Source organism: Macaca thibetana, chromosome 3 (assembly GCF_024542745.1).
Source record: "Macaca thibetana thibetana isolate TM-01 chromosome 3, ASM2454274v1, whole genome shotgun sequence".
Lineage (NCBI taxonomy): Eukaryota > Metazoa > Chordata > Mammalia > Primates > Cercopithecidae > Macaca > Macaca thibetana.
In genome coordinates, this window is record NC_065580.1 from 24,303,013 (window position 1) to 24,426,340 (window position 123,328).

The 123,328-nt window shown below is 40.9% G+C and overlaps 1 protein-coding gene and 1 long non-coding RNA gene across 4 annotated transcripts; both read right to left on the reverse strand.

Moving 5' to 3' along the window:
- Positions 1-1,420: 1,420 nt before the first annotated feature.
- On the reverse strand, positions 1,421-14,552 carry LOC126949700 (uncharacterized). 2 transcript variants are annotated; one of them, XR_007723886.1, is made up of 3 exons: positions 14,247-14,552; positions 5,924-6,090; positions 1,421-1,708 (listed from the first exon to the last, which is right to left on the reverse strand). It is a non-coding gene; the product is annotated as an uncharacterized LOC126949700 (long non-coding RNA). The 2 variants fall into 2 exon arrangements; XR_007723887.1 differs by lacking the exon at positions 14,247-14,552 and adding an exon at positions 8,904-9,014.
- A 5,357-nt stretch (positions 14,553-19,909) lies between these two features.
- On the reverse strand, positions 19,910-52,285 carry BPGM (bisphosphoglycerate mutase). 2 transcript variants are annotated; one of them, XM_050782423.1, is made up of 4 exons: positions 52,130-52,264; positions 51,590-51,698; positions 36,965-37,626; positions 19,910-20,880 (listed from the first exon to the last, which is right to left on the reverse strand). In XM_050782423.1, exons 3-4 carry the CDS (start codon positions 37,563-37,565, stop codon positions 20,702-20,704), a joined length of 780 nt encoding a protein of 259 aa, XP_050638380.1. In that variant the 5' UTR covers positions 37,566-37,626; positions 51,590-51,698; positions 52,130-52,264; the 3' UTR covers positions 19,910-20,701. The 2 variants fall into 2 exon arrangements, with proteins under 2 accessions (XP_050638380.1, XP_050638379.1); XM_050782422.1 differs by lacking the exon at positions 51,590-51,698 and having other exon boundaries at positions 52,130-52,285.
- Between the last annotated feature and the right edge of the window lie 71,043 nt (positions 52,286-123,328).

Here is a 123,328-nt window from a genome sequence, read left to right on the forward strand (position 1 = left end):
TTTCAATAATATATGTATTATGGTTATGTATGAGGTCATCACTGGGGAAATCTGGGCACATACACACCCTCTAGACTCATGTTGTAACTCCTCCTAAGCTAAAATGATTCAAAGTAGAAAGTTTACAAACCACTGTAGGGATACACTACTTGGCAATTTTCCTTGTATTGGGCACATACATGGTGCTCAATCAATGCTTCTTGATGTGATTTGTTTGATTTCTAGACACTAGAATGTGACCAGTACTGACCATATTGCTTTGTGTGACATGAAAAAACAGGTCACTACAAAGTCTCTCGATTTAAGTAGCAAAAACAAAGAATCTGAGTTGATGGAAGCATTTTATTCTTTAAAATAGTATCTCTCGGCTGGGTGCGGTGGCTCAGGCCTGTAATCCCAGCACTTTGGGAGGCTGAGGTGGGCAGATCTCGAGGTCAGGAGATTGAGACCATCCTGGCTAACACGGTGAAACTCTGTCTCTACTAAAAATACAAAAAAAAAATTTAGCTGGGCGCGGTGGCGGGTGCCTGTAGTCCCAGCTACTTGGGAGGCTGAGGCAGGAGAATGGTGCGAACCTGGGAGGTGGAGCTTGCAGTGAGCCAAGATAGTGCCACTGCACTCCAGCCTGGGCGACAGAGTGAGACTCCGTCTCAAACAAACAAACAAACAAAAAACCAAAAAGAATAGTATGTCTCATGGTATTAAAAATTTATGTATTTAAAATAAAAAAAATAATAATACAAATAAACTAGGAGGTTGGAGGCAGAGATCTCTAAGGCCCCTTCCTGGGGTAAAATGCTTGTTCAGGATAGAACAAGCCACTCCTTGCAGGTCCCCTCCCCCAGCCCCCTTGAGCAGAGGCAGGATTTTGTGTACGTCTTGCCCAGTGCCTGAGGCTGTCAGTCACACCTCCCTGTCTCCTTTCAGTTTAGACACTGACCTCCCTGGTAAACACGAGTGTGTCCAACTTCTACCCTTGAAATTACTATAGCTGCCTTCGGGAGCAGCTGGAAATCCTTTCTGCCAGGCATGTTTTGTCTGATCACATCTGGCCAAAGTGGAGGTAAATACAGAACTAAACAGCTCTCTTTCTGTGTCTTGGGGAGCAGTGAAAACCTGGGATCAGGCAGGTGGGCTCCAATCACTTTTCCCAAAAACAGCCACAAAGGGGTTCTTAAGAAATAAGTAAATAAAAATAAAAGCCCTGTTCTCTTTTTGATTGAACACCCCGTTAACTACCCGGGGTTTTGTTCTGGACAGAGAGCTCTGTGTCTCTTAATTTGTTACACAAAAATTAAGCAGAACTGGACACATGAGTCAATCTCTGTGTGCCTCAGTTTCCCCATCTGTTGTCAGTAAGCTTCTGTTCTGTGAGAAGCACTTTATTTATATGCTGGAAAGGGAGGGAGTGGGAGGGAAATAGAATAGAAATGCAGGGCTTCTTTTTTCTTATTTTAATCCATGGCCACACTGTAAAGCAGCCCATTTTAAAAACTCAGCTGTCAGAAGAAAGTCAGTAAGACCATACCAGTGGGGCTAGGACCAGGCTGAACAGAAACAATTGACGTGGTTCTAGCTTGGTTCCTTCACAAATAGCTCTCACTGGGAGCTGCTCCTCAAGGCCAGGCCTTCTGGGTCGTCCTGGGCGTCAGATGGAAATGATTTGGGCACATCCGGTATGGCTTGAATTTGATCCTTAGGGTAAGATCTGAGAAAGAAAAGAAAGGCAAACTGATTCCCCTAAAAACTATGCATTCTGAAAACCTGATATTTAATGCTCACCCCTTAGAGCTGTATACCTAATTATTGGTTTGTAAGACACAACATGATTTTCCCCCTAATTCTTTCCAAAAATGCATTCCACAAATTGTTAGCATCCCTGCCAATAGCCTCAGTCAACTCACATACCAGCTTTAAAGTCAACCCCTTTTAAACCAGTGCATCAGTCCCTTGAGTTTGGGGATTATTTCCAGATTCCTATAGCTGCTGGCCTTTTTTTTTTTTTTTTTTTTTTTTTTTTTTTTTTTTTAAGTTGAAAATGATCATGTGTCTTTGTAGCTGTTAATTTTTAGAGAGAAATAGACAGTGGCAGCAGTGCATGTACACAATAGCTGTGATATCCTCTAAGGCCCCTTAGCACAGTCTAAGACACTCCACCACCCACTTCCTTGTTGCATCAGCTCTTTCATAAGGGCTCAAAACTCTCCATGTTCAGAATGTCCAAGAAATTCCCATATATGTTATTGAGGCTTTGCCATTATGATTTGTCATATTACGGAGAGGTGGTGAAACATGATGGCTTAACACATGGCCTCCCGAACAAACTGCCCAGCTTTGAAGCCCAGCTATTTGCTACTTGTCCCTGTGTGACCTTGAGCAACTTATTTAACTGCAGGGTGCCTTAGTTTTCTCATCTGCAAAATGGGAATCATATTAGTACCTACTTTATACGCAAATATGTATAAAGTTGTGTTAAAGCAGGGCTTGTACAGAATTAGTTCCACACAAATGCGAGTTACTATCACACAGTGTTTTTAGGTAGGGCTTTGCACCATCAGGGACTGCTCTGATGACTTTTAACTATCCACATGGAAGATGGCCAGAAGAATCTGGGGACAAATGAAAATGCATGCAGAGAATGAAGGGAAGGATGCCGAGTGGCTTTGTGACTCTTCTGAGGACATTTAATTTTCTTTAAAAAAGGCTGATGAAGGAGGGAGTTATAGACTGTAAGGACCAGGGAGTGCTCAAAGACCATGAGGCTCTCCTCCTCATTGCAGAGCCTGTTGTTAGGAAGTTGAGTGCGGAACTTGTGCCAGCCCCTGGGATCTCTCAGTCCCCAGCCCCTAGGCCCAGTTCTTCCCTTGCTCAGTGCTGCCTCTCTTGGGGGAGAGGCACTGGGTCCTCAGCTCTCCTAGTGTGGATTCTACAGCACTCAGGTGGTTGGCCTTGTTTTGAGTTTTGTCTTTTCTGATTCCCTATATATCTTTTGGCAGGACCGTTTTGCTCAAATGCAATTTTCTCACCCGACTCCCACACTTACGAGTCTCTAGGGCTTCCCCCTCTGTGTGTGGTGTGGCTTTGGACCTGACTCTAATTTTTATGGAGGCTTAAAGAAGCAGTTTCATTACTTCTCATGTTTTCTGTCACTTCTTATTCCATCTAGTGCTTAATAATTTGCTTTCCCAACGAGTAGGTGCTCAGTAAAGGCTTTTTGACAACAGAAGGGACATAGGGGTACTGAAAAGTTGCTCGACATAAGTATCTCCAAGGCTACTCAGCAATTTAATGGCAGGTATAGGAGAAGATCACAGTTTCCTCTTTGTTCTCTGTTGCATCTGATGGGAATAGGATGTGGAAGCGTGATACCTCCACTTAGATAATACAGAAGACATGTTTATTCTGACCATTGAAGTCATCTGTGACACGGAGTGTCAAACAATATTTATTTTCAGGCTCCAATGGGATGGCAGAGATAGAAAAGAACAAGAGGCAGCCTAGGCTAGCAAGGAGGGCCTGGACTGGAAGTCAGGAAGTTATGTGATTGTTCGTAGAGGATGTAATGATTAGAAGCTATTCTTAATCAAATAATTCTTAATACAAATTCTTAGAACTTCCATGTCTTCAGCAGCTTATGCAGCTAAGAAAGAAATTATCCACGCCCTGGGGGACCCTAAAACCCACCAACATCAGCTCCCTGGCTGCCACGCTCAACCCAAGAGCGGAATAAGTTTCATGGGACCTGTGCCACATACTGAAACAGGACTGCCAGCTTCCCAGAGTGGTCAGTGATGCTCCTCCAACTGCAGCTACTCTTTGACGACCTGGAGGGGTGTTTAGTCATCATCTGAGCCAGTGCAGTTCAGATCAGCCCAGGGTTCTGATGAGGCACCACACAGGCATGGGGAGGATGTGGGGAGCTGAATGGGCAGAGTCCTGGGGCCCCTCCTTCATTTCCACTGGGCAGCCCTGCTTTCAAAGAAAGTGTTGTGATTTAGAAAGAAGAAAACCTTGACTTAGAGCCACTGCTTTGGGGAATTAAGTCTCAGAGATGAAGTAATGGGCTGCAGGTCATTCAGTCAGTTGGTAGCAGAGCCTGGGGTGGAATCCAAACCTTGAGCGCCTTGTGCCCAGTCCCCTTCCACTTCATTCGCTCGTGCTGCCTAATGTCTCATTATACATATACATCTCAAATAACGATGCTAGAGGATGCTCCAGTAACACTTTTTTTAAAAAGCATTACAAAAGAAAGCACCAAAATGTCCACGAAAGCATGTACAAGGTTATCGATCTCCAACAGCCCAACGCAACAAGATACTTTCACACCCAGCTTGCAGGTGGACTGTTCTCTCTCCTCCACCCCAGCTGAAGATAAACAACGCCAGCCCTTGGCATCATCAGCTAGTCAATAACTTAGTTTTCCAGGTCCTTCTTAAAAAAGACAGTCCCTCCTCCTCTTTAGCCCTTTTTTCACTGTCAAATCAAGAAGGAATCTGCCACCAATAATTCTACCGGAACCTCCATTGACTGACTACATTTCCGCTGTGAATAAATGTCTTCAGAATTCTCTGTTCCTTTGTGGTATGTGCTGTTAACATTTTATCTCTAATGATTTCAGTAAAGACTTTTTATGAAAGGCATTTCGAATGTCCGTGACAGAAACAAGGGTTCTGTTTTCTCGGTGGCTGGGGAAGACCTGGTGATCATATCAGGTGTTAATTCAAGCTACCCTCAGGTGGCTTAAGAGCAAGTCCTGTTTTGATCTTTTAAAGGCAGAAATCCCTCCCTAGTCATCAGGACCTATGAGTAGAACTTGAAGCATCCTTTGTTGGTTTTTCAACCACAGGCTGCCTGAAAAGCCCCTCCACGCCTCTTGCCAGGACTCTGCCTGGTAGGGAAAGACACAAGGGCCGTGGTGGCACCCTCTTCCCTGGCCCCTTTCCTATTCTACCAAAAATCTTAACTTTCCCCTGCCTCTGCCAACTCCCCTGTGGTCTCAAGTGTTCCAGGAAATGAGGAGTAATTCTTTAAATCTTGCTTTAAAAGGGGAACACCATGTGACTCCTCCCTGTGGTGGGTGAGGGGTGGGGTGGGGAGGCTGAGGGGGCTCAGTGGTGCCTGGAGAAGTCCAGGTTCGGGTCTCCTGGGGGAGGAGCCAGCTCTGTCCCTTCCACTCAGCATCAGCCAGCCTGGAGACCACATCAAATTGGCATAGCTCCCTGAAACAGTCTCCCATTCCCTTCGTCCTCCACCACTGCCCCACCACCCCGCCCCCGCCTTCACTTAGCTCTTCCCTCCCTCTGCCCCCAGGCTCCTACTTGCATTCTTTATATCTTCTGGCATTTTTCATGTTGTTTTACTTTGTATTTAATAATAGCTCCACATTCTCTTCTTTATCTGAAATCAAGGCTCATACCTGCATCATGCGTTCACTTTGGGAGTAAAATTTATGGCCGAGCTTGCCATGGGGTTAATTGCTTTTCATTAACTTCATACTTCTTAATTATTACAAATTATTTGCCTGTACTAGAAACAGTTCCATCCTGTGCTCCAAATTTACTGGCCTTCAATTGCAACCAGAAACGGGAAGTCTTGGATTGCCCGTGCTTGGGGAGTGAGGTTCCTGGCTTTGCGCATCAGAGTCTGACCAGACTGAGGGTAGGAAGAGGGTGGTAATTCTAGATCTTTAGACTTCAAAGCCCAGATTAGGGCCTGTAGGCCAAATAAAAATTGAATTTAGCTTTTCTGAGCCATAGACTGTTCTGTGTCTCAATTCTCAAATCTATGAAGTGGAGTTAGAAAGACAGAAAGGCACGATGTGTATATTTAATAACAAGTTTACTTTAAAATCAGTTTGAAAAACCTATACTTCATATAATGAGTGGGGTTTCAAAAGCAAGAAAGAGAGAAAAAGTATACCCACCAAAGGGGAGGGGAGAATAAATCCCAGTGGAAAATTCGTGCCTTTCTGCGGTTGGAGTCATTTGGTCAAGAAATGATGAAATTACAAATTTCTGAAAAGGGCGTGTGTGTTGGAGTTCCTGAGGTCCAGGTCTCAGCATGGTACTTGGGCAAGGCCAGTGTTGAACTCTAAGGAAGAATAAAGACAAGGAAGTGATCACGACCAGCATTCTTTGCCAAAACAGCAGTGCCTCCATGGCCTCTTATTGCCCATGAGTCTCTTCATCTCATGGATTTGGAAGCAAGCTCTCTCAGCAAGCCTGTACACCCATTGTCCCTTGCAATGTGATTCGTCCTTTAATTCTTTAGATAGGAATGGTTGGTAAAAAGGGAATCGCAGCTGGAGGTTTGTGGGAACTGGCATATTCAGACTACACAAAGGCCCTGTGTGTGCAGCCGCAGCCGCAGCTGTGGGAGCCAAGGGCCTGGCACTGGGGAGCAGTAGGTATTTCTCAGTGCAGGAAAGCATTCCTGTCCGTGCTCACAATCCATCTGGGATTGACTTTGAACTCACACGCAGAAAAAAAGAAAGAAGTCGGCCCAGCAGCTGAGCCCAGAATCAGCTGGGAGGACATTCAAAGTTCTCTGTAAGGGAGCGTGGATGGACAGAGGAGGACAAGGATGTGTAGCCACTTCTGCAATCTCTCAGACCATTGCCAAGTGGGCTAGCAGCAGCAGATGTTCCAGCAGGAGGGCAGCGTCTGTGCCCAGCGGCAGGGCCATTGAGTCCTTGCTGGAACCATCCCACGATGTGGGCTGAGTCTTGTTCTCAGCTGACTGGCTTTCCAAGCTTAACAATCTGGCTTTACCAAAGAGTCTGTGAGCCACCCAATATCCTTTAACAAATTCCTTTTCTGTTTAAACTAGCTAGATTGGTCTTTACAGCTTCTAATGGAAGGCCCTGGCTCTGATAGCTTTCAAAGGCTGGAGCTCTGTGGCTTTTAATACTCCATGCTAAAGAAAGCACAACGTTTTGCTTTATTTTCTGCAAATAAAATGTTTTGTTCTCCTCTTCCTATGTGTGTATTTATATCATTCAGTTAGGCTTTAATATACAAGCTCTGAACTCTCCAACTATCAAAGCAGACGGTTTAAGAAAAGAAGGAGCCGGGCGCGGTGGCTCACGCCTGTAATCCCAGCACTTTGGGAGGCCGAGACGGGCGGATCACGAGGTCAGGAGATCGAGACCATCCTGGCTAACACGGTGAAACCCCGTCTCTACTAAAAAATACAAAAAACTAGCCGGGCGAGGTGGCGGGCGCCTATAGTCCCAGCTACTCGGGAGGCTGAGGCAGGAGAATGGCGTGAACCCGGGAGGCGGAGCTTGCAGTGAGCTGAGATCCGGCCACCGCACTCCAGCCTGGGTGACAGAGCGAGACTCCGTCTCAAAAAAAAAAAAAAAAAAAAAAAAAAAAAAAAAAAAAAAAAAGAAAAGAAGGAAAGCAGACGCCTCTTTCTCCCACTTTCAAAAGCACACACTTAAATTTTGTCTGGAAAAAAAATCTAAGCTCTCTAGCTCCACTCGGTGTCCTGTTGAACTGGCGTGGGACCATGTTCCTTTTTAAGAGAATGAAAATGGAACTTGCTCACTGTAGCTTCGTTGAACCACTTTATTCTTTGACCAATTTTGGATGGGTATTTTAATTAAAATGTTTTCTTCGGCCAGGCACATGGTGGGCTCACGCCTGTAATCCCAGCACTTTGGGAGGCTGAGGTGGATGGATCACGAGGTCAGGAGATCGAGACCATCCTGGCTAACACGGTGAAACCCCATCTCTACTAAAATTAAAAAAAAATTAGCGCATGCCTATAATCCTAGCTACTTGGGAGGCTGAGGCAGGAGAATAGCTTGAACCCAGAAGGCGAAGGTTGCAGTGAGTTGAGATCGCGCCACTGCACTCCAGCCTGGGTAACGGAGCGAGACTCCATCTCAAAAAAAAAAAAAAAAAAGTTTTTTTTTAAAACTAAAAACAGTATGGGATAGTGGCCAAGAGCATGGGCTTTGGAGTTAGGTCAACTTGGATTTGAATCTTGCTGCAGCTATATACTAGCTTTGCGACTGTGTCTTGCTACTCAGGTTTTGTGAGGATCCTCTGTAAGATGAATATAATAAAAATGTTCACCTCACAATATTATTGTGAGGATTAAACAAGATCCAAGCTCTGGCTTAATTTGCCGTTAGAGAATGACCCAGGGGAGTTAATTCATTGTAGCTAAATGATACAATTTAAAATCAAGATTTAAGTGCTTTCAGAAGTGGTGCATTTAGAAACATTGAGGTCTCCTTGTTACTCTCTTTTTAAATATGATAGGAATTACAGTTCTTATAGAGATTATGTTACACAGTAATCTATTTTTACACAAGAGTGTAAATGTTGTCTTGGAGAAATTACATGCTCAGATGGCAGAAGCTCTTCAGTGGCAATGAGGGCTTGGACTACTGGGCTACTCTTCTGCTTGGAAGACCTTTCCCATCTTCTGTTCACCCCACCATGGCTCAATTTGGTTTCTGCCTACCTCCCTAATCCTACACCACTTCAGCCTTCATTACTGACCTTAGCTGTTATCTGTTGCCTAAACACCTTCTTCAAGTTCTTTGAGTTACACTGAGCTCACCTGTTATCTGTTGCCTAAACCCTCTCTTCTTTCTCAGGACTATTGCATTTGTTATTTCTTCAGCCTGGAGCACACGCACAGGTACACACACACACTTACGCAAATACACACAAAATCATTCAAAGTTCGATATATATGAAACCTTTTCCGAGAGAACTGTCTTTGATGATGTGTGGTGGCTTTTAGTCATATAAAATGGCTTTATATATTTTAAAATACTTTTGGTTATGAAAGTATATTTCTCAAGGCATAAAAATATACAAAACATATTTAATATAGCAGTTTATTAGCTTGGTTGAGTTTTTAAATATTTAGACATTACTTACAGCAAAACGTTGAAAGCACCTAATTTTTTTTTTCCTGTGGGACATTTAAGTTCTATCCAAATGATGCAACAGTGTCCAGCCATAGAATAAAATTGTTTGAAGTCTATACAACATGGAGAAATCCTTATGATAAAGATAAGAATAAAATATGAATATAAATCAAGAATATGTGTGAGTGAAACATGCATATGGAAAGAAAGAAAGAAAATAGTTCTTAGGATAGGAACATTAGGGAATCTTTTCCACTTATTTTCAAGATATTTATATGATTATATTTAACTCTATAATTACAGGTTAAAAACAGGTTGCAACTCCATAAGTAACCTGTTTCCATACCATTACAGCAGCTGCCTGTGGAGAAGGGCTCGGAGCTGACAGGCTACTTGGCCTCATCTGCCTTCCTGTCCAGCAGTGGCAGGATTTCCACACCTGCTTCCATGCATTGGCATGGTGGGAAGATGGCCGCAGAGAATAGACAGGTCAGATCAAATGCCAGCAAGAGAAATATTTTAGGCCGGGCACAGTGGTTTATGCCTGTAATCCCAGCACTTTGGGAGGCCTAGGCAGGCGGATCACCTGAGGTCAGGAGTTTGAGATCAGCCTGGCCAACATGGTGAAACTCCGTCTCTACTAAAAACACAAAAAATTAGCCGGGCGTGATGGTGCGTGCCTGTAACCCTGGTTACTTGGGAGGCTGAGGCAGGAGAATCGCTTGAACCCGAGAGGTGGAGGTTGTCGTTACCCGAGATTGTGCCATCGTACAATTGCACTCCAGTCTGGGCAACAAGTGTGAGACTCTGTCTCCAAAGGAAAAAAAAAAAAAAAAAAAGGGAAGAAAAAAAGAAAAAAAAATGCCAGTTGTGAGAAATATTTTAAAGAACAAATCTAAAAAAGTGGGCAATTTAGCCCTCCAGGTGGATAATTCTAGGGAATTCTGGAGTTTAAGTCTGCATGCCTTTGGCTGGCACCCAGACTTAAATCCATTCAGTTATCCTGCCAGTGAAGCAAACAGACAAGTGAACAAGCCAGATCCAGCAAGAGTCAGTCACAGGGCTCCACAGGAGACCGTTAAGAGCCCTGAAAGATGAGCAGATATTAGGCAGGCAATGAAAAGAGGGCAAGGTGGGGTGGGTGATGGAGGGTAGTTCAAAGGCAAGGGGACAGCGGGTGCAAAGGCAGAGCCTAGGAGGGGTGCTGGACCTCTGAAGGTCTGCACGAGGCTCTGTGGGGCACAGCCTTGGAGAATTACCCTGATGACTGTCTGGACGGGACTGGAGGAGAGTAAAAGCGGAGGCAAGGGGAGCAGCTAGAAGGCTGCTGAGATGTTGAAAGAGAGAAAAGATGAGGGCTTGACTCAAGGCAGAACAGTGGGGATGGAGAGGCAATGAATTTGCAAGGTAAGAGGTGACGGAATCAGCAGGACTTCGTAACCATCAGAAAAAGGAAAGTCAAGGGTGATCATCAAGATGCTGGCTAGACATCTGGGTGCACTGGTGGGGCCAACATTGCCAAACAAGTGTCTAGAGACAAACGAGTACTTGGTATTCATTCGTATTTTAGATAGAAAACTGCCTGCCCCTTTCCCATATTCTAATCCACGGACATCGATTGTGTTTTTATTTACATTTTATGGTTACATAGGGTAAGCTCTATAGTTAATAATCAGAGAAAGAAGTCACACCAGGGAAGGAATTCCAAGCCTCTTTAGAAACAATCTTTTGTCATAAATATCCAGAGGCATTTATGAATAAATACTGACCCCCAGTGTCTATGTACAGAAACAAAAATTTAAAAAACTATGTAAAATACCAAGACTCCTGGGAGAGTACCTGAAATTCCAGCTGCAAGTAACATTCCCTGCAATCCAATCCCAGGATCCTAGCGGGCATCCTCAGAGATAAAAATACTGACTGGCTAACCTATGACCAGCAGCTGTCTGGAGAACTCTAACGAGTATTCTACAGAATGAGTGTCGGGATGGATTACATGGCCTCAATCGTGGTGCAGAGCTATGTGTTGGCCTTTGCCCCCTCTGCTTCAGAGGTTACGTATGTAAAAGTCTAGGTTCAATTACTCCAAAGAGTCTTCCCACTAGGGGTAGATTTTATGCAATTAATCTGACTAATACAAACTCCAGCTCTGTCTGATTCCCCAACCAGTTCAACACGACATCCAGATAATTTTCCTCTAAGGCGGATAAAAGGCAGTGTGGTTGGGCAGACTTTCCCTTTTCAATACTGTGTGGTTAGGGTTAAGTTCACGAGATTTTAAATTTTTTTTTATTTTTTGAATTGGAGTTTTCCCCTGTCGCCCAGGCTGGAGTGCAGTGGCGCGATCTCAGCTCACTGCAACCTCCGTCTCCTGGGTTTAAGCGATTCTCCTGCCTCAGCCTCCTGAGTAGCTGGGATTACAGGCACGTGCCACCACATCTGGCTAATTTTTGTATTTTTAGTAGAGACAGGGTTTCACCATGTTGGTCAGGCTGGTCTTGAACTCCTGACCTCATGATCTGCCCGCCTCAGCCTCCCAAAGTGCTGGGATTGCAGGTGTGAGCCACCGCACCCAGCCAAGTTCACAAGAAATTTTTGAGTAAATGCTCTGCAGCAAAATAACTCCTTCAGCCAGAGTGGCTGCATCCTGAGAGAGAAAGTGGCCCTCTAGCATCTTGGCCAAGAGTTGCTTATAGTTTGCTATCAGATGGCATCTATTTTTTGTAAACTAGAAAATAGGCATAGACTCTTTGAAAATATGCTTATGTCACTGTCCCATTCTGGACTACATGGAGGTTTTTTAAAACTTGGCTTTATAAAGAATTAAATTTATAGGTCAGGTAATGAGGCTGTCTTGATAAGGTAGAGCCTCCTTCATGAAAATAAGACATTTTTCCTGAATCTTGTTTTTTAAAAAACCAAATAGACTTCAGTTTAAATAGCCAACTATGACATGATCAAAGGCAAATTTTTAATGCCAACAGAATCCATTCAACTCTGTTGAGAGCAGCAAGATGCATGCCTGACAGGCCATTGACCTTCAGCAGTCTTGATCCAAGGGTGTGTGGAAGAGTAGAAATGATAACTACTTTAGTGTCACATGGAATCAAGCTGAACCATGACAGCGAGCTAAGTGACACAAGGGACACTTGGGAGGTGGCTGCTATAAGGAGCTAAAATCCAAGGAAATGGAGGCCCAGAGATTAAGTTCAAGAGCCAAATGTTGGCACCAAGAAGGGATATCACCCAAAGGTACTAAGGAGAATAAATAGAAGGTTCTGCATCAAGAGAAAGTAATTCCATTACTATTTGTTAACTGCAAGGTGATGGCAATCATAGTCGCCTTTCAGATTTGTTGTTTCAGCACACAAGCTCATTGCTGGCCTGATGCAAGCTGTAGCCTCAAAGGTAATAGAAACAAAATAAGCATACAATTTGTTTCTTGACAAGATAATACAGACTTAAGAAGTCTTTCTCTTGGGCCAGGTGTGGTGGCTCACGCCTGTAATCCCAGCGCTTTGGGAGGCCGAGGCGGGTGAATCACTTGAGGTCAGGAGTTTGAGACCAGCCTGGTCAACATGGTGAAACTCCATCTTTAATAAAAATACAAAAATTAGCCAAGCATGGTGGTGGGCACCTGTAATCCCAGCTACTCGGGAGGCTGAGGCACAAGAATCACTTGAACCTGGGGAAGCGAAGGTTGCAGTGAGCCAAGATCATGCCATTGCACTCCAACCTGGGTGACAGAGTGAGACCCCGTTTCAAAAGAAGAGGAAAAAAAAAAAAAAAAAAAAGAAGGCTTTCTCTTATCTTTCTCTTAACGAAGACTGAGGTTTCAAAAATAAAAAGTCAAAAACCAGGCACCTCACTCAGAATAACGAGACATATTTTAATGACTATACTGAACACAACATTGTTAAACTTATCAATTTTTTCTTGTCACTTTATTTTTTCTAGTTCTTTAAAAAAATTTCAAACCTACAGAAATGCTGAGATGATAGTAGAATGATACATTACAAATCATTTCCTCAATTCACCAACTATGACATTTACTATACAGTAATGTGCCACGGTCATGTGCTGTTTCGGTCAACAGCGGACTGCATATAAGATATAAGATTATAAGGGGGCTGAAAAATTCCTGTTGTGCAGTGACTTATAGCTGTTCTAAGGTCATAGCATGAGTCATTACTCATGTGTTTGTAGTGATGTTGGTGTAAACAAACCTAGTGCACTGCCAGTCATACAAAAGCTTAGCACATACAATGATGTACAGTATGTAATACCCGAAAATGATAATAAATGGCTGATAGTGCTTTTTGTATTTACTATACTATACTTTTTCTTATCGTTTTAGAATATACTCCTTCTACTTATTAAAAAAATTAGTTAACTTTAAGACAGCTTCAGGCAAATCCTTCAGGTAATATTCCAGAAGAAGGCATTGTTAACATGGGAGATGACAGCTCCCTGCATGTTGGTGCCCCTGAAGATCCTCCAGTGGAATTAGATGTGGAGGTGGAAGACAGAGATACTGATGATCCTGACCCTGTCTAGGCCTGGGCTAATGTGGTATTTGTGTCTTAGCTTTTAACAAGAAAGTTTAAAAGGTAAAAAAATAAAAATAAAAAATTTAAAATGCAGAAAGAAGCTTATAGCCGGGCACAGTAGCTCACATCTGTAATCTCAACACTTTGGGAGGCCGAGGTGGGCGGGTCACTTGAGTCCATGAGTTTGAGACCAGCCTGGGCAACATGGTGAAACCCGTCTCTACTAAAAATACAAAATATTGGTCAGACATGGTGTGGCATGCCTGTAATCCCAGTTACTCGGGAGCTAAGGCAGGAGGGTAACTTGAACCCAGGAAGCAGAGGCTGCAGTGAGCCAAGATCACACCACTGCACTCCAGCCTGGGAGAAAGAGCGAAACTCTATCTCAAAAAAAAAAAAAAAAAAAAAAAAAAAAAGCTTTTAATGATATAAAGAAAATATTTTCATGCAGTTAAATAAGGTTTCTGTTTTAATGTGTTATTACAAAAGTCAGAAGATCTTGAAATATTAAAAACTTTTTAAAAGTTACAGTAAGCTCAGGTTAATTTATTATTGAAGAAAGACAATGTTTAAATAAATTTAGTGTAGACAAAGTGTATGGTGTTTATGAAGTCTACTGTAGTGTCCTAAGCCTTCATGTTCACTCACCACTCACTCACTGACTCACCCAGAGCAACTTCCATTCTCACAAGTTCTATTCATGGTAAGTGCTCTATGCAAATGTGCCACTTTTTAATCTTTTATAACGTATTTTCACTGTGCCTTTTCTATGTTTAGATATGTTTGGACACACAAATACTTACCATTGTATTACAATTGCCTGCCGTATTCAGTACAGTAACACGCTGCACAAGTCTTCAGTGTAGAAGCAATAGGCTAAACCATATTTTTTTGTGTTTGTGTAGTATACTTCATGATGTTCACACGATGACAAAACCATCTAAGAATCCATTTCTCAGAACAAGTCCCGTTGCTAAGTGACCAATGACTGGTGTTTGCTTTCTGTCTCTCTCTAAAAATATAGAAACATTGTGTTGGCTGAGCCATTTACAAATGAGTTACTGACATCAGGATGCCTTATCCTTAAATTTTTCAGCAGCTTCTCTTAAGAACAATTGCTATACCCAATAAATGTAATATTTATTATCACCTAATACAGAGACAGATTTTTTTTTTTTTGGTGGAGGAGTGATGGAGTCTCCCTCTATCACCCAGGCTGGAGTGCAGTGGCATGATCTCAGTTCACTGCAACGTCCACCTCCCGGGTTCAAGCGATTCTCCTGCCTCAGCCTCCCAAGTAGTTGGGATTACAGGCACCCACCACCATGCCTCGTTAATTTTCATATATTTAGTAGAGATGGGGTTTCACCATGTTGACCATGCTGGTCTTGAACTTCTAACCTTAAGTGATCTGCCTGCCTTGGCCTCCCAAAGTGTTGGGATTACAGGCATGAGCCACACTGCGTCCAGCCTACATAGACACGTATTTAAATTTTCCCAAGTGCCCCAGAATGTTCTTTGTAAGTGTTTACAAGCTAAAGACCCAATTAAAGTTCATGAATTACATTTCACTATTATGTCCCTATAGTGTCATTTAATCTGGAACTGTCCCTTCATATTTCTGTGTTTATTTCTTGGCCTTGATATTTTTTAAAAGTCCAAACCAGTTATCTTTTAGGGTATCCTGTATTTTGAATATGTCATATTGCTTTCTCATTATCAGATTTAAAGTTTTTGGGAAGACGACTAAGTGATCGGTACTTCCCACTGATTTATACAAGGACATGCATAAAAATCACGTGCAATCTATTTGACCCATCCACTGGAGATTTTAAGGTTAATCCCTTGGTTGCAGTAGTGTCTAAGGGATCTCTCCATTGTGAAGATACATTTTTTCTTTGTAATTAATACGTTTATTATGACTTGAGACTACGCAAATGTTCAGTTCTCTAAAAGCCCAGTGGTTTTAGCATCCAATAATAGTCCTTGCTTGGATCCGTTATTAACGGTGGAAGCTGGTAATCTTCTGTAAAAAACAGTATATATTTTTGTCTCTTTTTCTCTCCCCACCTTTAAAAAAATACCTTTATGGTCTTAGGCACTATTTTTTGAATTAAATGTTCTATAATTCATTACCATCATTCTTTTTCTAAGTTTAAATTGCCCTAGATTTGGTCCTTCAAGCAAATGTCTGTGTCCCATCAGTCTTGTAACATCTTGATGAGTCAGAAAAGACAAAAGTGCTCAAAGTTCACCTTATGCTTCATCTGCCTCAAACCTAGAAGCAGGCATTTCCCCAAACATCCCTGCTTCTGTGGAATAGTGTTTAGGAACCAAGACTGAAGGAATTCAGTGTGTTTGTTGTTTCTGGGTTATTCTTTCCAGGCCCTTTCAGAGGACAGAGCCAGAGTTAGTAGGGAGGGGCTTGGGGGAAAGAGAGTGGAAAATACACACACACACACACACAGACACAAACACACTCTCTCTTACACAAACACCTCTCACCGAGGACCAGTATACCACACGGTCCTTCTTTACCTTCCTCCATTCTGTATCTTTCTTCTCCCATAGTGAGTAACCTCACTTACGATAACATCAATACATTTATACTCATTTTAATGCTACAGAATTATTTCAGAATTATGTAGTAAAAATAGTCTCAGCAACATTTTCATCTTTATGCACTTGAGTTTAACATCAGAGGTACCAAATTACCCCACGTCATCTTGCACAAGTCGCACATAGCAAGCTAACAGGCTTCTAAACAGTAACCAGAGATAATACAGATTATACACAAGTTGAAATTTGAATTGAACGGCTTTGCAATGGCTGCAAAGCTGTTTAGTTTCTCTAGAATCCCCAAAAAGTCCAAGTTCAGAACAGATTACTGATAACTTTCATTTTAATGAATCGGAGACTATTTATGCTGTTCTCCTTTTCAAAATCTATCCTGTTTGACATTTGTCATTGATTTCAAAATAATCCAGTGGGGTGGGTGTGGGGAGAAAGTGAGAAGGTACCTAACGGTGGTCACAAGAATTTGGTAGTTGGGTGAGGGGCATAGGAGTGTTCTTTGTGCTATTTATACTCTCTACTTTTGTAAATGTTTACAATATTTACAGTATCTTAAAAATGTATCCGTGTCAAATCAGGGTAAGTGTAATAAGCTTAAATGACCAGCCTGGACTCAGACGTGGCTCTCTTATGTGTACCTAGGAGGTGGTGATGACACACTAGCCTACCTTTAAAAACTTGCCAAAGCAACTTACAATAAATCTGGGGGACAACTTCAGGTCCCAGGATCTTAAAGGCCAGACTATATAACTAGATTACCCTCCAGTAAGGAAAACATCAACAGCGGGGGGAAAAGAGTGATTTCAGTTCTGTCTTTAATTTTGCCAAATAATGTTGTCATTGGAGAGATATTGGATGGCTATTTTATGTTTTGGGTGTTCCCTATTCCCTTGGGATCAGCAGTTTAAATTCCCTTCATAGTCCAACATGAAACCCTTGGGTTCCAGCATAGCACAGCATCTGCCGCCGCCAGATCTGCTGTGAGGCGAGGCAGGATTTAACACAGTAAAGGGCATCATGTAAGTGAGCCCCAAACTTGCAGATCCCAGTGATACAAAAGACAAAACCAGGAAACATGATCAGGATTTCCCAGGCTAAGGCAATCTGGGTGCCTTTCTGAGGGAATGAGAATGTGTGAAAAGCTTTCCAGGTGACAGGGAAGGTGAACTTTGAAGAGATTCCTACATGCTACTTGTGAAAGCATCAAAATAAATTTGAAATAACACTGGGGGCGTGATGAATCTTCTGGCTAGTAAAGCTGTTTCCCCCAACTCCATTTTGTCAAAAACAGTAAGGTGCTGGGAAAGTAACTCCGACTACACAGTAGAGAGCGGGGAAAGAGTACTTGACCTCTGACCTCTTTCTTTCCTGGGGGACTGGATGGGTGGTAACATGACCAGAGGGAGAATTTTTGCTTTCTGCCACCAAGGTGGCCAATTACAATCCAACAGAAATTGGCTCTAACAGACTCACACTCTCACCAAAAAGAAAAAAACAAGCATACTCCCCAAAGCTATAGGCCAAGGCGAGGCTTGTCCCAGGCCAGGAGACAAATAACCACTGTTACTAATGTGCACATTGGGAACCGCATTTTAATACAAGTGGTCACAACCTGGGATGAGAAATAACTTGCAAATGTTGAGCAGAAGAGTCTGGTTGAGCTTGGAAATAGATTGTCACATTCATCTTCCTTGCACACCTTACCAAGGAAAAATACATTAGACATAATGTATTCTAACCAAGGATATTTTGTTAATTTGGTGCCCATATTGGTACCAAACAATGCAAAATCCTCTCTTCTGAGTCAGAACTGCTCTTTCAGAAAAACCATCCTCGGTGTACTGGGATACGGTACTGGTCTGAGAGGCTTTTGAAAAGTTAAAACTCTGGGAGCAGCTGATGCCGCTGTTGCCTTTATCTTGCCACTCTGATACACATGGGACAATCATCTCAGCCTGGGCAGAGGAGGCATGCAGAGTTGGCTCCAGGGAAAGCCTAAACTGGAAGCAGGACAGGCTGCCCCTTCTAAGGACCTAATTCCTAGATAGGCTTTTTTTTTTTTTTTTTTTTTTTTTTTTTTTTTTTTAAGTAGACACAAGGTCTTGCTATGTTGTCTAGGCTGGTCTCGAATTTCTCAGCTCGAGCAATCCTACTGCCTCTGTCTCCCAAAGTGCTGGGATTACAGGCATGCACCACCACAGCTGGGCTGGTCATTGTCATCCCTCTTTTTTTTTTAGGAGAAAATAAATCCCTAATTTCTGTCCCTGCCTCAGAACAGAAGGATGCCAAGATTAGGATAGAGAATAAGCAGCCTTCAAGATTCCTGCATCAGAAATTCTGGACACACTGTTAACAATGCAAAGGAAAGAGGTTCACTAGGCGATCCTAAGGCTGGAGTACTGGAGTTGTTAACTAATTTTAAGTGACATTTAAAAAAATGTCTTGGCCGGGTGCGGTGGCTCATGCCTGTAATCCCAGCCCTTTGAGAGGCCGAGGCGGGCGGATCACAAGGTCAGGAGATAAGAGACCATCCTGGCTAACATGGTGAAACCCCGTCTCTACTAAAAATACAAAAAATGAGCCGCGTGTGGTGGTGGGCGCCTGTAAATACCAGCTACTCGGGAGGCTAAGGCAGGAGAATGGAGTAAACCTGGGAGGCGGAGCTTGCAGTGAGCCGAGATCGCGTCACTGCACTCCCGCCTGGGCAAAAGTGCGAGACTGTCTCAAAAGAAAACAAACAAACAAACAAAAAACAAAATAAAGTCTCCTCTATTCACATTTATTTTTTCAGCCAAGATCTCAAAAACAGTAAGACCAAGTTGTATCATAGAGTATCAGCAAAAATCATCCTTTTCTTGAGAAGCCTGCGAGATTCCAAAGTGACTGGATATGAGAGTTGCTTTGTGTGCGGAAGCACATCATGCTGCCAGAAGGTTCCCTGGAAGAAGATACCTAGATGCAGGACAATGGAAGAATCCAACTCTAGGATCTTGAGGTACATTAAGACATGGTCACCACTTGGGCTGGAAAACTCAGAGGCCAGTTCCAGAGATGATGCTATTAAAAAATGGTATGAGTTGCAGCCTAGCCATAGGTTTGGAATTCTAGGAACATCTGGTAGTTGCATTCTTGACCCTGATATTTGAATTCTAGAGTATTACACCACTAAAATGAAGGGGCTACACTAGAGAAACCAATAGTAGGTAATAAATGTAAAGCATCCACATTGTGTCCTTATACATCACAGATGTGGCCAGCTGTAGGCAAAGCAGGTTCATCTTTTCAGCCATCTTCTTTGGCTAATCTTTAAAAGTCTTGCATTAATAATCAAATGGAGACAAAGCAGTAGCAAAAATACTTTCAAGTTAGTATTCTTCAAATGCCAATTGTACTAAAGTAGATACAAATAAACTAATCCACCAATGAAAAACCATGAAAAAAATGGTAAATATCTATAACAGGTATTATAGCTACAAATGTTTTACATGACTTTATCATTGAAATATACGTGACCTGCTTTGAAACAGAGTCAACGGCTTAAATAAATGATGACTTACATACCCACAGCATCTAAAAACATAGTGTGGAAGAGTATCATTAAGACAGATAAGCAATCAATTGTGTCATGGCCTACCCTGACTGCTCTGCGCTACATACCATAATCTTTTGCCCTCAATGAACAACAAATTTATGTCACAAGCCCTAATATACCATTCCCTCTGCTCATGTGAATAAAGTTCCATGCACTGTGTTCTACCTTCCCTGCTTCATGCTTCAGCATATAGAAAATCGCGAGTGTCTGTTGTGTTGAAATAAGTGCAACTGTTACAGGAAGGCATGAGTCAGACCCATTTAGAAGCCTACCTAAAATTCACCAAACACATGGAGACACTTTGGGGATGCCATTTTCAGTCACTTTATTGTCAGGAACTTTATTTTTAAACTAATTACAGGTACCCAAACATTGAAGTTCGAAAAATTAAAACAAACCAAAATGAGAACCTCAACAGCCATAGTTGTCTATCTGCTGCTTATTCTTGTGGCCAAAGAGGAATTCTACTAAATGTCAAATGAAGGATGTCGCTAAACTAGAAGACAAGTTAAAGGGCCTTGTTGTCATTTCTGTCATTGTGGTGGCGGTTGTTGGCTTTCTTGGAGAAATATATCTGTGACTTTCTCATTTAATGGGCCTCTGGCCTTAATTATCAAAGCATCCCTTTTCCTAGAGGAAAAGACTAGTAATAAATACGTATGGTATATTATCTAATATCTCTTATTGTCACCCCAGAAAATCTTACTAAATATAAAAGTGAACTACTGATTAGAATAGTGCCTGTCAATGGTGACTCAGAAATGATTTCCTGGATGATAAATACCTTTAACTTCATCTCTACTTGTTGCTCTCCCATCTCAGAAACTGATGACCTTCATTAAACCCCACTAGTTACTAGTTTAGTGACTGACTAGGGGGCTAGCAGGAAAGCTAACTCGTAAGGCTGTGACATAAGCACTGAGGCATCCTAAAGCCTTATCTGGGTCACAATAAGTTACCTAGTTACCTATACAAACTCTACTCCACAGCCTAGCTCTGGAAAATCGGGGAAAAAGAGAGAGAGTTCAGCACCCATAACACACTCCTATGCCACTTCTTTTGCATTTCTTCTTAGCCAACAGTTGGGAGAGACTATTTTTTAGCTTGTTTCACTTTTCCTTGATCTTCTACTTTCTTAATGGCTGCTTGGATCGCCTCTTGGTCACCCAGGAACTGATGAGGCCCAACAGCACGCAGGTTTTCATCCAGTTCCAGAAGAATGGGGACTCCAGTAGGAAGAGTAATGTTGATGATGTCTTCATCTGAGATACCTGTTGATCAGGACAGGAAGAGACTAGGTGTTAAAAGACAACTCAGGAGGAAGTTCTGTTTAATTACATAACTGCACTTTAATCCCATTTAACTGTGTGCCTGAAATATGCAGGTACTGAGGGATTCCAGCTATAATTCCTGGAAGCCAGGAACTTTCCAGAAATTACAAGAAAAAAAGGCTTAGAGATTCACAGCAAGTGCTACATCAGGACAGTAGATACCTTTTGGGAAAATCTGTTCCTGTTTCCTACCTAAATCTGAAAGGAAGGAAAATTATTTTCTCTATGCCCACATTTGTGTTACTAGTTTTCCAAAGAATCAGGTAATCTCAAAAAATCAGAAAGTGAACCAGGAGCGTTTTCTGTGTTTCTCCTTTTATGTGTTGTACCCAGGCTGGTACTAAAATTAGGATTTTTCGCTAATCTCTAAATCTAGTTCATTTGATTAGAATGTGTTTGGTTTTCCCACACTAAGTGAGCTTGGAATACCCAGAGCTAGATCCAGTCCAGCAGGAATGCTTTCCTAGGTGCTTAGAAAGCACAGTCAAGGGGAATCAGGAAGGGATTTTACAGCATGCCTGTGAACACGGCTTGCTCTCCTGTGGTCCCTAAACATTCCAGCTGCTAAAAAAGGAAGGTATATATAATACGCAAGCCACCTTTAGTCCTTTTTAAAGTACAACCGAATTACAGATAATTCAACTTGGACCAGAAGAGCGGTAGTTGTAGTAGAAGTGGTAGTAATAATATTTTTTATTATTACAAGCACTTTTAACAAGAAACAGCAAACATATCCTGAGTACATATTTCATGCCAGGTACTCTTTCAAGCATTTTGTATGTATTAACTCATTTAATCATCATTGCAATCCTGTGACGATATATTATTTCTCCATGTAACAAGTTCTGGCACAGAGAGGTTAAGTAAACAATGATCACACAGATAGTAAATGGCACAGCCTGGATTCAAACCTAGGGGTCTGTACCTACTGTGTAATGTAACTCCTCTCAAGTTTCTCTGATTTCAAAGTGAGCAAAGGGAAGGCCTGACAAAGAGATGAAGTTCAACAAACTAAAAGACAACTGAAAGTATTCAAATTATCTACTTTAAAAATACTCCTTTATTAATTACATAGACTTCTAAATGCTAACCATATGCATCCTGTTCTATCTTAACAGAAAGGACCTAGCTGGAACAAGTTCAGGGGAGTCCAAGGGTTTGTCTTTACTTGAGGGTGGCAGAATAAGTTGTTATCAGTTAGCAATCAATGCACCTTTTCATTTTAATTAGCCATTGGTCCTAACTGTGAGCACCAGCCAAGGAGTCACAGAATCGTAGCACTGGATCCTTACTGCTGGGCTGGCTCTTTATTAGAATTTCATGTCAAGGCCTAGAAGAGCTACCTAATAACTCGTATACACAAACTATCCACACTCAAACAACTATGAAAATGGAAAGGATCTGAACTTGGAAGACACGGTCTCTTCCAAGTAAGTGTACTGTCCCATCACCTCCCCCCCAATCCCCCTGCAATGTCCTTTGCAATTTTAGGCAAGTAACTTCTCTGGACCTCCAATTCTCCTGTCAATTAAAAGAAAGACCAAACGAAAAACACACACTCTTCCTTTGCCAGCATTTTAAAGGGTTGTGGGATAAAAGGGGTGGCTTAAAAGAGAACATACATGAAAAAAAGGTAGCACAATAAGTCTCTCTTCTTTCTCTATTAGGAATTCCCTTCTAGGTAGAAGATTTATACTAAGATACTCCTTTGCCCTGCCAAGCCCCCACCCTCACACTGCAACCTTACAGAAGATTACCATCACAAACTACAGCTGCTGAGAACAAATCTATTCAGACCAGACCGCTAGCTGTTTAGCAGGGAGATGACTGCTCTCGATTCTTAGCACCTTCCGGCTCCATCAGGTCAGAAATGTCAGCTAGCTGCACGACAGCCACCACATACATCCCTCGGAAAGAGCAGGAGGGGAAGTCAACAACCTGTCGTTTGGAGTCAGGTGACCACTGAGCCTTTCAAATCCAACAGTACTCACTCCCAAATCCAGGGGAAGCTCTGGAGGTCTCCAAACCTAACTCATTCACTAACTAGTAACTGAGGGCTCTTTATGTTCCTAGTACTCTGTGGCAGAACATGTGCGAGTGACCTTGGCCAAGATTTTACCTCCAATGAACTATTTCTTCATTTATAAAATGAGAGAGGATAGTCTCTCTAGCACCAGCACTCCTTTATTTTATTCTTAATGGTTAAGAAAAGCAGAGGCACCTTAGAGACACAAAAGCATGAGGACACTGAGTACTGTTTATATTCATCTACTGTGCAAGGACCATGCTTTATCTGTTTCCAGAGTCTGTAAGCATATTGCTCACTAAATTGGAGAGAAAAATGGATTTTATAGATTTCTCCAAATAATCTAAATTCTAAAAATTAATTTGTTAAAAGATAACAAAAGTGACAAAAGTGACCATGTTTGACTAAAGTTTACCAGGAGAAGCAGAAACTATGGGTGTACGTATCTATCAGCATCTCGGATTCACCACTCATAGATGTGTGCCTTTGCAGTGTCACCAACCATTAATCTTAAGCTCTTGAATCCAGGACTTTATTGTAGAATGACTGAACATTCTACTTCTATTCAACATTGTAAGATTCTAGCCAAGGCAACTAGGCAAGACAATGAAATTAAAGGCACCCAGATTGGAAAGGACAAAGTAAAACTATCTCTATTTGCCGAAGGTATGATCCCACCAATAACCTGTTAGAACTAATAAATTCAGCAAGGCTGCAGGATACAAGAACAATACAGAAAAGGAAATTGGGTTTTTAATACAGTAGCAATAAGCAACATGAAAGATTAAGTAAACAATTCTATTTATAATAACATCAAAAAGAATAAAATGCTAAAAATAAATTTAACCCAAAAAGTACAAAACTATACTCTGACTACTACAACACAGTGTTCAAATTAAAGAAAACCTAAATATGTATTTATGGATTAGAAGACGTAACACGTATCAAGAGGGCAACATTCCCTAAATTAACATACAGATTCAATACAATTCTATCAAGAATCTCAGTGGACTTTTTTGTATAAATTGACAAACTGATCTTAAAGTTCATATGGAAATCTAAGGTACTCAGAATAGCCAAAACAATATTGAAAAAGAAGAAAAAACCAAGGGACTCATAGTTCCTGATTTCAAAACTTACTACAAAGCTATAGCAATCAAGATAGACACAGATAAATGAAATAGAATTGGGAACCCAACATAAACCCTCATATTTTTTATCAATAGATTTCCAACAAGTGTGCCAAGGCGATGAAATGCATAAAGAATAATCTTTTCAACAAATAGTACTGGGATAACTGTATATCCACATGTAAAACAATGAAGTTGGATCCCTAATTCACACTTTATGAAAAAATTAACTCAAAATGAATCAAAGACTTAGAGTCAAAAGCTAAAATTGTAAAAATTTTTTAGAAAAGAAGCCATAGGAGTAAAGTCTTCATGACCTTGAGTTAATTAATAGTTTCTTAGATATGACACCAAAAGCATACACAAGAAAAAAAAATAAACTGGCTACATAAAAATTTAAAAATGTTTGTGCTTCAAAGGACACTATTAAGAACATAAAAAGGCAACCCAGAGAATGGGAGAAAAATTTGCATAGCATATATATTCTAGATATATATGTTCTAGAATTATCAGATATAAGAACTGCCTCCAATAATAAAAAGACAAATGATCAAATTTTAAAATGGGCAAAAGGTTTGAACAACCATTTCTCCAAAGATATACAAATGGTCAATAAGCACATAAAAATAGGCTTAATATTACTAGCTATCAAGGAAATGCAAATCAAAACCACAATGAGATACTACTTTGTACCCACTAGGATGGCAACAATAAAAAGTCAGATTATAAACAAGTGTGAGTAAGCATGTGGAGAAACTGGAGTCATAATACACTGTAAAATCAGGTATGCAAAAGGCTATAGCCTCTTTGGAAAACAGTCTGGCAATTCCTTTTGTTACACACACATCTACCATATGACCCAGCAATTCCACTACTAAGCATATACCCAAGAGAAATGAAACATGAGTCTATATAAAACTTGTACACAAACCTTCATAGCAGCATTAATCATAATAGCCAAAAAGTGAACACAACACAAATGTCCATTAGCTAATGAACAGATAAATTAAATGTGGTATATACATACAATAGAATATTATTTGGCAATGAAAAGGAATGAAGTACTGATGCAAACCACAATAAGGTTCTTGGAAGAACCTTGAAAGCATGATGCTACTAAATAAAAGAAGTCAGTCACAAAGGACCACTTATTGCATGAGTTCATTTATATGTAATGTCCACGACAGGCGAATCTATAGTGACAGAAAGTAGATTAGTGGTTGCCCAGGGCTGGGTGGAATAGGGGAGGGACTGAGGGGACAGTAACAGCTAAGGGGTGCTGGGTTTCTTTTTAGGGTAGTGAAAGTGTTCCAATATTGATTGTGGTAATGGAGTTACAATTTTGTGAATACACTAAAAGTCATTTAACTGCATACTTTAAATGGCAAATTGCATGGTATGTGAATTATAATGCAATAAAGATGTTAAAAAATAGTAAACAGGGCCCAGTGCGATGGTTCACGCCTCTAATTCCAGCACTTTGGGAGGCCAAGGTGGGTGGATCACCTGAGGTCAGGAGTTCAAGACCAGCCTGGCCAACATGGCGAAACCCCGTTTCTACTAAAAATACAAAAATTAGCCAGGCATAGTGGTGCGCGCCTGTAATCCCAGCTACTCGGGAGGCTGAGGCAGGAGAATTGCTTGATCCTGGGAGGAGGAGGTTGCAGTGAACTGAGATTGCACTCCAGTCTGGGTGACAGAGCAAGACTCTGTCTTTAAAAAAAAAAAAAAAAAAAAAAAGTAAACAGATCCAGAGAGGTTAAATAAACCTGCTCTAGTCACAGGACTATTGAGGCAGTAAAAATGGACCTTTTTAAACTACCAAATCCCCAGGATTTAAACCCTGGTCAGGTGACTTATCCATGGTTATTTCCACGACTACCGAGGAGGAGAGAGAAGAATGTTTCTATGAACGCTCTACCCTTGTGAAAGGCTGGGTCCTAACTGGACATCTGCTGATGCATCCAGTGTTCCCACGACTGGTAAAGAGAATGAATAAGTTTGTCTGATCCCCAGCTAACATATGGGCCAGCTAACACACTGTGATCATGATGGGCTACGTTTAGGAGTTGTTGTCTGTGACTTTAGAAACAAGTTCCAGGTCTTCAGCAAGGGGCTGGGGCATACATGGGATTCACTTGTTTGACCATGGCCTCAGATCTAACCAGATCCACCAGGTCCCCTCTTTAACAGCGGCACTCTCAAGTTTGGTCCCTTTTATGTGGGACCAAATTAAAGAGCCAAATAAACAAAGGCCACCGAAACTATAATATTTCAACTACAAAGGAAGAAGAGTTCTACAAAAATAGTAATGTTTCCAATAAATAAATAAAATCAACATTCCACTTTAATGACTACTCAAGCCATTCACACAGCAGACTAATTACTTACAAATATTTAAAATACTCAGACTGGTTAATAATCAGTCAATGAGACTTAAGTGACTAAAATTTTAAAACAGCAGATTAGGAAAAACCACAGTGAAGCCATTACTCATTACTCAATTTTGGCATAAGTTACATTCAACATCCTAAGAAAGTTAAGCAGGCAGAGCTCCTAAGGCCAGAATAATGCATCTGAACTATATTAAACCAAACTGAATTAGTGCTATCTTATATAATATCCTATTATAAACTCATTCACTGGAACATTATAGGAAAGTTAAAAATGAGTGGCACATCCCTCGATAACTGGCTCAGATTTTTCTACAATTCTATGGTCGTCTCTCCTTATAAGTGGGGGATTTGTTCCAGGACTGCACGTGTACCAAAATCCACTCACACTCAAGGCTGGAAGTCAGCCCTACGTCTACACAGGTTTCACATCTAGCAAGTGTGGTATTTTTGATCCAAGTTTTGTTGGAAGAAAACCCATGTATAAGTGAACCTATGCAGTTCAAATCCATATTGTTCCAGGGTCGGCTATAAAGGGAACCACCACTGAGTTCTCACCCTGTACCGACCCCTCTCCGCAGTGGTGTGGAGTTAAATACAGTTGTCATTACTTAGTGGACCATATTACTAAATAATTTCTGGACTCTAGCAGCCAAACCATAACAGTGTTACTTACAGTTGAACAAACATTTACTAAATTCTTGCAGTGGGCAAGGCACTGTGTTCTACAGTAATGTGTGGAGGAGCAGGTGCAGGGCGAGAACTCAGTGGTGTTTCCCTTTACAGCTACCCCTGTCTTTAAGGGTCCGCCATTGCCTTTAAGTCTTGAATCTTCATGTAGAAGCACCTCGGAGCTAACTGCAGTCAATTTAAATAATGGGATATTTTAAGGAAGAAATAATGAAAGTTTGGGATAATAAGTCCAGGAAGTAACTCAAGGTCAAAATTGGGGAGAAAGTCAAACAACTTTATTTTCTGCATAGAGGACTAACTTCAGGAAGTCAAATTTGCACCTACCAACCCTCTCCCCTAAGTCACCATAGCAGGAACAGGAACCAAAGACAAACTGTTATGTACACTGTACATCTACCAAAGCACCTCCTGGTAGAGGTGCTTGTGCAAATGCTCACTTTCCCCACCAGGATTATAAATTCCTTGAGAACAGGAACAATGTTTGATCCATTTCTGTATCACCCATGTTGTTAGAACACAGAGCCTTACCCACTGCAAGATTTAGTAAATGTTTGTTCAACTAACACTTTTATGGTTTGGCTGCTAGGGTCCAGAAATTATTTAGTAATATGATCCACTAAGTAATTACAACTGTATTTGTTATGTGAATCTACTTTTTACATGTAACTAAAGGCTATAAGGAATAAAATGTTAGGCTGGGTGTGGTGGCTCACGCTTGTAATCCCAGCACTTTGGGAGGCAGAGGCAGGCGATCACGAGGTCATGAGATCGAGACCATCCTGGCTAACACAGTGAAACCCCGTATCTACCAAAAATACAAAAACAAAATTAGCTGGGCGTGGTGGTGGGCGCCTGTAGTCCCAGCTACTTGGGAGGCTGAGGTGGGAAAATGGCGTGAACCCGGGAGGCGGAGCTCGCAGTGAGCCGAGATCCCGCCACTGCACTCCAGCCTGGGGGACAGAGACAGACTCCATCTCAAAAAAAAAAAAAAGAACAAAATGTTAATTAAAAATCCTAAAACATAAAGCCTATATATGGAAACACCCTAAGGACTTTGTCAGAGGTGCAGTATAGACAAATTTCAGAAAGAGGTTAAAAGCTCCACAAAAGGACCCTGTGTCTCATTCACATATAGGTGCAGTATCCCTGGTACCAAGAACAAGACCTGATGTAGTGAACCCTAGGTGCATACCTGAACTGAATAAATTCTAACTCTCTGGGTTTTCAAATTAAATCTAGTCTTTTACTGTTGAAGCCTTGATTAAACACTGTGCTCCCCATGACCTTACCAAGAAAAAAAAGGAGAATTAAAAGAATCTTAGCCTCGAAGAAAAAGCTGTTGACATCTAGTGCCAATAAAATAAACAATTCAAATTAAATGGCTTTATATGTTCTTTGCTTTTCTCCAAAGTGTTCAAAATCTTTGAATTTTAGAAAACAGAAGAGATGGACAGAGAGACAGAAAGATTTGCTACAGGACGAAAAGGAAAGAAGAAACCCCAATTCTGTAGTGCATACGCTTTGGAATCAGGAAAAAAAAGGGAAACAACTCCAGTCAACTCATTCATTAAATAAGGTGCGACCCACTCATTCCTCACTTCCCTCTCCTGGTCAGGTAATCACAATTCAAACCCTACCGACAAACAATCTGTGATAAGAGTTCTGTATTCCTTTATGGCCAATACGAGCTGAAACAAGAGATTCTGAATCTCATAGATGATCTACCTATTTTTAATTTTAATTATTTAAGATCTGAATACTATATATGTAAAGATGGGCTAGGGTGATTTGAATATTATAACACGATAAAATAACAGACTAATTTAGAATAAGGCACAGAGAAGAATCCATTCTACGTTTAATTTTATAGTTAAAATAGCCTATAATGTTTAAAAAATAAAGGGTTCTACAAATCAATTATTATAAAAGACAGCTTAGCCACAGCAACAGGCAACTACTTGCCTCACAGAAGAGAGGCCTGAATTGGCTGCTTCTGAAAATATCACACTAAAATGCCAAAGGTGACCAACTCATCAGTCCCTGTCCCCACAGCTAGTCCCAGCTGACCATTCCTCTCTGAGTGTCTAATTTTATCTCACCACTTCTGTGCCTTGCTATATATGCAGCTGCACACAGGTCTTCAGGGATCAAGTCTGTCTTGCATGAGTGTCTTGTGTGTCACTCTTACTCCAAACTTGAAACTGCCTCGTCCTGTGCTTGAACCCAGACTAAACAATCCATTTCCTCTGGCGAGATGCAGACTACATCCAGTGTTTCATTTTGGTACCTGGCTTTTCCTTTGATGCTCGCCAGCAGGAAACAAACAGGAAGTGACTATGCCAACCACAGAGAATGAAACACATGCCTGTCTGGAACACTACAGTACAGGATGCTTTCAGATACTTAGGTTGACATTAGATGTTTTCATGGTGGCGCTTTGTGAGAAGTGTCTCTGAACCAGTCAGAAGTGGGCCCTGCTTTTTAACCTGGACTTATTAGCACAATCATAGGTAATTATATTTCTAAAAGCCAGTAAAGCAGTGCCTTAAGTAGGCATTTTTTTACTATATAATATTCTGTATGTCTTGTTTTGACTTCTTTCTTCTGAAAGCATTAACTACCATCAGATTAAAAGTAAAGCAATCTCAAAAGCATATACGATTTATGAGCAGAGATATTATATAAATAAGTCATTTGACAGGGGAAGGGTCATCCCCATCAGCCAAGAAGCCTGTCTTAGGTACTGACTTGTGGTTTCCGTGTTTGCAATTCTCATACAAGAGTGTTATCTAGCTCCGAATCAGTATCACTTGCCTCTCAGTGTACCATTCATCTGTGTTGACTCCAGGAGGTCCTTGTTGACCTGCTCCTAGACTAGGTTGTTACAAGAAGAAAAAGGAGGGGATGGAAGGCCCAATTAAGGCTAACGAAATTGATGATAATAAGCAGAGATAGCTCTGGGATAAAAAAATTAAAAAACTTTATTAGAGGAGTTTTCAACCTGTAACAATAGCAAGATTCTCAAACAAAACTTCATGGTCCAGCAACTTAAACATAACTTCTCATGAAGAAGGACTTTAAAAGGCAGTTCCCTATAATGACCATGATTTAGGTGCTAAATAAAGTCAGAACCAGATGGCTCCTGAAGCCTCGAGAAAGCATAACAAATGCCCTCCAGGTTAGTTTTCAAAGGCAAAGATAGGTGCATATAGCAACCTTCACTTAATTCTCCTAATTGGCAATGGTGAGTTCACTGGATAAAGCAAGGCTTTTTGAGGTAAAATTTACATACAGCAAAAGTCACCCTTTTTAGCATATAAGTTCTATGCGTTTTGACAACTGCATACAATAATGTAATAACCAGTCAAGATATAAAACAGCTCTATCAAACCCTTAAAATTTCCTTGTGCCCCTTGGCAGCCTACCCTTTCCCCACCCATCTGTTTTATTTCCCGATAAAACATTTTCCAAAATGGCACATAAATGGAATCATACAATACACAGCTGTTTTAGCCCAATTTCTTTCACTTAGCACAATGCAGCTGAGGTTCATCCATGATAATGGGTGTATCAATAGTTTGCTTCTTTTTATTAAAGCAGTTTCTTTAAGCAAAACAGCTTACTGATCAATGACTGATCAAACGAAATAAAAAATATGACCTGGATATACTAAACAGCAAAGTAAAACGCAGTATTGAACCATAGCTTTCCAGTGAATTCAGAGCCATGTTCTAGTTCCTACATAAAACAACATGTGTATGTAAAATGTCTAAAACTATGCTTGGCACGCAGTATGCACTCAAGAAAGGTCATCTTGTATAGCTATGCTAGAGTGCGCCATTCAGACCACAATATTAAAACAGCAGTAATAATTTAAGACTTGATTAGTTGCATTAAATTACCTTTTTATAGTTTACCTGCCATGGATGTTCTTGACTCAGCTTCTTAAAACACAGTATTCCAAACGAAGAACAGGTCAAGGGAAGGGCTACCTTTTAGAAAAAAATTTTAAAGCCCAGGTGATAACCGTGTGTGGAGCCTCAGTGAACTGAGTTTTGAGTAGAGTTCTTGACGCCAACTAATTACCATGATCGTGGCCAAGGAATCTGGAGTCTCTTTAGACTTCAGTTTCCTCCAACAGCACCTGTCTTCTTTTCCACAAATGGAGAAAGCATCAGTCAGGATATGACTGCCTATAGTGTCATAATATCAAATATTTGAGAAACAGCTAACATCTTCAGAACCAATACTCTTTACTGTTGAGGTACACGGATGATACCTCTAAGAGTAGACCTAAGAGGAGATGAGTAATATTAGCATACTCTTAGTAGAAAATCTTAAAGCAATTTGAGATTTCAGCATAGACCAATATTCTAATTAGTTATTTAACTGGGGTCATAATTCTTCCCACCCCATAGTTACAGTTTTCAAACAATAAGAAAGTATTTTTCTGATAGGACAGTATGCTGTCATTGATGCTATCAGTTACCACACTCCTTCCCAGTAGGTAAAACATTTTAACTTGTCAAGCAGTTTAAAGACAAAATAGGGAAAATTTACTCCAGTCTCTTGAAAGAGCCTATATTGTATGGGTGAAGTTTATATAAACATCTCTAGAAAGCATGGCTTGGAATCAGATGAATCTGCAGCCACAAGTGTTTTTACTTTCATAATAAATGAAAAGAAATTTAGCAACTTTTGTGCTTACAGAAATATAAACCCTGGTTATGCCCATTTCTAGATTCAATTCTTAACAGTAGTGAAAGCTAACATCTTCATTTTCATGTTTTTATTTTCTAAAAGTGGGTCTCACTATGTTGTCCAGGCTGATCTTAAACCTAGGTGCAAGCAATCCTCCTGCTCCACTTCCCTAGTAGCTGAGACTACAGCTGCGTGACACCACATCCAGCTCAACATCTTTATAGTGAGGTAACCACATAATTTATCATCCAGGCTGGGGCACTTTTGAAAGTAAAAGGAGATGCTATTAATAATTACATTCGGACAACAGATATTAATCACAAAATGGGCATGTATGATCATGTAACTTGATAGTAAGCATAAACTTGCAATTAAGATAGTAACTTTTGTTTTTTACCACCATTAACACATACACATGAACTGGCAAAGTAGTCCTTCCTATAAAAGAAAATCTTTATTTCCCCCTAAACAGTTGGGGAGATTCACTTAATTTCTGGAGTCTCGAAAAGTTAGCATCTAAATCCTATGAAATGTTTTATTTTAGGTTGGTAAGTAACCAAGCACACAAACCCCTGTAATTTGAGCTCTGGAAAGTTAGACATGCAATACAAGAGGACTAATATTAGACTAACACACCTATTCTGGCGAGTTAATACATCTATAATCAATTTTGAAAGGGCTAAAATCTCACTAAATTAACAGAAATGATGTGAAAAAAATACGATGACATACTATTTCTTCTGATCTTGAGAAAGTCACTTATGCTTAATTCTTACAGTTGTGAAATAGAATACTTGGGACCTTATTTTTCAGTAGACATTGTAAGAGAAACTTTATTAATGCAGATTGGCATTTAGAGACAATAAATAACTTATACAAAAATGATCCTGAAATCCAATCCAGCCTATTTCATGTACATGACATAGTTTCTTCCATGTTAGGTGTGGGAGTTAAGTCATAGTAGGGAACTACAGCAACATCTAAGAACTCCATTAGTATTAACTGGAGTACCACCAGGGGGTACTATAGGCCAGAAAGGAACAAAGTCGTCATATCCAGGATGGGTGAGAGTCAAGCTTACAAACTATCCTTCTATTTTCCTGCAGACAAATCTGGATCCTCACATCCACTCTATTAGTTTTCTTGGCTACGTTCTTATCCTAACTGCATGTTCTGGCTTTTCTGCCATTTTTTCCCTCTAACTCTCTGCCATCCTCCTTGGTCACCAACCCCATCGTTTTTATTTTCTACCTCTCTCATAGAGACCTCCCTCTCCGGTAGCCCACGTCCTTTTCTGTGTTCACATACTTCCCACTGAAGTCATTGCCTACAATTTACCTCTTTCTGCACCAACCCCACTGTTTTACATCAATTATCCCCCAAATAAAAACATTTTCTACAAAGCCTGTTTATGGTAATAGGAATAGGAGTTATAATGTAAGGCTACTTTAAAATGTCATTAATGGCCAGGTGCACGGTGGCTCATACCATAATCCCAGCACTTTAGGAGGCTCAGGTGGGTAGATTGCTTGAGGCCAGGAGTTCGAGACCAGCCTGGCCAACATGGCGAAACCCCATCTCTACTAAAAAGCTACAAAAATTAGCCAGGTGTGGTGGTACACGCCTATAATCCTAGCTACTCAGAAAGCTGAGGCATGAGAATCGCTTGAACCCAGGAGGCGAAGGCTGCAGTGAGCCAAGATCGAATCACTACATTCCAGCCTGGGCAACACAGTGAGACTTTGTCTAAAAAAGAAAAGAAAAGAAAATGTCATTAATCTCTAAAGGTCATTCAGTTTCATACTTCCAACTTAAAAAAATAAAATAAAATAAAATAAGACCTTTAGATGAAGGACTGGAAGCTGCCTGAAGACCAATGCCTGCTTATTTCCCAGCGAGCCCTGTAAGTCCACTTCTGCCCCAGCGGTCAAAGCTGCACTTTCATTTTTCCCGGTGTTCTATACTCCACAGCCGTGCATTTCAGCTTTGTACTCACTTCCATATGTTTGCCCTCCCCTATGGTTTTCTAGGCCAATGACAAATCCTTTTACCTTTCAATTCCATTATTATTTTTCCAGCTTTAATGAGATATAATTCACATACAATTCACCCACACAAAGTGTGCAACTCAATGGCTCTTAGCATATTCAGAGTTGTGCAACCCTCACTACAATCAATTTTAGAGTATTTTGTATCACCCCAACAAGAAACTCTGTACGCATCAGCAAATCACTTGCAAAATCTTCCATCCTCCCTACCCTCTAGGCAACAACCACTCTACCTTCTGTTTCTAAAGATTTGCCTATTCTGGGTATTTCATATAAATGAAATCCTATAATATGTGATCCCTTGTGGCTGGCTTCTTTCACATAACAGAGTTATTTCAATATTCGTCCATATGGTAGCATGTATCAGCATCACCTCCCCTTTTATTTCCAAGTAATATTCCATTGTATAGACAGATCCCATTTATAAGTTGATGAACACTGGGGTTGTTCCATCTTTTGTCTACTACGAATAATGCTGCTCTGCAGGTTTAGGTACAAGTTGTTGTGTGGACATGTGCTTTCGTTCCTCTTGGGCATTGTGATGGTTTGAACTGTGATCCCCTCAAAAAGATACGCTGAAGTCCCAACCTCCAGTACCTCAGAATGTGACCCTATTTGGAAATATAGTGTTTAACAGAGAATAATCCCATTAAAATGGAGGGCACTGGTGGGAGGGGGTGGGCTAATATTATTGGTGGCCTTATAAAAGGGGAAATGTGGATAAGAAACACACACCCAAGGAGAATGCCAAGGAGTGATGCTTCTGCAAGCCACAGAACATCAAAGATTGCCAACAAACACCGAAGCTAGCCAAGGCAAGGAAGAATTGTCTCCTAGATTCATCGGAGAGAGCACAGCCCTGCTCACACCCTGATTTGGGACTTCCAGCCCCCAGAAAACACATTTCTATTGTTTTAACCCACCCAGTTTGGGTGCTTTCTTACGGCAGCACTGGGAAGCTAATATAGCTATATGCATAGGTGTGGGATTGCTGGATCCTATGGTAACTCTGTGTTCAGCCCTTCTGAGGAGCTGCCAGATTGTTTTCCAAAGCAGGTACACCATTTGATTAAATTAATTTCATAAATTGCTAATAGTTTCAAAACCTCCCTCAAATGTGGAAAAGTAAGTTTTGTTATGTCTAAACACAACCTCTACATGTAATTTTCTCTTTGCCCCCAGCATGGTTATAGTCTTCTTTACCACCGTTTCTAAATGTTCGTATTTCCTCAAAAAGAACAGTAACAAACAGCTAAATCATCAATGCACTAGCAGGAGGGGATGTGTACAATCAGCTGTGGGTGGGCTGTAGAATGAGTTTAAAGAGATCTATAACAAATTTGAAGATAGGTGAAGAGTCAGTGGTATTAAACAGTAGGAAACTTTTTAAAAGGGGGACTTCCAAGCTAAGAAGGTGGAGAAAGAGGATCCTAAAGGCATTTTCTTGAGGGAAGGGAGCCTGGCCACAGTAAATCTGAGTCCCAATTCTAAAAAAGGAGTTGGCACAGTTGAATAGAATACACCTCTGGCAGAAATTCTGAAATTCTGAATTTCAGTTTGTTGTCTAGTAGGAGCCTCAACTCTTCTTCAAACAATAAAATACTATGGTCCATTAATGATGAAGTTATATATCACTAATGATGAAGTTAAAGATCTAATTATCCTGAACAAGAACAGAAACTTTTAAATACTTGAGTAAATAAGATACGCATGTGCGTGTGCGCGTGCACATAAACACGCGCGCGCACACACACACACACATATCAAGTGCCACATCTAGCCAATAAAATTTTAGTATCTAATAGTCTGTAGATTTTAGGTCTCTGCATGACTAATGGATGTCAGCTATACAAGTAATGATTTAGTTCTTGGTCATGTTATAAAAATCAGGGGAAAATAATCACATGCTAAAGATTACTTCATTTTTAACTAATAATCTATTTCTACTTATTTCACATACAAAGTCAGCCTTTTTACTTGTCACAGCCTCTTATAGAAAATTCAAGCGGAATGAAAAGGAATGGTAGAGAAATGTCTATTTATTACCAGTAAGCTAACTGCTGACAGTGATGAAAGGCAGGAAAACACCACATAGGGCATATCATGCAAAAAGCACAATCATCTGGGATGAGTGGAGACAGAGAGGGAAATGAGAAATCCGCAGAACAGTCAGAAATCCAGAAGGTGTCACAGTGCAATCACTGATGCTCAAAACCGGTGAACCTGAATTCTCAAAAGAGTTCATTTGGTTCATGTTACTTAAAAACAAGGTAACAATACAATATGTTTTAGTATACATTTAGAACATGACATAAAGTAGTTAAAATTATGGCGCTGCTGATTTCCAAAAATTGAGAGTCAAGATAAATACATAAACCAACTACGCTTTTAGTTTCCTTCCCCCTAACTTTCTTCCAGTCAATGACTAAACCTGCTCTGAAAAGAGGAGTGAAACAAAAGAACTGCTCAGGAAACCTACGTCTGGAAACACAGCAATCATTGTTTAAAGTTGGAAGAACGTGAGCAAAACTGAAGTCTAGATAATTTACTCAACTTGAAGAACTCAAATTTACTTTCAAGGCCGTTTCAACAATTCCTTCCTTTCCTAGCTTCCTTTCATTTCACTACAACAAGCCATACAGTCCTTTAGACCAGTGCTTCTCAAAGTGTGGAACCCCAATCAGCAGTATCAGCATCACCTAACGCTTCTAAGAAATGCAGATTCTCAGGGTGCACCCCAGACCTACTGCTTCCGAAACTCGCAGGGTGGGACCCAGAGTCTGTGATACACCAACCTCTCCAGGTGACTCTGATGCTTGCTAAAGTCTGAAAACTGCTGCTTCGGGTAACAGGAATGGAAAACGCACAAGAGATCTGATTTCTAGAACAAGATGATTCTTAAATCTGAAGTGACAAAGGGGGATAGAGAAGGAGAGTCTATTGTGTAGCTAGGGCATCATTAGCTTAATTTCTAGATTAAGGCCCAGATATCACACTTGGCAACCTCTAATAAGTGGTATATAAAGCTGGTACCTTCCAGGTGTTTTAGGAGTGCCCTACTGCTATTTCCATGAGCAGATATCAGAACGGTTTTGCCACGTAAGACTTCAGGAGCAATCCTTTCATTCCAATAGGGAAGGAGTCTTTCCAGAACATCCTTTAAGCTTTCAGACCGTGGCAGTTGATCCAAGGGCACATCACATACTTTATACCTCCGGTCGTTGTAGATTTCGTGGTAGTAAGGATGAGACTCCTCAATGGGAGGCGGGGTTATATTGTAGCTTCTTCTCCAGAGCCTCACTTGTTCTTCACCATGATTCAAAGCCATTTGCTCCCTGTTGAGACCGATCAAGGCCCCATAGTGACGCTCATTTAGACGCCAGGAGCTTTCCACGGGCACCCATTCCTGCCCTAGCTCTTCTAGGATCAGCCAGGCTGTGTGAATGGACCGATTAAGGACAGATGTGAATACAAGATCAAACTCAAAGTTTAATGCTTTGAGTTGCTTCCCACAGTTCCGAGCTTCCTCCATGCCTTCACTGTTGAGTTTCTGATCCACCCAGCTACAAAAACGGTTCTCCTTATTCCAAGCACCCTCTCCATGTCTTAACATAATAAGTTTGTACTTGGACATACTGATGGCTGAACTTCCCAGGCGTTTTCAAATGGGCTAATATTCAAGGACAGCAATACATCTAGAAAGACAAGAACAAGTCTAAGTTATATTCTTCATTCAACTGACCACCTAGGAATAGAAACAGCTTTACAACACCCAATTTCTAAAAGAAACTGAAATCCCTTTGAACAGTCAGAAACGTGATAACTCATACACTAGGACACATACAGGCATATTCTATAGATATTAATAATTCATTACAGGGAATCTAGTTGACTTAAATTTTCTGATGTTTGGATAGCATGTTAACTGTATGACATAAAATAACAAAACACTTCATTCTAATGGCATGCTGTGTTTCTGCCAGATACAAAGGCTATTTATGCTTACAGTAGAAAGGATTTAATATAATGAGTTACAGACGTCTGAAAGAATGACTAGTAGCTGGGAACTCCCAGCTCCCAGCAGCTGACTCTACACTGAAGGCATCCTTTTCACTTTTGTTTTCCTGTGGTGGAAAAAGAAGTATTTACCAGTATCACATTCTTATATTATTAGAATAATATAGAAGTTATTAAACATGTTATTTCAGTGCACCACTGCATATATCTGGCATGTATCACTGGCTGGTGGCAACTAGCTCTTCAATGCCACAGGCTACATCACACACTAGAAAATCTAAGGTATGCAAAATACATCAGTTCAATAGTCAGACAAATTAAAAATGATTTAAAGAGACACTAACACCAAATATGGTATGCACCTAAATAATCTTGCACCTGCCTGAAGATAGTTTTCAGCAGGAATAAATCCAGATGCAAAATAAGCTATCAAATGCAAGCAGCTGAGGGATGCTGCCTGTACAAACAGATCTGGTCTGTAGGAGTGAGAGGAACCACACTGATAAAGAGGCCACGCCTCCTCCTCCCCAGCCCTCCAGATATCCTACACACACCAGCTACATCTTAGCAGGGGAAGAATCTAGTAAAGGGAGACCAGCAACTCTCAAGCTATGCTGAACTCCTTACATTTAAGCCGCTGGCCTGAAGATCTGCTGGGCCCACTCTGAACTCGGAGAATCTGCTGACATGGCTGCTCGGTCTGCCTTTCTCTCCTTGTGGTGGACACATCTGCACTGACACATGCTTGGTTTACATGCCTGGCGTCTCCATCTCCGCTCCAGTGTTTTTGCATACTGGGTTGTAAAGATTATACGAGAACTAGGGCCTGGTCTTCTGCCACTCATGGCAACTTCCATTAACTGGAGATTTTCTGTCCCACTTAAACTGTGAGTCACCCACAGTAAAATAACAATCAGTGGCAAAATTGATAGGAATCTAGATCTAGTTTCTACCTTTCTTTAGTAATTCCTAGAGATTCTGGAGGGAAAACAGTCTTTAAAATAAGGCTTTATATTTCAATGGAAGGCAAACAGAGGACTTAAGGGAAGAAATCAAATTGAGGTGATATGCAAGTACCGTCATGTGTTGCTTAATGAAGGCAATTATGTTCTGGCAAATGCATCATTAGGTGATTTCGTCGGGCAAACAACATAGAATGTACTTACACAAACCTAGATGGTATACATAATTTTACTTATGTATGTTTTTTCATATGGAAAACCAAGTATCCCAGCACAATTAATGAATATCAATCATTTCCCCTACTCGATCTGCAATGCCAATGTCAAGTGCCACATATTAGATGTCTATAGATGCTCCATTGCCATCTTACAGGGTCACCATCATACACGCGATCCATGCTTGACTGAAACACCGTTAGGTGGTGCATGGCTGAAATTGAAAGGCTACAGCAGTTAGGATGATGATTCTCCTTTCTTGCTAAGTACCAGGTTGCTGTGCACGTGGAGCAGGGAAGTGCCAGGGAACCAGAAGAGCCTAGGCTCAGGACCCAGGTGAGAGCATCCCACAGAGCTGAGAATTCCCCAGGAGGGAGCCCAATGTCTCTGTCCTTAGCAGAGAAGTGACATCGGGGTGGCAGAACAGAGAAGGGAACAAAAGGTATCTAGGGAGTGTTTTGCCAGATGACTGCCTATGCCCAGGGGCAGAATAGTCATGAGTCTAACAAAGTTCAAGCTTCAGAGCCCCTCACCTGCAAGAAACCAAGCTATGAATACACACATACATACACACACACACACACACACACACACACACGGAGGGGTGTGTATATGTTAATTTGCAAATGGAAGATATTTTTGCATTGTTTCTTTACAAAGCCCCAATCCACCAAGTAGTAGAAGCCTGAGCTCTATCAAAAACTGTATCTACCCTTTGTAACCATTTATCATTCTGTTTTGTTAGTGGTAGCAGAGGAGGGGGATGGAGAAAAAAGAAGGTATCAACTGTTGCTCTACCTTCACTCTCAGTTTATCTTGTCAAGTGAGAAGCCTCCATAAGCTAATGAAGCCGTTCTCTCTTCAGTTAAGAAGGGCACGGTTAGACAAATTTTGTAGACAGAAGCACCTTTCCACCGTCTTTTGATTATAAACTACACCAAGGGGACAAAACAATGTAGCAATAGCAACATGGACACTCAGGCACCCACCGTCAAGCTTTGTGCTCTTATTCTCCTGTATTTGCTTACTGCATTAAAAGAAAGTTCTGTTTTCTTTTTACTGAAAAAATACACACACACACACACACCCCAGAACAGAGGAACAGTACTGCAGACACAAAAACTATGCAAATACACATCCTTCCCTCACTCTGAAGCATAGGAATACATTTACGCAGGTGACTATATGATAAAGTACTAAACTAGTATATCTATCTCAGGAAAACAAAAGGTCACTTTCCTCTCTCCTCCCTAGTACTACCAACAGACTTATCCCACTTAACTGCTGCATATTTACAAAGAAACTGCTGAGGATTAGCTTGCAAACATAAAACTTCTATCAACATCCACTGGAGCTGATTTACCCAGTGTTTACCAAGAAATACACAACGCTGTAGCCAGTGTGATTTAAAGTTTAAGGCATGGATTGCAAACTCAAATTCCTACAATGGCCAGGCAGCTGTGTGAAGCAGAGTGCAGCTGGACTATGGGGAGTGATGGGCACCGTGAACTGCAAGGAACATGCATGCTTCTCTGAAGGAGGCAACTCTTGTGTAAACAGTAAAAGTTTTCCTATAACCTCTTCTCATTGAACCAACAGCACTGTTCTTAGAACTTTTCTGGAAAACAAAAAGAAGATGGGATTGCTGACACCAAAGACTAGGGTGAATGCAAGACCCAGAGTCAGACCACAGAGAACCTTTAAGTAAATGAATGTCTTTTTTAAAAAAGTTAAAACAGTCCTTTCAAAATCTCCTAAAAATTCATGTAAAAAATAAAATGAGTACCTATTACTTAGCTCCAGCCCACTGCCCTGTGATACTGAGCAATTGAGGTTTCTAGATCTTCCAATTAAAAAAAAAAAAAAAAAAAACGTATTTTTATCTGATATCTGATTTAAATATTAGCAACTAATGTACATTTGTAAAATGTGAGTGAAACAAAACATTTCTTCTGCAGGCTAGATCACAGCTGCTAGCTTACGACCTCTGACTTAAAGGGAAACCTCCCCTAGGCCACAGATAAATGATGCAGCCACCATACCCCAGCAGACAGAACCCAAGCATCTGGACCACTTAACCAGCTTTCCTGTTATTGTCCAACACAGCCTTTCAAAGGACAGACCCTCTAATCCCCATAATGCTCTGGGCTTCCTTCTCCCTGACCCACCTTTAGAGCCCTCCCTCACCAAACCATTTGCTGGTGCCCTGGAGAATTCCTAGCTCTGTCCTCAAACTCCCACTCAGCTTTGAGCTTCAGTTGTGCTGAAAAAGAACCGAACTGAAAACTACCTCTTTCCAGGTGACACTGCTTCTCTCTCTAGTAGGGGGTGCTCATGCCTCATACCCTAGGGTTAGGGGCAGGTGATGGGCAGCGTCCTGCTTCCTCTGCTGACCAAATTGCCCCTCCCCTGCCATCCTGGGGAGTTGGGGAGCTTCAGTGTTAAAAGTCTTGCTATATTCAGTTGAAGTTCTCTTGCCCTCATTTATTAACTGCAAACTAACAAACTCCTTGAAAATTGATCTTATTTTAAACCCTCAATTCTTCCTATTGGTCTTAGGAAAATGTTCAGAATCCTTCATGTGACCTGCAAGGCTTTGGTTTTATTTCCTTGAGCATGTCAGGTTCTTTCTTGCCTCAGTAGTTTTGGACACACTCTACCCCATGCAGAACACTCATCCTTCATCTCTTCTCTCCATTGCCACTTCAGTCCCACCCTGCTTTAGGTTAAGCGCTAGTCATCCTTTAGATCAGTTGTGTCCAATCAAGATATAATGCGAGGCACAATGAAGTTTTAAATTTTCTACAAGCCACATGAAAAAGTAAAAAGAAATAGGTGGAATAAATTGTAATCTTGTATTTAATCCTATAGGTCCAAAAGTTATCATTCAGACATGGAGTCAAAGGAGATCATTTTGGAACTTTAAGGTGTAATGACTGCTCTATTGGATTTCGGACTTGTATGGGGCCTGCTGTACCCCCTTTGTTTTGGCCAATTTCTCCCATTTGGAACAGGTGTATTTACCCAACGCCTGTACCCCCGTTGTATCTAGGAAGTAACTAACTTGCTTTCAATTTTCTCGGCTCATAGGCAGAGAGGGCTTGCCTTGTCTCAGATGAGACTTTGGATTTGGACTTTTGGGTTAATGCTGGAATGAGCTAAGACTGTGGGGGACTGAAGAAAGGGCATGATTATGTTTTGAAATGTGAGGACATGAGATTTGGGAGGGGCCAGGGTGGAATGATATGGTTTAGTTTTGTGTCCTCAACCAAATTTTGTCTTGAATTGTAGTTCCCATAATCCCCATGTGTCATGGGAGGGACCCAGTGGGAGGTAATTGACTTATGGGGACAGTTACCTTCATGCTGTTCTCATGATAGAAAGTGAATTATCACGAGATCTGATGGTTTTATAAGCTTTGCCCCCACTTCACTTATATTTCTCTTTGCTGCCACCATGTGAAGAAGAACATGTTTGCTTCCCATTCCACCATGATTGTAAGCTTCCTGAGGCCTCTCCAGCCATGCTGAACTGTGAATCAATTAAACCTCTTTCCTTTATAAATTACCCAGTCTCTGATATGTCTTTATTACCAGCATGAGAACTAATACAATTCTAACACATGATCCATACAAAAATTATTAATAAGGCAGTTTACATTCTTTTTTTCATAGTATGTCTCTGGAATCTGGTGTGTATTTTATAATGAAAACACATCTCAATGTGAACCAGCCACATTTCAAGTGCTCCATAGCCACATGTGACTAGTGGCTACCACACTAGATCGTGCAGCTTTAGAGCTCAGCTTAAATGTTAGTTCCTCTAGGCCAGTGGTTCTCAAACTTTAATGTGCATCAAAATCACATTAAACAGATTGCTTGAGCCCACTTTCAGAGCTTGATTTAGTAGGTCTGGGGTGGGACTGTGAATATGCATTTCTAGCAAGTCCTCAGGTGATGGTGACATGGCTGGTCCAAGGACCATGTTTTGAGAACCCCTGCTTTAGACAGACTTCGCTCCCTTGCTCTTCACTCATTGGGAAGTAGGTCAGGCCTGCTGACCTACTCCTAGAGCATCCCGCTTAACCACATTTGGTGCACCTGCGATGGATCCCTTGCGATATATTACCTGTTCAATGGCTATGTACCCTGTAAGACTGTAAGCGGCATCAAGGCAGGTCTTACTGCTGTATCTCTAGAACCTAGCACATCGCTTGGTACATATGAGGCACTCGGTAGGTGTGCTGACTGAATCTAAGTCAGAGAGAAATGACTGGATTGTACTCATGAGAGTAAGGCTTGACAGTTTTAGTAACTGCCACAGTAAAAACAGTTGGCAGGGCCAAGATGTTAGGAAGCTTTAGCTTAAGAATCCCAGTGTATCTATGTCAAAACAGGAGCCAAGAATAATTATCCATTATAGTTTTGTACCTTGTACTTTTGTACTATAAGTTTAGTATACTCATGGATGGCCATAATCTCCACAGAAAAAAAATGGAGATTCTAATTCACTTGTCCAAAAACATATGGCCAGTAAATGGCAAACTGGAATTGCAACCCTGGTCTTCTGCCTTCAACCCACCACTGGAGATATTAGAGTCGTGGTTTGAGGATCTTGGCTTACTTGGCTTCACTTCACAGGGGCATCTCCAGTCCCAACTTGTCCTTCCAAACCCAGGCAGCCATTTCATAAAATGCAAACAAACAAGGTGAGCATGAAGGAGGGCTCGGCTTATTAGTACTCTTGAGAAAAACCTCAAGGCACAAAGTAAGCCAGGCAATAGTCACCCCAACTTATAAAGAGAAATCTTACTAAAAATATATATTCCCCACCCCAAATTAAAAACGATTCCTTTTCAAGCTTTATTTTTCTGTTTTGTTTTGTTTTTCATAAAAGCTCACCAACACGCACCTGGTTTCTCATTTATCCCATAGCAAAAGTTACTGGCACTTACATTAAGTACCGATTTTAATCAATAATTTACATCATGTTAAAAAAAAAAATATATAGGTTATTGAATTATCCCCCAGGGTGTCTTCCTTTTTAAAGTGTGATCTGGCTTGAAGAAAAAGTTTACTAAGGAAACATCTTTTACACAACTCTGTATCTTATCCTCCCTCCCCTTCCTTTTGTCCATTTACCTTACCTTCTAGCCATTCCTTTTTGTTTCCTGACACTTAACTTGTGCCTTGCCCACTCTACTGAAAAGGTGTCTCAAAAGACTGCAGGTTAGTTACTTCTTACTAAGTGGAGATCATCTTCTCCATGACTTCTCTAAAACAAACTACTTCGATCAAGAAAAAAAAACCCACTAAGATTTTGGTGTAGCATTTCCTCCAGCTCTTCCATGATTACATCTCGGTCTTGGGTCTCTGCATTTTCTTACCTACCTGTGAGAGTACTATGAAGATGATCATATTAGTCACAGTAGCCAACATTCACAGAGTGCTCACCTATGAATGTTACTTCAGTGTTACCTGGCACTGTGAATCCCCAACCGCCATTCCATGGAGTGGCTACTATGTTTACTCCCATTTTACAGATGAAGAAACAGGAGGAGAGGTTAACTTGCCCAGCATAACAGAGGCTGTAAATGGTAGAGCTGGAATTTAGTCTCAAGAAGTCTATATCTATGCCCTGAACCATTTTGCTACACTATCACGTTGAAACCTGAGGCTAAGTCTTCAGTTCTTGGAAACCCTTTCCTCACTGCTTTAATCACATTAAAATGGATGACTCATAAATTGAAAGCCCCAAATACTCAGTCTCCCTAGCCTGACCAATTAATTCATTCTTCAAACATTTTGCAGATCCCGTTCAGGGACAGCCCAATGCTAGGCCTATGAGGAATATGTAATCCAACAAGAATTATGTCTTCAGTACGTGTGTGTGTGTATGTGTGTCTAAAACTCAAAGTAATTCACACCATGAGAAAGCACTTCATTAGTAAAAGAGAGGTGAGAAGGGAGAGAATATTTCTGAGTAAGGCTTCATGGACACCGTACTTTTTAAGTTGGATTTGGAAAGGCAAGGTTTAGATTTACAGAAAACAGTAAAGGAATTACAATCTAGGGGAACAGTGAGTGAAGGCAAAGGAGCAGGTACATATGGAAAATGGTGAGCCCATTCAAACTGGTTGGAGTATAGCTAGAGTAACCACACATCCTGATTTGCCTAATAGGCAAAAAATATTCTTTCCATAAAGGCCACCATAAAATTGAAGTTATGGGTCAAGATTAGCATTCTTTTGGCAAGGTCAGGACAGAGAGGGTAGTTAGGAGAAAGATGCACATGCATCATTATTACAGAACAGTATTGTCTTAGGCCTGTTTCCCCAACATAATTACTACTAGGGCCCCTTTCACACTTAAGTGTCCCATTTGGAAAATTATATGGCCACTCTAAGTACAGGGTATAACAAAGAAGCAGGAGGAGACTAGCCTAGAAAGATAAGAACAAATAATGACCCATATTTGTTCTTTCTGTTTTTCTATACATATTGGGACATCATTAAAAGTTTAGTTAGCATGCATTTTAGCAGGATCAGGCAGCACTTACATACAGAGATAGACCAGAAAACCCAGGGGTATGAACACTAGCCGAGAGGTTTTTGCAATAATTCTGGTAACACAGGATAAAGACGTGGACCAGGACAATGGCTGTTTAAGTGAGATGAAGGAGATAAATGTGAAAGACACTATAGCTTAGCTCAGATATTAGCAACTTTTTCTGTAAACCACCAAATAGCAAATTTTTTAGGCTTTCTAGGCTACACTGGTCTCTGCCATAATTAGGTACAATTGTATCATTCTGCCATTGCAGCTGAAAGCCACCATATGTAATATATAAGTGGATAAATCTGTTTCAATAAAACTTTACATATGGACACTGAAATCAGAATTTCATATAATTTTCATGCACATGAAATATTAATTTATTTCAACCATTTTACATGTAAAACCCATGCATAGTTTGTGGGCTGTTCAAAAACAGGCAGTAGACATATGATCCAGCAAGCCCACCACTGGGTATACATCCAAAAGAAAGAAAATCAGTATACTGAAGAGAGATCTGCACTCCATGTTTATTGCACCACTATTCACAATAGCCAAGATATGGAAGCAATCTAAGTGCCCATCAACAGATGAACGGATAAAGAAAAATTGGCACATGTATACAGTGGAATATTATTCAGCCATAAAAAGAATGAAACCCTGTCATTCACAACAACATGGATGGAACTGGAGAGCATACGGTTAGGTGAAAGAAGTCAGGCATGGAAAGATTAATTTCACATGTTTTCAATCACATATGGGAGCTAACAATTTTGAAAACTGAACATATCGTAATAGCAGAATTATGGTTGCCAGAGGCAGGGAAAGGTAACAGGAGCAGGAAGGTTAAAGTGAGGATGGTTAACAGATACAAAACTATAGTTAGAACAAATAAGATCTAGTATTCAGTAGCACAATAGGGTGATAATAATTTATTGCATTTTAAAAATAACTAAAATAATGGAATTAGAATGTTCCCAAAAAAAAAAAAAAAGATAAATCCATGAGGTAACAGACAAATGCATGAGGTAAATCAATTAACCTGATTTGATCATTACATATTGTATACCTGTACCAAAATATCACATATACCTATAAATATATACAACTATTATGCACCCATAACTTAAAATTAAAAATGTAAAATTTCTTTAAAAAGGTATAGGCCAGAAGGCCTCAATATGTCGATCTTGGCCTAGCTGGATCCCACACTTAGATCTACTAATGACAGCAGTATTTTTAACCTTTAAGCATCCCGTCATAGAATAATCCCAACATTATGAAATCACTAGATTTTATTCTCGGCCAGAACGGCAAGTACCATGAGTAATGGAATCCCATTCATAATTGTTTTTACTCCTCATAGAAGGCCATACTGAGGACATTTAAATCAGTCTGAGTACTTGACTTTTGCTTAACTAAATTATTTAGGAATGGGTTCAAGATAGAACCATAGGGGAAAACTACGGGATTCATCCTGTTAATCTCCTTCAAAAATATCATGTGTCATTTTGACACACTTTACTCCATTAGACATCTTCATAAATTGCCCCATAGTGCCTCACACTTCAGGTGAATGTATACTTGCTCAGGAGTAGGTGCTAGGGATGTAATTGCTTTGACAATAAACAAATCAGTGATGCAAAGAACACACTTTGCAGGTGACTTATAACTTTCAAAGACTTTTCACTATAAATGTATAGGAATTCCATCTAAGTTAGCTATAAAGCAAAGAATATTCTTTCTATAAATGCCACCATAAAATTGAAACATAAAATTATGACTCAAGATTAGCATTCTTTTTGGCAAGACAGGGACTGTAGATAGGGGAATGATGTACTTGCAAGGCACTGCATTTACTAAGGTTACCCCTCTAATATTTTCGAGATCCCTAAGTACTTTCAACAAATGTAGCATGATCATCTGCTGCTGCTTCCTACTCCTTCATTAAACTATATAATTCTACATATGAAATTATGTGAAATATAATTTCACATTATATTTCTCCCATAACTGAGGCTCCTCTGTTATAAGTACTCCCCATAACTGAGGCTCATCCTGTCTTCCAAACTGACACTCCTGGGACTTTGCTTCCTCCCTTCCTCACGTGTTTGAAAATTAATAACGCCTAAGACCCTAGTGGTACAACTCACGGACAAGTAGGACAAACTACAGGGTAAAGTCCAACTTAAAAACCTAGTTTTTCTTGTATTGCCAATGTTTGAGCAAGAAATTTGATCAGCAATGTAATGTTGAAGTTATATAAAATAAGACAAATAGAACCAGAGTCACTTAGATTCAAAGCTCACATTTAAATATTAAATAGTCAATTGCTATCCTAGACACTCAGATGATGTTTTCCTTGGTCCAAACTCTTACTGTGTGGCTTTGAGCAACTTTTAATCCCCACTGCAATAGGAATCTAACTTTATAGTAAGATGGGCTATTATTTGAGGACAGAGAAAAAGAACCATGTCTCTAACAAATTAAAAAGGAACAGTTCTCAAGGGAAATGAAATCTGGGGCTCAGTTCCTTAAGGCTTTTACTGTCTTAACAAACTATGCCTTCCGCCATATCAAGTTCACTATTAGATGTTCAAACACAATTGTACCTAAAAGTGTTCCATGGTCTATTACTTTTCCTAAGGCTTTGTAGAAACTTTTTCATCTGTACTTGCAGTTATAAGAATACCTTTTTACCAGGAGCAAACATTACCACTCACTTTTTCCAAACACTAAACCCACGTTTTCCAGACACTAAAACCCTCTCATTCACCAATCTTACATCTACTAATATTTCCTACTGATTGCTTGTTACAAGAATAACCAGCCATACCAGGCAGATCCCTACTCACGGGAAAGAGATATACATGTGTAATGAGACGTGAATTTGCTCAGGGCATGTTGCATGTTCCAGCCTTCATGGCATCAGCATTGTGGACAACACCCACTCATGACAGGCCCCTCCTTCCTATCTCTGGTCATTGTCTTCCCCAGGGTAGTAGCTTTTATCAACACAAATTGTTTCCACCAAATCCTAAAAGTCTAAAGTAAAAACAACCTAGATATGAGCCCAGCTCTGCTACTTACTGACAATGTGATCTTAAGTAAGTTATTTAAATTCTTTGAACCTCAGGTTCCATATCTATAAAGATGAGGATCATGAAACGACAGCTCTCAGGGGGCTATTAGGAAGACTAAATGAGATTATGGTAAAGCACTCTACCAAAAAGTGAGAGGTAGAATGGAGCAGACTTTGACTAACTCATAAATAATGGCACAGATCTCAGGCCTGTCAAAGCAATCCTACCTTGCTGATGATATGAGCAGAAGCAAAAACTGGAAATAAAGTAAAATGCAGGAAGGAATTAGAGGGGAAATGCTTAAATTAGGTGGTGGAAGGAGGAATGCAATCAAATATTGTAGGATGGAGGTGATGGTAAGATACAGTCTCAGAAGCTTACCAAGTACTAATATTCTGCCATCCAAATGCTTTAATGAAGTGGTTAACATTTAATTTACATTTTACACAGTATGTTTTCCTCATATTTGTGGCCAAATTTCAGCAGAAGGGTTTTGTTATTAAGTAATACTTTTTGTCCTCTTTTGTTCTGCCACCTATATAAACATCTTTCATATCAGATTTTATTCCAAGGATGTTTCAAGAAACCATTCGGTTCAAACATTTTTGTGACCTCTGTTCTTCAGGCACTAGACACACAAAGATGAAGGCCCGGTGAATTTAGGTGCACCAATCATTACTTAAAATGTGCCTCTTAATCTCAACCAACCACAGAAGGCAAAAGAGGAAGAAAGACTAAAAGCTCTACCCAAACACTAACAGTGGTTGCTTCTAAGTGACAATTTTCTGCCACATTATACTTCTGTATGCTCCAAATTTTCTACAATAATCTGGTTTGGTTTAAATATGAACACAAAAGAGTATATCCTTGTAATGGGGACAAAAATAGGAAGATAAACAAGACCTAGTATTTGCTAGCACAACAGGGTGACTATAGTAAAAAAAATTTAATTGTAAATTTTCAAATAACTAAAAAGAGTATAATTGGATTGTTAGAAACACAAAGGATAAATGCTTTTGGTGACAGCTACCCTATTTACTCTGATGTAATAGCACTGCATGCCTATGTCAAAATATCTCATGTAACCCATAAATATATACACCTACTAGGTACCCACACAAATTAAGAATTAAAAAACAAGAATATATCCTTGAAGCTGGGAACTTTTACTTGCTACTAGATGGCAGAGAATTTACTGCAATGAGACTCTGCTTATGTACTAATCATTTTTACTTTAAAACAGACTTTTAACACAGAGTTTATACCTCAGATATAATTTAATGCAACATCTGCTTTCTAAAGATACAAAACTCGAGGTGGTAGGATCGCTTGAACCCAGGAGGCAGAGGTGGAGGTTGCAGGGAGCAGAGATCGCGCCACTGCACTCCAGCCTGGGCAACAGAGCGAGACCCTGTCTCAAAAAAAAAAAAATGCAAAAATTAAGAGTCACAGTTGAAATGATTTAAGATCACACAAATAGTAACAGCTTCAGGACTAAAGCCAATGTTCTTGATTTCTAACTCAGAGCTCCTTCCACTATGACAGTTTGAATTATGCTTCTCTGAAGTCCACCACCAACTGGGGAGCATCTGCGGTGTATGAGGTGCTACTGGAACACAAAGATGGCTAAGAAAGCGCTATTCCCTGGACTCACGGGAGGCAGTTTAAAAAAAAAGAAGGCTGGGCGCGGTGGCTGACGCCTGTAATCCCAGCACTTTGGGAGGCTGACGCGGGCAGATCACCTGAGGTCAGGAATTTGAGACCAGTCTGGCCAACATGGTGAAACCCTGTCCCTACCAAAAATATAAAATTAGCGGGCGTGGTGGCGCATGCCTGTAATCCCTGCTACTCGGGAGGCTGAGACAGGAGAATGGATTGAATTCGGGAGGCGGAGGTTGCGGTGAGCCGAGATCACGACATCGCACTCCAGCCTGGGCAACAGGAGCAAAACTTCGTCTCAAAATGAAAGAAAGCAAGACAGCAAGGAAAGAAAGAAAGACAGAAGACAGGAGGGAGAGGGGGAGGGAGAGGGGGAGGGAGAGGGGGAGGGAGGGGGGAGGGAGGGAGGGAGGGGGAAAGGGAGGGAGGGAGGGAAGGGAGGGAGGGAGGGAGGGAGGGAAGGGAGGGAGGGAGGGAGGGAAGGGAGGGAGGGAGGGAGGAAGGAAGGAAGGAAGGAAGACAGGAAGGCAGGCAGGCAGGCAAAGCCAGGCGCAGTGGCTCATGCCTGTAATCCCAGCACTTTGGGAGGCCAAGGCGGGCAGATTACCTGAGGTCAGGAGTTCGAGACCAGCCTGGCCAACATGGTGAAACCTGGTCTCTACTAAAAATACAAAAATTAGCCGGGCGTGGTGGCCTATGCTTGTTAATCCCAGCCACTTGGGAGGCTGAGGCAGGAGAATCGCTTGAACCCGGGAGGCGGAGGTTGCAGTGAGCCGAGATCGAGCCACTGCAGTCACTCCAGCCTGGGCGACAGAGCGAGACTCCGTTTCAAAAAAACTAAAATAAAATAAAAGAGAAATTGACATGAGTTCTGCTTTCACTATAAAAAAACTTTAGTACCTACAGGTGAAACTTAGCTTTTGGTTTTTTCCCCTCCTTGGAAAGAGTCTGCATTTAGTCAGCTAACATTATAGTACCACTCACAAGCCAAAGATCTTCCGTAATTTGGAAAGGAGGCAGTAGAGGAATGAGAGTTATAATAAGTTAGCTAATAACCAACTATTCTTTAAAGCTTAACCGTGAACTTAACTGCAATTACGCATTTCATTGACCTTCTCTAGTGTAATACCAGCCCCTGTCCCTTAGAAAAGAGGAAAATACACTTACGTTTTTATTTCTAGTGGTTCTAAGAACTTGTGATTGGCTCCAGATTCCTACATGAAAACACTGCATATATTCACCTCCTTCTCTTTTCACCGCATTCGAGTTTTTCTGTCTGCCAAACAAAATGATAGGGCCAGGTCTGCCAAAGCCCCAAATACAGCGGCATCGCCCTGCTTCCTTCCAGGGGATCTTCCTATTGAAAGGGCTCTGCCACACAGTGCCTCAAAGGTCCAGGATAGCGTTTTTCTTCCCTCCAACTTCTATATATTCTTGCCATAAGGACAGCACTACCAAAGCGGGCTCCTCCTCTCAGTTAACAGAACTGTGACTGCCTGTGAGGCTCATTCTGAGAAAGGGACAAGGGAAAGGGACCAGGGCGATAAGTGAGGGTCCCAGCTTGAAGGCTGGAGTGGGCACCAGACTCCCACCAACAACTAAACCGGAGAAAGTAAAAAAACTGGCCTTCCCCGCACCCAAAAATAAAACATCACATCACTAAAAAATGGAAACATTCGCAACATTTTCTAAAACAAAACCACTCACCTGCAAAGGGGCTACTAGTAGCAGCAGCAGCAGCAGCCGCTCCTCCGAACAGCCGAAGAGCCAGCGCCTCCTAGGACTCATCACTGCCGCCGGCATCGACGCTCTTTTCTAACCCCCGAGCCAGACGTGGGCAGGTCTTAGGGCTCTGCCTATTGGAAAGTCGAACTGTCACTCATCCACGGTCCCTGCCTACTCCCGGGACCAGAGAGGTCTCTTCCGTTTACCAAATCCCAGGAGTAAGAAGTGAGGTTCTGATTGGTTCGCTACAGAGACGAGCACATACCTGAACCAGTAAGGAGTTGGCTTCGACTCCAACGGGCAGGCTTGTGCCTAGGGAAGTAGAAAAACAAACCCTGCAGCATCGCCGGTGGGAAACCTCGGACCCCGGGAGCGTCTTAGCGGTTTGAGGTTCTAGAAAGCGTTTAAAGTGTTAGGAGAAACACCTGCGGGTGAAGACAGGTGTCAGCGGACTCTTGGAAGAGAGGAAGTGATATTTCTTTTCTTATGGGAAATTTTGGGATTGAAACCGGAAGACGAAGCCGGGCTATCCTCCCAGAAGAAGCTCCTTTCGCACAAATTACTCGTGGGTGAAAGTCTTAAGTCGTGATTAAAACAAATGCCTTTGAAGTGCTCGATTTATAGGCAGTAACGTATCCTTACTTTCTCTTACCGCTTTTATAGGGATTTCCGTTAGGCAGTTTGCTGACAGTATTTTAGGTGGGGAAGAAAAGTCATGAATGGAATGCCCTAAAAGCTTATTGCACAGAGGAAGGGAGGCAAGAGTGGAATGAGAGAATGACAAATTCGGAGGCGACAATAACTGAACAAGAGAAATCTATGAAAACACCGGAAGTCTGGCACGAGGCCTTAAAACCTTCTAAGCAGGCTTGAACTACCAACGAGGCTTTGAAGCATATGTGTTAGAACTTTCGGGTGGGCGGGAAAGATAAGGAATGTTATGTTTGCCGGACCACCTGGGAGATTCCCTTCTTAACTTAGAAGCTATCCTACGTAGTGGTTCGTGTCCTCCTGTGAGTTTTTCCTGTTTCATCCTCATAACAAATGCATTAGGTTTGTGACAGGCAAGCAAGTCCTCAGAATAATTATACATATATTTGAAAAGATAATCTTTCAACATTTGAAATTCTGTGACAACATTTGAAATTCTGTATTGAACTCATTAAGATCTAATTGTAGCCAGTTCTGTATCTCATTTACCGATCTTAGAGCATGACAGTTCCTCCTGGGATATCAAAGAACAGAACTTTACTTCTGGGACGGCACTAATCCAAGGCTTGACAAGTCCCAGCAGGTGATAGGTCCCATCTAGTGATAGTTAGAATTTAACTTGCACAAGATTAACTAGAGTTCAGGCCAGAACAGCTGAAGAGGCAGTTTCCAAATCTTATACATTTGCCCTCTTGCTCTTTTCCCAATATCAGATGAGGACAAAGTAAGGAGAAAGCTTTTCTTCTACAGTGTAATAAAGCTCCTACTCGAGTGCCCACCATCCATACTCTGGAGGCTAAAAACAGTCATTCCTAAGTGGCAGTCTTGTAGCATTTGGCATTTAGGGATGCTTAGTCTGGACTTAAGGGAGCCTACTCACTGGATTTAAGTTTACTTTTGTTATGGATACCCATGGAATGCTAGCTTGTCACATAAAACCTTAACAATATCAAACATCACTTGCCGTTTAGAATCATTCGCAAGAGTATGTGGCTTATGAATAACTCATTTTGATATAAGATGGAAGCAATTGTATCAGTGATTCTGCCTAGAAGGAATTAAAAAGCAAATTTTCATCAGGAGCAAGCATGTTCTTTGTAAGACAAATGTGCACTGAGGCTAACAGAATTTCAGGAGTTACTTTTGCCCTATGGCAAGATTGTTCTCCGTACTTAATTATGTTACAGTATCATATCCTGAACCCTGTGTCCTGCTCTATTCGATGAGCTGTCTCCTTTATGAATTTTAAAATAACGAAGTCGTGGTTCACAAAAATGATCATAAATCCATTTAAGGCAAAGATGAACTCCAAAGAATATTAAACTTATGCAAACTTAGTACTTGACAGGGCTTTGGAAATTAAACTCTAGCTCCTTGTTGTACAGATAAAGAAACTGAAGCTTAAGTGACGTGCTCAGAATTACTTGGTTAGGGACAAAACTTGGGCTAGGACAAGGTTGCTAATTCATATGATTCTAGGAAAATGCTTCCTCTTCCTGCTGCCTTCTCTTTGCCCCAAAAGCAATGTATTTTTTTTAATTAAGATTAATTTTAGGATTCACTTCCATTGAAGACCAACCATGAGGACTTCAATTCTGATATAGCAAGTGATATAGATACTGTGAAAATAATTCAGTGTCATCAAACAACTTTTGATGTAGTCTTACTTTTATCCAAACAAGAAATGAAAAGCAATAAATTATTATAGCTATGTTGTCTCTTTGTCTTCCTTTCTGTTAGAAGTGTATATCAAAAAGTCAATATTTACCCATATGATACTTTGAGTTTTAGTAGAAAATTGTCTTCCTTGTGACCTGAATAAACCACTATTTTATTGATAGCATACATACCTGGTCAAAATAATTTCACAGTTATGTGCACAGAGCCTCTAGCCTTTTCCATGTATGGCTGAATTGGTCCACTATGCATCAAAACGTCATCCATGGACCTAGGCTATTCTCCCTTGTACTAGCCTCGCAGAACCATTGGCTCCCTCCTTCCAGCAAACTCCAGAGTTAGCTAGTTCTATATCCCATGTACAGGAGTGTCTCCTTCTCTTCACATGATCAGGACACACCATGAGTTGGTTATTTGCTGCCAGTATTTAGTCTCCAACTGTACCCTACTTACTTCAGGGTCAGATTAAAATTTACCACTCATAATCTAGTATAATAGACTTACGTGTGGTCCCCATCATTGACCTCCTAAGTACAAGACTCCCTTTTCTGAAACTAAAAACTGGAAATGCTCTTATGGATCAGCCATCCAGGCCTCTCAGAAGGGACCTTAAAGTCTGCCCTTTTCTTTCTAAAGTTAAAACTTAGAATCCTCATCTTCCTCACAGAGTAGGGTGAAGAATCATGGAGGTAGTTTTGGAATAGCTTTGAAGCACCTTGTGTCTGCCACCTTCCAGTGCTGGGAACTTAGGGGCTTAATTGGACTTATAGTTCCATGTGGCTGGGGAAGCCTCACAATCATAGTTAACTCTAGAGTCTGCTGGAAGGAGGAAGCCAATGGTTCCGCTAGCCTAGCAAAATGCAGAATAGCCTAGGCAAATTGCTTGACCTCAGCCTCAGTGTCTTTATCTGTTAAATAGAGATAATACCCAAATCGCCAATGTGAAAATTAAATGGGATAATGTGGTGTGTGCCTGGCACATGGAAAGCATCTCATAAATGATAGTTATTCTTTGCAATTATGGTAATGATAAATGTAAAGCATTTTAACTGCTTACAAGTATTCTAATTCAAATAACTTAGTAAAGTCTTGGCATTGTGCTTGCCTCTTTTTCCTACTCTCCACTCAAGTGGAGACCTGGACTTTTGCAGAGGACATGAGACTGGGATTTCCCCAGCTATCTTGTGGCTACCCAGAGAGGTAATGGGCAGGAAGTGAATGCCAGAGAGGGTACAGACCTAGTGGCAGAGCCAGGAACCTCTGGTATTGGGAAGCCTGAACTATGTGAAATTCCCTTACAGTAAGATTAAACATTGAGTAAGCACCTTGGCATAGGAAAAGAGCCAGGTTGATTTTTTCCCCACTACTTTCAGATCTGGGACAAGGGTAGGGGAAAAACATAGAAACATGAGGAATCAAGAGGTGCTTTCCTCTTTCACAAATTCTTTACTCCACTAAGTAAAAACCCATGTTTCTTTAAATGCTTGTTGTTTATATTGTGGTAAACACAAATTGTGCCCTATAGAGTTTTTTTTTAAAGCTTATATTTATTAATTATAAATTTATGTTTTAAAATGTTTATTGTGTAAGGTTTAGAAAAGAAAAAAACTTAAAATACCTATAATCCTACCCTCCAGAATTTATTTTTAACATTTTTGTGTATCCTATTTCTTCCCATAAACCAATAACTTAAAAAAAACTGGAATCTTAGTATATATACTGTTTTGTGGCAATCTTTTTTACTTAATTTGTTATGAACATACGAACAATGTCATTTAATATTTTTCTTCAGTGTATAATTCCATTACATGAATGTTCGTCCAGGTGGTATGTCTCACAGTCCAACCGATTCTCTACTCTTGGGCATTGAACTTGTTTCAGTTTCTTAAAAAGATTCAGTGATTTAAATGAGCTGCTGCTTTCTCTAAATGATGGTGCTCTGGGAATGTCTACTGAACCAATGGCAATGCCTGCTGGCTCCAGCCTTTCTTCATGGAGACTGATAAAGTGGCCAGGAATTCTTTTCTCTATGCTCTGATATTACAAAGCTAAGAAAGGTGAAGATAGTAACCTGATAGCTACTGAAGGGTTTCCTCTTATCCTCTGTCTCCACAAGGTTTTCTATTCTTTAACCTGAAGAAAAGGTGTTTAGCTGAGGGGCCAGGGTGGGGAGGTGATATGGAGGGAATGGCGGATGGAAATCAGAGTTTGTATTAGTCCATTTTCATGCTGCTGATAAAGACAATTTACAAAAGAAAGAGGTTTAATTGGATTTTCAGTTTCATGTGGCTGGGGAAGCCTCACAATCATGATGGAAAGCAAGGAGGAGCAAGTCACATCTTACATGGATGGCGGCAGGCAAAGAGAGAATGAGAATCAAATGAAAGAGGTTTCTCCTAACGAAACCATCAGATCTCGTGAGACTTATTCACTACCATGAGAACAGTATGGGGGAAACTGCTGCCATAATTCAATGATCTCCCACCAGGTCCCTCCCACAACAGTGGGAATTATGGGGGATATAATTCAAGATGAGATTTGGGTGGGGACACAGCCAAACTATCAGAGCTCCATCAGTAAATCCTCACAAAACTCCTGGCATATATGTCCCCATTTTCAGATGAAGAAAGTAAGACTGGGAGAGATAATTTGTCTAAGACTGCACAGCTAGTTATACAACTGGAGTTTGACTCCTAGCCTTTGTTCTAAGCTCTTCTCACCATGCACTGCTACTAAAAACTTATGGAGATAACTTCATTCTTCTTTTCTTTGGAGAATTTGTTGTCAGTCATCTAAGATGTATTTATCTGCTCCCTAAAAATAAAAATTAAAAGACCCCTCCTGACTGTCCAGGAGTTTCTTCTGCCTATGGGCTTCCCCAGTCAGCTAGCTCTTGGGTAAAAGACCATATCCTCATTCTTTGATGAAGACTCAGATAACATAGCTTTTCCCCTACATACTTGCTTATTTTCTTAAATAAGTGACCTCACCGTATATGTTGGAAGGTCAAACTCATAAAAGGAAGTCTTTATAAACCCTGCATCAACTTAAGAACATTACACACATATTTGTTTCCTTAGCTTTGGGGATTTATGAAATATTTTCTATATAGCAATAAGTCTATTTTTCTGGTATGGTTTATATACTGCTTCTGACATAAGTTCTAGAAGAAGCTTCTCAGAATTGTTGACACCCATGAAGCATCATTGAAATGGGTGTGTAACCTCATAATATAACACATAGAAGGCAGTGACACTTATGTGAAAGTGAAATTTCTAGAATGTCTCATTAAAGCCTCTTTACACAATCTAATCAAAATCTGTATCAAGGTATATGTTTTAAATATTTTTTCCATCCTCCTCATCCTATTCACACACACACCACACCCCTACACACTACCAACACCTTAACCCAAGCTACCATCACCTCTTGCCGGTATTTTCTCGGTAGGCTCCTAACAAGTCTTTCTGAGTCTGCTTTTACTGTCTTCTAAGCAGCCAGGGGTGGGTGATATGGTAGAATACCTTAGTGATTGTGTCACAGGTCACCCCCTACCACTCCCTAGCTTAGAACAGTGGCTTCCCATTGCTCCTTATAGCAACCCTTCCTTCTCCTTATGATCATTTGGCCTTCACACATGTGTTTCCCCTACCTAGAATGCTATATCCTTCCCCTCCCTCTCTTCTTCCTCCCTTCCCAACTCCCCGCCCCTTAGTCTAATGATTCCTATTCAACTTTGACAATTGAGTGGTCGTTTCCCTAGAAAAACTTGATCCTACCTGGATTATATCTCCTAGGTGAATTACATGTTTTCAAGGCACCATGCACTTCTTTATAGAACTTTACACAAATGTACTTACACTGTATATGATCTGTCTCTCCATTGGTCTTCAAGCTCCCTAAACATATGGGCCCTGTTGCTTTGGTTTACCACTTGTCCACAATGTCTGGCATTAGGTGCTTAATTAATATATGTTAATAAATGAATGCATCAAAAAAGGAATAGATTAAATTTCCTCTTTTTTTTTTTTTTTTTTTGCTAAATAGTACTTATGTATAGATTCACACAAATAAATAAGTACATGTCTTTTTAAAAATGTTTATGCCTTTAGACCCTAGGAGTTTACAATAAAATGTGATATGTATATATAAACTTATAAGAATAATGTTACATTTTATGTGTGGACTGAAAATGTTAGCTCTGAAAGAAACAGAAATCATACAGCTCAACTCCCTTATTTTATAGTTGAGAAAATAGAGGCTCAAAGTAGACGAAAGAATTGCTTAAGTACAAAAGCAGTTAAAGCACAGAATGAGAATCGAAGTTTCTTATATATAGGGTAAAATCAACCTTCTTGATTGTTTTCTCTTGTTTTCTTCCAGAGAAAAACAAATGTAACATGCAACTGGGAGGCCTTCCTAGGGCAGTGAAAGGCTGGTCCTAGCAGATAAGGTTTCAGGGGCTGCACTAGGTAGAGAAAGGCATATGATTACTTAGTCAAAACAAGTGCCAGGCCACAGATGCTAGTCTGGTGAGATGACATGAAGCCTAAGGGGTCTGAAAAACACAGAGGGAAAAAATTTTTAAGAAATCTAAAACAGTATAAAAATCACAACAGAGAATAAAAGGCAAGCTATTTAAAGATGAAATCATCTCAAGCTTCTAAACTAAGCCCTTCTATGTAAAATACTTTTTCTCTGGGTGTAAGCATTTTGGAGGCTACCTGAGATTCTAAGGGGCACCCTTTTTAAAAATGTTCTCTACTGGCTTTGAGAGCTGTTGTTTCCATAGCAACTTCTAGTTGTTATTTTATGTCTAGAGAGAGGCAATTTTTTTCCTAAAGATCTATGATTCCAACATGAGTGAGATAAAGTTCTTTATGTTTCCCATTTAAGTACTTACAGAATCCTTATAAAATCAATTTAAGAAATAGCTTGACTGGCTTCATTTATTAGTAACTTTTGAAATAAGGAATAAAGAGAGTAAATAATTCATTACTTGCTTATATCATCAGTCAGTGCCAACCACTAAATTCCAGTCTCTGCCAGGTGAGTGTCCTAACTAGTTTCTGATGTTGTCACTCTGTGAGGTATCAGATAAGAGGAATAGGTAAATTGCTGTTTGCAACCAGAGGCTGTAAAAATCAGATAGGGAAGAAAAATCACTCTCATGTGATGTTCTGTTTACTAAGTTACGATTTATAAAGTGAGTAATGGCAAAGGCTTCAAAGCTTGATGATTCGAAGTAAGATGATGTTTAGATTGTTAGGGTCCTGGATCACTCTATCACAGCCAAAACAAAGAAAGAACTGCAATGCCAAATGACCTACATGTCTTCACCATCAGAATACCAACAAGTATATAAAGGCCTGACATTGATATATTGCTAGAGTTTCCCTTCTGTAGATAATTGTTTTTATGCACAGCAGGAAAAGACCTGTGTTCTTAGCTCCAAACCCAGCTATATTAGGTAAAACAAGAATAAACCAACCTCTAACAAAATATTATGGAAAATGCTTTCATTTCTTTTCTTCTAAAAAAAGGTAAATATAGCATATATACATATTTTTCTCTTTTTCTAAACTCATCTATTTCCTTATGCTTTGCTGTGTCTCTGCCCTCTCTAAAAATGGGAGACAAAGGAGAGAAAAAGGATAAGGAAGAATAATAAGTAAAATCTTCAGAAGTGTACAGGATCTGGTCTCAACCAGCAAATCAATAAGTAACCAATTATTCATTGAATTCCTCCTAATGTTTAAGAACTTGCGTTAGGAATTTTGAAGGAAATGAATTAATATTTTTAGTGCCTACTATAAAAAAGTCACAGTGCCAAGTACAAGAGATATGTAAATAAATTAAACATCCTCCTTGTCCTCAAGGAGCATGGTCCAGTAGGGGAAAGACTAACTCAAGAGTTAATTACGTCCAACAAATACAAGTGCAAGTAGAATGATTAAGGGCTCAGAATATTTTGGGGTGGAAAGGGAGTGCTTAAGTGCAGGGATGTAATAAGTTTAGATACTTGATGGAAGAGGTGAATTCTGAGCAATGTTTAAATATGCACAGAATTCCAGTCAGAATTGCATAGTAGGTTTTCCACAGTAAACGTTCAGCAGTATTAAATAACATAAAAAGAAAATGCCTAAAATATATTCTAGGGTTCGAAAACAATATAAACATTTCTGTGAACCAAAGACAGAATAGAAACACAGAGCCAAAGGCCTGATGTGCTCTGAGACCAGAGGCTGCTGTAGAGGATGCTATTTCCACTCCTGCCAGGTAGCACAGTCTAGCATGTACTACACTAGAAGGTGGTTGCTTAAGGGATGGGGCTTCCTGTTTTGAAAGAGGCTGGAGATCCTGAACTGCTGCCATTGCTGCCTGGGGCAATGGCATATCTCAACCAACATCAGAAGAAGAACTCAAAGACATTAGACACAGTCTTTCCACTGGAAACTGGCCTGGAAGAAACAGTGGAGCAACTGAAGATACTGGAGCTGAAGTGCTGGAAACCTGGTGGGGTCAGAGGAGCAGGGAAAGCACCCTCTTTGAGTTCATTCTTCTAAGGTGGACCTTCTGGGACCACATTTCTAAAGAAATACGTTGACATAGGTATAAAGACTCTGATAATAGAAATTAGAGGGAGTGGTATGAAAGGAATTCTGTGACTATGGAGAATTAGTCAAGGTGAAGATTCCTCCCAACTAGCAGTATAGACTTCCTTGCCTGGCCCCACCTCTAGACTAAATCCTGTGTTATACCCTCTATGTGTCATTTACAGAAAGAGGTGGTATTGGAGCACAGTAACTACTCTGCTGATTTCCCAAGACTGGCGAATTTTTGAAATATTCTATCCAGGCCGGGCGCGGTGGCTCAAGCCTGTAATCCCAGCACTTTGGGAGGCCGAGACGGGCGGATCACGAGGTCAGGAGATCGAGACCATCCTGGCTAACACGGTGAAACCCCGTCTCTACTAAAAAATACAAAAAACTAGCCGGGCGCGGTGGCAGGCGCCTGTAGTCCCAACTACTCGGGAGGCTGAGGCAGGAGAATGGCGTGAACCCGGGAGGCGGAGCTTGCAGTGAGCTGAGATCCGGCCACTGCACTCCAGCCTGGGCGGTAGAGCGAGACTCCGTCTCAAAAAAAAAAAAAAAAAAAAAAAAAAAAAAAAGAAATATTCTATCCATTCTTTCTTTGAAGAGAGACACTTTTTTTTCAACTCAAATACCCTCACTTGTTGCTTAGAAAATACCATCTATCAGCCAGATGTGGTGGCTCATTCCTGTAATCCCAGCACCTTGGGAGCCTGAGGTGGCTTGATCACGAGGTGAGGAGTTCAAGACCAGCCTGGCCAACATGGTGAAACCCTGTCTCTACCGAAAAAAAAAAAAAAAAATTAGTCGGGCATAGTGACATTCACCTGTAATCTGAGTTATTCAGAAGGCTGAGGCAGGAGAATAGCTTGAACCTGGGAAGTGGAGGTTGCAGTGAGCCGAGATCACACCACTGCACTCCAGCCTGGGCCATGGAGCAAGACTCCGTCTAAAAAAAAAAAAAAAGAAAATACCGTCTATCGCTACAGATACAGATAAAAGAAATGAATGTAGCCTTGAAAGGGAAGTGAAAGCAGGCCTGAATGATAGAAATGTGGTCTGGACTCTTCTTAATTGTTGTCCAAGGGGGCACCTTCCTAGGACCCAAAGAAGTTTAAAAGAAAATGTGGGCAATGAGGACTAGAAAACCACGGAGGTGACACTAGCCTTGGTGAACTCACTATGTGCAAGGTTTCCCACTCCATTTTGTAGACTCGGAAGCTCAGCCCACCATTTTATAAGCTATAAAAGATAATGATTTTATTATTTCTAAGGTTTTTATGATGTATCTCCTTGTTTTTTCATGCACGACCAAATATAAACTCACTATTCCAATCACTGTAAATTTTGAAACCATTACTAAAAAGTGACTTGGTGCCCAGCAATTATCTCCCAGCAATCTCTGATCAACCACTCTTATAAGTTACTGTCATTGAACCAAATGGAAATATTTAATTCAGTTTAATATCTCTACAGATACCCCATTTCATTACTCTTCACTTTACTTCATGCTGCAGATACTACATTTTTCACAAATTGAAGGTTTGTAGCAGCCCTTTGTCAAGCAAGTCTATTGGTGCCATTTTTTTCCAACAGCATTTGCTCACTTTGTATCTCTTCCGCATTTCGATACTTCTCAGGATATTTCAAACATTTTCAGTATTATATATGTTATGGCGATCTGTGATGAGTTAGCTTTGATGTTACTATTGTATTGCTTTGGTGTGCAATGAACTATACCCATATACTACATCAAAGTTAATTGATAAATGTGTGTGTTCTGACTGCTTGACTGACCAGCCATTCCCCCATCTCTCCCCATTTCCTCAGACCTTCTTATTCTCTGAGACACAGCAACATTGGAATTAGGCCAATTAATAATCCTACAGTGACCTGTAAGTGTTCCAGTTAAAGGAAATCACAAGTCTCTCACTTGAAATCGAAAGCTAGAAATGATTAAGCTTAGTGAGGAAGGTATGTTGAAAGTCAAGAGAGGCTGAAAGCTAGAGCTTTTGCACCAAACAGCCAAGTTGTGAATGCAAAGCAAAAGCTCTTGAAGGAAATTAAACTCTAGTGAACACACAAATGATAAGAAAGTGAAACAGCGTTATTGCTGATATGGAGGTTTTGGTTGTCTGGATAGAAGATCAAACCGGCCACAACATTCCCTTAAGCCAAAGCCTAATCCAGAGCAAGGCTGTAACTCTCTCCAATTTTATAAAGGCTGAGAAAAGTGAGGAAGCTGCAGAAGAAAAGTTTGAAGCTTCCAACTAAAGAGAAAAAAGTTGGAAGCTAACAGAGGTTGATTCATGAGGTTTAAGGAAAGAATGTGTCTTTAAAATGCAAAGTGAAATAGCAAGTGCTCATGTAGAAGCTTCAGCAACTTAGCGAGGAGGTCTAGCTAAGATCATTGATGAAGGTGGCTACACTAAACACATTTTTAATGTAAATGAAACAGATTTCTATTGGAAGAAGTTGCCACCTCGGACTTTCATAGCTAGACAGAAGTCAATGCCTGGCCTTATCTTTTCTTATATTTCATGGCCTTGATATTCATGAAGAATAGACATTATTTTGTCAAATGTCCCTCAATTTTGAATTTGTCTAATGTGTTCTTGTGATTGAACTCTAGTTATGCATGTTGTGTGAGACTACCATGAAATGATGCTATGTCCTCACTGCATCATATCGCAGGGCTCATGATGTTGATATCTTGAGTGGTGACTTCGATCACTTGATTAAGTTGCTTTCTGTCAAGTTTCTCCCTGGTAAAATTACTGTCTTTCTCTTTGTCATCAATGTTTTAGGGAAGATATTTTGAAATGATTCAAACTTTATTTCTCCTCAAACTTTCACCCACTAATCTTAGCATCTCTTGATGGAGGATGTCTGCAAGAGTTATTATGGTGGTATTTAGCGATGACTTTTTGTGTTTTTCTTTCATTTTACATTTATTAATTCAAATTCTATCACAAGGAAGAGCTGTCCCATTTCCCCTATTTATTTATTTATTTAATTATTTATATCAGTATGAATTCATGGAAACTTATTGTATTTTATGGCTTATAATCCAATACTATACAGTTGACTCTTGAATAACGTGGGAATTAGGGCCACTGACCCCCATGCGGTAAAAAAAAGTCCACTTATAACTTTTGGCTCCCAAAAATTTTAACTATGTCCAGCCTACTGTTGGCCAGAAGCCTTCCAGAAGACATGTCAATTAACACATATTTTGTATATGTATGATATACTGTATTCTTAAAATAGAGAAAAGAAAATGTTATTAAGAAAATTATAAGGAAGATAAAATATATTTACTATTGATTAAGTGGAAATGGATCATCGTAAATGTCTTCATCATCATCGACTTCACAATGAGTAGGCTGAGGAGGACGAGGAAGAGGAGGCGTTAGTCTTGCTGTCTCGGGGTGGCAGAGGTGAAAGGAAATCCATGTATATGTGGACCCTCACAGCTCAAACCCATGTTGTTCTAAGGCACACTGTATTTATTTTGCTGCTGTGATTGTTCCAGGTTTGGCAGTTAGGAGCTCCTTTGTGATTGGCTGCTGTGATTTTGTTGGTTTTTGTTTCGTGGAGCATTTTCTTACTCTCTGGCACTATAAGATATTCCAAGCTCATCTTGTTTATTACTTGCCCTAGCCCTGGAATCAGCTATTTCTCCAAGGAACCTGGTTCCTTTTATTGCAGAATGGTGTTTGAAAACCAAAATCTGAGCATTAGGTGTGAAATTGGCTAAAATTTCTGACAATTTCATGTTGGTGAGAATGCAAAGTAATGAGCTTATAGGAATTGGTAAAACTAATTTGGAAAACAATTCGGCATTAACTAGTAAAGTTGTAGGTAAGTACACTTCATGAACCAGTAATTTCATTCCTAGATGAATACCTTGGAGAAACTTTTGCGTATGTACAGCAAGAGTCATATACAGATTTGTTTATGATAGCACAAAACTAAAAATCACCCAAAAGCCCCAGTAGTAAGAGAACAGATGAATAAAATGGAGTACTGTAAGCTGTGAAAATGAATGAACCACAGCTATGCACATCAACATGGATAAATTTCAGATACATAATTTTGAGCAAAAAAAGAGAATGATTCCATTTACATAAAGTCCAACAATATGCAAATAAACAATGTATGTATTTGTAGGGATGCATAAGTGATAAGGTGATAAAACTGGAAAGAAAAGGAAAATTATCACAAAATCCAGGTTACAGGTTGGGTACGGCATGCAGTTGGGTTTCAGAGATACTGGTAATATTTCTTAGCTGAATGGTGGGTTAATCACATTCATTTTATTTAGATCACATATATGTGTGGAATCTTGTATAATTAAGAAGGAAGTGAAGAAAAAGTAAGGGGGGAGCTAGGGGAAGGGAAAGAATATAAAAAGAGGAAAGCAAGAAAAGAAGGGCAGGAAGGACACAGGAAGAGAGAGAAGGAGGGAAAGATAACCAAAAGAGCACTCCTGTACGTGCTGTTGTCTTCAGATCCGGTGAAGTTCAGATTGTGACACCAAATATATGTGTGTCTTTAGATGAACCACTAAACTCTAATAAGCCTCAGTTTTCACACCAGTTAAATCGGAACAATGTGCTTTGGCCTGTGTAGTTCACACTGTTAAAATTGAATATTTATATCTATTATATGTATATAACAGCACTTCAAAAAGTGTCCTACAATGTAAAGCAAAAAGAAAACTAAGATATCAAGTTATCGTCTTGATTCCTAATGCCAGAAATGGTGTATCTCAATATTTACATGTAATTTCATATTCAGTGACTATTTAACTTACATCCTGCTCCTCTGTCAACTAAAATATAAAGAAGAAAGAAGATATTTTGCTATGCCTTTCACGAAGGTTAGTTTGCTCTTCTGACAAAATTTGTAGAAGAGCAGCTTACCCCAAACATTCTGAACTCTCGGGCTGCGGAACCTGAGGTACTCATTCTGGAAGGGTAATGTTGGTCTGCTCTCTGGTGGTCAGAGAAGAAAGCACAGATGAAGGGGTTGTCAATACAGTCTCAGTTTTAAAAAATACATTAATAATGAAGATAGCAGCTACCATTCTTTATTATGTGCCAGGTTCTGTGCTAACTACTTAGTTCTCGTTATCTCGTTTAATCCTCACAACAACCCTGAAAGATATACTACATCACATTAGCCTCATATTTTTAGGTGAGAATCTAGGGTCACAGAGATTTGAAGTAAATGGCCCATGATCACCAAGTGAGTGATGGACAGATTGCCTCCTGAGAGATGTCTGTGGCCAAAAGTCCACACTCAGCATCCACCCCAAATATCTATTGGACAACTGAGCTCTCCTTAGAGATCTTAACATCTCGTGGTACTTTAATTGTCTCATTGTCCCTCTTCTTCACTTGGAATAATAATCTTCCCTGTATTTTGACCAGACCCCAAACTGGCTACTTCTAGCCTCCAACTTAACTAATTACTGACTCTTTATCTTTTGCTTGCTTTATCTTCTATTCTATTAATTAAATTCATTAATTGATTCTTTTATAGTATGTAAATAAATAGTATTTACACTGTATAGTATAACTATAGAATATTTAATATTTAGCAATCCTTTCATTTCTGAAATAAAAACCTACTTGGGCACAGTGTATTTTCTAAATATACTGCTAGATTCAATTGTTATATATTTTCTTTAGGATTTTTTATCTATTTCTATTTGAGAGACTGGGCTGTAATTTTTTCAATGACTGTTAAAATTTTCAATGACTGTTAGGTTATTCTAACCTTGTGAGATGAATTGCAAAATTTTGTGGTTTTGATGCTTTGACATAATTTGGATATTATTGAAATGATCTACACTCTGAATGTTTGATAGGGTTTTTTGCATAGTCATTCAAGCTTGGAGATGTTTTACAGGGTAGATTTTTTCATATGCTTTTCACTACCTCACCCTTTCCCTGACCTCTGCTGCTAGCTGGTCTATTCCTGTTTCTTATCTCTTCTTAAATCAATTTTGGTAATTTGTGTTTTCTGTATAATCAGCCATTTCATCTAGATTTTCAAGTTTATGGCACCAAAATTTTATGTTGTATTTTCTCACAATTTAAAAATATCTGTTTTCGTTGTACTTATACCCTTTTGCTATTCAGGTTGCCATCCTTTCTTATTGACTGCAGTAACCTCCTGACTGGTCTCCCCACATCCACTACTTTTCTCTATGTATCTACCTCATCTTTTATCATTCCTTGCTGCATCCATCTATAGTCAAAGAGAGCTATAAGATCTTAACTGCAAACCCACAATTAGAGAAAGCTATTGAAGTAGCAAGGTGGTTGTAGTCTCTTGCTAGCAGATCTGTACTACAATTCACAGCTGGGAGCTGTGGAACAGAGCCCTGTGCCTATTCTTGGGTATCCAGAGTTATCGTCGTGTCACTTTCATCTCTAGCTCTTCACACACACACACACACACACACACACACACACACACACGCACCTGCCCTTCACTGCTCCCTGCTGTACCCAGCCTAGCTGCATCTATCCAATAAACCCTGCCTCCATAGCTCACCTCTGTTACTGGAGGAAGTGAGGACGTGCTGTACAGGTTATCCTGTAAAAAACAGGTGTGACACCTGATGACCAAATGGGAGTCCACAGTGCTACAAGCAAACCTTCAACCATGTGACAACCTTCACTAAACAAACCACTAAAGAAACTCCAATCCAGTTCTACTCAGGCCCACTCTGAAGGGAGGTGGATAAATCTAGAGATAGTGTGCAAGGTGTCTTGACTGCTTTAAAACTACCCCCAAATCAGCAAAACATATCCACCTTTTAGAATTTCAGACCCCAGCCTGATTCACCTCATGCATGTACACCTCTCTTTCTTCTCTTAACCTCTTTCATCACATATTTACCATTTATAGCTCTCAGACACCATGACTTTGATGTACAAATCAGCTCTTTCTTGGCCTCTAGCTAGATCTGTGTTTCACGTTTACTCCTGAGCAGTATTCATCCTTAGCAACTGAGGAAGTTGAGCTGTATACATACACAATGACTGTGTCCTTGCAATATGAGTTATTTTTTAAACGTACAATTGAGGATGTATATTCGTAGAGAATATGTGCTTCTTTCAACAAACTAGGTTATGTATGAAGTAATCAGTAAAGAAGAAAATAATTGAATCCAAATAGAGTATTTTTTTCTCCTTCTTTGTGGCATGCAATGCCATATACTTGAATAATTTTTATTGGCTCAATTCAGAGGTGTAGTGTGGTGTAATACACAAGCATGGTCTGGAGTCAGGAGACTTTAGTCTACTCCTATGATCTGTTACACTGGCTGTGTGACCTCAGGATAAGTCTACATGACCTTTGACAATCATTTTAGCATAGTAGCTTTGGATCCCAAAAAGTACATAGGTGTTTATTCTTTGTTGAATAAGCAATATAAAGAGATACTGTTCTTATTCTCAAGAAGTTTATTATTTTATGAAAATAAAACTTATTTTAAGTAGTTAACTACAAGGAAACAGTTTCTCTCTTTTACTCTTTAGGTGTCAAGCCCTTCTAGCCCCTTTTACAGCTAACTTTTCTCCATATATTTTGCTATCTTTCTAGCCCACAGAAAAAGAAGCATGGTATAATCATGGTTCAAGAAACCAAACCTGGGCCGGGAGCGGTGGCTCAAGCCTGTAATCCCAGCACTTTGGGAGGCCGAGACGGGTGGATCACGAGGTCAGGAGATTGAGACCATCCTGGTTAACACGGTGAAACCCCGTCTCTACTAAAAAAATTCAAAAAACTAGCCGGGCGAAGTGGCGGGCGCCTGTAGTCCCAGCTACTCGGGAGGCTGAGGCAGGAGAATGGTGTGAACCCGGGAGGTGGAGCTTGCAGTGAGCTGAGATCCGGCCACTGTGCTCCAGCCTGGGCGACAGAGCGAGACTCTGTCTCAAAAAAAAAAAGAAGAAACCAAACCTTATTACCCAAGACCTCTCCCTGGTTTATTATTTACATCTCACTTCCTTTTTTCTTCCAAAGTCAAAACCTTCAGTGGATATAGAGAAAAACATTCTATTCCATTTACTGCCAGGAGTATGATAGACTAGATAGAATGACTCTCCCACTATAACATGACTAAAGCCTGGATGAATTTCAAATATAATTTTTAAAACATTGCTGACTGAGACATTTATCCTCCTGACACCAAATACATAGTATCTTTTCCAATATCACTTCTCCAGCTCTCTGGACACCAGTTGAGTGTCCAGTGATTCAATTCAATTCTGACACTAACAACCCAGAGTTAGTGCAGACCCCACAGGTTTCGGCTCAGTTCTACAGGACTGCCCCTCAACACAGCCTTCGAATGCCAGCCATAAGTCCCGGGCCTCCCATCTTTCTCACTGACAAGCTATAAATCAGAGGTTCTCATGACCCCCTCCTCAGGTTTGATGATTTGTGAGAACAGCTCACAAAACTCACTGGTTTATTATCAAGGCTATGACTCTGGAACAGTAAAGTGAAAGAGAATTGTAGGGCAATGTTTGGGATCAGGGGTATGGCGCTTCCATGCCTTCTCTGGTCATGTCACTCCCCCAGCGTCTTGATGTGTTCACCAACCTGGAAGTTCTCCAAATCTCATCATTTAGGATTTCTTATGGAAGTTTCATCTGTAGGCAAAATTGATTAATTCATTGGCCACCAGCAATCAATTCATTCTCCAGCTCCTTTCCCTGCCCTAGAGATTAGAGGGAGGTGGGTGGAATGTTCCAAGCTTCTAATCAAGGCTGGTTTTTCCGGAACAGCCACCCTCTTGAAGCTACCTAGAAGCCCACCAAAAGTCATGTCACGAGAACAAAAAATACTCCTATCACCCTTATCACTCAGGAAATTCTAAGAGTTTTGGGAACCGTGTGCCCGAAACCAGAAACAAAGGCCAAGTATCTTTCTATGATATCACACTGACTGACAAGAAATAAGGAATATCCCCATGTGCCAAAAATAGAAAATGAAAAACAACTAAAACTGGAATGATGAACAGTTTAAACAAACGAAAAGGCTAGGATTACCTCGGGGAAAATGTCAGTGCCAGCACTGGAATTCAAAGATTAAGCACTAGGCTTTCTGCAAAGGAAATGAGACTCTCTCATTAAGCCAATATCTTTGAAAAACTCTAGAGTAGTCCCAGATCAGTACTTCCTCCTAGATCCATAAAGCAAATGCAAATTCCCAATTTAAGGCCTTCTGATTTGGAAACATTAAATTCAATAAAATATAATGTATAATAAGATATTAACAAATATATCACAAACAAAAGTTAGGAGGAAACAAAAACACACTTAAGTTCTTGAGAATTTAAGATAATGAAATTATTATAGTAAAAAGCAATTATCAGCAAATGTTTTAAGATATTAAAGATGGAATAAAACTGAAAAATGATCAAAATATAAATCTAATTTAAAGTACCAGGCACATTTGATAAAAGAATGAATTAGGATATTTAGAAATAGAAATATCATTATTGAAATCACTAACCCAATAAATTAACCAGCAGAATATATGCAGGAAGAGAGAATTAAATCTGAAGGAAATACTCATAATACAGAGAGATAGAAGATAAATATTAAAGAAGACAAAGATTGGAGGATAGATGGAGGATAGAATGAGTAAATATAACATATGTAAGTGCAGTTCCAGAAAGAGAGAATAGAGAAAATAGAGGAAAGGCAATATTTGAAGATATAAAGCCTGAGAATTTTCCAGAACTGAAGAAAGTTCATGAATCCACAGATAGAAGAAACAAGAGTCCAAGGTAGAGTAGATAAAAAGAAAGTCACACTCAAATATATTTTATTAAAAACCAAAGACTATTTAAAAGCAGGCAGAGAAAAGATGTAGAAAATTTACAAAGGAGGAAAAATGATGTCAAGTTTCTCAGTAACAACAATGGAAGCCAGAATACAGTGGTAATAAAGACATTACCAGAAAAACACATAGAAATTATTACCAAGAAATATTTTCTAAACAAACTTTTAAGAATGTATTTTAGAAAGAGGAAATATGATTCTAAAAAGTTCAGAGTACTCACATGCAGAAGAATACAGTTGGACTCTAACCTTACACCATATACAAAAATTAACTCAAAATGGATCTAAATTAACTCAAATGGATCAAAATGGACCTAAATTTAAGAGCTAAAATTGTAACATCCTTAGGAAAAAACATAAGGATAGACTTCACAATCTTGAATTTGGCAATGATTTCTTAGATATGACACCAAATGCACAAGCAAAAGAAGAAGAAGTAAATTGGATTTAAAAGCTTTTATTCATCAAAGGACACTACCAAGGAAGTAAAAAGACAACATAGAATTATTTGCAAATTATAGAAATGATATGGATCTAGTACCCAGAATATATAAAGAACTTTCACGGCTCAACAACAAAAAGGCAAACACCTGATTTAAAAATGGGCAAAGGACTTATATGGACATTTATGCAAAGAAGATACACAAATGGCCAACAGGCACATAAAAAAATGTTTAGCATTGTTAGTGACTAGGGAAATGCAAATTGAAACCATAATGAGATACCACTTCATACCCACTAGAATGGCTATCATCTTTCAAAAATGGAAAATAATATGTTGGCTAGGATGTGCAGAAATTGGAGTCTTTGTACACTACTGCTGGGTATTTAAAATGGTACAGCCACTGTGGAAAAGAGTTTGATTTCATAATCCACGAATAGATTGTAACAGTTTGGTGATTCTTCAAAAAATTAAACATAGTATTGTCTTACGAACCAGTAATCCTGGTCCTAGGTATATACCCCTAAAGAGTTGAAAACAGATATCCAAATAAGTATTTGTACACAAATGTTCATAACAGTACTACTCACTGTAGCCAAAAGCTGGAAACAGCCTAAATGTCTATCAATGGATAGATGGCATATTCACACAATGAAATATTCAGCCACAAAAAAGGAATGAAGAACTGACACATGCTACAACTTGAATGAATCTCAAAAACATTATGCTAATTTGAAGAAGCCAGACACAAAATGCCATATATTGTATGATTCCATTTATACGGAATATCCAGAATCCATGGAGATAGATGGCAGGTTACTGCTTTCCAGATGCTGCAGGGGAGGCAGGAATGGAAAGTGATGCTTAATGAATAGGAAGTTTCCTTTGTGGGTGATAAAAATGTTCTAGAAATAGATAGTGGTGATGGTTGCACATCACTGTACTGAATGCCACTGAGTTGTGGTTAAATGATTAAACGGTGAATGTTGTGTTTTATGAAAGTTATCACATGAAAAAAGTTCACAGATGCAAAGAAATTAGCAAATAAGCAGGTAAATACAGACATTGTACATTGTATATTATGAGAATAAATTATTATAATAACATCTCATTTGTGTTGACTTAAAAATGAGAATAAAATCATGAACACCATGAACACACAAATTGAGGAAGGGGTGATCAGAGTTAAAGCATGTCCAAGTCCCTCTAAGGACCTATGAAAGCCATCTGCTCTCAACTACTCTTGACTGATTCATAGCAAAAAATGTTTTACATTTCCACACTGTGTACACACAAATGTGTAAGACTGAAACAGGAATTTCATGAAATAACTTGCCCTAACCTTATGAGTGTTGTCTACTCATATTTTCTAATCTAATTAATTTAATTTTAAAAATGCTGATTGTGGCCATTGAGTTGATTGTATAACTCATAAGTGAATTGTAACCCGTAGCCTGAAACACAGTGGTGTAAAGAGCATGTGGTGGCACCCAAGTAAAGAGCTAGGCAAGAAGAGAAAATAGAGGAAAGGGTCTTGGTAGCTCAATATCCACTCTAATGCTCTGTAAGTGAGCATAGACAAATGGTAAATTGGCTGTTTTCCACAACCTTTTGAAGATATCTATCTGCTTCAGTATTATAATCTCCATGGGGCAAAAGAATATTTCCACTAGTGTACTAGAAGCCTTTTAAACAATTCTGTATTTGAATAGTGTTCTGTGAATTGCCAAGATAAACTTTTCTTGATTTATTCAATATGGACGCAGCTCATGGAAAACATTTCAGATTCAGGCACACTGTAAACAGTCTATTTCAATTTGAAGAAATCAGATCTGATCTGTGGTCTTACACCTTTTTACTTTGGACAAGTCACTTCATTTCTCTTGGTTTCAGTTCCCTCATTTGTCAAATTAAAGGGAACTTTTAAGTTCTCTACCTAAAATAGAAATCTGTAATTCATTCTAAGTCTACACAGAACCCCAGCTTCACACACACACACACACACACACACACACACACACAAATGCATTGCATTCAGATGAAGAAAACTTAATGTAGATTTCTTATTGAAATACCCACAGCATTGCAATAATCTGTATTAAAATAAGAAGTGATGAGAAGTGATGAATCAGGTGATTTATTGAGCATATTTCCCACATATTTTCAGATACATAATTTTTTATTTATAAGACATTTATAGTTTTTTAATTAGTTGCTGACTGGGTGTGGTGTAGTTTACTTATTGCAAAGTCAGGAGCATTACCAAGTTATGGAAGGGGATTATACTGGTCTGAGCCCGTACCATTAAACATGTCCATATTCCATGGTAGCTACATGGCTCATCTTTAAATTCTTTTTCCAATTGTTGCCAAGTACTTCAAGTAATAATATTTGGTAGGTTATGTTTACACTTGAGATACAAACATCTGTTTTTTTCCACCACAATTATTCATTTGTGTTAGCTAGTCATTGTACCCGTCCATGCTGTAGAATCGGATGTGACTAAGACATTTGGTGTTTTCAGTTTACCACTGTCTGGGAAGATTCCTGTGAAATGAAAGAGTGGAAAACACACTCTCTGCTCCAGCCACACTGAACTATTTTCAGTTCACTGAAAGCTTTTTGATCATTTTTCCTTATTGTCTTTTTTAAAACTTTTTTTTGTGTGGAAAATTTCAAGTGTAGGTAAACAGAAGAGTATAAGGGACGTCACTCATCACTCAACTTGTAGTATCAATGTTCTACCTCGCTTCTTTTATCTAAACCTCCACTCCCAATTCCTCCGTCTGATTGTTATTGTTTTTACAATTTTTAAGGTAAAATATACATACATTGAGGTGCACAAGTATTAATTAAACAATTTGAGCTGTGTGTCTATACCCTCACCAGATTTCCATCTCATAAGAAAAAAGTCCTCCCTTGGGAGAAATCCCCCAAAGCCTCAAAGGCACCACTGATTTTTTTTCAGCTTAGGTTAGCTTTACCTGTTCTAGAACTTCATATAAGTGGAAACATGCAATATATCCTCTCCTGTATGCAGCTTCTTTTCTCAGCATTATGTTTTATTCACGTTATTGGATGTACCAGTACAGTAATTCATTCATTTTTATTGCTAAGTGCTAACATACTACAACTTGTTTACCCATCCTCCTGTTGATGGACATTTGGGTTGTTTTCAATTTTTGACTACAGTGAATAGAACTGCTATGAAAATTCTTGTACAAGTCTTTTTGTGAACATGTATTTTCACTTATCTTGGATAATTACCTACAACTGCAATTGCTGGATCAGAAGATGTGTTTAACTTTATAAGAAACTGCCAAACTTTTTGTGAAAGTGGTTATATCATTTTATACTTCCATCAGCAATATATGTGAGTTTTAATTGTTCTGCATCCTTACCCATACTTGATATTGTCAGTCTTAGATTTTAGCTATTCTAGTGGGCATGAAGTAGTATAACATTGGGGAAATCACCACTTCAGACTCAATTTTTCCATCTACACAATGGTGCAGTAAGACTTAGAAGTCAAAGGAAATAAGTATTTGAAAGTGCTTTGTAAAGTGTGAAGCCTTGATCAATACAAAATATTCATCTTGACAGAAGCCAAGATACTTGATGCTCAACATGCCACACAGTGCTCTGGGTATAAATATAGGATGAAAAAGATTAGACTGGGAAATAAAATGTTCATTACTTTGTAACCATTTTCTTTTTGTCATATTATTTTCTTCCTTGAAAGTGATATATAGGAAGACAAATTCAGGTAATTAATTAACTGGAACCCCCTTGGTCAAGACTTCTAATCATTCATTCTAATCACTGATAGGCATCCAATAAATGCTTAGTTAAGCAATGAAGTATTTAGTTACACGTTTCTCATAAGTACATGAATGTTGCTCATATTGCCCTATTAAAGAACTTATTATTTCTTTGAGGAGATATAAATAATCAATACATCTTTAGACATAATCTGCCTTTGGTCTGTTTCTGTTCAAGCAATGCGGCAGAGGCTTTTAGTTAGCCTACTACTTCCAATAGCTGTGATCTTTCTTGAATTTTCATAATTTAGCTAAATATTTACATATATTGACTATCAATAAAAACATAGCAACCACATAATTATATTTTATTTGAAGCAAAATATTGCGCTTGTAGATTTTTTTTTTGTAATTGGTATTCAATGGTGCCTTTTCGTCTTCACTTATCAAAAGGAATCCTTTCAGTGAAGTTAATAGATAAAGAAATCTGCTTGAAAACTTCATGAGAACCAGTTTTCTAGAATCAACATCGACCATTACCTCTTTGTAGCCCCCTGGAACCTTCAGATGAAGACGGGGGGATTCTCTTCCTTTACCCTCCCCCATTTCCCATTTGGGCAATACAAATAGCCCAAGTCTTAATTATTCATTGAGTTTGATGCTGAGAGGTACAAAATGCTTATAAGGCTCTCATTCAAAGGGAAACCGGGCCAACCATAAACTCTAAAGAGAAAGTACGATGTGAAAATTGTATCTGAAGGGCAAAAAAGTGTGTCTCACCTATATTTGAATTCAGATGAATAGTCAGCTACTTGGTTTCTCAAAGAAAATTAGTATAATATTGTTTTCTAGCATAGTAGGATACTTCTGTATATAATAAAAGACATCCTCGATGTATTGGTGTTTTGGTTTTACTCACTCACCTGTGCCCATTTTGGGCAACAGAAATGGAAAGCAAGAGTAATTTTGCTGAAGAAAGAGAGATGGCTAATGCTGGTATGTGGATATGCATGTATGGACATGTAGACCAAGGAGTCTCCAGTATCCCCTGCCCTCCACACTGTCCTTCAAAAACATTAACACAACAATTAAGTATTCAGGCAAGTTTGAGTTTGTGGATGTGTCATAGGTTGATAAATTTGGTAAATAGTTTCATATAATATTTTCATAGGTGAAGAATCAGAAGATTATAAAAAAATTGAAATAGTGTCAGAATTCTATAGCTCAGGAATCTGCTGGCACCAATATACCTTTTACTTCCCTATCCATTTAAATATTTCTTCTAAAATCCCAATGTCAAACCCGGAGATTAAGGCCAGAAGCTTGATCTCATAGCCCTCCTCAAAATAATTATCTTCCAGGTACTTTAATGTTAATTTCACTGATGCCATCTAGTGCTACAGTTTTGTCTCATGATACTTTTAGAGAAATGCTTGAGGTCGACATATGCAATGCAAAGATATCTACTGGCCCAGCCACAGGTCATCTAATTCTCCATCTTTTTGCTACACAATCAAAAATTGAAGACTTTGTAAACTCTCTGTAACCAATTTCCTTGTAAACATAACACATTTCTTGCCATCCCTTTCCCCATGCCTTCTTTCCTGAGAAAACTGGGACAAGTGTTCACAAACATCTATTCTGATTATTCTTTGATTCTTTGAAGATTTATTCTGTGTTCTGTTATGTTCTTTGTCCTGGGAGCCTGACCTCTAGGTACTGTGTTACCCAGGTTCCCTTGCCCTCTGGCCAGTGGAAGGAGAGAGATGTTGGAATATTTATTTTCAATATTTCTCTCCTCACCATTTATTCCCACTCACCATCTGCTTCACGGTGGTTCTATCAACGGCCTTATCACTCAAACTACAGCTATCGTTGGGCAGCCCATCTTGACTCTAACTCTTAGCCAGTTTCCAAAAACAGCATTTTCTCCCCCTGCTGCTCAGGCCTGGGATTCGTCAGAACTCCCTGCTGTTCCTAGTGTCTGGGCACCTCAACATGCCTTGCTAGTTCCTCTAAACCCAACCACACTTCTAAATATTTCCTTTATGAAAAAGCCTCTACATACAAAGCTGAGTGTGCTGTCTCTTCTGCTGAGCCCCTGGCCAATAGAGCCTCCGGCCTGCAAGTTCTTCGTAGTCCATGAGACAGGTCAGACTTAGGGATCACAGACTCCCCTAAGCCTGAAATTAAATAAGTACCTGAGCACACAGACTCACATTGCCCTCTGTGCACTTGAAGTACTTAGAGGGAAGCATGATGTCAGGAATAAAAACAATTGAGCTAATTAAATAGGAACATTTTTCTGAAATACCCTATGCCATTTGCGTTATAAGCCCATAGGAAAATACCATATTTGCATTTTTGGGGGTCAAGAATGATATTTTCTGGGGACAGAAACAGAACTTGGGAAGATATGACCGTTTGTGGAACTATTGGGATGTGTACCAGCTATTGCCACAAAAATTCTGTGTCACAAACCACCCCAAAACTCAATATCTTAAAATAGCAATCATTTAATCTCACAGAGCTGCAGGTCAGCTGGGTGGCTCTTCTTCATCTTCTTCGCCTGCCTTGGACCAGTGACTAGTCAAGACATACTCTTCTCGTGGCAATGATAGGGGTGGAAGAGGCCAGGCCCAACCACTCAAGCACATTTCAACCCCCTATTTGTGTCACATCTGCCAAGGCAAGTAATGCGGCCAAAGCTAAAGTCAAGGATTTGGGGAAGGATATTTCCCTTGTGGAGGTAAAAGGGGGAAGGAGTGAGTATTTTTGAAAGTACTCTACCACAGTGAGTCAGCTACAGAAAAGTCATTCAAGAGTGGGCTGTAATTTGTTCAATTAAAGGCAGGAAAATTTTTGTTTCAGAGTTTTTCTTCTCATTCTTCATAAGTGAACAAGAGTGACTTTACAGTGTACCAAAATCTCAGAAACCATCACTAAATAACTTATCCATGTAATCAAACACCACCTGTTTTCCAAAAACCTGTTGAAATAAATAAATAAATAAATAAAATCAAACTAAATGTGTTGGCATCCAGAAACTTTTTTTAAAAAAATGTACAGATAGTATTGCCCTAGAAATAAAGGTATTTTGGGGTTTTAGCTATCAATCAAATGTTATTATGAAGATTTCATTATCTGTTCATGGTTAAACTGGCATTGCCAGACTTTGAGACCTGAATCAAGCTTTGTGTGTTTTTATTTTCCTGCAAGATTCAGATCCCAAAAGAATTACTCTCTTTCTGAATCCTGGCTGAGACTCAGTACATACCAATGAATATGGCTGTTGGTAATTCTACAATCTGGATATCCAAAAAAGTGGCCAAATGGTCCAAAACTGATACTCCCTTATCTGTACAGGATTTCCCTAATTAGTAATTAATTTGTGCTTTAACTAAGGTTTATTCGAGCCCCTCAATTTGGAAGGGGTTAAAGTTGAAGTTTCCAACAGATTCCACCAAACTTAGTATCCACCAATTCTTTCCTATCCTAAGAAGGGGAGGAAAATGTTTTCCTTATATAGGATTGAAGAGGAACAAAAAGCCCTTAGTTATGTTGATCATCGGGGGGAAGGAAAAAAAAAACTATTTTAAATGGTTTAAAACAAAGGAACAGCAAAGAAAATAGGGAGCAGAACAATAGGAAATGTCCATTATGCTGCTAGCACAGTGTGTGAACCAAAGAGTGTCCATAATAATGGCTGATTTCAATAGAAGCTTTAGCTTGCACCTCTAGCTCTTGAGGGACAGTACAGAAATCCAGAGCAGGGAGAAACCAGTATGATTTGCAATCATGACAGACCTCACAGATCAGATAATCCTAGGACTGGAATTTAAGAATAGATTGGTTTGAATAGATGAAGAAGATGGAAACAGCGCTAGAAGACAAAGAAAGTGTATGAGAAATGTTTTGGAGTTAAGAATGAACAAGAACGTTTAGGGAATAGTGAGACCACTGTGGCCCATATAGGAAAGTGGTCAGAAATTAGATGGGATAGAGATCATGGTGCCAGATTATGAGTGTCTTAATAGGCCAAGGAATCTAAATTGTTATGTGGTAGATGTTAGAAGCTGTTGGAATTCCTTGGTGGAGATATTATTTAGTACAAACAACTTCAGTTGTCACAACAGGCTAGTCTTCATTGTGACTCTTGGCTAGATTTTGACTTGGAGATAGTAATGATCACAGTGAACAAGAGGGGATGATTCATGTGTGTTTCGACTCCTTTACAAATTTAATTTTAGCCTGAATCATAGAAAGACTCTACAGCCTTTTCCCATGCATTTGTTGGCAGCAGCTGCACGTTCCCATGGGAACATACACCACTTACCTAGTCAAGCCTTCCTCTTGCCCTCAGCTTTTATTCATTGAAATGTTTCATCTTTTCTACAAAGCATATTTACACATAAGCTTAGAGCACCGTCTATTTTTTCTTCCACAACTGAGAATTCATTCTGAGTATTTGCAGATACATAAAACTCCAGGTGTAACTCCAAGCAAAACATGATGAAAGAGGGAATTTGGATAAACCGTGAAATGATGACATCATATTGAACATCATCTGGTATAAACATTTTCGCTTTCTGCAGTGACCAGATGAAGGAAATACGGTGCCATGTGCTTCTCCAGTGATTAATTCAGGAAAGCCTTTGCTGAGCTCAAATCCAAAATAGGAAGAACCCACCTCCCACATGTTCAAGAAGCTTGTGGTCCTAGGGATGACACTGCCCTTTTCCTCTGCAGGAAAGATGATTCCCCTGACCATAATGCCAAAGCTACAAACACTAACATACCTCCATAATTCTGCACTGAACTCTGATCACATAGTACACAATAATTTCTGCACTATTTTGTTCCTGTTCCAAATTCTAGTGGCTTGAAATCCGAAATAGAGGAAGTTAAATCATAGCAGTTGTACACTTTAGAGAAACTTTGAATTTGGCTGCTAGAGATTTTCTAAGGTATTGCTTTTCTTAATGTATATGAAAACTATTGAGCCAGGTTCTAGATTAAGTGCTGGTGATTCAGACATGAATAAGTCATGATGCTTCCTCTGGAGTGTTTCAGGGAAGACAGTTACATAAAAACTAAGCTGTAATCGAATTTAATAAGTCCTTTAGTAGAGGTGCAGAGTTCTGTGGGAACGTAGAAGGAAAAATAATTGCTTCTTCAGTTTCAAGGCGGACTTCACAGGGCAGAAGGCATTTGGGGAAGTCTTGAAGGATGAGCCAGGACTCCCTAAGTGGGGTGAGGGCACTTGAGGTGGAGAACAGATGAATAAAAGCAGCAAATGAATAAAAGCATCAAAGGGCAGTGTTGGTTGTTATTTCTTTTTATTCCAGATGAGACAAGTCAGGAATCAGGGCATACAGGGATCTGGGAGGCTGCCCTCTTTAAGCATAGCCTTCTCAGCACAGACCTGCTGCAAGCCGAGATTTCAGGACTGCAGAATCAGGCTGACTGAATCATAAGGGTATTATGGCTTCCTGGGAAACAAAATATTTGCAAACTGTTTCTTTTTTTCTTTTTTTTTTTCCTGGGATATGGTCTCACTCTGTCGCCCAGGCTGGAATACAGTGGTGTGATCAGAGCTCACTGCAACCACGAACTCCTAGGCACAAGTGATCCTCCTGCCTCAGCCTACCCACTAGCTGGGACTACTGCACGCCACAATGCCTGGCTAATTTTGTAAACACTTTCATGGAAATGGAACAATGGACTAAAAATAACTACAGATATTTCAGACTATCAGGATATGTGGTTTCTGGAAGAGAAGCCATATTTTTCTAAAGGGAACTTAAAGGAGATTGCCCCCAAAGTTTCAGGGACTACAGGTAGTCTCAGTCTCCGTAGCCCCATGAACATGTCATTCTGTTTTTCCAGACCATTCCCTGTGATTGTAACATACTCAGCCTCTTTTAAACTGGAACAGATAATTTACCACTCTTACAGTAAAAGGACATGTTAGGTTCTGATTACTTAGCTAGTCAGTGGCTACAGGGTCCACCAGAATCAAGAGACTCAGAGAGAAAAGCCAGCTCCCAACATTTATGGAGGGTAAATGAGTTTCTGCTAGCCCCCTATTCAGTTTTGGCAAAGAAACACCTTCAAAATGGACTGAGTACAGCAACTTCTGCTTTGCTTTCCCATAAATCTCTTTTATCTCACTTTGCTTTTAACATATTCTCAAAACTCTTGGAATTCAGGATTATTGTCTCAATAAAATTTAATTTCTCTCTCTCTCGACTTGCACATTTCCTACAGCTACTGTTTTATTTCCCTACAACAAACCATTTGAAAGAGTTGTCTACAGGCTGCCTCCAATTTTACTTCTCTTTGGAACTCACTCCCTATCCTGAACTATCTCTCTAAAACTGCTCCTGTCAAGGTCAACAGTGGCCTCCAGGTATCTAAATCCAATGGTCAATCTTCAATCCTTACCTTATTTGACCTTTCTGCAACATTTGACATGGTTGATTCTTCCTCCTGTTTGGATTCTTCCTCTCAACTTGGAGTCCAGAACTCTACTCTCTTTTTTTCACTAGCCTCCCCTCAGTTTCTTTTCCTGGATCCATCTCATCTTCTTGACCTTCAAATGTTGGAGTGCTATAGCACTTTGGTGACCAGACCCCACCTTCTCTCTAACTTCACTCACTCCTAGGATGACATCAGATACTCTCATGCTGGGGGCCCCACCCATAGTCCCTCAAGACTCACCTCTGCACACAGAAGGCTGATTACTGGGGGCACTTCTGATTCTCTGTCTTGGGGCCTTTTCTTGGCCCAGGAAGCTCTGGACTCTCTTGCAGAGAAGCTGGAACTGCTGAAGAGTTAAGCTCCCAAAGCAGGCGTTGGCCAAAGATGGATGAGATTTGATGGATAATTATCCTAGCTTTCTGGTCCCTCAGTTAGGATAACTTTAAGGCCTCTTGTACACTCTCTCCCAGAGTCCCACAGTGGGACTAAACTTCTGTTACCTGCAAGAGTTTACTTTATAATGCACCGTTTATTGACATCCTTCCTTTTCCTATCTCAATTCCCCATTTTTCCATCAGTATTTATTGGAATCTCCTCCCAAATAAAGTATTTACACTCACATCCTTGTCGGGGTCTGCTTCTAGGGGAACCCAAGCTAAAACAAATACTATTGATATGCCAAAGACTCCCATGTTTATATCTCTAGCTCTAACATCTTCCAAATTCCAAAATCATATTTTGCTTACTAAAGTGCGAGAAATACTTCTAAATGCTTTCAAATGTGAAGTGATTCAATCCTTATACTAATCCTATGATGTGGGTTCTATCATCGTCCCCATTTTACTGATTAAGAACCTGAGGGACAGATAGCTGAGGCGAAGTGCCCATGTCAACACAGCCAGAAGGTGGAGGAGCCAGGATTCAAGCCACACTCTGGATCACAGTGCTATCCTGTCTCTATGAAAAAAGGGGTACATTTGAGGCCAGGTGTGGTGGCTCACGTCTGTAATCCCAGCACTTTGGGAGGCTAAGGCAGGCAGATCTTGAGGTCAGGAGTTTGAGACCAGCCTGGTCAACATGGCGAAACCCCATCTCTACTAAAAATACAAAACTTAGCCTGGCGTGGTGTTGCACACCTGTAGTCCCAGTTACTTGGGAGGCTGAGACAAGAGAATTGCTTGAACCTGGGAGGCGGAGGTTGCAGAGGGCTGAGATCACACCATTGCACTCCAGTCTGGATGACAGAGAGAGGCTCTGTCTCAAAAAAAAAAAAAAAAAAAAAAAAAAACGGAGGGGGTGGGGGGTACATTTTAGAAAATGAGTTTTTTAATGGGTGAGGGCAATGGAGAGGGGCAATACATTTCCAACTTTAATAAACAGTATTCACAAAGAGTAAATCATTCTACAGTAGAATTATTTTCATTTTTGACAGACTTTCTAGACTGGAAGACGAAGTGAGTGCTGTATAAATTGTAGATGTGACTTGAACAAAGCATTTGGCAAGATCTCTCATGATTTGTTTTAGAAAATGTGTAATAGGCCGGGCGCCATGGCTCATGCCTGTAATCCCAGCACTTTGGGAGGCCAAGGCGGGTGGATCACGAGGTCAGGAGATCGAGATCATCCTGGCTAACACAGTGAAACCCTGTCTCTACTAAAAATACAAAAAATTAGCTAGGCGTGGTGGCAGGCACCTGTAATCCCAGCTACTCGGGAGGTTGAGGCAGGAGAATTGCTTGAACCTGGGAGGCAGAGGTTGCAGTGAGCTGAGATCACGCCACTGCACTCCAGCCTGGGTGACAGTGAGACTCCATCTGAAAATAAAAGAAAAAAGAAAAAAAGAAAATGTGTAATAATATGAACTGGATTCTAGATCTATTAGGTGAATTCACATCCAGTTGAATGACCGTAACCAAAGAACGCTGTTTAATGAATTCTCTTCCAACCTGTTAAGAGGCTTCTTGTGGCAGGTCACAGTGCTGAGTGTTGTCTCCTGTCCTACTTAGGCTTTTTAGCAATGTCTTCAATAAAGGACATCATTGGAAAATCAATCTAATTTGAAGAAGATATGTGGAGTGGTGATGGAACAGGATAGTTTATGTGCTTAAAGGCTGCAATGAAGAAAATGAATCCAACAAGATGGAATTTACTGGGTATGAGAGGTCCTTTACTCAGATCTAGAAAAGCAAACAGCTGTCCAAGATCTGAGTGGGGAAGAGAGCATCACATGGAGGAAGCATGACATGGAGGAAAAAGAGGCTCAGGGGTTTCCTTTGGCTAGAAGCTAAATGAGTCAACAGCAACTTGTGGCTGCTATGCCAAACCAAACCAAAGAAAAACAAAACCCTGAAGAAATCCTTAGCCTGGAAAAACAGAATTGTTGCATCTAAGCCAATTGAAGCCAAGATGAAGAAGCTCTTTTGTTTCTCCTTCATTAGTCAGCTCATATCTGAGGAACTGAATATTGTTTGAGGTATTGCATCATAAACGGACAGAAACAAACCACAGGTGTCCACAAGAAGGAAACAGGAATGGATAAGGATGACACCATCTCATAGGAAGAATGTCTGTAGGAACGGGGAAAGAAATTAATGGGAGGATATACTATGTCTTTTTTTAGCGGGGCAGGGAGGGATAGTCACAGAGGGAGTTTATAGGACAGATATTACTTACTCTGTGCCACTCTCTTGTGTAGGAAAACAACAGAAAGGGAACTTGATATTGCATATCTACTCTGGGCCAGGAAGTGGTAGTCATTTCACATGTGTTGTTCTATTGCATCCTTCCACCAACTTTCTGAGACAGTTGATGGATTTCTAACACCTTAGCAACTTTCTAATAACTCTCTTTCTTCTAATGATTAAGGAATGGGGAAGCATATGCTTGTCAGTGTAAATGCGGTGTTTTGATACTGGACTCCAGCATTCAACTTGAAGGTTAAGTGATCAACTCCAGAGGTAAAGAACCCTTGGCACACAGGGTCTGACACAGAGGTGTACCATTCCCTTACTTTCTTGGTCACTCAGATCAAGATCAGACTGGGATGGGATAGTGGGTGGACTTCAGCAAAAGAAAGACTTATTGGAGGATGCCAAATTCAGAAGTGGTGCCTGAGTAACAGGTGCCTGCCTGTTCCCACTTCAGCTATTGCTGACTTGCAGATGCAGCAAGAATTTTGGGCTGTCCCTTTTCACTAAGTCCCTCCCATCAGAATGTACTGATAGTTACCCCAGTCACTGCTCTGCTTCACAACTCCCTTCCCACTGTCCCTTTGTGGAGTCTTACTCCCAATTCCTCTATCTTGAGGTCCAGTTTATAAATAAGAATTTAAATAAATTATTTTTCAAACATTAAGAGAAATATTAGAATTTCAATCAATCTTTCTTATGCTGCCTGATACGGTTTGGCTGTGTCCCCACCCAAATCTCATCTTGAATTGTAGCTCCCATAATTCCCACATTGTGGAAGGGGCCCAGTAGGAGATAATTGAATAATGGGGACAATTTCCCCCATACTGTTCTCGTGGTGATGAATAGGTCTCACGAGATCTGATGGTTTTATAAGAGGAAACCCCTTTTGCATGGTTCTCATTTTTCTCCTGTCCACCACCTTGTAAAATGTGCTTTTCGCCTTCTGCCATGATTGTGAGGCCTCTCTCAGCCACGTGGAACTGTAAGACTATTAAACCTCTTTTTCTTTATAAATTACCCAGCCTTGGGTATGTCTTTATCAGCAGCTTGAAAATGGACTAATACACTGCCTTAGTCTGTTCCTGCTGCAATAACAAAATGTCTTAGATGGGGGAATTTATAAGCAATAGAAATGTATTTCTTACAGTGCTAGAGGCTGAGAAGTCTGAGATCATGGTGCTAGCAGCTTCAGTAATTGGTGAGGGTGCTTTCTTGCAGCATCCTCGCGTGGCAGAAAAGATAGAAGAAGCTAACAGTTTCATTCAAGCCCTTTTATAAAGGCACTAATTTCATTCATGAGGATGGAGCCCTCGCTACCTCCCAAAGACCCCACCTCTGAATACCATCACCTTGGGTGTTAAGGTGATCACATCCAACATGTGAACTATGTGTGCAAACCAGAGCATGCGCCCACTGATAATGTATAAATCCTGCCATCTTGTGTCCAAGACTTCAGATACTGGCCAAATATGTTTTCAGGCTTTGTTTTCCATTATATCTCTTCATAGGTTCTTTGTTTCATCTAAATTGGATTACTCATTTTTAATATACTGCCATGCCTTTTCCTGTTGCTTGCTATACTCAGAAATCATTTTTTCTTTATATCTTTCAAAACCACACTCAGCATGTCAACTTCTGTTTAAGTATAACCTTTTTCATTAAGTTCTCTTTGACCAGCAGCCCCCCATAGCCATGGATGAGACATTTATTTCCTTCCTTGAGCACCATAGTGCATGGCTAAAGCTCCCGTACGACATTTTTTTTACTACTTCCCAGTCTCCAAAACCAGTTCACGTATTTTGGTATGCAGAATTCACGTATTTTGTTCCGTGTGTTTATAAAGGACAGAATGTCTAGTAATTTCATATTCCACAATAGCTTATTTTAACCCATTTCCTAAATGCAAAAAAAAAAAAAAAATCAAAGAATGAAGAAGCAGCAACTCCATTTTGCACTGCAACATCTGTGTAGCTGGTTATTTGAACTATCTGTAATTGGTAGTGAACAATGAGGAAACAGTGATTTTTCTTCCACCACTGCCTTCAAAAGTACCACTAGGGCCAGGCATGGTGGCTTATGCCTGTAATTCCGGCACTATAGAAGGCCAAGATGGGAGGATCATTTGAGCCCAGAAACACAAGACCAGCCTGGGCAACATAGCGAGACATCGTGTCTACAAAAATGAAAAAATTAGCCAGGCATGGTAGCGTGCACCCGTAGTCCCAGCTACTCAGGAGGCTGAGGTAGGAACATTGATTGATCCAGGGAGGTCGAGGCTGTAATGAGTTGAGATCACACCACTTCACTCCAGAGCAACATCTTGTCCCCCAACCCCAAAATACCACTGGTTCTCCTCTCTTCCCTGTTCCTTGGAGATATCATAGGCAATCACTTTCCATTCACTATTGTGTGTTAAAACAGTCTGACTTTTCAGGTACTCAGAGGTACTATCTGGCTAAAAACTTCAAACTGTAATACATTTCAACATGTTTCCACTCCCGCAGTTCAGAACTGATTTTTGGTTGATGGATTTAACAGAAGGAAGAAGGTGTGTGGTCTATTCTTTCATTCTCCTTGCTCTTTGCTTTCTCCTCCCCCAGCTTGTCCTGGCATGGACAGCTGGAGCCACTGCTAATAAACTGCTAGAATAGCTCCTTGCAGCTTGGAAACAATGATGCCTGCAGTAAATGAGGCAGAGATGCTGGAAATTCCTTGGCAGAGGAAGGGATCTAAAACTTCAGAGAGGTAGGCATGTTAGAACTGATGTATTGTGAGACACCAAAGAACCACTAGATGATTATGTTTCCCAGGAGGACCTGGAGAATGCTCTCTTTACTAAAGCAATAAGGAATAAAACATTCATAAAGGAGGCACTAGCACCTTGAGAAACTCAATGTTGTGTGTCCTCTGTAGGTCAAGGTTGATAATAGGAGACACTCTCAGATACTGGGCTCCCTGGTGTCAATATAAATGATAGGATCTAGAATAGCCAGATGACAGCATAAAACTGTTGAAAGGTAGGACTGATGAAATTAGCTGCTGTGTTAATTTCCACAACAACCTTGTAGGGAGACAGGTATACTCAATTACCCTAATGGGTAACAAGGCCACAGTGACAACCAGGGAGCCTAAGACTAATAAACTACGGTATCCTAGCAACAACATACATTAAGGTGTTGTTTGATTAATAATCTGAAAAAGACCTTGGGTTGGTCAGCACATGATAGCAAATCATGATCTCTTGTCCCATTTTAAGAACTAAGGCCATTTTAAGACTTAGAATACACTGATTAAAGGGCCATGTCCCCTTGAGGAAGTTCCTGCAATGCTGTACCAAGTAGTTAAAGTAGTTATTCACAGTCTTTCCTCAAGTTGCTACTCGCTGCATCCTGCAGTGATTTGTGTCTCCCTCAAACACTTAAAGGATGCAGGAGTGATGCTCCCCATGAAAACCCATTCAATTTACCAGTTTGGTCCTTGCTTAAACTAGACAGATGATGGACCTTGATCACCTGGACATTCTGGTCATTGTTCCACTATTTTGATGAGACCATGCCAAGTGGACCTGGTGGCAGAAAGTGACTAGAGTTCTGAATGCCTAAGTAAGGCATCTGCACCTCAGGTGATGGAAGATAAGCCCTACAAAGATTCAAGGGCATGACACAGCTGTGAAATTTTTAGAGGTGCAATGGTCTAGCCCAGGGATTGCCAAACTATGGCCCATTGATCACATCCAGCCTTGGTATGGTGTGCAAGTTAAGAATGGTTTTTACTTTTTTTTTTTGAGAAGGAGTCTCACTCTGTCACCCAGGCTGGAGTGCAGTGGTGCCATCTTAGTTCACTGCAACCTCCACCTCCTGAGTTCAAGCAATTCTCCTGCCTTAGCAGTAGAATCCCAAGTAGGTGGGATTACAGGCGTGCATCACTATGTCCAGCTAATTTTTTCTTTTCTTTTCTTTTTTTTTTTTTGAGACTGAGTCTTACTCTGTTGCCCAGGCTGGAGTGCAGTGGCATGATCTCAGCTCACGGCAACCTCCGCCTCCTGGGTTCAAGCGATTCTCCTGCCTTAGCCCCCCAAGTAGCGGGGACTACAGGCGCAATGTCACCATGCCTGGCTAGTACTAGAGATGGGGTTTCACCATATTAGCCAGGATAGTCTCCATCTCCTGACCTTGTGATCAGCCCACCTCTGCCTCCCAAAGTGCTGAGATTACAGGCATGAGTCACTGCACCTGGCCTAATTTTTGTGTTTTTAGTAGACATGGAATTTCATCATGTTGGCCAGGCTGGTCTCGAACTCCTGACCTCAAGTGATCTGCCCACTTTGACCTCACAAAGTTCTGGGATTATAGGCATGAGCCACCATGCCCAGCCAGTTTTTACATTTTTTAATAATTGAAAAAAATCAAAAGAACAATAATATTCTATGATGTGAAAATTGTTTTAAATTAAAGCTTAATATTATAAATGAAGTTTTACTATAGCATAGCCATACTTATTCATTTCCATATTGTCTATGGCTGCATTTGAGATTCAACAGCAAAGTTGAAGAGTTGCAACAGAGACCATTTGTGGAATCCTCATCACTTCCTACTGCTGCTCAGTGAGTCAACTTGACAATGTTTCAAGTGCCAAGCATATTTGTTTTACTTTTATTTTATTTTATCAGTGCATATCTTTCATGTCAAAACAAGAAAAGTCCACTTCAAATGTTGTACTTTTAAGTTATTGTGCATCTGGCTTTTTGTAAAAAATTGAATTAGATCAGAAAGCATGTGTTTATTATGCACTGACACTAAAGCTGTGCTAAAACAGCACAATATATGTCAACATTGTCAGACTAAGCACTCATCACAATATGTCCAACTCACAGGAAAGCAACAGGCAGAAAAATTAGGAAATTTAAATAGAATATCTTATTATAGTGAAATTTCTTCACAAGAATTACAAATGTAAATGAGGCTGCAACCAAACTTAGTTTCCAAGTGGTTCATTTGTCAGCAAGCAAGGAAACCCATGTATCAATGGTAAGCTAATTAAATTGTGTTTTTATTAGCTGAAAAAATGGGTACACAGAAAATAAATTTGTTCAAGACTGTGAGCTTTTTGGTAAGAAAAGTTGATTGAAGAGTTGAGGACATTGGGAGCAACATCAATAGTTAGTTAAAAACAAAGTTAATTGTTCTGAGTATCTTTCCTTGTCTCTTGTTGAATAGACAGATGCTACTGATACTGCTCAGCTGTTGTTTTTTACTTGAGGTATCAATGCTAAGTTTGAAGTAACTGAAGAATTAGGTTCTATGAATACTCTGTATGGAACAACTACAAGTGAGAATAATATTTTCAAAGAAGCTGGTAAAATTTCTAAGCCAGTACAACCTGAAGTGGAATCTGCTAAGATGTGCTACATGGTGGTAAAAAATTTTGTGAAGCAGACAAAGGCTTACTTGACTTATTTAAAAGCTTGTGAAAAAGTAAGATGTTAAAACCTGTAATCATTCATTGTATTATTCATCAGTAGGTACTTTGTATAACATGTTTGGTTCTATCATATATTATTGAACAGGCCATGTCCAAAATGGACCTTACTCACTTTTGTGGTGTAAACATCTGCAATTCTACGATTTTTTATCAAAAATAGAAGCTGAATATCCTGAATTGCTCTATCAACAAGAGTTTAATGGCTTAGCAGTGGTAAAGCTTAATTGTGACTTTCTTTGGTCTTAGCTCAGGCTGAAATTAAAATTTTTCTAAACAAGAAGAGCTACTCTCAACCACTATTATTCTAGTCTGAATGACTTTGGAAATTTGTTTGCTAAATTTTGCTAATTTTTACTTGTGACGTGGCAAGTGTTCTTATTTTTTAAAGCTATGCACTGTCATCAACAGATAAAAGGATATGATGTTTAGGATTTGTTTCAAATTAATCAGGGATCTAAAAAAGTATAGATGAAATAATATTGTCTGTAAATTACACTAAAGCTGAGTATGTACACTACATTCAATACACTATTCCCTCCAGCTTTCTATATGTTCACAATTCCTATAATGAAAAATTAGAAAAAAATCAATATCCATTATTATAGCTGACAAAGAAGGAAGTCATTTTATAGATAGGTTGGCCTACAAAGATGTTCTAAGAATCAAGAGACAACCAGAATAGTCATCAAAGTGTCCAGTATGGCAGCCAATCCTTCAGGCAGCTGAGAGCCTGGGAGTCACTGCAAACTGGCTTGGAGCTAATGAGTCACATGGGAGTTAAATCAGAGTGGGGCAGGAGTGAGGCAAGCAGATGATTTGGGGTGAGAAGAAATAGTGTCCACTGAATAAGTAATGAAAAAAATCTCTAGAAATCCTCTAGCTTGTGGGAATTAACAAAGGAATACCTCTGGGTTGGCCAAAGACCCAGCTGACTGAAAACAGTGTGATCAAGAGCCAACTTACCTAGGAAGTAGACATGCAGGGATTTCAAATTTCCTGGAGTAGTATGGGAAAGTAGAGTAACTAACTCCCAAATTTTTTTAGAAACTCAGAAAGGAGTGAAGAGAAGGTAGGCTTTGGAGAACTCCTGGATGAATATCTTGCTTACAGAAAGTTCACATGGAGAATCAATGACAGGAAAGGTAATTGCTACATGTGGTGTGCTACATGTGGTGTGCTCATTTCAGACAATGAGCACACAGCAACATCCAGGATGTTCTCTTGCCTTAGAAGGAATCACAACAAACTGTAAAATACCAGGAATGGGGAGATTCATCCAGTGGAGATATGTTGGGACAGTCACTGAAGGAGTGAAAATAGCTGCCTGGCTTGAGAAAGCCAGCTATTTGAAGCCATTCTCATCTAAAAGTATAGATTAGCAAGTTCAAAGTTATAATCTCCACTCCATCCCCTACAGTCATTGTGAGTGATTGTTTTTCTTCAACACTCAAGTCAATTCAACCAACATTTTGCTGACACTGTATTGGGAAGTGTGGAAGATAAAAAATATGTATTACCAAAACGTGGACCCTAACACAGGGACACTCATCTCTAAGTGGAGAATGTAAATGGCCCTTGCAACAAATTGGCCCTGAACTCCTTGACCTTCAGCTTTAATGTCCTTCTTCAGTCTTTTTCAGCTACACACAACCATAGCCACTTCTTTGGTATTATCCTCCCTAGTACTCCTCCATCATCAAGATCTCAAACTCTGAAATTCTTTTAGACTACAAACTATTATTCTTCTGTCTTGTTGGTACCTAGCAATTTTTTCTCTTTGCCCTCGTCGTGAACTCCAGACCCCTTGAATGCTTCTATCCAAGCTGTGTCTTGGTTTCACTTGCTCCCTTCCTAGCCTTGACACCGTAGACATGCAAAGCAACCAAAGACCACTAGGTGACAGTAGAGCCCCAACTAGACTATTGCCCAGCTTGGGCACCAAGTCAGATAATTAATATTTATAATGAAAGCCTCAAGTTTGAAGGGGTAAGACAATAGTGGAATTAAACAAACAATAGCGAGTAATACAGGGAGGTCAGTCAGCTGGGGCCAAGAAGATCTTAAGCCCCATGCAAGTGTAAACCAGACAAATGGTGAGACCTCAGCCGCTGGAGAGATGACAGGGTACTCTCAGGTTCATTGTCTATAATCATCTCCTATCTGTCTACATGGGTAGCCTTTCCCCTGCTTTGAAACATTTCCTGCTAAACAACCCTTAAGGATTTTCTATTTAAAGATCACTTAATGTCACTAGGCCTCCTGGAATTCTTTGTACTTAGGCAATTCCCAGCACTAGATAAAATCAACCTTCTTATCTCTCTTTCTCTGGGCAGCCAGGTGCTTGGCAGAAAATTACAAAAGTCTGCACAGTGACTTAATTCTAAATGCGTGATATGTAACCTCAGCGGTGACTTCAATGCTCAAGTTTCATTCTTCATTAACTCCCTAGGTGATTCCTTGTGGAAGCATTCTAAGCCTTCCCCACTCCCTGAAATCCCTTACCGCATTTCAGCTTCCCCAACCGCAGCAGTTGAGCTCACATCCTCCTTTATCTAGGAGGCTGAGATCATCCATCCTGTCCTCTCTGAAGCCCCTCTCTACTGTAGACTGAGCACAGGAGCTACAGAGTCTTTCAGGGTAAGTGCACAGAGTTGGATGGAGAAGACAGAAATTCCACCCTCTTCAACAGAAAGTAATGAAAATGGGTATCCTGTATCTCATCTCTGAATCAACTTACTCCCCCAAAAGATGTTGCAAACATTACTAACTGGAGCGTTTTCTAAATCATAGGAAGGACCCTGAGGTGGCACCTTTTACAAATTTTATCTGGATAGGCAATGCTTTCTTTTTTTTTTTTTTTTGAGACAGAGTCTTTGCTCTGTCACCCAGGCTGGAGTGCAGTGGCCAGATTTCAGCTCACTGCAAGCTCCGCCTCCCGGGTTCATGCCATTCTCCTGCCTCAGCCTCCCGAGTAGCTGGGACTACAGGCGCCCGCCACCGCGCCCGGCTAGTTTTTTGTATTTTTAGTAGAGACGGGGTTTCACCGTGTTAGCCAGGATGGTCTCGATCTCCTGACCTCGTGATCCGCCCGCCTTGGCCTCCCAAAGTGCTGGGATTACAGGCTTGAGCCACCGCGCCCGGCGGCAATGCTTTTAAACTATCCTCCAGCAAAATATGCTCCTGTCATTAAATTTCAACTGACTTTATCCTATCCCGATGACATGTGGTTTGTGTATTCAGTCCTTCATTTGATAAATACTTACTTTAGAGCCAAGCCTCATAGCGACTACGCATACTGCCAAATACAGAGATGATGGAAGACTTGTATGCCAGATAATGAATATTGAAAGGGACGAATCGTTCATCCAGAATTCATGAGAATCTCCCTCCACAACTATCAAAAGAAGATCCACCCACTGGGTTGCAGGCATATGGCAGTGTGCTCTGTCCTTACGATCAATCAAGATGGTAAGTGCCTCAGGCTTAAGTTATTTATTATAATCACTCTTCTGATATGCAAATCATTTTCAAAGGCTTTCTGGCTACTGAAAAGATCATATATGACCAGCAGGTGCACATATATTTCAGTCGGCTTGATGGATGTATCTCTCTGAATAGTTATGTAAGTAGGATTCTACTATATTTATCAGTTTTTTAATGAATTAGAAATAATTTTTTAAATTTGAAAAACTGTAGACTGGACCTTGGTCTCGACCCTACCAAGGTACTGACAGCCTAAAAGATTCAGCTGGAGGCTTCTGTCTTTCTCCTTTTTTTTTGAGACAGAGTCTAGCTCTGTCACCCAGGCTGGAGTGCAGTGGCATGATCTCAGCTCACTGCAACCTCTGCCCGCCTGGTTCAAGAGATTCTCCTACTTCAGCCTCCTGAGTAGCTGGGATTACAGGCATCTGCCACCTCGCCCGGCTAATTTTTGTATTTTTCGTAGAGACAGAGTTTCACTATCTTGGCTAGGCTGGTCTTGAACTCCTGACCTCGTGATCCACCCGCCTCGGCCACCCAAAGTGCTTGGATTACAGGCGTGAGCCACCATGCCCAGCCTTCTGTCTGTCTCTTAAAGCTAAGGGTATTATAGACACATCCATTTGGAACTGTATTAATTGAAGTTATGTGATTTAATTGATGTATCAATATTAGTAAACTAATAAATCTATTTTTAATAAATTAAATTTTAAAATGAATTTAATTTGTGAATTTGAACTGTATCCATTAATTGGGGGTATTCATCAAAAACAATTGGGTGTAACATAGGAATATAAGACCTATATCAAATATTTGGAGGGCTTTCATGAAGAATAGGAAAAGACCCGTTCTGTGCTGTCACTGCGTGCGGAATTGAGATCTATAAGTGGAGGATAAAGGAAGATGGCATTTTAGCTGCACATAAGAAAGACTTGCTAAACACAAGATTTTCTCCTAAATATTAGTTGGGAAGTGAATTCCTGATCCCTAGAGGTGTTTAAACATTAGCCAGACTGTGTGGAATATTGAAGATCTAGAAGAACGTCAGTGCCTCTGGGCCCCACCAACCTCGAGTCTATGATTCTGTAATGAGGCAACTTAATTTCAAAATGCATTGTAAACATTTTTTTTCCTTTCTCTTGAGTTTCAACATATAACCTTGAAGCAAACTGCAGAAGCCTTTTGCCTTAGCCTTAAAATGGACTCCACGTCCCTCTCTTTCTCACAGAATATAGTCCCTTCACATTTATCTAACTGCATGCTAGGAAAGAGAAAAGAAAGAGAAGAGGCTCGTGAACCTTCCAGCCACTGCATATTGCCGAGTCAGTACACCCCACCACCCTCGTTTAGCTCCCATCAGGGCTTTCTACTCTAAATATAGCAGAAAGGCACATAATTCTTATGGGGCTAATTTTTGGACAGACCAAGTCTGGAGACCCAGCTACAGAATTCCGGAGATTACTTCAAGGCAACTAGTCAACAACCTGGCCATCGTAAGGGTGATGCCAGCCTGAGATGCAGGGTGATGCCAGCCTGAGATGCAGGTGGCCTGGGACCCAAGACAGCCGCCAGAACAAGACACACAGGCACTGGAATCAGCACAATTCTTGCATGCCTTCCGTAACAAGTTTTCCCTTTTTAAACCCCTGCTTTCTCCGCAACTAGCGAAGCGGTTCCTTTTGGTAGGAATCCAGCCGCTTCTCCTTTAGTAGTTTTGGTTGATAAAAATCACTTTCTTTCTTCCAGACCTCATTCTTGTTCACTGGACTCTGCAAGCAGCGAACATGTGTTTGGTCACAATTTTGGTGGCCCATACTGGAAGCCAACAAATTCAGTCTGGGCCTGTGTTCAGGTACAGTTTTGGTGGCCTGTACAGGCAGCACTGTGTGCCCTGGGGGCCTGAGCCCACCGGTGAGGTGTCTATCGGCAGGGCACGGGGCGTCTGTGAGTTGGAGCTGCTTGTTGCTAGCTGACCCTTGGCTGGAACGTGAGGACTTTCCCTGCAGCTGCTGAGATACTTTTGTCTCAGGGATCCTCTCTCTTCCTGCTGCAGTGCCTGCTGCCTTCAATTCTTCGCTGGTGCAAAGAAAGTGACCTTTAGAGAAGTCGACAAATTTTGGAATTTGGGGATTTGAGAACTTTAAAACTTTGGAACTGGGTGAGTTAGTTGGAATGCACCAACCACCCTCTGCCTCCTTTGTGGTGCCCCTGGGGCTCTATGCTATTTAGACTTGGCCACTAGGGGCACCAGTTGAGCATTTTATGCATTTGTATTTGTGGTATCCTGGGGCTTTGCTTGGCTAGGACTCAGCAGACTTTGGAGGCAAGGAATTTAGGACTCTACTCAGCCCCTTAACAGGGTATTTATTTGAAGGCTCGCCATTTGTTTGTACGTGTGAATGTGAATGTGTGACTTTAGTGTGTGGGCCCTGATTTTTCTCTCTCTCTTTCCTTCTTCTGACTTCATCCTCCTGGTTATCTGGGAAGCCACCTACAGCCTTCCTCCTCTCAGCCAAAGGCATCCATAGCTCCCTCCAGCTGGAAACAGTTCACCTTGACAGGTGACTTGTGGAAGTGGGAGGGATTCATGCCACATGGTGTGTAAGTCTTGGATGCTGAGGCTCTCCCTGATGGGAGCTAAACGAGGATGGTAGGGGATACTAACTCCACATCACGCAGTGGCTAGAAGGTTCACGAGCCTCTTCTCTTTCTTTTCTCTTTCCTCTTCTCTCCTATAAAACTTGACCTTTCTCCTCTCCATTCTTTTTCTTTATTTTTCTCTTTTCCTGTTCAAGCCAGAGACTCAGCCTTGAAGGAGGAAAACAGTGTCCAGCGTCCCGGCTCCTGATTCTGTCATCCCAAGGAAGGCCCATTTGTGTGCACATTTTAAGCTAGTGGGCAAATTATAACAAGAAAAGTTCAGAGTGCAAATGGCTAGCCTACATTATAGAGTTAAGTAGAGTCTTCTAAAGCTCTCTATCTTCCTCTCTCTTCTGCCTGCTTTAAATCTGCTGTTACTAAGCTGCTGGTGCTAAGACTTATTATTTATGGTCTAACTAGAATGTAAACATTGGAAACTTGTTTGAAATTCTGGGGGGAAAGGGTAAAAGAGGTTTTTAAAACCAAACTGCCATAAAGACTGCTTTATCCAAAATTTTGGCTCACACCTTTCCTTGAATTACCTATCAGGGCAAACAAAGTTTAGCCATGTGGACAGGTTCCAGTTTTATCTGAAAAATAACTTGAAGCCAGGTTTTATAGGTTGGTGAGTTTGTGATGCTGCCTCATGGCTAGAGTTCCAAGGTAACAGCTATTGGATCTTTGTGTATGTATGTTTATAGGTTTAGATATGTTTATGTGATGTACATGTAATATGTTCTGTTTTATGTCTAGCATGCTACCAAATTGTCATATAATGACTACTCATAAATTAAGTCCAAACACTTTTCAAGTTCACATTGTGAAGGGAAAATATCTTCAGCTTCTTCAAGCTGGAACTGCTCAGGGTAAATCTGCCTCCCATTCTACTCCAAGTCATCCCTCTGCTCACTGAGATAGAAGCATATCTGATTGCCTCCTTTGGAGAGGCTAATCAGAAATGCAAAAGAATGCAACCATTTGTCTCTCACCTACCTGTGACCTGGAAGCCCCCTCCCTGCTTCGAGTCTTCCTGCCTTTGCTTCAAGTTGTCCTGCCTTTCCAGACTGAGCCAATGCACTTCTTACATATATTGATTGATGTATCATGTATCCCTAAAATGTATAAAACTAAGTTGTGCCCTGAGTACCCTGGGCACATGTCATCAGGACTTCCTGAGGCTGTGTCACTGGCATGTGTCCTCAACTTTGCAAAATAAACTTTTTAAATTAACTGAGACCTGTCTCAAATTTTGGGGGTTCACAGCATGAATCTTTGATAAATATAATTGGCTTCAAAAATTATTAGTAAAATAAAAATATCTCCAGAATCACCAGCATACATTTGTGTCTGAGTAAATAAATTTTATATTTGCCTTTATGATTAACAGGGAAATAACTTTAATGAGTAACTTTGTACAATATCTGGGTGTTCAAAAGTAATCTAAACTGATAAAAAATTTAAAAAATTAAGTACATGTAAATGAGATAAATGCTTGTAAGTGGACTTTTTGTGTAATTTAAAAATCTTAAAATTTAAATTAAATAATAAATGCTCATTTGATATCTGGGTCATTTCCAATTTAAAAAATTATGATATGAAAAAACATGGTTCTAAAACTGTGAAATGACTTAATCTATAAAATATTAACATCCGACAACAGTTCAGAATTTCTTGCTTCCTAAATTTTCACTAAAATTTAAGATTATTAGAAATAAAAATTATAATTAATAATTCTATAAATTGTATTATAAAAATAATTTTATGTAATTTAGAAGTTATTTTAAAATTATTTATTTAAAAAGGAAAAGAAAGCAATATAAGTGGGGGAGGGAGATGTGAAAAAAGTTATGAATATAAACGTATATTTTTTAATAAAAAGGTTATAAACAAAAGAAAATAATTTTGTATAAAAAAGAATCTTATATGTTAAATAAAGTAAAATGACATTATTTAGGAACAAGAGAAACGTAAGACAAGTGAGAAAGTCTAAGCATATTGTAGATGGTCTATATAAGTTATAAGGTTCATGAAAGGAAATTTATAAAAGGATTTTGTGTGTAATTAAATTAGCTATAATTAAAAGGAAATTATTTAAAATAATCTTTCTAAGATTGGTTCCCTATTTTAAAACAAGGTTTTCTTAAGGTATTGATTTGCTTTTAATGAATTACAAGAATTTTTTTCTCTCTTTTTTTTTTTTTTTTTTGAAACAGGGTCTTGCTCTGCTGCCTAGGCTGTAATGCAGTGACATGATCATAGTCCATGCCACTTTGACCTTCTTGGCTCAAGCAATCCTCCCATTCCAGCCTACTGAGCAGCTGGGACTACAGGTGTGCACCACCATGCCAGACTAATTTTTTTTAACTAATTTTTTTTTTGTAGAGACAGGATCTCACTGTGTTGCCCGGGCTGGTCTCAAACTCTTGGGCTCAAGAAATCCTACCCTGTTTATATTGGGATTGTTGGGATTACAGGCATGAGCCATTGTGCCCAGTCAAGAATTTTTTTTAATTTTATATTTCTATAAAATATTTTTCTATAAAATATATTTCTAGAAAATATTTTTCTATAAAATATATTTCTAGAAAATAATTACCTAAAATATAAAATATATTTTATGTTTAGATTTTACATTTCTAGAAAATAATTTTTATATTTCTTTTGAAAATGTCTCAGAATCATATCTCAGAAGTTCAATTTTGCTGTGTCTCACTGCTCTCAGCTTCTTCTCTCCTTGGGGAGGCCTGAGATGATAACTCTCTCCTTCAGCTTTTTCAACGTTTTCCCTCCAGTTCTAATTTTTGTTGTCTTGGCTTTTCTTGATACGTCTAAATTTTTCATTGTAGTCAGGACCCTTCTCATACAGTTATTTAGAATTACGTAGTCCCCTGAGATCACACCACTGCACTCCAGCCTGCTGACTGAGTGAGACTCTGTCTCAAAAGAAAAAAAAAAAGAATTATGTATTCCCCTGATATACTCATAACCTTGAACACACTCTTCCTGTGATTGATTAAATTCAAGTACTTTTTGTTCATTGGGTTTAACTCCTGGTTTACCTAAATGGGCCTCCCATAAGGAGAAGCACTCACACTGCAGGCTTTTCTTTGCCTTTCTGGTAACTGGTTTAAGAAACAACATATTATGTTTTATCAAAATAATTCCTATGTTGTCTTTATTGGGTTTTTAATTGCTTGGAAAAACTGAGGTCTGAAGGGTTAAGGTTCTTACATCTGTGTAACCTCCTGTATTGCCCTTAAAGTCCTTTGATTATCACTTTGGCTGAATGAATAACTATTATTTTACAATGACCTGTTGTTCTTTTTGATAAAATGCTTTAAGTGTTTTAATATCTTTGACAAATGTCTTCAAAATTGAATCCAAAATTAAGTCTCTGACTTGTTGCTTGGGTTTATTAAAGCTATAAAAGTAATCACCACAAGGCTATAAAAAATTTTTGCAAGACAGCCCATTAAAAAAAAAAAAGATAAAATTTTTTTGCAGCTTTCAATCAGCTCATGGACTCCGTTATCACCACTTCCAGGTGCTATTAAACCCAATCCTTTATCCGGTGTTATTAACTAATCCTTGTGCTGCCAAGTCACAGGGCTTTGACTACTGGGTGGACATACCTCATCCAGAGAAGGCACTGACTCCTACCAGTATCTGACACCAAATCTAAGTTAACTAAAGCCTTGTCTTTGCACCCAAGCAAAGGAGACAATCAAAATTAGGTGCTTTCATGAGACACAGGGACAGGCCGACATTCAAAACCATTAAGATTGATTTAATAATTTTGCCTCTCTCTAAAACAATTTGTTATTCTATACCTTGATACTAAATAATTTAAATGTTTAGCTACCCTTAATCTGCCTTTTCTGTCATTCTCAGAACTAGTCAGGGCTTATGACATTTTTATTTAAAACTTTGCTAATTCTTTATGTTTGTTTTTACCTCCAAAATCTAAAACTACTCAATCCCTCCAGGCCCAGGAAATATTGCAGGAGAGGTGGGCATATGAGATTGTAAGGGCCGGATTTTGAGGAATAAAATTAATTTAGACCCTGAAAAGCAAGGACAGGCACACAGATGCCTAAATAGTTGAACAAAATCCTTGTGTTTCATATAGCCAATTGCCACAAGCCAAGATTACAGTAGCTCAATGCATAGAATTTGTAAATAAGTAAACTTAACAAATTTGCCTTTTGGCTTTTGGGTTTTGGCTCTTCTATTACTTTTTTTTTTTTTTGAGACAGAGTCTCGCTCTGTTCCCCTGGCTGGAGGGCAGTGGCGCGATCTCGGCTCACTGCAAGCTCCGCCTCCCGGGTTCACGCCTTTCTCCTGCCTCAGCCTCCCGAGTAGCTGGGACTACAGGCGCCTGCAACTGCGCCCGGCTAATCTTTTGTATTTTTAGTAGAGACGGAGTTTCACTGTGGTCTCGATCTCCTGACCTTGTGATCTGCCCGCCTTGGCCTCCCAAAGTGCTGGGATTACAGGCTCTTCTATTACTTAAAAGAAGTTTTAAAAGTTAATGAGTGCCTGCCCACCTCCATTCCCATCTGGCCTAAACATTTGATTGGCTGTAAGTCTTTTGACTCTAACTCCCGTGGCCACAGAGTTCCCACCAAGGGACATAATGGACCGGGACAGATAGCTCACCACCCCGGCATCAATATGAGACAAAATAAATGCTTGGCTGTTAATACTGCCTCTGGCATACCTTAACAAAAAAAGGGGCAATATAAACTTAAAAAATAAAATTCTGAGACCCTCAACAAACTGAATGGACGCCCCTTTTGGCCTTGTAAGACTAACAAAACAGGCTCTCTAGCTGTAAAATATCAAATCATCACAGGGCCTATGACCATACCAGGCAAGGATTAAGTCACACACTCCCACACTAAACGAGGAAACTATGTTCTTCTTTTTCTTTAGCAGCCAAAAAAAGCATTGGCCTCAAAATAAGCTGATTGATTCCCAGCCCCTGTTCCACCAGCCATAACTACAGCTTTAATTAGTCAAGAAACTAATTGCAGTAACTTTTTCCTGATAAAAGACCACCAACCATGGCCAGTTCTGGCCAGTTTACATAAACCACACATTTGTGTGCCTTATGTCCTAAAAAGACCTTTTGACATATAAGGACTAAATGTAGTACATTTAAATATTAAGTTTCCACCTCAAAATAACATGGGTCAAAAATGCGTATTTGTTCAGTACCCACATGTCAGGACCATCTTCGTATGGGCACTGAATATGTATGTTCAACCAGGTTCTTGTCATATCCCCACAGGAAATCTGGGTACAAACAACAGCGAGGAACATGCACTGTAATTAAGACTAAATGTTTTACATACTTTCCAGATTGCTCCAAAAACACATCTTCAGCCCTACAAGACATGCACAAACAAACTAGTGCTATGTCTAATCACACAATGTCTTCAAATCATATGGCTTTAAATATCCTAACGATAGCCCAAGGCAACACTTGTGCATTAATTAAGGTTGAGTATTTTATGTATATACTAAATTATCCTCACAAGCTACACAGGCCTTAAATACCCATATTTCTACTATAGATGCTGTCTCTCAAGACCTCGTGACAGCATGGTTTAGTCAACTTCCTAATACATGGAAGACTCTCACATACAGTATGATTGGCCTTCTGCCCATTGTTGTTTTCCGTTGCTATGGATTTTATTGCTGTTGTATACTTTATACAGTAATGTAGGACGAACTTGCTCAAACTTGCTCAGGTCTTTCCACCATAATGCTCCAACAAACCCCTACTGTAAGTCCAGGGGCTCGAGAATATTTCCAATTCCAGGTCAACAGGTTCCATTTCAGTACCCATTACCTACACCCCTTCTCAGCAGGAAGTGGCCAGATTGACTATGTCACCCACTTTCCACAGAAGTAGAATAAAATTTGACCATGGGGAACTGTAACTGGGCCGCTTAACTTCAAAATGCATCTTAAACATTTTTTTTCCTTTCTCTTGGGTTCCAACATATAACCTTGAAGCAAACTGCAGAAGCCTTTTCCCTTAACCTTAAAATGGACTCCATGTCCCTCTCTTTCTCACCAGATATAGGCCCTTCGCATTTATCTAACTGCATGCTCGTGTCTATAATAATTGTGTGCCTTCTTAGAAGTGCCAGGGGCTAATTTTTTAGACAGAAGACCAAGTCTGGAGACCCAGCTACAGAATTCCAGAGATTACTTCAAGGTGACTAGTCAACAACCTGGCCATTGTTAAGATGATGCCAGCCTGAGATCCAGGTGGCGTGGGACCTAAGACAGTCACCAGAACAAGACACACAGGCACTGGAATCAGCACAATTCTTACATGCCTTCCTTATCAAGTATTCCCATTTTGAACTCCTGCTTTCCCCACTAGATTCAAGGAAGTTCCTTTGAATAGGAATCCAGCAGCTTCCCCTTTACTAGTGTTGGTTAATAAAGTCACTTTCTTTCTACCAGACCTCGCTCTTGTTAATTAGACTCTGCAAGCAGCGAGCATGCGTTTGGTTCCACTTCTAGACTGGCAGGCACATGCTAAACCTCCTAAATGAACCACATCCCTTCTCCTGCAGCCCGAAGCCTACAGCTGCATGCTAGCCTTGGAATTACCTTTTCTACCAGCCCTATCTCATATCTTGCACAGAAACAGGGCAGGGCTCCAGTGAGACAAACTTGTTAGTTTATCGGCTTGTACAGCTTGCCGCTATGCGTGTGCTGCTTTGTACCTAGTGAATGCATAATGGGTGAGATTGCAGCTGATAATATGATGATGAAGCAAGTGTTTAAAGCCCTTGTCTGGATGCTTGGTTTCCAGCTTGTAGGTAGAACGGAACTAAGTTACAAAACATTAGGACACACCAATTGCAGTAGGATTTTCTGCTTTAGAATATTAACTGTTTGTTTATAAATAAATCAAGTGAAGCTAAACAGACAGAAGCTGCACCTTTAATGTTGGAATCAGAGGAGACAAAAGGAGCCGAAAGAAGTATTTTCCCAAGATCACTTTTTCCCTTTGCAAACTGAAGCAGAAATTAAGGAAGCAGATTCAAAGGTTCCAGCGCCTTTAGGGCTAGCTCCAAATTGTTGCCAAGGAAAAGTATAGGGTTCAGAAAGAGCCTCTTCTGATGTTACATTACCTGAGAGGCAAGCGGAAGAGAGGGAACTTAATTTTTGGCAGATGTGTGAATATTAATACTTTAGGAAGGGTTGTAGTTTCTAACTTTACCAATGTACTAATCTTCTGATTGTGTACTTTTAAGAAAATACTTGGCATGTGGTTTCTTCTGAAGAGTATGCATGGGAGATGTGGGACTTTTTTAAAATAACTTTTTTGGACTTTTTTTTTTTTTTAAAATAATAACTAGCACCAGGAAAAGAGGTTCTTAAGAGAAAGAATGAGCTGGGGACATGTGGCTGTTTCTGATTCTCACAAGCCTGCTCTCCTCCAAGACTCCACAGCCCTGGCCTTGGTGGGAGAGAATGACAATGATGTATCTTGTACAGACAAAAGTCAAAATCCCAAATCTAAAGACAGGGTGAGGAAGGTGCATCTGCAAAGTCATGGTGCTGGGAACTCAGCCAGCAAACTTAATATTTGATCAGATCATATCTGGACATGGAAATCCAAAGTGCAGAGAACCAACCTGAGGAAGTCATCAGAGTTTATTTTTAAAAAAGTAGGACCTCGAATGTGTGTCTGAGGTGATGACTAGAGTTTGATAATGTTACTAAGACAATTAAGAAACCTCAGCTTGGGCGATTTTTGTTTTTACAGAAACCAAAGTTAGATCCTGTGTATTGATTAAGCATTGAATTCCAGGAGAAACAAGAATGATCAGTAAATATTCACTGCTTATGAAATGTTTTTAAAAACTGTTATAAACCCCTCTTATTGCCACATAAAGGAAAGTCATTGTCTTTCTGTAACCCTGGGACCATGACAAAACTCTTGACATTTCTGTACACTTTTAAAAACATTTGTCACCTTCTTAATATACTGTAGAAACAAATACTGTTTTTCTGTCCTTCTGAAATTCTGCTTTGCCATTTTGATACCCTGATTGTCTTACAACTACTCAGACAAGTTTGTTTTTGTTTTTGTTTTGATACAGGGTCTTGCTCTGTGGTTCAGGCCGGAGTGTGTGGTTATGCCTCACTGCAATCTCCACCTTCCAGGCTCAAGAGATCCTCCCACCTCAGCCCCTTGGGGTAGCTGGAACTACAGGCTGACATCACCATGCCCAGCTCATTTTTGTCTTTTTTGTAGAGACAGGATTTCTCCATGTTGCCCAGGCTGCTCTTAAGCTCGTGGGCTCAAGAGATCCTCCCTCCTCGGCCTCCCAAAGTGCTAAGATTACAGGCGTGAGCCACCACGCCCAGCAAGACCAGTTTTATTACTCACACTGATTTACTGACATTTCTTCCCAGTTAACAATTTTTCCATTTTTACAAACTGATTTGGTAAAGGGGACAGACTCTTATACTTGGTGATTTTTTTAAATGTTCAATAAAATAAAATGGATTTTAAAAAGAATATGTGAGATTCTTCCCCAAATCATTTCTTTTCAATTCCGTTTTGTATCTAGTTTGTCTCTTTTATTTTATTAACTAATGATTCTTTGTTTTCTTTTTTTCCTTTTGGATAATTGCAGGAAAAAATTTTAGGAAAAATTGCAGAAATCATACAAAGAACTTTTTTTTCCTTAGTAATTTGAGAGTATTTTACCAACATGATACCCCTTCACCCTTAAATACATTAGTGTGCAATTCTTACAAAGACTTACACCTCTTACTACATTTAAACCGTTGAAATGAGGAAATTAATTCTAATACATTACTATCGTTTTGTTTCAGACATCATTAAATTTTTTTCAGTTGCCCCAGTAATATCCATTTTAGCCAAATGATCCATTTTAAAATTATATATTTCATTTATCATGTCTTTTTAATATTATTTGATTTGGAACCATTTCTCAGTTTTTCTGATTTCATAATTTTGACTGTTTGAAACACTACAGACCACTAATCTTGTGGGATTTATCTCATTGTGGGTTTGTCTTATGTTTCCTAGTGTTTAGATTCAAAAATGTGCATCTTTAGCAGGGATATCACAGATTTGAAGCTGGATTCTTCACACTGCATGCTATCAAGTGGTACACGATTTCAATTTGTCCTATTACTAGTAATATTAAATTGATTATTTGATTAAGATTGTGTGGTAGGCAGAATTTTAAGACGTCCCTATGACCTTGGCTCATGGTATTACTCCCATGATGGTGTTATATGGTAAATGGGTAATTACCGAGGTAGGCCTAATCTAAATAAATCAGGCCTTTAAAAGCAAAGAGCTTTTGAGAGCTGACAGCAGCAAAGAAGTCAAAAGTATTCAAGATGTGGCAGAGATTCACCTCCAGAGATGCTCTACCTTGTTGAGATGGGGAAGACCCACAGCACAGAACTGTGATTAGCCTCCAGGTTAGGAACACAACCATCATCTGACAGCCAGCAAGGAAACAGAGACCTTGGTCTAATTGCAGCAAGAAACTTAATTCTGGGAGAAGGATTCTTCCCCAAAACCTCCAGAGAAGAGCCCAGCCTAGCCAACACCTTGATTGCAGCCTTGGGAGACCCTAGGCAAAGAACTCAGGGGTACGGCCTGGACTTCTAACTTACAGAACTATAAGACCATAAATGGGCTGTTTCAAGCTGTTATGTTTGTGGTAATTTGTCATGCAGCAATAGAAAACTAATACAAGTGGTATCCGCCAGTCTGTCAGTTGTAAAGTACCTGTTTTTATTAATTAATAAGCATTTCATAAAGAGGTGCTTTGAGGCAAGACAGATACCCTATTCCTCATCAAATGTTTACCCACTAGTTTCATCATCCATTGATGTAACTGTGGCAGGCGGATTGCCTGAGCTCAAGAGTTCGAGACCAGCCCGGGCAACACAGTGAAACCCCATCTCTACTAAAATACAAAACATTAGCCAGGTGTGGTGGCATGCTCCTGTAGTCCCAGCTACTCAGGAGGCTGAGGCAGGAGAATCGCTTAAGCCTGGGAGGTGGAGGTTGCAGTGAGCTGAGATCGCGCCTCTGCATTCTAGCCTGGGCGACAGAGCGAGACTCCATCTCAAAAAAAAAAAAAAAAAAAAAAAAAAGAGAAAAGCACATTACAAAATATAGTATTCGTGTAAGGAAGGCATATCTCAGGACAGACTGAGAATGAAGGAAACATACCAATACATTAAAAATGGTGATCTTTGAGTACTGGGATTACTGATTATTTTAATTTCTTTTTTTGAGATTTTCTGTTTTCCTACATATTCTACAGTGAAATTTATATTTGGTACTTAGAAAAAAATATTTGCTTTCAATAACAGTGCCTAAAAATCTTGAACTTTCACCTGAGTTCAACTGAGAAATGGGGTAAAATGTATTAGCAAGGTGATACAGTTTGGCTCTGTGGCCGCACTCAACTCTCATCTCTAAATATAATCCCCATGTGTCAAGGGAGGGACGTGGTCAGAGGTGATTGGATCATGGAGGTGGTTTCCCACATGCTGTTCTTATGCTAGTCAGGAAGTTCTTGAAAATCTGATGGTTTAAAAGTGGCAAGTTTCCCCAGTGCTCTTTCTCTCTCCTGCTGTCTTGTGAAAAAGGTGCCTGTTTCCCCTTTACCTTCCGCCATGATTGTAAGTTTCCTGAGGCCTCCCCAACCATGCAGAACTGAGTCAATTAAACCTCTTTCTTTTATAAATTACCCAGTCTCAGGTAGTATCTTCATAGCAAAGTGAGAACAGACTAATACACAAGAGTTTCTTGTATTATGGTATATTACAGTTTTTAAAACATTTTACTGGATCAAATGCATATCATTTTTCACTGGGGAAAAAAGTGCTAAAATATAAATCTTTTTCCTTTTTCCCACAGTTTCTTTCTCAAGTTGTCATAGTCGCTTTTGTTTGTTTGTTATTTAATGTCATTTTAAGTATAGAAAAATTAAAATGTTAAGTTTTTAGCATGAGTTATACTGTTTGTCTTTATATTGTGCAATACCAGATTTTACAGAGTCACCAACTTTATAGAACTCATATTTGGAGCTCATATATGTGTATATACGTTGTTCTTAGAAGAGTGGAAACACTGCGCAAAACTAATTCAAATTTTTTTGTTTGTTTTTGTTTTTTTTTGGGGGGGGGGTTTGTTTGTCTGTTCTTTGAGATGGAGTCTCACTCTGTTGCCCAGGCTGGAATGCAGTGGCATGATGTCCACTTACCGCAACCTCTGACTCCCAGGTTCAAGTGATTCTCCTGCCTCAGCCTCCCAAGTAGTTGGGATTACAGGCATGTGCCACCACACCCGGCTAATTTTGTATTTTTAGTAGAGATGGGGTTTCTCTATGTTGATCAGGCTGGTCTTGAACTCCTGACCTCAGGTTACCTGCCTGCCTTGGCCACCCAAAGTGCTGGGATTACAGGCATGAGCCACTGTGCCTGGCCCAAATATTTTTATTTCATTTCCTGATGTGCACACAGTCTACTAATATACTTTATTTTTGGCTTACTGGTTGGTAAGGATGTACTGAAAGGAAAATAAACTATGGTTTCCACTTTTCATTTTCATTTCATTTCTTCTACATCATTTTCAGAATATAAGGTGTCTAATAAACAGAGGTAACATAATGAAGGGCTTGTGTGATTAAGTCAGGCCCACCCCAGTGATCTCCCCATCTTAACATCAATTGATCTGAAACATTAATTACATCTAAAAAAAATTTCTTGGCCGGGCGCGGTGGCTCAAGCCTGTAATCCCAGCACTTTGGGAGGCTGAGACAGGCGGGTCACGAGGTCAGGAGATCGAGACCATCCTGGCTAACACGGTGAAACCCCGTCTCTACTAAAAAATAAGAAAAACTAGCCGGGTGAGGTGGTGGGCGCCTGTAGTCCCAGCTACTCAGGAGGCTGAGGCAGGAGAATGGCGTAAACCCGGGAGGCGAAGCTTGCAGTGAGCTGAGATCCGGCCACTGCACTCCAGCCTGGGCGACAGAGCGAGACTCTGTCTCAAAAAAAAAAAAAAAAAAAAAAAAAATTTCTTTTACCATACAACATAATAATCATGCCAATGTGATCATGTTCATCACAGATTCTGCCTATTCTTCAAGGAAAGAGGTTACATAGGGCAAGATTACACAAGGATCATTGGAGGTTATCTTAGAACTACATTTTCTTTGTGATAGAGAATGGCTGGCTATCACTATCAGGGCCTCCACTCAGCCTGGCTATAAAAAGCAAAATGCCCCTAGGCCAGATAGATAAAGGCCCGGTTAATCTTCCAGTCAGATCAGGAATTTGTTTCTTCCACAAGGTCAGTAAATGTCAACTGTGGGACTAAACTGCTTGAGTCCAAATTTCCTTGTCAGAGAGCACAAATGCAAAGTCATAGTGCTGGGGAAGCTGCCAACACTCACAGACACAACTGAGAAGGCTTTGCTTTGAATAAAACAATGAGAATCCAGGGAGACTGGAGAATGAATATATACAGAAGCAAACAGGCTACTGAGAAGAGCAGTGGCTAAACATGAATCAGATTATACCAAGAGATGCTATTTTAGCTACTTGGATAACGAATGAATGAGAAGGTAAGTTCTGATAAAAAATGTTGTCTGAGTACAGTGGCTCATGCCTAAAAGCCCAGGATTTTGGTAGGCTAAGGTGGGCAGATCACTGGAGGTCGGGAGTGGGGCACAAGCACCACAAGCCCTGGGGCACAAGCACCAGCCTAACCAACATGACAAAACCCGATCTCTACTGAAAATACAAAAATTAGCCAGGCATGGTGGCACATACCTGTAATCACAGCTACTCAGGAGGCTGAGGCAGGAGAATGGTTTGAACCCAGGAGGCTGAGGTTGCAGTGAGCCGAAATCACACCACTGCACTCCAGCCTGGGCAACATAGCAAGATTTTGTCTCAACAAACAAACAAACAAAACTCCCTAAGTATATATTCACAAATATTAAGCATTCAACTATGAGCAGGACAATGTGCCAGACACTATATTGGGTGGAATCATGTTCCCCCAAAGTCCATTTCCACTCATAACCTCAGATTGGGACCTTAATTGAATATCGAGTCCTTGCAGATGGAGTTAGTTAAATTAAGATGAGGACATTCTGAATTAAGGTGGGTCATAAATCCAATGACTGGTGTCCTCATAAGAAGGTCATGTGAAAGCAGAGGCAGAAATCAGAGGGAGGCAGCTACAAGCCAAGGAACCTCAAGGATTGCCAGCAGCCACCAGACACTAGGAAGAGGCAAGAAGGATTCTTTCCTGGAGCCTTCAAGGGAGTATAGCCCGGATGACACCTAAATTTTGGACTCCTGGCCTCCAGAATTATGCAGGAACAAATTTCTGGTGTTTTAAGCTTGTGGTAATTTGCTACAGCCACCCTAGTGTTACAGGGTGGGTCTTTGTTCCTAGAGCTCCCAAGATGGTGGCAGGCCACTCCTAAGATGGTGGCAGCCACTCCCAAGATGGCAGCAAGCCTTTTGTTCTCTGACCTAGGGTTCTTGGCCTCACGGATTCCAAGGAATGGAACCTTGTACCATGCAGTGAGTGTTATAGCTCTATTAGAAGCTGTGGGTCATGGAAGAGAACTGTGGAAACCAGTGACTAGTGTTTAGCTCAATTAGGATGAACCCAGGCACTTAGCTGCACAGGAACAATGGTGAGCCTCTAGCCTGAACGGGAGCAGCAATGGGCGCCTCACTGCATCACAAATGTAGCAGACACCCTGCTGGATCCAGAGAGGTGGAAGTCAACGGTGAGTCTGCAACAGCATTGTTCAGCAGTGGTGGGTGGTGAGCGAAAGCTCAGCTCAAGCCAGAACAAACACGGACCAGAAGAGTGTACAAGTGCAAGATTTAATAGAGTGAAAACAGAGCTCCCCTACAACAGGAGGGGACTCAAAGAGGGTTGCTGCTCCCTGCTTGAATGCCTGGGTTTATATCCCAATCATTGTTCCTCCCCCTGTGCTCTCAAGCAATATATGATTTGACTATTTCTTTACCTCCTGCTTTTAGCCTAATTTGTATTTTAATGAGCCCTCTTTACTACCTGATTGGTCGGGTGTGAGCTGAGTTACAAGGCCTGTGTTTAAAGGTGGGTGAGGTCACCTTCCTCAGCTAGGCAAAGGAATTCTTAGTCAGCTTAGGAAATCCAGCTAGTCCTGTCTCTCAGTCCCCACTCTCAACAGGAAAACCCAAGTGTTGTTGGGGAGGTTGGTTGATGACCACTCTAACTGCTTCCCACTGAATTGGGGTGTAGTAGGGGTTGTGCAGTTGAGATTTCCTCAGGAGGGGTAGTTTCAATGTCATTAACATTAGAGCATGGGCTAGTAGGCCTGTCCAGGGGTCCACAGTAGATCTTAGTCATGGACTGCATCTGGTGCTCCATTTGAAGAACTATTTGTAGTTTTACAGCTTTGATTCTGGAAGAGACAAACTTAACAAGGAGGTTAAAGATACAGGGATTGAAATGTAGGCCCGAAGTGCAGGGGCGTAGGAGTGTGGGCGGTGAAAGTGGGGTTTCTTTTTGAAAAACTCGTATATGATGGGTCATCAATATTTCCAGGAAGCCGCATTCTTCGTAGAAGCTCTTGGTAAGGGGAGCTACTGGTAGTACAGCGGCATGGAGGAGGTGCAGTGAGAGTAAAAGTGGGTAAGAGAAGAGTAAAAAAATATGACAAGGGAAAGCCAGGGGGACCTACAATTCTAGTTACTTTCCTCATGGTTGTCACTTGAAGAGCTGGTGCAGATCCTCTAGAGGTTCACAGGAATAACTAGCGTTGTCTCCCGGATTTTGGAGTTCCTTTGGCAGTATCCAGGGTTTGACTCGAGTGTGATGTATCCAAGACTCCACTCCAGCCACATTAACCATGGTTGAGGTAGATAAAATGACTGGGTAGTTTCCTTCCCAGGATATGTCTAAGGATGGGGAATTAGAGGGAAGGGACTTGACTAATACCATGTCACCAGGGTGGAATAATTCCTTTCCCTCCTCTTGGGGACAGGTTCCCCATAATGTTTTAAGAACTTGTTGATATGATGTCTGCAACTAACTTGGCCATCTCTCGGTCAAGCACAAGGTCATTGGTTAGGAAGGGCCATCCATACAACATCTCATATGGACTAAGTCCCACTTTTGGGGGAGAGCTTAGGATTCTTAGTAAGGCTATAGGCAACAGAGCAGGCCATGCAGGGTGGGTTTCTTGGGTTAGCTTTTTTAGATGTTTCTTGAGTGTTTTGTTCATTTTCTTGACTTCTCCTGAGGATTGTGGCCTCCAGGCACAGTGTAAGTGATATTGTATGCCCAACGTCTGGGATACTCCCGGGGTTACTGCAGCCTTGAGAGCTGGGTCGTTGTCACTCTGTAAGCCTTGGGGAAGTCTGAATCTGGGAATTATTTCATGAATTAGTGCCTTATTACCTCTTGGGGCTTTTCTGTCCTACAAGGGAAGGCCTCCGCCCAACCAGTGAAGGTATCTACCCAGACTAGTAGATACTGAAATCCCTGAGATTTGGTCATGTGGGTAAAATCTAGCTGCCAGTCTTCTACTGGATAATGGCCTGTTCTTTGTTCTCCTGAAAGAGCTTGGTGATAAGGCAAGGGATTATTTCTTTGGCACATTTCACATGCCCTGACTATCTGCTTGATAGTTTTGAAAAGGCCTGGTCCAGTAAATAATGATATAGCCATCTGATGGGTGCTATCAATGCCCAAGTGAAAGGTTTGGTGAAGGGTTTTAAGTGATTTATATTGGTTAGCTGCAGGCAAAAGTATTTTTCCTTCTTCAGTGGCTAGACATCCTGAGGGGAGGAAACTATGTCCTCATGAGGTTCCCTATTCTATTTGTTCTGCTGAGTACTGGGGCTTGGTTTCCTGGAGGGGATTACCCCATACTAGGAGTCCTTCTATAAGCATTTCTAATGGAGGGTCCTGTCTCATGGCTCTTTTGGCTTCAATATCTGCTTGGCGGTTCCCTTCTATTTCCCTTTCCTTTCTGATGACCCCAGCAGTGTAAGACTGTCACCTCTTTAGGTTTCTGTATAGCCAATAATAATCTCCTAATGGCTTCCTGATGTTTGATAGGTGTTCCCTTGGAAATTAGGAATTCCCTTTCTCTCCATATTGCTGCGTGGGCATGGAGGACTGGGTAAGCATACTTAGAGTCTGTATATATATTTACCCTTTTTCCTTCTCCTAATTCTAGTGTATAATGGCCCCTGCTTTTGCTAGGATGTCTGTCCCTAACAAACGAGTGGGGCTTTCGGGAATAATTCGAAAGGCACGTGAAAAAAGTAAAGTTCCCCAGCCACAGCTTAGTGACTGGGAGAAGTATCTAGTGACTGCCTGTCCTAGGACCCCTTGGATAGTAACAGATCTGGAGTACAGTTGTCCAGGTCAGGAAAGTAAGACTGAGGAGGCCGCACCAGTGTCCAGGAGAGAGTTAACCTCTTGGCCCTCAATGGTCAAGCATACCCGGGGGTCTGTGAGGGTGATGGCATGGGCTGGCGCTTGCCCTGGGCACCCTCAGTCCTGCTGCTGGATCATCTGGTTAGTGGCTTCTGACTCAGAGGACCTTCATCCCCTGGGGCAGTGGGCCTTCCAAGTGATTCCCTTGATATAAGGGGCATGGATGAGGGGGTGGCTTATTTCTATTTGGACAATCTTTTTAAAAGTGTATTGTAGACTGCACTGGAAGCAAGCCCTATTAAGCATTCAATTTGCCCAGCCTTTCCCTGTTCCAGAGCCTCCAAAGTCCACTTGCCCGAGGGCCATGACTAAAGTAGTGGCCTTTTTCTTATCCTGTTTGTCCCATTCTGCCTGCTCCTCCTGATCTCTAATATAACAAACGGAGGTTGCCAAGTTCAATAGGGTTTCTAAGTTTTGCTCCGGGCCTAAGGCAGACTTTTGAAGTTTTTGCTAATGTCTGCAGCTGACTGACTGATAAACTTGCCCTTTAAGATTAGTTGGCCTTCAATAGAATCAGGTGACAGATAGATATGCTTCCTCAATGCCTCCCTTAGTCTCTCCAGAAAGGCATTAGCATTTTCTTCCTTTCCCTGTGTTATAGTGGACATCATTGAATAATTCATAGGCTTCTTCCTAGTTTTCCTTAGTCCTTCTAGCACACAAGTTAGCAAATGTCTGCAGCAACAATCTCCATGTTCTAATTCTGCGTCCCAGTGAGGGTCTACACTGGGAACTGCCTGCTGGGCTGTGGGGAATTGTTCTCTTTCCTCTGTTGTCATCCTATCATTGACCTGACTGAGATACCAGAGATCGCCAAACTCTTGGGCTGCAGTTATGGTGGCACTTCTCTCAATTGGGGTTAGTGTCTGATCTAGCAGTGACATTGTATCTCTCCATGTCAGATCAAAGGATTGTCCTAACCCTTGTAAAACATCAATATAGCCATCAGGGTTATCTGAGAATTTACCTAGGCCTATTTTAATTTGCTTCAAGTCTGAGAAGGTAAAAAGTACATACAGTCTGACTGGGCTGAATTCTCCAGAATACATCTTAGGGGCATTTTTGCCTTGGGGGGAATGTTTCTGAAAAAAGAACATAGGGATGCTAGCACCCCTAGTCATTTTCCAATGAGCTTTAGTCCTAGAGCTTCCTCTATGGTCCTAATGATTATTCCTTTCTGTTGGGAACAGGCCCCCAAATCTGGCCATAAACTGGCCCCAAAACTGGCAATAAACAAAATCTCTGAAGTACTGTGACATGTTTGTGATGGCCATGACGCCCCTGCTGAAGGTTGTGGGTTTACTGGAATGAGGGCAAAGAACACCTGGCCTGCCCAGGGCAGAAAACCACGTAAGGCATTCTTAAACCAAAATAACAGCATGAGCGATCTGTGCTTTAGGACATGTTCCTGCTGCAGATAACTAGCCAGAGCCCATCCCTTTATTTCGGCCCATTCCTTTGTTTCCCATAAGGAATACTTTTAGTTAATCTATAATCTATAGAAACAATGCTTATTACTGACTTGCTGTCAGTAAATATGTGGGTAAATCTCTGTTCGAGGCTCTCAGCTCTGAAGGCTGTGAGACCCCTGATTTCACACTCTACACTCTGTATTTCTGTGTGTGTGTCTTTAATTCCTCTAGTGCTGCTGGATTAGGGTCTCCATGACTGAGCTGGTCTCGGCACCTTTCCAGAGTGCATAACCTCTCATGGACCTCTGCTTATCGGATTAGTTACACTCACCGATGTAGCAGTCCTGCACCTGTTTCCCACTTTTCTTGACTATAAAGAAAGGGATCCGGGCTGCTGGATTCCAGTGGTCCTTTACCAGCGTGCCCAATACTGCCTTTGTGCTCAGGGGTGGGTCCTAGAGCTGGGCTGGGTTCCTGAGTATTTCATAACAACCCAGCTGCCCCATCAAGATGCATTCCCATAAACAACAGTTCTTATGCAAATTCGTTTCAGAGAGGGTGTAGGTAACCTTTTGAGTCAGGATTGAGATAGAGTTTTGATTCTGTAAGTACTTGGCTGAGTACAAGCAGCTCGCATGGTTGAGCAGACCAATTATTAGGCAATTCTCCTAACTCTGCTTCCACAAGAGTCTCCCTAAAAATTACTGAATACCCATTGTGATTTTTTAATCAATCACCCAGGAGGAACCATCTGTCATCCTGTCCTGAAGGGAGTTCCTCCTAGGTATGGAAGGACCTTTGTGTGATAATTAAAATGTAAATCCCCTTTTAGGAAATCTGCTGGGTTAAGGGAATTTTCAGTGGTTAATGTTAAATCACCTTTTTCTAACAGATTAGCCCCATACTTTAAGATTTTTGAGTTAGTAAGCTACCTTTTTGCTTTTTTTTAACTTAGGATAGCTCTGAACTGTTGAGGTGTGCTCACAATGAGGTTTCCTCTAAAGGTTACTTTGCTACTTTTAGCAAAGCAGTTGCTACTACCTACTGAATGCATTTGGCCCATCCACGGGTTACTGGGTTAAGGATTTTTGATAGAAACATTACAGGTTGTCAGTGGTCTCAGTGTTTTTGGACTATGCCCTTGTTTACAATGACATCAAGGTAGTATTAGAGTGTTATAGGATCATGGAGAATACCTTCGATTATCAATTATAGGTTTTAAATTTATCCTGGCTTTTAAAAGAATAGGGTACACTGTTTTTTTCTTTACTACTTCTAGTTTTCTCTTTCTTTCTCTCTTTGACTCCCTCTTTGTCTCTCTGTTTCCCCCCTCTCTCTGCTGCTCTTTCCTTGTCTCTCTGTCTGTCTCTCTCTCTCTCCCCTCTCTGTCTCTCCTCTCTCTCTCCTCTCTGTCTCTCCTCTCTCTCTCTCCTCTCTCTCTCTCTCTCCCTCCTCCCTCTCTCTCTCTCTCTCTCTCTCTCTGTGTGTCTCCTTTCTGTCTCTGTCTCTCTCTTATCTGCCTTTGTAGATGGATTTTGGAAACACAGTGGAAGGATGTTCGCTCATTGCCCCCATTTGTCACTATAGGAATATGTGCCTGCCTTTCATTTACTCAGTTCATTTTCATCCTGATCTATTATGTTGTTGTAGACCCAGTTCCAATTGTTAAAGTACTGGGTTATCAGTTCTAAGGACCCAGCAATGGTGGTGGGGAATGGGTCCCACATAACTGCCCATGTTGAGAGCTTGAAACTAGGCCTCATAAAACTTAGAAACTAGGCCTCATATAGAAAAAAATTAACACCAGGTGGCTCTGGATAGGGTCCCACCCTGCCTCGATAGGGTCCCACCCTGATAGGGTCCCACCCTGCCAATTCCGGGAAACAACCTCATGGGGTCCCACCCTGCCAATTCCGGGGGTCCCACCCTGCCTCGAAGTTCCCGGAATCAGCAACTCCAAGAAAAAACCTCATAAGGTCCTGCTCTAACCAATTAGAACAAGACACCTTGCTCAGGCCATAGCTAGACCCAATTACCACGCGCCTAAAGCTTTGTTTGAATTTCGCGCCTTAAGCTGTGTTTGAACTTGTGTTTGCCTATATAAACAACCTGTAACAAGCACTCGGGGTCCCAGGGCCAACTTAGAGCTTGGGACCCTAGCACGCTAGTAATAAATAACTCTCTGCTGTGAATCTCGTGTCGGTGATCCTTCGCGGCGACCCCTGCCCAGGAGGGAATCGACAGTTCGGTTCCAACATTTGGTGCGTTGGCCGGGAAGTGGGGTCGTCCAAGGACCCCCGACCCATCCGGCGGAGACCTATCTGGCCCGGGCCACAGACTGCTGACTGAACGGACTCACCAGGTACTTTCGTTTTGTTCTGTCTGTCTTGCCGGCTAACTCTGAACTCTGGGGAGTACTCCTTCTGAATTAAGTGGGGAAGGGGGACAGACGTGTCCCGCACCTTCCCACTTGCGCCCTGGGGGACGCCCTGGCGGTAGTCTGGGAGAAGGCTGACGACTCAGTCAGCCTCTTCAAATCTGTAGGCAGGCCGCCCCTGCCGTGTGAATATTTTGTGATCTTGTGGCGCCACTCTCTGGCCGCGCGGCTTCTCCTTACTTGTCTGGTCTTTGTTTTTGTTTCTTTTGTTTTGTCCTTGTTATACGTGGACGAAATGGGACAGATGTTGACGACTCCTTTATCTCTAACCCTGACTCACTTCCCTGACGTCCGGGCTTGAGCCCACCACCTCTCTGTAGAAGTCCGTAAGGGACGATGGAAAACATTCTGCTCGTCCGAATGGCCAACCCTCCATGGGGAATGGCCCCGGGACGGAACATTTAACCTCTCAATTATCTTGCAGGTTAAAGCAAAAGTGATGGATCCTGGGCCACTCGGACACCCGGACCAGGTGGCCTACATAATTATTTGGGAGGATCTGGTCCGAAATCCTCCCTCTTGGGTGAAACCCTTCCTCCATCCCCCTTCCCCATCCCAATCTACCCTCCTTGCCTTAGAAGCCCCAAAGAATCGGAATCCGGACCCGCCTAAGCCAGTCCTCCCAGATGAACTCCAGAGGGATCTCCTCCTTCTTGACCCCCTGCCTCCTCCACCTCAGAACCCCCTTCTGGGACCTCCACCTTACGCTTCACCCTTGCCCCCTGTCTTGTCCCCAGCTCTTTCCTCTACCGCCTCGGCCCCTACCCTTTCTCCAACTTCTCCCTCGGCCCCTCCCTCCACCCCGTCTCCTTCTCCAGCCCCGCCCAAGCTCACCCCTCGGACGCCGCCGCCGACACCTCCTCGTCTCCGCTTGCGGCGGACTGAGAACCCAGAGGGCCCTTCTACTTGGCAATCCTCCCTTTTTCCCCTCCATACTGTCAATCGCAAGGTCCAGTACTGGCCCTTCTCTGCCTCTGACCTCTATAACTGGAAAACCCATAACCCTTCCTTTTCCCAAGACCCCCAGGCCCTAACCTCGTTAATAGAATCCATTCTCCTCACTCACCAGCCCACTTGGGATGATTGCCAGCAACTTTTGCAGGTCCTCCTAACCACTGAAGAAAGGCAGCGAGTCCTCCTGGAGGCCCGGAAAAATGTGCCAGGACCAGGAGGCCTCCCAACCCACTTCCCAATGAAATAGACGAGGGATTTCCCCTCACCCGCCCAGACTGGGACTATGAAACGGCACCAGGTAGGGAGAGTCTCCGAATGTATCGCCAGGCTCTGTTGGCGGGTCTCAAAGGGGCAGGAAAGCGCCCCACAAATTTGGCCAAGGTAAGGACCATAACTCAGGAAAGGGATGAAAGCCCGGCAGCCTTCATGGAAAGGCTTCTGGAAGGATTCCGAATGTATACCCCATTCGATCCAGAGGCCCTAGAACATAAGGCTACCGTAGCTATGGCATTCATAGACCAAGCTGCATTAGATATAAAAGGAAAACTCCAAAGGCTAGATGGAATCCAAACCTATGGATTACAGGAATTGGTTAGGGAGGCAGAAAAAGTGTATAATAAGAGAGAAACCCCTGAGGAAAGGGAAGCCAGGTTAGCGAAGGAACAGATGGAGCGAGAGGATCGTAGGGACCGAGTGAGGGATAAGCATTTAACAAAAATCCTGGCGGCAGTTGTGAGAGAGAAAGGACCAGGGAGAGAGGGAGAGAAGCGGAGGCGGCCAAAAGTGGAAAAAGACCAGTGTGCCTACTGCAAAGAACGGGGACATTGGATTAAAGATTGCCCCAAGCGTCCTAAAGACCAAAAGAAACCTGCCGCTGTCCTCACCCTAGGTGAAGATAGCGAATAGGGGTGTCAAGGCTCTGGAGCTCCCCCCGAGCCCCGGCTAACTCTCTCTGTAGGGGGGCAACCCACCACCTTCTTGGCGGACACAGGCGCCCAACATTCAGTTTTGACAAAGGCAGACGGGCCCCTGTCTTCCCACACATCCTGGGTCCAGGGGGCAACAGGGGGAAAATTGCACAAGTGGACTAACCACCGGACAGTTAACCTTGGACAAGGAATGGTGACACATTCCTTCTTGGTGGTACCTGAATGCCCGTACCCCCTCCTAGGGCGAGATCTTCTGACCAAGCTCGGAGCCCAAATCCATTTCTCCGAGACAGGGGCCCAGGTATTAAATCGGGACGGTCAGCCCATCCAAATCTTAACTGTGTCTCTGCAAGATGAGCATCGGCTTTTCGACGCTCCGGGTTATCACTAGCCTCCCTGATATTTGGTTGCAAGATTTTCCCCAAGCTTGGGCGGAAACGGGAGGACTCGGGCTAGCTAAGTATCAAGCCCCAATCATAATTGATCTAAAGCCCACGGCGGTGCCCGTGTCTATCAAGCAATATCCCATGAGCCGAGAGGCTCATATAGGAATTCGGCAGCACATTAACAAATTTCTAGAACTCGGAGTGTTGCGACCTTGTCGCTCGCCCTGAAACACTCCTCTTCTGCCAGTAAAAAAGCCTGGTACTCAGGATTACAGGCCTGTCCAAGACTTGAGAGAAATCAACAAAAGAACCATGGACATCCATCCCACGGTCCCCAATCCTTACAACTTACTCAGCACCTTAAAACCAGGCTATGACTGGTATACAGTATTAGATTTAAAAGATGCTTTCTTCTGTTTACCTCTGGCCCCCCAAAGCCAAGAACTCTTTGCCTTTGAGTGGAAGGATCCTGAGAAAGGAATTTCGGGCCAATTGACCTGGACCCGGCTTCCCCAAGGATTCAAGAACTCTCCCACTCTCTTCGATGAAGCTCTTCATCGAGACCTGACCGACTTCCGGACCCAAAATCCAGAAGTGACTCTACTCCAGTATGTGGATGACCTCCTCTTGGCTGCTCCTACAAAGGAAATCTGTATACAAGGTACCAGGCATCTACTCCAGGCACTGGGTGAAAAAGGATACCGGGCATCCGCCAAGAAGGCACAGCTCTGTCAGACCAAGGTAACATATCTGGGGTATATCCTGAGTGAAGGGAAAAGGTGGCTCACCCCTGGGCGCATAGAGACAGTGGCTCGCCTTCCACCACCACGAAATCCCAGGGAGGTACGTGAATTCTTGGGAACTGCTGGGTTCTGTCGCTTGTGGATACCCGGTTTTGCTGAACTGGCCGCCCCCCTTTATGCACTCACCAAGGAGAGCACCCCTTTCACCTGGCAGACAGAGCATCAATTGGCTTTGAGGCACTAAAACAAGCACTCTTGTCTGCCCCGGCCCTTGGGTTACCGGACACCTCAAAGCCCTTTACCCTCTTCCTGGACGAAAGGCAAGGAATTGCCAAAGGGGTCTTGACCCAAAAATTAGGGCCTTGGAAAAGACCGGTAGCATACCTGTCTAAGAAGCTAGACCCTGTGGCGGCCGGCTGGCCCCCGTGTCTCCATATCATGGCAGCCACCGCTATGCTGGTCAAGGACTCTGCTAAGTTAACCCTTGGGCAGCGACTATTATTACCCCACATGCTCTAGAGGCCATAGTGCGGCAGCCCCCGGACCGGTGGATAACCAACGCACGCCTAACCCACTACCAGGCTCTCCTACTGGACACGGACCGCGTCCAGTTTGGCCCTCCGGTCACCCTAAACCCTGCTACGCTGCTGCCGGTACCGGAAGACCAACCAAGCCCACACGATTGTCGGCAAGTACTGGCTGAGACCCATGGAACACGGGAAGACCTTAAAGACCAAGAACTCCCAGACGCGGATCACACCTGGTACACAGACGGCAGCAGTTACCTTGACTCAGGTACCCGGAGGGCGGGAGCGGCGGTAGTAGATGGCCACAACACCATTTGGGCACAATCACTACCTCCTGGCACGTCTGCACAGAAGGCTGAGTTAATAGCACTAACCAAGGCCCTAGAGCTGTCGAAGAGAAAAAAAGCTAACATTTATACTGATAGCCGGTATGCCTTTGCAACGGCTCATACTCATGGAAGTATCTATGAAAGAAGAGGTCTCCTAACCTCAGAAGGAAAGGAAATCAAGAACAAAGCTGAAATAATTGCCTTATTGAAAGCCCTTTTTCTTCCTCAAGAAGTGGCTATAATTCACTGCCCCGGGCATCAGAAAGGACAGGATCCAGTCGCAGTAGGAAACAGACAGGCTGACCAAGTAGCCAGGCAAGCCGCCATGGTGGAAGTACTGACCGTAGCCACAGAACCTGACGAAACCAGCCACATAACTATTGAACATACTTATACCCCAGAAGACCAGGAAGAAGCAAAGGCCATAGGGGCTATAGAAAACAAAGACACTAAAAACTGGGAAAAAGGAGGGAAAATAGTCCTTCCCCAAAAGGAGGCCCTGGCAATGATCCAGCAGATGCATGCCTGGACACACTTGAGTAATCGAAAGCTAAAATTACTGATTAAAAAAACTAACTCTCTAATCCCAAAGGCAAGTACCCTCTTAGAACAAGTGACATCTGCCTGTAAGGTCTGTCAACAGGTAAACGCTGGGGCTACCCGAGTGCCAGAAGGGAAACAAACTTGTGGTAATCGCCCAGGAGTCTATTGGGAAATAGACTTCACTGAAGTAAAACCTCACTATGCTGGATATAAGTACTTACTGGTGTTTGTAGATACCTTTTCAGGATGGGTAGAAGCCTACTCCACCCGGCAAGAAACGGCACACATAGTAGCCAAGAAAATTTTAGAAGAAATCTTTCCTAGATTTGGACTTCCCAAGGTAATTGGGTCAGATAACGGGCCGGCCTTCGTTTCTCAGGTAAGTCAGTGTGCAGGTGCAAGATTTAATAGAGTGAAAACAGAGCTCCCATACAATGGGAAGGGACCCAAAGGGGGTTGCCGTTCCCTGCTTGAATGCCTGGGTTTATATCCCAATCATTTTCCCTCCCCCTGTGCTCTCAAGCAATATATGATTTGACTACTTCTTTACCTCCTGATTTTAGCCCAATTTGTATTTTAGTGAGCCCTCTTTACTACCTGATTGGTGGGGTTTGAGCTGAGTTACAAGCACTGTGTTTAAAGGTGGGTGCGGTCACCTTCCCCAGCTAGGCTTAGGAATTCTTAGTCGGCCTAGGAAATCCAACTTGTCCTGTCTCTCGCTAGGAAAACTAATACAGACACTAATGGAGAAATAAAAACTAGAATAATGAGAATATTGCTATTCACAGGAAGAAAGCAAGGCTATGAATTTTGCTTATCAGTAAATATAGAGGAGCCATTATCTGTTTTTAGTCTTCAGGATTATCCCAAGGTTGAAGCACTAGGGTATAGTTTTTCCAATCAGGACAACCTTTAAATATGCCCCAAGAGTCCGATATATAGGCTGCCTTTACCCCTGCTTTTCACTTGAGCTGTCAGCATCCCTTGGTTAATGGATAATAGTACCATGGCCATTATCTGCCCACTGCTTCTCAGGTCTTCTGAATGCTGTGTCCTAGTAGAAAGCAGATCCTGGGACTATATGCAAGCCATGTTCAACTCACACATAGGAAGGAATTGCTAATAAGGGCAATGCACCATTTTCTAGCACAGAGTAGAACACACAGAATTGAAAGGAGAGAATATTAGTGGTGCCTCAATTCCTATTTTGCCTCTCACTATTAGACTTGAATGAGAACAGATGTATAACTTCAATCATTAATTAAAGATTGACATTCTCCACATATCATCCCTGACTCCAAAATTATTCTCAGTTCCAGTTCGAGGATGTTGTACAGTCTCTGCAATGTATGACTAGCTGTAGAATTCATGAAATTACTTCAGATTATGTGAGTAGGCATTATGGGTTGTAACAATTAAGAAATCTGGCTTCAGTTTTTTTAAAATCTGAAATTGGAGTTAAAAAGCAAAATTGGAGTAAAAACACTTCCCATCCATCCATCCATCCTTCCAACTATCCTTCAATCTATCCATCCTTCCCTCCCTCCATCATCCATCCATCTATCCATCCATCATCCATCCATCTATCCTTCCCTGCTTCTATCCATTTATCCATGCCTCCCTCCGTCCATCTATCCATCATTCCAACCACCCTTCTATCCATCAATCATTTCATCCATCCATCCATCATTCATCTATCCCCAATCCATGTATCCTTCTACCCATCCTTCCTTCCTATCATCCTTCCATCTATCCTTCCTTCCTTCCTTCCATGTTTCCATCTATCCATCCATGCCTCCCTCCCTCCATCCATCCATTCATCCATCCATTGTTCCATCCATTCAATCTATCCATTTATTCAACAGATATTGTTGATAATCTCTTCTCCCATAGAACTTACATTCTAGTGGGTAGAAACAGGGTAAGCAAGCAAACAGCAAACATATAATATACATAATGTATTGATAAATGCAAAGGAGAAGAAGAAAACACAGAAGGGCAAGAGGAAATATCAGAGGAGATGGATTAATTTTAAATAGGGTGAGGAGAAAGCCCTCTTTGAGAAGATGATAAGTCGGCAAGGAAATTAAAAATACAAGTCAGAGAATTATTCTAATATCTGAGGGCAGAACATCACAGGCAATGAGAATAGCAAGGGCAAAAGCTCTGGGTGGCCTTGAGCAAGTTCCTCCTCCCTCCTGCATAGTTTGATTTCCTCTTCCAGCAAATGTGAACAATAAGATGTTAAGAGTACCTACCCCAAAGGGATTATTTTGAGGATTCAACGACTTCACCCACAGGAAAACACTTCAAGTTGTCTGGGAGCACAGTCCACTCTCAATACATCTTGGTTACAATCATTATTTTTTATTATTGATCTTTACATACTCAGTGTTGGCAGAGTTTCTGGTGCCTAAAAAACATTTGATCAGATCAGGTAAGTGGAAAAAATTGTCATTTGCTTATTCAAGCCATGCTGTTCTGGGATATTCTGATCCTAGTTGAACATACAGAAATACATGTCTAAAACAGC

Coding starts and splice junctions, on each gene's coding strand:
- BPGM (XM_050782422.1), bottom strand. CDS start 37,565: ATGTCCAAGTACAAACTTATTATGTTAAGACATGGAGAGGGTGCTTGG. Junction 20,881..36,964: donor ACTCCTAAAACACCTGGAAG/GTACCAGCTTTA, acceptor CCTGATCAACAG/GTATCTCAGATGAAGACATC.